General features: G+C 37.7%; 3 protein-coding genes across 8 annotated transcripts; 1 reads left to right on the top strand and 2 right to left on the bottom strand.

The window, feature by feature from the left end:
* Positions 1-24904: 24904 nt before the first annotated feature.
* On the bottom strand, positions 24905-29514 carry tmem30b (transmembrane protein 30B). 2 transcript variants are annotated; one of them, XM_079853284.1, is made up of 8 exons: positions 29443-29514; positions 27889-28075; positions 27468-27575; positions 27271-27378; positions 27074-27164; positions 26835-26978; positions 26517-26723; positions 24905-25089 (listed from the first exon to the last, which is right to left on the bottom strand). In XM_079853284.1, exons 2-8 carry the CDS (start codon positions 28072-28074, stop codon positions 24908-24910), a joined length of 1026 nt encoding a protein of 341 aa, XP_079709410.1. In that variant the 5' UTR covers position 28075; positions 29443-29514; the 3' UTR covers positions 24905-24907. The 2 variants fall into 2 exon arrangements, with proteins under 2 accessions (XP_079709410.1, XP_079709409.1); XM_079853283.1 differs by having other exon boundaries at positions 29332-29473.
* A 2232-nt stretch (positions 29515-31746) lies between these two features.
* On the top strand, positions 31747-52128 carry kdm1a (lysine (K)-specific demethylase 1a). 5 transcript variants are annotated; one of them, XM_079853274.1, is made up of 21 exons: positions 31747-31824; positions 32737-33018; positions 36883-37048; positions 37188-37321; positions 39776-39854; positions 41522-41614; positions 41770-41876; positions 41963-42044; positions 42163-42257; positions 42810-42827; positions 43518-43660; positions 43789-43879; positions 43961-44095; positions 47013-47086; positions 47189-47300; positions 47489-47621; positions 47715-47902; positions 50216-50330; positions 50641-50768; positions 50991-51137; positions 51222-52128. In XM_079853274.1, exons 2-21 carry the CDS (start codon positions 32758-32760, stop codon positions 51408-51410), a joined length of 2490 nt encoding a protein of 829 aa, XP_079709400.1. In that variant the 5' UTR covers positions 31747-31824; positions 32737-32757; the 3' UTR covers positions 51411-52128. The 5 variants fall into 5 exon arrangements, with proteins under 5 accessions (XP_079709400.1, XP_079709398.1, XP_079709399.1 ...); XM_079853272.1 differs by having other exon boundaries at positions 36883-37060; XM_079853273.1 differs by having other exon boundaries at positions 36880-37048.
* A 7677-nt stretch (positions 52129-59805) lies between these two features.
* Positions 59806-105719, bottom strand: luzp1 (leucine zipper protein 1). Its single transcript, XM_079853269.1, has 4 exons — positions 105396-105719; positions 68301-71480; positions 61595-61776; positions 59806-61436 (listed from the first exon to the last, which is right to left on the bottom strand). Exons 2-3 carry the CDS (start codon positions 71247-71249, stop codon positions 61618-61620), a joined length of 3108 nt encoding a protein of 1035 aa, XP_079709395.1. The 5' UTR covers positions 71250-71480; positions 105396-105719; the 3' UTR covers positions 59806-61436; positions 61595-61617.
* Between the last annotated feature and the right edge of the window lie 25582 nt (positions 105720-131301).

Below are 131301 nucleotides of genomic sequence, written 5' to 3'. Positions count from 1 at the left end.
CTTGAATAAATACAAATACTGTGAACAAACACTTTTTTGCCTCTTCTGTTACACATAGGTCTACATCAAAATATATTGTAGATCAAATTGTCTGGCAAAGAATAGACTATTTCAGAATCACTGTATCATGATACCATCGATATGATGGACAAAATTGTATTGTAGTTGCGAGTACACCAGTGTCCTATGACTTGCTACTGCTAATAGATATACAGACTAATAGATATACTGCTGCTACAAAATAGACATACATAAATCCCATAGCAGAACTAGGCAGGTGGAGATGGGGAAACAATGAACCAGATTATTTAAATGTTGAGCAAGCAATGTAATTGGCTGCAGGATCAGCAGAGGCCAATCAGCTTGTGCCATGCAATAATTATGGGATTGCTTGCAGATTGCATGTAAAGGACCTATCAACCTGCACCCCGGACTTTCATGAATGAACTAGATCTTAATTTATAATAAAAAAAAAAAACTGTCCCAAACTGTAATTTATTTAATTATTATTATCTCTTTTTTTGGCAAGCTGATATTGACTAAATGCCACAAGACTTTAAATCTTGATGTCCACCAATGTCCAGTAATTTGTCACATTTGAATACCACAGCAAATGTCCAGCGTCACTTGACATCACAGTCACTTTGAACAGGGCTTAACAACAACTTGAATTAAAGGGGTGGTATAATGCCCTTTTCACAAGATGTAAAATAAGTCTCTGATGTCCCCAGAGTGTGTGTGTTAAGTTTCAGCTCAAAATACCCCACAGATATTTATATATAGCATGTTAAAATTGTCACTTTTTGAGGGTGAGCAAAAATGCACTGTTTTTGTGTGTGTCCCTTTAAATGCAAATTAGCTGCTGCTCTCAGCACAGGGGGCGGAGCTTCAAGAACTCCTGTCCTTTTACCTCACACAGACATGCACTGGAAATGTCAATGTTTATGTTCAAACTGGAGTCAGACAATGATGGAGAGACTCAAGAAGAAGTGACAACATGTAGAATGCAACAGGACGTTTCTGAATGGTTAGTTGATGAATTTATGTACCTTATGTGTAGTTATCTTCTAGTCATTGCTTAGCATATTCTGTCATGATAATCTATAAATCTTGTTCCCGGGGGCGGGGTTTATGTAAATTATAGGGTTAGTGATGTCACTAACCCGGGAGGAAGCTCGTGTAGTCCCTACCAGCCGTTTGTTGTAGTCCTTAAAAAACGATTTCTTTAAAAGCAAATATCTCCCTTTGCTTTGAACTTTGAGTGTCGTAACTTTGCAGATGTTGTTTATGCTCAAACAGCAACATTACACACTAACTAAAGTCAGAAAAGTGAAATCATAATCAACCACCCCTTTAACTTGACACTCAGTTGAAATCTCACTGTTATGCATAGATTGCAGAGTGTGTGTGATAATCCTGACAGGAAAGAACAGAGGGAAATATTCTTATTGAAAATATAATTTTCAGGGCCATGCCGGGCTAAAAGCCTCGGGCCTGTAGCACCGAGTCCAAAATCTGCTGCGTTTCCACTGTCGGGCCAGAAGCTCTGCAGCAGTTTACTAAAACAATTTGTTTGTTTTTTTGCAACAAAAAATATACAAAGATTTGTACATGCATATACACCTCACAACAAGTAGAAAATAACATACATAAGAATATGTAAAATAAAGTAGGTCATGCATTATGTAGTTGGGCAATTCCGCACAAAACTGTCACATCCATAATACCAACACAATGCCATGGTATTTAGTTGGAATTATGGATGTGACAGTTTTGCGTGGAATATTGCAGTTCTATCATTCTGATGCTTTCAGTTTGCAGGAGAGGACCACAACAGCCATAAAAGGTGTGCAAAAACCCACAGTGGCACACATTTCTCTCCTGAACCCTGACCGCTGTCTCACCTGGACTCAACACCTTTCCATTTAGCAGAGCCTCTCCTGAACTGAACACTTAAATTCTTCGTCTCTCTCTTGACGAAGATGGGTGACAACTTTGCAGATTGCAGAAACCTTTGCGAGACCCCCCAATAACTATATTCAATTCTGTTAACGTGCCATTTAAACATATTCACAATAACTGTCTTCTCTGTTCAATTTTTTTAAATGGTCTCCTGCAAGATGTTAAGTTTCCTAAAAACTAGATTCCAAATTGCTTTAGATCCAACTGTTCATAAATAAACCATGATGTGCTTAGACCTTTACAGAATGTATAATTTTTCATAACAGACACACCTGTACCAAATCACTTTAGATTCAGCTGCTCATGAATTAATCATCCTGGGTTTTTATGCACTGTGGTGCAACACCCCCATATCATGGTCATGTTTTAGTATATATCCCAGGGCACACCGCACTACCTAAAATGCTGATTTGAAACACAAACAAGTTGAATGCATGCTCGAGGACTCCTGCTGCACTGGTCTTGATGGTGTGTGAATTCCATTGTGTTTGAAGTAGCTTATATTAAACCGCAACAGCGGGTGAAATGGAAAAATAGTGTGCCGTATTGATTTAAGCTCATGAAAGCAGGAGGAGCTAAAAGTGCAACGTTTTTTAAGCAAAAGAAGAGTTTTTGTTGAGCACATTATAACATCAGTGCTGTATTTCCTCTGCTGTCAAAACCGAAGAGAATATAGATAGTTTGAAAAGAACCTTGTCTTCTTATTAATGCCTGTAACAAAACATATTTTGAAGTAAATGAAAGTTAAAGGTTGATGAATAAGATTTTGAAGGACTACAAAGTTCAGGTTTAGTCATTTAATTTGATCACTTAAATGCAAAATCTCTGCCACTGAAAATGCTCAACCAAAAAATACCACAAAATGCCATTTTCCCTGTTCAGATGGAAGAAAAAATTTTAAGAGGTAAGCTGAACCCATTACTTTGACATCCAAAATTAGAGTCATTGCATGGAGAAAAAGCAGTGAGCACATAAAATGATCCAATTTCATATGTAATGCAAAACAACATGTGGTGTGAGAGAGTCTTGCGGAGATATAGTCATGCACAAACTCAAGTGCAAATTGAGTTTGTATTTGAATTGTCTTGTTGTACATTAAAGTTTTATTGGTATTTTAATACTGTTTTTCACATGCTTGCACAGACTGCACACAGGCATCTGCACAATTCCCCAAGCACTAGTATATATGTTATTACATGATAAGGTCATGGGTTCGATTCCTAGGGAATGCATGAACTGATCTGCCAAAGTCATAAATGTAAATGTATAGTAATACAATATTTTTTAAAAGTTGTTGGAGCCTAGATGGTATTTCAGTGGCACTATTAGAGACAAACCTAGTGTAATCAGCAAAAGTCAGAATTAATTCAAGTCAAAAGGAAAAGTAGAAAGCCTTAAATTTATTGTAAGGTGATTACAAATGGGTGATTACAAGGATCTAAAGCCACAAGAATTCATGGTTAACTATGTTTTGACACAAATGATTATTATTCTAAATGAGGCTATTAGAATAAATTCTCTTCTACAGTCATACCAGAATTTAAAAAATAAATAAAATAAACAACAATGAATCTTACCGCCACACACAGTGGAAAAATACACACTTGAAACAATTAATGAAGCACAGAGCAAACACACACACTGCAAAATAACAGGATCATCAATTTTGAGTTTTTCCCACTTCAGCATAGAAATCTCAGGCAAGATTATTGTATTGGCTGTTAAACAGTGCATCTCTGCACATGAAACTCATTAATCACTTGAAAAGAGGTTCCATCATTAGGCGGCTGTCAGGCTAAAATTCCCAGTTTTCTCTAGCATGTCAGTGATCATCTCTCTCTCTCTCTGTGTGTGTGTGTGTGTGTGTGTGTGTGTGTGTGTGTGTGTGTGTGTGTGTGTGTGTGTGTGTGTGTGTGTGTGTGTGTGTGTGTGTGTGTGTGTGTGTGTGTGTGTGTGTGTGTGTGTCTCACTCTCTGCCTGTGGGTAGGTTTAAACATTGGTATGCATGGAGAGCAGTGGAGAGTCGTTCTGCTCTTATCTGCTGTGCGGAAAGACGTGAGGCGTAGACGAAAGAGAATTAGGAGAGAAACAGAGTGTGGGAGACCGCAGGCATTACTGAGCACACATTTGTAATTACAGGCTTTATGCTATATTGATTCCATAGTCTAAGTTCTCTTTTCCATTCCAAGTCCTCCAGCCAAAGAGCTTTGCACAAGCCACACAGAGTTGCTAACACTGACCAATCAGTGATGGTCAAGTCAAGGGTCTGAATTTGATTAAACAGATGGTCAAAGCTTTTGGCTGTTTCTCTATCTATCTGTCCGATGTCTGTAAGATATTTAAATACAGTATAAACAGCAAGTATTTCATATATAATAATATTTAAGTTATTTATTTGAAGAAAAAAGAAATGCATTTGCAGTCTCCAGTTTTGCCAAGTCCACGGTTTTCTTGTGGGATTGGGCTACTTTTACACTGTTGCTGTTTCTTCCCTCCAAACACGTTTCTTTACTGGGACGTGATTGGTACAGGTTTGATTAGCAATTGGGCTGAGACCACACGTATTGTTCACAATCTCTCTTTCGCTTGCAAAACTGATTTAATGCTTAACCCTGCAGGAACATAGTTATAATGAAGAAAAAATAAATTATTCAGCAACTGAATGGAGATGGAGAATTGAAGAGCAAGATAGACAGAGACAGCTAGAGAGAGAGAGAGAGAGAGAGAGAGAGAGAGAGAGAGAGAGAGAGAGAGAGAGAGAGAGAGAGAGAGAGAGAGAGAGAGAGAGAGAGAGAGAGAATACACAAAGTGATAACTGTATAATAGACCTTGATGTGAAACAAATGGTCCAGAGCTTAGGTTAATTCATCTGAACTCAGTTTGGAAATGGATGATAGTCTAGGGAGCATTCGTATTACATATGAATGTTTCTGTATTGGCCTGCCATCCATCTGAGATGAGGTCTGCTCTGTTTTATATAAAACAAGTGGAGGGATAAGGCAATGTCTGTTATGTCCTTTGTCAAAACCCAGTCTCTATAATAAACTAATAGCAGCTGTCTGTTGTCAAACTTAGCTTGATGTTGGGCTGATTGGATATATATGTGCTCCTTTGTGTCCATATTACGTCAGACAAAAGCTAAATCCTCTCTGAAGCTGCACTTGAACTCAAAGTTCTTTCATATCATGATAAATCTTTGTCGAAATGCCAAACTGTGACAAGTCATACACATAATGACATGACTCATTCACCATGGGGAGCAACTGGGAATTTTATCTGGAATGGTGGCGAGTCCAGGTTCATGTCAGAAATATTAAGAAGTATAAGTTCTGTCAGGACCATACGATTGACAATTAGCATACAGTTAAGATTGGCGGTATGGTTCTGTTCTGGGAAAGAACTCCCTGCGCATCCATGCAGCCTAGCATGGATAAGAGCTGGGAGAGCAGCAATAACCCCCCTTAGGGTAAACAGAACAGAACCAACATGAATGTATTGCAGATGTCATTGATTCAAGATTTTAAAGTACAACATAATTTGAGAATTTATTCTGATTCAAAGGGCACTCAGAGGCCAAATACTGACTGCACGAGAGGAGGAGCTGGGGATGAAGGAGGGTAATTATCTCCTGAGAAACACGATAGCTGCTGATAATACTGAAGGAGCTTATATATGAATACAGTGATAGGCGTCGTATTCCTATAGGTAGACGTGGATCAGCTGAGAGTCAGCTGATGCGAGCTTGACTAACGTGACCTGCCAGAACTGACGCTATGCTTAATTTCTTAACAAATTTTAGGTGGGAATTACTTACATATTTCTAGCACCAGAGCCACTCATGAACTGAACACAAAAACAAACCTAAACAGAGCGACCTGCATAGGCCAAAAAAAGACTCACAAGGCATCGTTCAAAAGACTCACAAACTAAGGATTTACGAGTTTGAACAAGTTCATCACAAATTCTCCAATAAATAAACTCGCCAAATCCATCATAGCAGCAGAATCAACATAACTCACAACTCACCTGAACTGCATATATTATAATAATAACCATTAGGCTGCTATTGCTATGTCACCAAGAAAGCAGAAATATACTTTTCCACATTAAGCATTTGATTTCTGTATCTATAGCTCACATTCATGTCAGCATGTTTTTATTAATTTTTAATGCTTACCTGAGACAACTAAATTGATAAGCAAGCTACCCAAATGTAATACTACTAACTGAAAAAGAGCACAAATGCATTTTTTCTCACATTTCACATGTTTACTGTGAGCCCAGGGCCTGTGATTTTAAGCATCAACCGTGTGACTGCGTAAACATGAATAAATTCATGTTTTTCTTTTATTTGTCTGTACTCAATAAAAAGCTATTGAACAAACATTGCAGACTATGAACAAGTTTCTGAATAATCTTGAACAAAACCTCAATGTAAAGTTGTTTTCTTTTTTATACATGGATTATTTTGGGGTACATTGAGTTCATAACTATAAAAATAAATCTCACTAATGAATTTACTGAAACATTAGCTCTGTTTCAAAACCTATTGAGCTGCTTCACTGCCTACATAGGCAGCTGTCTTCTATGAAACAATCTTAACTGAAATGGATCCCATTAGTTGATTTGAAACACTCTACATAATCATGAACTTACATGAACGCAATACAAAAAACACTCACGCTCCTCACAGGAAGTGAAGGAGAGACTCAACTCACAGCTGAATTCAATACAGGTGAGAGGAACAATGTAATATTTCAACATAGCACACACAGTTTAAAGGAGAAAAGGTTAGTTTAAAAAATATATATATATATATTGGTGGTACATTTATCTACCACCTTCCAGTGCATTATGGGATTGCCTTCTCTTGAAAGGAAGCATGAGATTCTTCTGGTAAAAATAATGGATCCAATTTTCTGTGCATGGAGATTTGATAAAACATTTTTGTTCAGCAGGATGTCGGCATGATCTAAAAGTACTTTTGGATCAGCCTTCATGTCAGGAGTGTGCCTATGATACTTCAAAATGCCACTTTATTATAGCCAGTTATGGGAACAGAGCAAATCACTTAAAGTCCCCCTGTAGTCAATCATTTTATCCCTTAAAACTCATCTTTGATCACTAAAATTACATATTTAAAGGTTTTTTTCTGTGAAAAAAAATCTTAATGCCTTAAAATAGCTTGAAAGTAACTCTACACCTTTGCTTAATTTAGTATACACGGATCCAAGAATATGCTAATTAGCCTCGCCTCCACTCATTTATGCCAGCTCACAGATTCACTCAGCCAACTTACAAAGGTAAACACTGCACAACTGTATCACACTTTACAATGTCGGACACACAAAGGTAATTAATATGATTAGCCTTTTGCTTGACTATCAAACAGCTAATAATGTGTTGCTAATATTACACAAACTATGTTCCTGTTCACCATCTCAGTCTGCCTTCTAACAATCATCAGAAACGCTTTGAACACCAGTGGAGAAAGGCATATAGTCATCATAACATCGAAACATACATCATACACCCGCTATATGCTAAATCTACCCGATTTTTCATATCAACAGAAAGATATACCGGGATAACCTGGCATCTCTCCAGATTCCCCTGCTAGTTCGCTGTTAATGATATGCTAAAGCCCGCCCGCACATTGACTTGATTGGTTACAAGGTAGTTTGTGATGTCAGAAACGCCAGAGATTACAAACTGCTTTTTTGATACTGTCTCTTTGTTTACTGCATTTTCAAGAGAAAATACTTTACATATACACAACACATAGACAAAACTTGATTTTCACTACAGGGGGACTTTAACAGAACTAACATGTTTTGCGTTGATGCATCATGAAGAGTGGGGTTGCATCTGCTGAATCATTCACATCTTGTTTGTTAAGGGCAAAGAGAGTGCAATTTTTCCAAACTAGAGTGAACATGTTAAACATGTGGTGACAGGAGCAGCTGAAAGAAAGAGAGAGAGAGTGAACATGTTAAACACATCTCCCCAGTGGAGACCTGCCGGCAAAAGAGGAAATTACAGAAGCTTTACCCTACTTTTCTACATGTGTGTTATCGCTCACCTCCACAAACAGGAAATGAGGCGTGCTGAAGATACAACCGCCATTATGGCGTCAGAGATGAGTGTGTGGAGAAGGGGAAACGCACACACTTGACTCATCCTCACCATGAAAAAAACCCCACACACTTCCTGATTCCATCAGCATAATTGCCATGGAATTCTGAATTCTGCCATAGAGCATGATGGGATTAATTAGAGCGAAGAAGAGACTTGTTTGTTACTGCTACACTTTCCAGCTCATTTACTGCTGTTCACCGCTCTCAAAATCAGTGCAGTCTGGCACTCTGTAAAACAACAACACTTCATCATTCCACCAGGACTCAACCTGAAGGTCCAGAGAGAGACAGGAAGGATTTATGCAATAAGCTCATGTTCAACCACAGCCAAATCTGTAGAATCCTAGCACAAAGGCCAGTGTTTCATGTACAAAACACTTTGGGGATTCTCCTGAATAATGATTGCAGAGTAGAAAAAGTCTACGTAGAGTCGATCTTTAGTTTTCAGGAATAGTAGAAGTTGTTTCTGCTATTTCTGCCTAAAGTATTCTCAACTTTTCTTTTCCTCAAGCCTCCCTAATGGCGTCTCAGTGCAACAAATCATCATTAATTGGTTACAAGCCTGAGTTATAAAAAACCTTCATGCAGGCTAAATATTCATCTACCTCTCATTCGATTCACGTTTAGGGAGAGGTGTTAAGAATGCGTCTGTCAAAGCACCCTGCAGGAGAAAAAGAGGCTCTGTTCACAACTGCCACCTGAAGGCTGTTATAAACAGTAGGCATACATTTAAAGCGGCATCAACACAAGTCTATATTCAGTACTGAAAATTTGCAGTATAAAACATCCTTACTAAAAATATTTGTGCTATTTATTTTTTGTAAAGTATAAAAGTATACTTTTAAATATACTTTGTGTAACAGTAGTACTGTTTACATATAGTTTACAACTATTTTTCTTTTCGTTTGTACTGCAACAAGTGAACTTATAGGTTTACTGATAGTTTACTAGTCAAATACTTGTAGCACATTTTTTATTTTATAGACATATAAGTACTTTGTACTCAGTAAACTACTAGTTTAGTTGTTTTATACTGCAACTACTTATATTTTTTAAGTGAACATATCATATAGTTTACTATTTATATATAATTTTGCACTTTAAGTATACTAATTAATTATTCTGATCCGCTATCACTTGTTTCTGCTTCTTCTTCACCTGTGTTTTGATCCGGAGATTCTGTACTGTTTCAGAAGATGCATAATAGCACCCCTACCATATAACAGTGAAAACATGGAAAGCTGGAAAATTCAGTCAATGGCAGGGAAAGAGTAAAATAGATTTGAAGTAAATTCAAAAGGGGCGACGAAACAAAAAGTACTATCAAAATAATAGCACACTTGAATAAACATAATAGACAACTTTATAATGATTAAATGTTGTTTGAGGCAGTATTATCAAGAACTGAGTCAGTTGTTAGCTTAGCAAAGAGCTAATGTATGGCTCTGTTGAAAAGAACTGTAAGACTTAGGGCCCTATTTTAACGATCTGAAACGCAAGTGTCAAAGCGCAATGCGCAAGTAACTTTGTGGGCGGGTCTTAGCGCTGTTGCTATTTTCCCGGCGGGATAAATGACTCTTGCGCCAGGCGCAAATCTAAAATGGGTTGGTCTGAAGTAGCTTCATTATTCATAGGTGTGGTTTGGGCGTAACGTGAAATAAACCAATCAGAGCGTCATCTCACATTCCCTTTAAGAGCTGGCGCGCTTGTTCTAAAGCGGATTCCTATTATAACGGTGGATTTGCCAGGCGAACGCCAGGAGCGGTTCACAGCCAAGGAGAGCAACGCTCTCGTCAGGGACGTTGGGGATGGAGAAACCCACCCAAATTAACTTCGGTTAAAAAGGCGTATGATCATTTGGGTAAATGTGTAAGCTAGATGTATGCTTTTATAATAAATAAAATCTATCTATCTATCTATCTATCTATCTATCTATCTATCTATCTATCTATCTATCTATCTATCTATCTATCTATCGTAATAATGTATGATTTGCAAAAATGAAAACTGCTGCTTCTGTGTAGATGAGAGAATCAAAGTGTATGCGCGTTGTGCACACGCTACATTGATTATGGCCAAGCATGCGCCCTTAAAATAGCATTTGAATAACATGCGCAACGCGCCACTGACTTTAAACTATTTTTTCCTGGTTAGTGGCGCAATTGTTTTCTAAACCTGCAAAATAGCATGAAGGAACGTTTGCGCCGGGACACGCCTCCTTTTTTGCGCTGAACCGCCCAGGGAGCGCAAGTTCATTCCCTAGTTTAGCGACGTGCTTTTGTGGAGGGAAAATTGCGCTTTGCGCGGGTGCAAAATAGGAATGATACATGCGTCATTGTACAAAGTCAATTGCGCTGGGTGCAAGATAGGGCCCTTAGTCTCAATTAACAATAGTTTGTCAAGTCCCTCATACAATGTGAGGTGCACTATTATAGCAAGTGTAATTGACTTACTTGTCAAGCTACAAGGTAGGCCCATAAGTTAAAGTTGAACTACCATCAAGATACCCTTTTGAAAAAGTAGTTAGCTATACTACAAGGTACTAAAAAGTAGCCAGCTTAGTAAGGCAAAAGCATTAAAGAGCATTTGATCAGTAGAATTTAACTACACATTAAAATATTTTGTAAATACCCTGCTGGAAAAAAATATCATTAGGAACCTATGATCTCCCAGTTCTTACAGCCTGGTCTGTTGGCTGGTTTTAAATGGCACCTTTTAGCTGGTCAGTCCAAGAGACCAGATGAAACCAGCTAAACAAAGTTTAAACAAAGTGGCATTGCTACCTTCATCTTGTTACTTGCCTGTATAGGATTTGAAATAGAGGTAGTGCGTTTACTCAATATGTTGCAGCATCCATACTGAATCAAGCCCATGAAGGGACTCCAGATATTTTTGTGTCCAAGACTCCTGGCTGGTTATCATTTCTGTTTATAGGTCAAATACCACACTCCACACTTCCAATCTTCTGTCTGCCTCTTATCTCTTTCAAAAGGCTGGCCATTGCTTCAACCTGAACTTCATAGCTTGCTGCACAACTCAGATTAGGCCAGACAGCCACTTAATCTCAGAGCCCAAGAGCTCTATCGGCCAAGAGCCAATGAACATGTGATGGTACTCAAAATGACAGAAGAGAGACAGAAAGGAATGGAGAATTGGAGAAAGGGACTGAATAAACAGGAAAAAGAAAAGGAGAAATGGACAATGCGACAGCAGGACAGACTGAAAGCGGAGATGAAGGGGAGAGACCGAGAAAGTGTAAATGGAAACTCAAATGACAGAGGGATAAGGAGATGGACCATTACACAGATCAGAGGAAGGAGAGGGTTGGTGGTCAGCACTCTATAGTGTGTGAAGTTTATCTGAACACAAAGAGTAGAGAACTTCACAGTGGAGACGAAACGGAGAGAAATCCTTTTTACTATTTCCACTCCAACTGTGATCAAAACAACCTGGAGATATAGAAGACGCGCACCAACACGCACACATAAAGCTGACAACCATCCCGTATAATATGAAATCGTCCCATATTTGAGGGCAAAGAATTGCCACATCCAAAAAAGTACCATAAGCAAACATTGAAATGTTTTTGAAGGGGTGGATTCTGGAATACACTGCTGCTTCAATGTATAACTAATGAGTGATTATAATCAAAGTATTAATCAATGTTTTTCCTTCTAAATATCACACAAGTTGAATGACTTCTCTAGGCTAATGAGATTTTACTTTGTTATAGAAGTTACCAGTGTGATTACTGAAATGTTCTTTTCATGTATTCTCTAATGTTTGTATTAAATATCTGAGAGGTGACTGCGGGTCTAGCCCATGCTAGGAATACAGCAACAGTGCTTGCTCATTTAGCCCGGCTTCCAGATATGCACTCGTTTTGTTTGAGAAAGGTCTTCAATGTGTTAAAACATATAAGGGTCATTGGAACCAATAGTTTAAGTGACCGTTTCTTAGTGTCCTCACATTGAGAGTATGAACATGTTATCTAGATGTTTTGGGAAGACTCTCCTGCTTATCGTTAGAGCCCAACCAAACCCAACCTTAAAGAAGCTGTGTGTGTTAGTGTTCTTAATTACAGGTTAAGGAACAACTGGCATTATTGGAGATTGACTGTTGCTCTTAGAAGAAAGTTTGTGTCCATCATCAACAAAGAAAGAACGAAAAAATGTCTGCAAACTGGAATGAAGCAGAGACCAGGGAGCTTCTTACTCTCCGCGCTGAAGCTGAGATCGTTCGCCAGCTTTGTGGAACGGTACGCGATGCGTTAGTGCCTGATCAGCTGCCATGATGTTCAAAGCAATGCAAACACTTCCGCTGTTGTACCGCAACACGTACGTTACACGTCACATCCTGACGTCGCATCTTTATAGAATCTTTACGGGATGTGTGTGAACGCACTCACAGATTCCGGAAAATCACTGGCAGTGTGAATCAAAATCAAAAGACATTATCCGTGTATTTTCCAGAATCTCTGTGTGAAAGGGACTTATGTTTGTTTATCTATTTCTTAGCCAATCAGAATCATTAAACCTGAAGCAAGGACGTAGCATAGACCTTGGTGAAGGGTATAATTGCTGTGATCTTTCTAACTGTAAGGGGGGCGGCCTACGAACTCCTTGCGAGTCTTGAAGCTGACTTCTGCATGATGAAACTGCAAACTAACTATTTATTACAATTCTGACTCTTGTCTTAAACTGACTGCACTTCTAACTCCTGGTCTTAATTAATCATATCTGGATCTTGGGTCTTTAACTGTAAATCCCCTAACAAACAAACCCAACCAAATGATTAACATGCAAAATGAACATGAAGAGTAGCAATTTCATAAATGCATAAACACCAGCAGAGGTGTAATTGACATTCTTTATTGCTAGAGTATTTGATTGGTAAATGTCAAGGGAATTCTAAATGTAATGTACCTATACATGGTTATGTAATTGTATTTTATTATTTGCATAGTTACTTATCCCTGCTGTGATAACAGGCCTGCGCAACTGTGTTTTAATATATTATAATATACTGTGCTATAATAATATTTTCTCTTCTAAGCTCAAACTGAGCACAATACAACACTATGCCTGTGTTTTTTCTCTCTTTCAGGTCTTCACTGTGAAAGGTGAATAAAGATGTCCTAGTAGAGTAAGACAAACACGCACACCTACCTATTTGGGAGGCCAGGGGATTGATGCCTGACAGTTCTTACCCAGTAAAGTAGAGGAGCTGTCATAACGCTGATAAAAGACATGATGAGCTCCTGGCAGATCCAAGCCCTTAATCAGAATGAGGGAAAGCCTGACCTCTTTGACACTGCTGTCAGCGTGGAGGAAATCCAGCTGTCCAGCAGTCCGCTCACAGCTTTCGCACCGCAGTCAGGGGTTACAAAGACTGCTGAGAGTTTATCATGCTCTACATGTGTGTGAAAACAGTATTAATAGACTCAGGTCAAAGCCTCGGGGGCTGTGGAAATGTAACACACACCGCTTAGCATTTTTTCATGCCTTACCCAAGGTAGCTGTGGCCTCATTAACTAGATCTACTGGTCAGCAGGGACGTGCCACAGAGGATCTTGGGTACAAGGTTACTCTTTGTCCTAACCAGGTGTGATAGATTTCTAGTGACAAGCAATTTGTCTGAGCACAATAAATGCGAAACTGCTGCATGACCTAAAGTTCATTTACAAGCACAGCTATGATCAAGCTGCAGAAGATTTTTGCATTGTCAAGTTTCAGCTCTCTGCCTAAATACACAACACAATGCATAATCGAATATTTGATAAATGAAATACACCTTGTGCACAAAATAAAATGTTGGACTAACATGATTTTATAACGCACATACAGCACTTGCGTGGCATTTAAAGACTATTGCTTTAGTCGACTGAAAATTGAACTGAATTGAAGTGTATGTAAACGTAGTATCCAAACAGAATTTATTGGATGTTTAATGTACAGTGAGCAGGATTTTGGATGAATGAGATTTTGCAGAGGGCTACTCAGCTTGACATCACTGAAATAGAAACTTTAAAAAATATATATCATTGTTTCTACAAAAATATTATGCAGCAGAACTGATAATAATAAATGTTACCTTGAGCAGCAAATCAGCATATTAGAATGATCTCTGAAGACTGGAGTAATGGCGGCTGAAAATTCAGCTTTGCCATAACAGAATAAATTACATTTTAAAATATATTAAAATAGAAAAGAGTTATTTTAAATTGTAATAATTCTTTGTGATATGACTTTTTTTTTTTTTTTTTTTTTTTTTTTTTTGATCAAATTAATGCAGTCTTGGTGAGCATAAGGATACAATTATTGACTACAGAATTTTTTTTTTTTGAATGGAACTACTATTTTTACTCTGTAAAAAATGCTATTGATTTTATCACTTGCAGCTTTTCCCTGCCTGATCTTGTTATGATATGGTGTTAGGTTATTAACAAAACATTAATTTTCAAAATTGTGAAATATCTGTATTATTATAATTATTAATATTTCAGTGAAAGCTACAACCCAGCATTTATTATAATAATGTGCCAGAGGGAAAAGCTGATGTTCACACAATTACACAGGTGTGTAGAGTGATCCAGTGCAAACATTAAAACTTAAAATATATATTTTTTTTTTTTTAAATTTAAAAAAAAAGGATACATTTTTTTTAGTGTATGGAGAAAGATGCTTTATGTAATGAAGGAGAATATGGCAATACACCTGCTACCCACAGAAAAACAAATGGACAGCTCTTCAGGCTCATGTAAACACTGGTGGGTTCATCAAAAGCTCTGGGCTGAAAATGCTTTAAAGGAATAGCTCACCCAAAACTGACGATTCTGTTATCATTTCCTCACCCTTATGTTGCTTCAAACCAGTATGAATTTCTTTTTTGTTTTGAAAAGAATGCTGGTCAATGAAAGTGAATGAGGCCTGGAGCTGTCAAACTCAAAAATGACAAACCATAAAAGTATAGCATAAAATATTCCAAATAATCATATGTGTGACAGCACATCATAGCACATTCTCACTGCTGAACAAATCACTCTTTTAAATCACCAGTTTACAAAATCTGTGTGTATAATAATTTGTTCATAAATTGAGCTAATCTAGTTCCCGAGTTCAACTCACTAACTCACTGATCTTGGTGCAGCTATAACATATTATCAATAAACAACAAGTTCAATTTCAAAACTATCGTATGGCTTATGAACTATGGATGTCACGTTGAGGATTTTTTTCACACCGGTAAATAAACTTGTGACATTATGGACCCTATCTTGCACCCAGCACAATTGACTTTGTATACCGACGCATGTGTCATTCCTATTTTGCACCCGACGCACAGCGGACTTTTCCCTCCACAGGCGCACGTCGGTAAATTATGGAATGAACTTGCGCTCCCAGGGGCGGTTCAGCGAAAAGAGGAGGCGTGTTCCGGCGCAAACGTTTCCTGGTGCTATTTTTCAGTTCCACACCAAATCCTCCATCAGTAATCTTTTTGCCCTTTTTAAAGGGGGGGTGAAATGCTAATTTTCACTCAATCTCCTGTTAATCTTGAGTACCTATAGAGTAATATTGCATCCTTCATATCTCCAAAAAGTCTTTTGTTTTATTACATTTTTAACAGAAAGATAGGCTGTACCAAGTCTTTCCGGAAAAAACCGAGCGGCTGGGGGCGGGCCGTGTGGGAAGCTTAGCTGTGCTAACGCGCCAAGCTAGTGACAACACACAGAGACATTTGTTCAACAAACAGTTTTACTCACCGTCCGGTTCCAACGCACGACCGCAAACCTTTATCATTGTGACTGCTCGATCCTTAAGCATTAGACGATCTGCAAATCCGTGGATCTGGGCTTTGTTTATAAAACAATCATCGTCGAAATGCAGGGAACAAAGAGTCTTACACAACTCCGTTTATGCTCAGGAAAACAAACTCCATCCACGGGTTCCTTAACGCTGGGTTCTTTGGGAATCTGTGCAGGGTTGTTTTGCCCTGGCAACCAAAAACACACTTCTTTGGTGACATTGGCTTCCCAAAAGCCGGGCAGGGCGCTTTGATGGCGAACTGCTTTCACTCTCTTGCTCTAGTCTACGAGTGCGCGCGCGGCCGCGATCTTACCGGAGAAGTGCCCTTAGGACCCATATAAGGAAATTCCGTTACATCTGACGTCACACATACCCATACTCGAAAAAAACTTTCCGAAACTTGTGAGAAACCGGAAGGAGTATTTTTGGAACAAAAATACTCCTTCAAACGTACAACTTAGTTTTTGAAACTTTGTCCATGTTTAGCATGGGAATCCAACTCTTTACCAGTGTAAAAAACTCAGTATGCATGAAATAGCATTTCACCCCCCCTTTAAAGCTTGAAAACTCCAGTCCCCATTCATGCCAATTTCATAGAACCCAGCACATTACTCAATTGCCTTGAAAGAAAGTCATGTAGGTGAATAAATGATGACAGGCTTAATTCTCGGGTTCACTAATCCCTTAAACACAACATTCCCTTGAATTCCAATTGATGTGGTGTCACACACTTTTTGTGTGATGTCACAGCATTTCTCTCTTTGCTGTCACTCCTTATAGCTCTCCAGTCAGTCTCCACAATGCAACAACATGCCAACTGCTCCGTCAGTCCAAAGGGATTGTTTGAGATTGAAACAGCCTCAGGGTTGAAGGGCAGAGGAAGACAGAGTGTGTGAAGGGCAGTGTCATCTGCTCAGCACTGAGTGGATGTGGCAGTGTGAAACATTACTTTCCCGTTAAGCTTTTCCATGTTGCACACCATCAAACACTGACACATAAATATAAAACTACACTTAATAGGCTCAAAGAATATGAGAGGTGCGAAAATGGCAAAATGTGGGAAGATCTATTCAAAGTTGTTGCATCACAAGAAAGAAAAATCCCAAATGAGACCTGTAATATAAATTTGTATTCTCTTATTCAATTCCAAACCCATATGCTGTTATTTTTATACAAATACAATTAATTGTGCCCACGGTTGTCATAAACCAAAGGACAAAAAAGACCATTAAAAACACCATGAAAGCATTAATATTCTGAAGCAATGTAGTAGCTTTGTGAGGATTGGACCATCAATATTCACAGGAAATCTTCCCATTTTGCTAAAGCTCTGACAAAGCTCTTTGCTAAAGTAACCTCTGTAAAATAAATATAAAATATTCAGACAATGAAAACCTTTGGCCAATTTCTACACAGTCTTCTCAGTATGTGTTCAGAAAAAGACTTGTAGACCCAAAGTCATTGCCGATGTTATCAAAACGCACTTATTGAGGGACGCTATAGAAAAAGAAAGGCAGCGTCAGAGCGGGAGATAAATATCAGTCACGTAGTAGATTAAAAGCAGTGTGAATGAGAGATAAACACACGTATAAATAGACATTGTATTGGCACAGAAATGCCATTTCTAAGTTCGAATTAAAGATTTCAACTTGTAAATTGGCTTTCAACAATGGAGATTTACAGAAAGCAGCTTAGGATGTCAACCCCCCGGTGACCAAGCACAAGGACATTGCGAGAAAAAGTCTAAGTGCCAGAAAGAAACCTTGGGAGGAATGGCCAAAGTTGACAAATATGAAAATTTTAAACTCCAGAAGCAAAGCAATCTGCCCAGAATGATTACTGCTCCGAACTGCAGTAATTTCCGGGTCTGAAAAAGTAACAAAACAAACAAAAAAAAACTCATATAAAACTAACCACTTAGTAAGTAATAACTAAACGTTATATTTCCTATGCTGCATTTTATAAATATGCTGCATTTGCTTCAAGCGCCCCTGACCAAAAAACATATGAAAATATCTGTATTAACTTCTGAATTCTCATATCACCTAAATGAAATATTTTCCTAATAATAATAAAATAACATTTAATTTCTTTGAAATACATAATAATTCATTTAATTAAATTTATAATATTCAATATTGAATTATATTAACTTGATATAATTACTAAAGTCACCATGAATCCACAATGGACAAATCTTGTTTTTTAATGGAATATTCCGGTAATTATTATTGCTATGGGTATTCTGGTTTTATTTCTGTTTATGGGTTGGTTTGGTTTGGTACATGTTTAGTTTTCCATGGTTTTTTATTGCTTTATTATCTGTCACTCCTGAAGTTAATTTCGTTAATTGATTCATTTGAGCTCTGTGTTTTGTTCAGTTCAGTTGTCCGTTATAGTTACGCTATACTTGTTCTGTTCCTGCCTCAAGTTTGCTCCTGAGTGTTTGTCTTTTTGAGTTCTGTTAATAAAAATGCTGCATTTAGATCAATTTATCTTTGTTTCTGCAACCCAGCCATGACAATTACGTTTTATCTGTGCTCATCATTTTTCTTTTTTAAATTCCCATCCGTTTTGCAGCGACATCTCTTCTCTGATGACGTGTTTACTGGCGCAAGGGCGAAGCGATCCGTCACTCACATGAGATGAGATCACAGCAATAGCAAACCACAAGCATCCAATCAAGTCCCGTCCTACATTTTTTCTTGTCTGAGAAGCCTTTTCACTTAGGTATCCATCACAATAGGGAAGAAAAGACTATCACGACTTCTGATTCATCCTGAATTAAATATAAATAGTATTACTTTTCATGTACAATTTTAGATTTTATTTTCAGATTTTTAAATAACTTAATTCCAAAGGATTGTGAGAATGCAAAAGCACAATTACAGCTCTTGGTGGCTTCAGCTGTACTGTGGCCTAATTGACACTTACATAAGTACAAAAGTGAATGTAAAGCAGAGTGCATCATGAAAACACCAAATGTATAGTTTCATACTAAATCTATTTTCTTACAGATTTGATAACAAGTGCATAAAAACAGCACAAAATCTCAGGAGGACTGCCACAAAAACAGACAAAGTCACGAGGCAACCTAGAAACCACAATGGCCTGAATCCCAAACTCAGCCAGCGAGTTTATGTCTATATCAGAGACAGTGAGGTGACACAAAGTAGCTAAATTTATCCATGCGGACTCGAAACTAACACCCTGTTTTGCATAGATTCAGCCCATCTCTGTGGCTACATCTGACATGAAAGAAAAAGAGACAGTCAAACACAACGATCAGTCCCTTATTTTAGAACTTTTGTGTCCCTCAGTCATGCAATGATGGGTAACCGTTGGGTTCTCACAAGATCCAAAATAAAGATGCCAATCCTCATTACCGTCACACAGAGCAAAACAACAAGGCACTTCCTCAAATTTGTTGTGAAGGTTTACAGATTCACTTGCTGGAAAAAAATAACAAATGCAAGTCAAATAATTGAATTCAAATAATTGAGTGTAGGGGCATTCTGAAACTATCTGAGCTGAGTGTTGAATTGTGCCCTACTTTAAATCAATATTAATTTGATTAAATGAAATATACCTCAAACTCTGCTCTTGGGTGGCTGATGAAGTCAGAGCAGGCTAGTTTTCAAGCACACAAAATGAGACCACAATTACAGTGATTAGCAGTGAACTGCCAGCCATTTACTTCCAATTAGAGGCAAATCAGGGTTTAATGAGAGAGACAATGTAGAAAGATGATAATGCAAATTTAAGACTATCTAGACCTGCTAAATGTGACGCCGAAGGTCAAGACTCCCTTTCCTACTGCCTGAAATGTATTATGTCTTTCATTCCTTCTGTCGCACCTCTTCCAGATCAAGTTTACACGTGTACATTATACATTTGCCCACTTTGTTATAGAGATTATGCATTAAAATTAAGAATCTTCTGTTCGCAGTTTATAATATTTCTTTGGCATTCATATAACGTCTTATAGTTTTTTGATAATGGTTCTACCAAAGTGAAGACTGTGCAGCCCAACACTGAATTCTTTCCCAAATGAAGGTGGCCAGAGGGAGTGTGGACCAGCATTCACTTTTGTGGGAATCTTTTTCTAATTAATGTCAAGAGATTGATGATCATTTGCAAAACTCAGCTGCAGGGTGCAGTTATCAGAAGTTTCATTTCATGTTAATGGAAAACCATTTAAAGGGAATCTTTAAATACGTCAGGGTATGATGTGTATTTCAGGATATTTATCATTTCTGTAATTTCACTGTAATGCTGTTTGTCCTTTTAAAGCTATCAGCATTGAACATGCGAATGAATCAATGTTAACTGGAATGCACACAATATCTAATCCAATTCATGAATAAATTGAGCTCTTATTTATTTACTCCACATTTTTGGTTTATAATTACATTATATATGCATGATATGCAAATCATTTATCAAACTCAAACCTTAGTTCAAACGGAAAGGCAATGTATATGACCTTTTCTTGTTTTAAGCATTCACTACAGTTCAAAAGTTTGGGGTCGGTAATTTTTTTATATATATATTTTTTTTAATGAAGTTTCTTATGCTCAGATCACTTTTGATCTATTTAATGTGTCCTTCTTGAATAAAAGTATTAATTTCTTTAAAACAAAAATAAAATCTTAATGGAAATATTTGAAGGATAGGTTACATTTAATAAAAATGTCGGCTAGAGTGTATTGGTCAGTTTTGCTTCTCAAGCAAACATATCTAGTTTTTTTGGGATGTTTGGATATATCTGTATTGGTAAACAAAAAGGTTGTAGTATTGGTTGTATCAGTTGTATTGGTAAACTGTATTTTACTTTTTTTAAATTGTTTTTGCAGTTTCTGACATAGTCCTATCCTTTAATACACCCCTCTTCAGTGTTGTTTCTCTCCTATTGGTCAACGAGCAAGCTGTTATCTGTGTGAAACTGTTGGGTGCGAACTCACGTTTCCAGACAGACACCCAGACATCGCTAGATACATCTGCTCATGTATTTTTTGCATAAATGCCTGCGGTCACGTAGGCTGTGCAACTGTTTGGCATTCTGTGATGCCGAATACGCACTAAAACCCTCTCTAAAAACTCACAGGAGTAGCGAAGGCTTCCCATCACTTCAGAAACCATAACACGGCACCTAATTGCTTGATAACGTGGAATCAATCTATTATTAAAGCTTGAGTGAAGTGCACTCATTTAAATAAGGGTAGGATGTGCGAGAGCATTCGAATGCTTGAATTCGTTTGAATTGATGTTTATCAACACTTTGCAAACAGTGCAGGACTGAATCACTGTGAGGACTAGCCTATACTAGTCTAAAATTTCCTCCACTGACATCAATATCACCGCAGTGTGTTAATGAAGTCTTGGCGAGTCAGTAAAGATTCGACCCTTTACTTTCATTTAAGTTGTCCAATCCTAATGGCTCTTCAGGATCACACTGCTCCGAAATAAAAACCTTTCGTGCTTGTTATGGTCATGAAACTGGTCATTATATAGAGGATTTGTTGTTATAGCAACACTTATGACATCAATAATGACAAAGTGCTCTGCATTATTGGTCGGGGTCTGAAAAATGAAATTACTTGACAATATAGCCTATTTAAGCTTCAGAAGGGCGGAACCCAGTAGGATAATAATGACTACCTGTTCTGTTCATAAACTCACTCTTCAGAGAAATCACCCACACAAGATCCATCATCACTTGCACTTATAATGCAATGCCTATATTAGGAAGAGAGAGAGAGAGAGAGAGAGAGAGAGAGAGAAAGAGAGAGAGAGAGAGAGAGAGAGAGAGAGAGAGAGAGAGAGAGAGAGAGAGAGAGAGAGAGAGAGAGAGAGAGAGAGAGAGAGAGAAATTAAAGTGAGAGAAAGAGATGCACCTCTGGCCTTGTTGTTGTTGTTGTCGTTTTTTTTCACTTGCTTCTCTCAGCTTTTCCAATATCAGGCCTGCTTCGCCCATCTGAAAGAACAGGAAATGAAGGCACTCATATCACAGGCTAATAATACAAAACAGTGATAGCAGCCTGGCCACGACGGCACAGAGTCATCGGCGAGAGAGCCGCCACATGCTCTCTCACGCTCAAAACATCCTGGTGCACCTCAAATATACACACGTAACAACAGCTTTTATCCTTCTAATGAGATTAAAAACTGAAACAAAGGGATTTGAGCAGAGCTTTACTATAGCTTTAATAATAGAGCCATCTTGGAACGCAAAATGGTTAATTACACAGTAGATATTTAAAGGCCTACAACAGCTACAAGTTTACAAAAAGAGAAAGATGGAGGCAGCAGGTGTTTTACTGCAAACATTGACCCAACCACGCCACCTAGTGCACATAGAGCAGTGTTACGATTTTCATTCCTGATGCTCATCGGCTCACTTGCTTCTTTATCATTGGCAGATGTTGTTTTAATCAAAATCTTTTTATACTTATATTACAATACCGTTCAAAAGAACTATTTTTCAGAAAGGAAACATTTCATGAATCAAAAGTGACAGTAAAGACATTAATGTTACAAAAGATTTCTATTAAAAATAAATGCTGTTCTTTTGAACTTTATATTTATCAAATAATTCTGAAAAAGTGTACCACAGTTTCCACAAAAATATTAAAGCAGGAAAATGTTTTTAACAATGATAATAAGAAATGTTTCTTGAGCACCAAACCAGCATATAAAAAATGATTTCTTTGTCATCACAGAATAAATTACACTTTAAAATAGAAAACAGTCATTTTTAATTAATAACATAAAAGTAATAGTAGACCTACTACATTAATAGTAGGCTATAGCCTAGTATTAAAAGTAAGAGTAGCCTATTTCACATTTTACTGTTTTTAACCTATGTATTTTTGATCAAACAAATGGGCTACAGCGTTGGTGAGCATAAATTACTTCTTTCACATTTAAAAAATAAATAAATCATATAACGTTAACTGTCACCTTTAGCCTAACTTACTTACCAAACGTGCGGACAGCAGGCAGCATACAATAAGGTTTCATAGGATTCGAGTTAAATTAAAAGGCCTGTATATGTCATATTTTGAAGTGAACTATATATTATCATGTATTAATCGCTTTCTTTAACAACTTATAGCTCCTAGGTTGTGAAAGCCTAGAGTGTTTTTAATTTTTGCCTGGAAAATTAAAAGGATGTGACGTTTTCGCGCGCTCCCGAGAGCCTCCGTTGAAATGAATGCTGTGTCATGCAAAGACAATGGATTATTCAAACTAGTCTCACATAGTCAGATATACTTTGTCTATAGTCTCAAATAAAGCAAATTTATAATCAAAATATAAAATAACTTTAAAGGAGAACTCCGGTCAATTTTAACATTGAGCTCATTTTTTTTTGTCAATTTGGAGTGCTGTCAATACAGAGAACAACGACAAAAATCGGTGTTGCCTACACCGTGTTATCCTCTTTTTAAAATTTGCACCCTGTTGACTTCAATGGGGCAATATTTAAACCTGCTTTTAGCCTCTTAACATCCTTAATGTGTCATTACAAGTGCACAGGTCATGTGAGTGATTCCTTCAGAGTGAACACGAGTGAATCTGACTGCAGTAGATGTGAAAGAAATGGATAAAAATTATGTTATTTAAGCCAGCGCAAATACCTGTATTTACATCCTGTTTTCGGTTGAAGTCCACAGTAGTCGATTGTCGAGTTCCCGCGCATAGGTTTAGTTACCTATGATCACGCGCGTGAACTCGGCAATCGACTACTTTGGACTTCAAAAGAAGACTTCAAGAGCTCTCTTAAGAGAGCACCACATATTTACATAAACGTCGCACTCAGCAGCGAAGGCGGCATCTGGATGTTTGTTTAAAAGGTATCGCTGCAAAGGTTTTTCCAGCTTCTTTAGATCTAAACGAAGAATGGAAAGTTTTGCCATGAGTATGTCAGGGCCTTGAATCACGTACAGCCTCTTGAGCGGAGCATAATAAATTGCTGGCTGCAGTTCACTTAACGGCCACCGGTGTCGCTAACACAGGTTTCTGAATTCTACATAGGCCTATAGCCCATTTAAAAATCAGATCCAGATAATATAAAAGTTTGAAATATTACAGTTTGATCAAAGCATTTAACTATGAGTGAGATCAAACAAAGCTTTATCCTCACTTCTCAAACGCTTTTATCTTCACAAAACACTGAACCACTGTGCAGAATTAGAGCTAAACTCTGCACAGAATACTGCTCTTTCACTAACAGGGATCAATATCACCGATGCATGCAAACAAAGACTCTGTGAGTCAGTCGAGATTCACCCTTCACTTTCATTTAACTTGTCCAGTACAAATGGCAATCTAAAAGCAGAAGGCTTCCCTTGGTTGGAAATAAAACCTTTTATGCTTATTACGGTGATAGCTCACAGCAAAACCTGTGCTGTTGTTAGGACTAAATATTATAAGACAGCAACAAAATACTCGTGTAAACTTTAATATTATAAAAAAGAATATAAAGTTTATTAAAGAAAATATACAAGTCACAATATATTTTAATTTTCCATATATTAAACTAAACCTGCATTTGACAGGTAGATGGCACCTAAAATTGTCTATATATAGGTTAAACATTTCTTGTGTTATCAAGAGATCAAATTTAAACTGCTAATTCATCTTTTATACCTGAGACAGTCTAAGTAGACTAAAAAAACCTGTAACAGTCCCTGAATAATGACATCGGATAACCAATTTGATCTTCAGATTCTAGTGTATGTCACATTGATTGAAGATTTTTGCTCTTTGAACATTAGCATAATTGAGTTTTTCCTAAAGTCTAATGCATATCCTGTTATTAAAGTTCTTTTAATAAATAAACAATTCCTGATTAAAAAGAAATAAATAAATGACCTGAAGTTCAAACTTTTTAGCAAGTGAATGCAACATGATTACATAGAACTTGATTTTTCATGTTTTTCAAAATTTGGTTCCATCTTAATGAGCCACTTATTTCTTTCCTTTCGTTTGGATGCATCACTACGCATCATCATCTGAGAATTTGAATTTGGCATAAACAATAAGCATAACCACTGACATGACCACACACAAGGAGCCAACCACTAAATAAGCAATGCCCAAGAAGTCGTTCTTCCCTCCCATCCAAGACACATTGCTGAAGACCACCTTCTTACGTCCGTCAAAAGTCAGTACTGGGTAGTCTGGAAATGACGTGGTTAAGGAACAAACACAGTTCATTCATGCTGCACATGAGCACTTCTAAGGCAGTAAAAAAGACAGCAAAGCTTACTCAGATAACAAGTGTTTCTAAAAACTTTGCCTTAAAGCTGCAATAAGTAATGTTGTGATCATGCTACACAGCCAGTCATTTTGGACGCATACTGACACTTAAAGTAAAAGGATGTTTTTAATCACTGATACCATTGTAGAAATACTCTATTTAATGCCAGTCATAATCAATTGATTCCACAAGTGTCCAATGACAGGAGGGTTACAGAGATGTATTCAGCTGGTCATGTGAGCAAAAATTAGAAGACCAGCTCCATGTATATCTACTTTTATAGAGCTTAATCTCATGTGAATGTACACTACCGTACACTAAGTTTAAGGTCAGTAAAATTCAGCAAGAACACATTCAATTGGTCAAAAGTGACGATAAAGACACTTCTGTTTCAAATAAATGCTGTTCTTTTGAACTTTCTACTAATAAAGGAATCTTTTTTTTTTTTTTTTTTAAGTATCATGGCATCCCTAAAAACATTAAGCAGAACAACCGTCTTCAACATTGATAGTAATATTAAATGTTTCTTGAGCACCAAATCAACATTTTGAAGGATCGTGTGACACTGAAGACTGGAGTAATGGCTGCTGAAAATTCAGCTTTCCCATCACAATAATAGATTACATTTTAAAATAGAAAACATTTACTTCAAATTGTACCAATATTTCACAATATTCCTTACTGTATTTTTGATCAAATATATGCAGCCTTGGTGAGCATAAGATACTTTTTTTTAAATCTTACCAGCCCCAAATATTTGACCGGTAGTGTACATAAAAATATTTTTTAATAGTTCAATTAATTTCCTTATGTGTAAAACTTGTATATCCACATTATTTGAAACGTAAGAGCGGGCACGCCCATTTGTAACTTGTGAATGTGTGAGGCTTCAGGTCTCATTCGCTCTTTTATGTTGCTTTACAGAAAATAGTTTACTGAGGAGGGAAATTTACAAAAGTGCACCTTTAAGACAAATCCCAGCTGCTCTTTTGACTGCCATGCCTTTTCACTGATTTGCATAGCCACATAATGCATATTCAAAAGAAAAACCCCTCTGTTTCTTCTACATTCTGCTCTGGATCAACTAAAAGCCACACCCAACATGTAAAACCTGTTTGCCTGGATCTCAGGCAAACACTGTCAAAAGACATCTGCGAAACAGGACTGAAGCCATATGCCATGCGGTCTTGAGCCTACAAATATCTGAAGACTTTCTGACTGTAGCCATGACGTGGCTTAGATGAAATCCTACAAACTTAAGAACATGGAATGAATAAAATATGATAATTCTACTATTAATTCCCAATTCATTTCTTGAATCAAATTTGACTTGCAGATGAAGGATACTGTAATGCACTGTCAGAGAGTAGTTCCCAGCAGGGAGCCCCGCGCTATAATCACCCTCTGTGATACGCCGGTACAGCTTCCTGAACTCAGGAAGTGCTGCTCTCCTCATCCACACAAGGAAGTCCTGGTTCAGGAAACCATTGTTGCTCTGGTCTGTGAGGTCCAGCTCATATGCTGGCTTGGTCCAGTTTATGGGCTTCACTGTACCTGTTAATCAGCATTAATAAAGATAAAGCATTTAGGTTATATTCCAAGTCTAAAAATCAAATCCAGGGATAGTGACTTTTGCATTATACTGCTAAATTTAAGGCTAATTACCATCGAAAGCCTTTGCAAAAGAGCCATTCACAAACAAAGGATTCCTGTACTTGAGGTTGTAATCAGTCCACCAGGCGATTCCTTTACCATCTAATGGCACCTGCTTCTTCGTACCATTGATTATTTGGTAAAGCTCAAATGTGTCTTACAAAAACAACAAATAAACAAAAAAATATATTAGTAATCCATCCCAGAACTAAGTACATACATAAAGATAATCTACCAAATAGAAATTATACCACTGAAAATGCTATTTGCAATAGCGCCGCATGGGACAATGGGATTCTTATTGGAGTCATAGGCAAATGGAGAGCAGGATTCTTGTGGACTCTAGAAAGTCAGTTGAAAATAAAAACAAGAAACGTATGATCCATTACATGGAAAGAAAAGTCAAATTAAAAAAACATTTAAAAGATCATTCTGGCCAGACACAAACCTTGAAGTATGTTGTATCGCCAGTGAGCTGATAGTAGTCTTTTGACACACCATATTTTCTGAAGTTCTGGTAGTAATTAGACAGGCCATAATAAAAGAAGATGGGGCCCTGTAAGCACGACAGACATTATCAGTCTCTTTCTAACATTGAGAGAGAAATATCAGGCTTTAAAAGAGAGTCAAACTCAAAGACCTTACCTTAAACAATTCACTGAGGGCGAATGTGATTTCACAGGTGCAGTTTTGGGTGTTTGGGTTCGTACAGCTGAAACAGGGTGAATCCTTGTCAAAGCCTGTGTAATCCCTCTGTGACATGGTGAGAAACAAACAGAGCATTAATCTTTAATTAACATCTCTCACCTTTCACAAAACACCCCGGTGTGATAACACCTCAAAACTAACTCAACTACTAGGCAGTGTAATGTAGAGCCAAGGGTTTGATAACTCTAAAACAGACTTGAATGTTTAAATAGTGTTGTCTATCCTTTAACAAACAAGCAAAAACCGACCTCAGTACAACTGTTAAACTACTAGAGAGGCTGAACAAACTCTACAGTAAAATGCCATGTCATCCACCCAGTGAACTGCCTCCTGTTGTTGTCCTGCAGTAAACACTTACCTCTAGCACTTGTATGGTCTGTGAAGTCAGAAACAGACCAACTCCAATGCCTATGAAGGCCAAGCCAATGAGTAGAAAGCCAGGTATGACAATGCCAGCTGAGAGTATGGGCTGCCATGCCGGGAGCCGTTGCTGTGTGAATGCTGTGTTGTCAGGCCGTTCAGCCGTCTCTCCCTCGTTCTTCATCCTGATGATTTAAGAAAAGGAAGGACAAGCTTACTGTGTGCACCTAAATTACATTGATAAAACAATAATACTCTTTTTAAAGCCCAATGGAAAACAGATCAGAGTTCAATGCAACAAATAATACATCAGAAAAGGGTTGTTTCTTCATCTTTGGGAACTTTTATATCCCGGGCGTTTGGGATTTTATTTTATTGTTAGATTTTAACTTTTATCTTTTTGTTTTATGAAGTTTACATTTAAAACTGCATTTGAAACATTCATCATTAATGACGTTTCAAAAGACTTATGTATAGATTTTTATGTTTCATTTTAGCCATTTTAAAATCTTGAATCAATAAAAATATGAAAATCCACCATAAAAATATGAATTAATATGAACTATCTACTATTATAAACTATTTCAATATTTATTGTGTAGAAATGATTATACATTTATTAAAAAATACCTCTCAATTGTGGCATCATTTCCACCCCACAGAACAATAATTAAGAGCATAAATATGATATAAAATGACACATTTGATGTGTGCTGAACACACACACAACAATTAAATGATTTAATAAAAGAGTAACCATAACATGTATATTACGCATTATTTTCAATTCCTTTCAATTCATATTATATAAAAGAGTACAAATGTAATTTAATTATGTGTATTCAGGATAAATAAAGCAAGTCTGACAAAAATGTCATTTCCACTACAGAATGTTATTAAATTCAATACATGATTTAAAGTGTGGTCAATGTTTTTTTTCTGATGCATGTACAGTTAGATATTGACAGTAGACAGTGAAAACAAATAAAACGTTTGACAGTAAACGTGTTTTAAACAGTGTTTAAATATTAATACGAGTTTTTATATAGGCCTAAATCCACAGGCCTAAGTCCACACAAACTGCCCATAGTAAGAAACAACCAATTGTTGGTTGGTTGAACGTGCAAGTCACATATTGTTTTGGTCAATATCAGTAATAAATTTGCCATTAATGTAGGCTAATTATTATTATTGGATCCTTATAAATATTTACGATCAGTTAACGGCAAACATAATTATAGAGAACTGATCAAAATGTTGTATAGCCTACCATGATAAAGTCAAAGAAATTTTTGTGAGAATCAGCTCACCAGCACTACAACAACAACAACAACGCGTGACGTCGCAGGAAAACGAAACCGTGCTTCATGAATCTCAATCAGTAACCACTTAATCTGAGAAATCATTAACCTTAAAGCTTAATAAACGGGTTAAAACTAACCTTTAGGAAAAGATCCACGCAGTCAGCTTGGCCTATTTTAGTTGGCCGCTTTAAAAAAAAATCGCACAGTACATCGACAAACAGGAGACACACCTTCACACAGTCCAGTACCTGTTTTACCTGTCCCGTAGTGGCCGCACCTGGATCAGCTTTTCCGCTTTGCGTATACTCCTCCCATAGCGCATACGTCACACACATGGCTCGTCCTCCCAACGCGCATACGTCGAATACTTTTTTTTTTTTTTTTTTTTTTTTTTTACGTCGAATACATTAACCCTCCCTTTCCCACTTCAGTCTGGTCACTGACGGATTGTTATGATCAGGATCAGAATCAGAATGAGCTTTTTTGGTGTTTTGGTGACAGAAGCAGCTTCCAGTACACAGAGTCAACAACAGTTCACAGATAGTTAAATACAAAATAAAGAATAAAGATATGTGAATAAGATACAAATTATGTACTATCTATAAATAAACAAAAATAGACAAAGTTGTACAGGTGAGCTATATACTGCAGAGTAGAATAGAATTGGCTGTGATAAATATATTGCACATTTATCTTTGCACAGTGGGGAGAACAAAACTGTTCATGAGGTAGACTGCCATGAGGCAATCTTGTGCCTGGCTGTTTTTGGTGCTCAGTGCTCTGTAGCGCCGGCCGGGCAGCAACAGTTCAAAGAAAACGTTACTTGGATGTGAGTGATCCAGAGTGATTTTCGGAGCCCTTTTCCTCACTCTGGGTGAATATGGTTCTTGGAGTGTGGGCAGGGGAGCACCAATAATCCTCTCAGCAGTCTGAACCGTCCTGTGTAGTCTTCTGATTCTGTAGCTGAGCCAAACCAGACAGTTACGGAAGGGCAGACTCAATGAATTTAACGTGGCAGGTTAAACTTCTTCAGCTGGTGAAAGTATAACCTCTGCTGGGCCTTTTTTGCAGTAGAGCAAATATTATTGTCTCACTTCAGGTCCTGAGAGATGGTGGTGCCCAGGAACCTGAATGACTCCACTGCTTCATCAGTGCTGTTCATGATGGCGAGTCGGGGAGTTTCTTCTAAATTCCACAATCACGTCCACTGTTTTGAGCGTGTTCAGCTCCAGGTTATGACTGCACCAGACAGCAAGCTGTTTAACCTCCTGTATGCAGACTCATCACCATTGTGTACAAGGCCGATGATGGTACTGTCGTCTACGAACTTCAGAAGTTTCACAGAAGGGTCTTTGGCAGTGTTCGTGTACAGGGAGAAGAGCAGTGAGGAGAGAGATTGGGGCACCAGACCTAGTGCTGATTGTGCTGGTGTTAGAGGTGAATTTCGCCATTCTCACAAGCTGTTGCCTATCTGTCAGAAAGCTGGTGATCCACTGACAAATAGAGCTAGGAACAGAGAGCTGGGTTAACTTAGTCTGGAGTGGTGCTGCCTGGGATGATGGTGTTGAAGGCCGAGCTGAAGTCCACAAACAGGATCCTTGTATAAGTCCCTGGTTTGTCCAGATGTTGCAGTCCCATGTTGACTGCATCATCCACTGAGCTGTTTGCTCAATAAGCAAACTGCAGGGGGTCCAGCAAGGGGTCCAGTGATGTCCTTCAGGTCAGCCAACACCATGTTTTCAAGACGTGAGAGCGACAGGTCTGTTGTCAAACTTTTCCAATATGACATCATGTTTTGAGCGATCGATCTGTACCATATGTTACCACAATTTTCATAAAATTTATAAAGTAGACATCCTATTCAGAAGTGGTTTGGGCAGTAATGTTAATATTTGATTTGTATTCAACCTCTAAAACCCACATAAAAAAAACAAAAACAGGGCGTGTGTTATAGTTCGGCATGAAGAATATTTCGCTATCTATATTGTTCTGTCATTTCTTTTGAAAATCAGTCACAAAAAAATCTGAAAACTAAAATCTGAAACCCTTCAAATGATAATGGTTGTAAAGATTACTTTAGATTTAGACTAAGATATTATTGTTATAAATGTGTAAAGGCAAATGTTCCAAGTATGTGGGGGAGGGGCCGTCTTAAAATAGTGGTTCATTTAAAAAAAAAAAAATAGATTAAGATATTTATTCTTTGTAATATGTGAAAAGTATTGATATTAAAAAAAGTTAATTGTTTGCTCACGATTCTGGATTTTGTTTTTTGATAGTGTGATTTTTTTTGGAAATTGTACTGATAGCCTAACTGGTGTCATTTAGACCGACTGTATCAGGATAGTATGCAGAATTCGATCATAACATGAGGGTTAAGGAATGGAACCTTACGTTGTTGATTTTTTTAGTCCATGAATTTTGCATACAGTTAAACGACGCAAGCAGAATTTGCATAAATTAAACCTGACTTTCCGAAATATTTGATCGATGGCATTTTACCCAATGACAACACTGGACAATTTAGATCCCGCCTTCTTTACCCTTGTCGTCTACCTGATTGGCTGCGGTGTTCCGGTAGGGACAAGCGTCTGTTTTCTTTGTGCTAGATTTCCCACAGCCGCGAGGAGGTAAATATAAATAATATTTTTTATAAACAGAGCACAACGCGTTAAATGAGACGAACGCATAACATCTATATATATTTTATATGATAATTATAATAAATGAACAGTAATGAAGAACTAAGGTTTTCTGTAGATTGATGAGCAGAGAAAAGAGCTCGTGCCGCTAGCAATAGCATGTTTGCTAACCCGTGCACGAGCGTCATTATAGTCTTATTTTGCATGGTTATAAAATATGTTTTTTGCGAATGTTTAATAAAATAAATTCTTTAACGCGTTAGCCCACATTTAGAGCTGAGACTGGTGTTCCTGGCTTTAATTATGCGCGGCATAGCGTTTATCTGCGGTCGTTATGAAACCAGCTAACGTTAGACTTGTAAATTTTATTCAGGCCGCTCATTTATTGCTTTGGTCTCTGATTAAAAGTAAATATATAATTATAGCTTTTATTTGGTTTAATGCTACAGAGTTTGTTCACGATCTAACGTTTTTGAGCAGAGAAATTGGGCCAGAATAAGATATGTTTTGTTATGATGTAACGTTACAGTCACAGTCATTATGCAACATCTCTAAGCTCCTCTCATACCTGAACAACCTGAGTGTCTCCAATAATGCCTGTTTGTTCAGAGCAGGTGCACTAGTGCAACGTTAAACTTCTGCAAACCTCTTTTTGTTTTGATAAACATTAAAATCCTTTGGCACATGTAATGTGGGGCAGCCAGCAGTACATTCATTATGTTAGGTATGGGACCAAACCGTTTGGAAGATATCCAAGATGATCATTATTAATCTTGAAGCATCAAGTTTATGACAGAGACTTAAAGATGTATAGATGGAGAATATATTGTATTGTCTCTCTTTAGATTGCTGGTCATCTTTTGTTTGTGCACCTACATTCAGCTTTTTTCGTCACTTCAGGAGAGTCCTCTGTCACCTGTGATGCTGTCCAATAAGAAGTCAGACCCAGGCTCCTCTTCCTCAGGGGGTAACGGCGGTGACCGTGCTCCTGAAATCCTCCCTGCCCCTCAGGCTGGTCCGGCCGGTCCCTCTGGCCCGGGTTCAGCAGATGTGAAAAAGAAAGAGAGAGCCTCCCCAAGTGGGGAACCAGGTGGACCCCCTCTCTCACACCCTCCTGGACCAGGAGGGATTGATCAGGACTCTGCAGAGGGGCGCAGAACCAGTCGCCGCAAGAGGGCCAAGGTAAACATCTCTATTAATGTTTCCTGTTCTTTGAAGAGAGAACAGGAATGATTAAGGCAGGATTATTTATTTAGCTGAGTTGAACTGAGACAGAAAGTGAAGTAAAATAATTAATTGGCACTAAATAATACATTACTTTTTATTGCTCTGATACTTAAATTGGTCTGATTACTAATCAAAATACTTAATATATACAGTCGTGCCTAGAATTAATCATACCCCTGGTAAATATGATCAAAAATGGCTGTAAAAAATAAATCTGCATCGTTTATCCTTTTGATCTTTCATTCAAAAAATTGGCAAAAATCTAACCTTTCATTGAAGTAAAAGAATTGAAAATGGGGGGGAAATCACATTATGAAATAAATGTTTTTCTCCAAAACACGTTGGCCACAATTATTCATACCCCTAGAATTGTTTATGAATAAAATATCTCTGAAGTATATTCCCATCAATATTGACCTTTTTTTAGCACACCAGGGTGACTAGGAACATGAAATTGTCTAGCTATGACTTCTTGTTTCACAGGAGTTTAAATATGAGGAAGCACAAAGGCCAAATTCCCTGAATCATCCATCACAATGAGTAAAACCACAGAAAATAGTTCTGATGTGCAGCAAACGATTGTTGAGCATCACAAAATAGAAAGTGGATGTAAGAAAATAGTTAGGCTAAAGAATAGAAAATCCCCATTTTGACCATCAGGGCAATAATTAAGAAGTTCCAATCAGCTAAAGATGTTCCGAATCTGCCTGGAAGAGGACGTGTGTCTATATTGTCTTAATGGACGGTGAGGATGAAAGTTTGAGTGGCCAAAGACTCTTCAATAATCACAGATGGAGAATTGCAGAGATTAGTTGAGCCTTGGGGTCAGAAAGCCTATTAAAAAAAAATCAAACAACCCCTACATTCAGGTTGAATGTCTAAATGTTATTTAGCTCCTCTACTCCTTCGATGGCAAAATCATCCCTTCCATCCCAAAAAACAAACAGCTAATTTCATAAACGTTTAAACGGTAGTTTAGTCTAAACCTAGAATGTCGGAACCAACTGATGCCCTGGATGCGGGGGGGTTTGTTTTGTTTTTTTATCCCTCTCAGAATGTCGGTAGGGGTAAATTGGCCTGAAACTCCTGTAGTCTGAGCCCGGCTTAAGTTTCATTCATAATGTTTCTCCTTTAATCCAATATAAAATTTCATACCATATTGTCCCTCATAACCAGTAGTATAAGCAAGCTTTATTGTTATGTGCTAGTTTGACAATGACATAGAAGAACACTGAAAAGTTTTGTGTAGTCTTTCAAAATACTCCCTCACAGAGTGTTAGATGGATAGGATCGTACAAATTCTAAATAATCTATTATGACCCGTCATTTTAATTTTCATATTTTAATGATAATAAGACATTTAATAGATTCTGTTTTCAATCACATTTTCATTTCACAAACTTACAGGACAAGCATATAGACTATGCACTTATTTATATTATGAAAAGAAAGATGAACAAAGACTGTATGTCACTTTTCAGTTTTCAGCAAGAAAAATAACTCTAGAGAGGAGCATTTTGTTAAATATATGCACCATATTACATAGCCTAATCATATTTTTTGTTTGAATGAATCTGTCAAGTTTTTATGACAGCCACCATTTAAAACAAAATGAGCTGGATTAGAAACTTGATTATGTAAGTATAATTTTAACTTATTATTATAAAATGGACTTAAACTGGGTGCTCGCCTGTGTGTAATCAAACGCATCGACTTCTCATGTCAGTTTTCATTTAATTCTGTAAACTGAACTCGCACACTGCTGCCACACTGAAGCGCACTCGTCACCAACTGGACAGGGGTGGGAATTACAGTTACAATAGATCACCCTCAGTGGAATCTGTCAAAATGACGGATGGCCTTCGGATTTTTTTGTCACTGCTAAAAAAAAATTTGGACAATGGCGTCACGTTGCTCGTCTTCCAAGTGGAAATTTATCTGAAGCTGCTGCGAGTGCCACAGAGAAAACCATTGCATGCAAAATCTGAGGTAAAATGAAATGATTTTGTTTTTCTGCTCCAGATATACACTTTTCAAAATAATATATTGATTTTAAAATTAATATGATAGTAATTTAAATGTAGCCATTGTAAAAATGTAAGCAAAACATTAAATGTGTAAAAAAACAAAAAAACAAGTCGACTAGCAGCAGAAGTATTGTTCAGTGGACTAGTCGAATTGTCTCGCACATCCCTAGTTTTCATCAACAGCTCCCTACATAACTTCATATTCCAAGTAACTAATGTTACAAATGTGACAAGATTAAGGAGTTATAGCAATCACTAAAAAGGAACCAAAAGAAATAACATATATTAGGAGTATGTTATCTCACTTTTCTGACACACTTTGGGATCCGATGCTTGAAACAGGTGTTGGAGGAGGTTTAGATGTTCCAAGCTTATAAGAATAGTGCAAACAAGCTAAGATGACTCATGAGTATATTCAAGAAAACACAGCATATTTTAGTTCTGTGAAACACAGCAAATCCAACGTTGCTCGGGTATCGAGAAGAAATAAAGCAACCTCGGCGTCTATTTTCAGGACCCTCCCATTTTCCCTGCCATCTCTCTCTTTCTATTGTTGTTCTGTTCATTTCTGTCTTGTGCACTGAGCTCTCTCTCCTCCCCCATCGTGTGTATATGCCATAGGCATAAACCCCAAAATGACATTTCTAACTATTAACAACAAATTAACATGTTTTACTCAACCTGCTGAAAATTCTAAAATCTGAACAAGTTATGTTCAAAATTTTAGGTTGATCTAAAAAAAAAGATTTTGTTTGGACGTAATACCAAACTTTTCCTCTAGATGACATCAAGGCTCTATTGCTAACCAAATAAGGACTCTTATTTATTTATATATATATATATATATATATATATATATATATATATATATATATATATATATATATATATATAATTTTCATAAAATTTATGAAGTAGACAATCTATTCAGAAGTTTGATGGGCAGTATTTGATTTGAATTCGACCTCTAACAAACACACAAAAGGCATGCGGAAAGAACACAGATGTGCGTCATAGCTCGCCGCATCACAAATGAAGAATCTAATGTTTTTCTTTATTTATTTTTAAAAATTTCAGACCATTTTTTCTAAAAAAATAAATAAAAAAAAAGAAGAAAAGATTATATGTAGTTATTATAACTCTTGGCATGAAAACAAATTGAGGTTTCTATCAATCTTTCATAATTTTTCATTTATATCACTATTTCAAAATAAAGGTCTGAACATGCCTTATGAGTCTGAAAATATTATTGTTGCAGTTCCTGTCATTTCTATTAAAAACCACACCAAATATAAAAACTAGAGTTTGTAAGTTGTCAAATGATACATAGTTTGTCAATATTACCTTAGGTTTAGAGTGACCAAGATTTTATTGGTTTAAAAAATAATGGCAAACGTCCCACCGGTAGGATGGTGACAGTTAAGGGGTTAAGTAGAAACTGGATAAAACGTTACCACACAAAAAATTTTAAAAAGTGGCATTGTTTATGTATTTTGTAATGTATCCTTTCTTTCTTCAGAGTTTGATACGTATATGAACAGACTTCCAAGTCAAGGATAACAAATAAGGGATTCAGGTGGAGGTTTTATGTGTTTTACTTGTATGTTTCACTTGTGATGTGCTTCCTCCCTTTGTTCTTTTCTATTTATTTGTTTTAAATAATCCCTTTAATACCAAAAATTGCAACAAAAAGGGACATTGCCGTAAGTTGTAAGAGAATAATGGTCCCATTTCACCCCAGGTGAAGCAGAACAAGGTTTTAATGAAGCTTTTATTGTGCCTCCTGCTGCAGGTGGAGTACAGGGAGATGGATGAGAGTCTCGCCAATCTGTCGGAGGATGAGTATTACTCGGAGGAAGAGAGGAACGCTAAAGCTGAGAAAGAACGCAAACAGGTGGTTCCTCCACCAGCCCCACCAATAGAGGAGGAGAATGACAGCGAACCTGAGGAACCATCAGGTATGGAAAGAGGTTGGCCTAATCTATCATTTTATACCTTTTACTGAATTCTAAAAGCACTTTAACATTTCAAAATGATTCCTGTCATTTTGACATAATAGTTGTGAGTCTATGAATTTGAAATATTGTAACTTTTCAGGTGTAGAGGGGGCTGCCTTCCAGAGCCGTCTCCCACATGACCGTATGACATCACAGGAAGCTGCATGCTTCCCTGATATTATCAGTGGACCACAGCATACTCAGAAGGTGTTCTTATACATCCGGAACCGCACAGTGAGTTCACAGCTGGAAACACAATTCTGTGATATTTTTAAGTTTTTTAAGGCTGATAAGCAAGAGCCAAACAGACACATCATTATTACAGGGTTCGTACGTTTTGAAAAAACCTGGAAAAGTTATGAAATTTGAAAAATGCAAATTCCAGGCCTGGAAAGGTTTTGGAAAAATAAAAAGACCCAGAAAGTTTTGGAAAAGTCATGGATTTTTTTTTTTTTTTAACACAGCATAATATGTGATTAATACAAAAACTGTTTAATAAAAAAAATATTTCGCGTTGTCTTAACGTCCTTATTTCGGGCGGCATAACGTTCAGTTCACTTCCGATTCACTTGTTGCGATGTTGCTGAGGCGAAGTCGGTGCTGACAGAAATTTAATTGAAATGGCAGGAAAGTGGCACGAGCATGCTAAAGTTTTGCAAGCACCGGTGGGTCGAGAATGTAGCGGAAAGAGCATTGCTGCTCTGGCCGCATGTGAAACGATACGCAGAATATTAGCCTACGTCTGTCTCCTGCACGCGAGAGGAGAGAAGAAAACGAGTAAATGTCAGTTCAATTGTGAGTTCATTCTATATTAGGAGTGTGTGCGATATTGTCTATGAACTATGATGATATTGTAATCATTGTTTTAACTATGTACGAGGCACTGCGAGTGCGAGCTGACATCGCGTTTGTCTCTCATGCTTGCTTTCACTGCGTGATGTGTCAGTGCAGTTATAGATGCCCCCAAATGAGTTTTTGTCTTATATTTATATCATATTATGTTGTTATATTAGAATATCACATGAGCAAGAGTGCCGTTTTCCTTTGCACAATTGCAAATGTGCTATTTATTTTATACAACAGTTAAATTAACAATAAAGTTAACATTGCGAGTTACTTTTTGGACACAATATTGTCAATTTTCACTTTATATCGCCGACGAGAATTTCATAAGTCGTAGTCCAACAGACATCGATTATTTATTTATTTATTTAATGAAATCCGCGTTTTGAACGAATCATTTTAACGATTCAATGAACAATCACTTGTTTTTCTGAATGAATCAGCCGTTTGAACGAATCGGTTGAATAAATGACTCCAATAACTCGCTTATTAAGACTTGCCGCCACCTACTGGTGGTTTTAGTTTCATGTTTAAAGTATCCTTTAATTAAAAAGTTAAAATTATAAATCATTTAAATATTGAATAGCTTTATTTATGCAATTGTAAATGAAGTATAAATATAGTAGGCTAATGCCAGTTTTGATGCCGCTTCTGTCTCACCTCTGCACTGCAAGGATGGATTTTAATTTAATGATTTAATTTGACATTAGTACTGTGTTATTCTAATATAATTTAATTTGAATGTTAGAATTTGACATAAAAGGTGATGCATACCTCTAAATACGTTTAGAAAAAATGTCCATATATAGGTGAAAATACCCCTGGAAATCAGTTTTCGGTGGCAAATTTTGCCCCTTAATAAAAATGTTAATTTCGGTCACTGCTGTGAACTGATCACTGCATAGAATATAAAAAATATGAATATCTTCGTGAGTCTGCTGTCAACAACAGGCCTAAACCGGCCAGGATACCAGTACAAAAACACAATCAGTAAAATATCATCTAATTATTATCAACAAAATTTTGAAAATATCGAGACATATTTTTGTCAATATTGCGCACCCCTAATGTACGGTATTAATTTTGAGGGTAAATTTTAACACAAATTTTTATTCTTATAATGTCGACTGACATTTTCAGGAATACATAGTCATGGAAATGTGCCGAAAAGTCATGGAAAAGTCATGGAAAAGTCATGGAAAAGTATTGGTTAAAATGTGTATGAACCCTGTTATTATGGCAGAAACTCTTAGAAGTCGTATTGGATAATAATACACTACTGTTCTATAGTTTGTGGTCAGTAAAAAAAAATTTTTAAAGAAGAAATGAAAACTTAATATTCAGAAAGGAAGCATTAAATTGATCAAATCTTTTCAAAAGAAAATCTGTTCTTTTGTATTTTCTATTCGTCAAGTAATCCTGAAAAAATGGTGTCCACAAAATATTAAGCAGCACAACTGTTTTCAACACTTTTAATAATAAATGTTTCTTCAGCACCAAATCAGCAAATTGGGATATTTTGAAGTATCATGCAACCCTGAAGACCGGAGTAATGGCTGTTGAAATTTTAGCTTTGCCATCACAGGAATAAATTACAGTAAAAAATGTATTAAAATAAACAGTTATTTTAAATTGTAATCATATTTCACTTTATTACTGTTTTTACTATATTTTTGATCAAATAAATGCAGCCTTGGTGAGCAAAATCTTACTGACCCAAACTACTGTAGAGTAGTGTAAATAGTAGTGTAGAAGATATTTAAAGGTGATTCAACAGAAACGTTTCAGGAACAACTAAATGTGTTTTCCAGTCAGTTGTGAAAATGTCTTCTCTCTAATTTTCAGCTTCAGCTATGGTTGGACAACCCCAAAGTTCAACTGACCTTTGAGGCCACTGTGCAACAGCTAGAAGCTCCATACAACAGTAAGTCTGTTCCACCTGACATTGCTCTGATTCCAAAAATCCCAAATTTGATGTTATTACACTTTATTGAATGTATAAACTTAAAAGGTACACTATGTAACTTTTGGCCCTCCAGCAGTTTTAAAAAAACTGCATACATTTTGTGGAAGAACTTTGTTTTGGTTGTGCTTTCGGCACTGTGTGGATGAATATGGTTCTTTCTCAAAACTAAAAAAAAAGAGAGAGAGATTTATCCTACTGCTCATAACTTTTACTATTAGGTTTACGTTTAGATGGAAAGGATCTCAAACTGACTAGCTAAAGACATTAGGGCTGGGTATTGACACAAATTTCACAATTCGATTCGATTTCGATTCAATATTGATTATTTTGGATATCTGGTACAATACATTGCAAATTTTCTCAAGGAAAACAAATCTCTTAACTAATGCTGTAAACTATGGGAGTCAGTGGTAGCCTATAGGCTTCCTTAGCCTACTATAATATTGAAGGTAAAAATTAACTGATTTGTATACAAACACTTAAAATACACTTTTATTTATTTTTATAATAATAGTTATATGAAATTATATAAAAATTTAAATGGTGGCTGTCAGAAAAACCTGCCAGATTTATTCAAACATGCATTAAATATTGAAGAACATTAAAAATTATAATGAACATGTAATATGGTGCATATATTTAACGAAATGCTCCTCTCTAGAGTTAATTTTTCTAGCTGGCTAACGAGTTTATGGTCACTGGTTATGTTTTTTCTGAGGTAAATGTGACGTTACATGACATTGTTTACTAACGTCTTTCCACGGTTGAAACACTGATTGAGCGATTCCCTGTGACATGATACGGACTTCGATAAGTTGTACTCTACCTTTTAACACACTTTCAGATGCTCATTCATGTTTATTTCGCGCTGTAACTGGTATTATTAAGGTGGAATAGAAGATCTTGTGCGCTCCACGCTGCTGCTTCTCTTAAGCTGAGCTGCGCCAGAGCGATCTCACGCCACAGCGCCAAAACTGTTTTTGAATTTCGTAAGAAAATGGACGTAATTTGAAATCTTAGACTTTGTTTCATATCAATAACAACAAAGCACAAAGATTATTGCGATTTATTGGATGGAATGCGTGCAACAATGTTCCATTCATTCATCAACTGAAAACAGGATGACTAATCGATTCTTGGGATTTAAGAATCGATATCGTTTCGTAAAAATGAGAATCGATTAAAATCGACATCATAGTAGCTATATACAATAGACGCAGTACTTCCTTGAAAATAAATTCCAGCACAGCGCAACAACCGTAATGAAATGACCCTTCACAATAGATAATCCTTTGCAATGTAAAACTTACAAATAAAAACACCATCTTCACGTCACTTTTACAACATTTAAAATCCCTCAGTTCTCGCCATCTTCAAAAAGCCAAGACAGTGTTGATTTTTTTTTTTTTTTGCTGCGTTCTCTTTTTGACAGCAGACTCTCTGCTGTGCGGCATTTTTCGAGAAGAGATTTTTGAGATTTGCATAAGGGCAAAAACACGTTTTGATGATGTATTGACTCATCATTTAAATTTTGAACATCAAAAGTTACATAAGTGTACCTTTTAATTGTATTTGTTAAATATTCTTGTGTATATTTTTAATTTGTCTGCTGGTTTTCTCTGCAGGTGATGCTGTGCTGGTGCACCGGATACACAGCTACCTGGAGAGACATGGGTTTATTAACTTTGGCGTCTACAAGAGAGTGAAGCCTCTGCCAAGTAATTGAGACTTAATGTTACAACAGAGCAGAACTAGAGATATTAATGTCCAAACAAACAGGAAGACAACAGTATTTTTTCACAATTATGTTTAATTTTTCTGGTGTACAGACAATTCTGTATTGTTCGTATTATACTCTCTTATGTTCTTGTAGCAAAGAAGACTGGAAAGGTGATAGTGATTGGAGGTGGGGTGTCAGGGCTGGCAGCAGCAAGACAACTGCAGAGCTTTGGGATGGATGTGACTGTTCTGGAGGCAAGAGTAAGTAAATTTAGCTATGATACAGCATCTTACACACAGCTGAGACAAGTTTTTTTTCTTTTACAAACCTTGATTGTTCTTGATAGGATCGTGTAGGAGGGCGAGTGGCCACTTTCAGAAAAGGGAACTATGTAGCTGACCTGGGTGCCATGGTAGTGACTGGACTGGGTAAGAAATATCAAATACACTTTTCTCCAGGAAGTGGCTCTGTTGACCATGGAAAAGAGTCATATGTTCATTCAGACTTTTTGCAACAGTTTGAAATTGAAGTGTACATCTCTTTCAGGTGGAAACCCTATGGCTGTAATCAGCAAACAGGTCAACATGGAGCTGGCCAAGATCAAACAGAAGTGTCCGCTCTATGAGGCCAATGGACAGGCTGTGAGTGCTCTTGAAACACTGGCAGACACGCATCACTCTGGTTTCATACACGGATCAGTATCATATACTCGTATGTCTGTATGTATAAGATCAGAATATCAAAGTATTAGGTAATATATCAAAAGTAAAATTAATGTGAAAATTGGAATATAATGTTAAAAGTGTCACAACTTTGATAATGATATTAGTAGATGTGTACAGCATCCATTACCTCAGTGTGTTCACAGTTATAGTGCAGTTGTTTATCAGACCAGTTAACATGATGTTTAAATGATGTTGACGCTTTGGATAAAAGCGTCTACTAAATGTAAATCAAATATGAAAAGTCAGTGCTCCTCCCATTCTCTTCTGATTGGCATCTTAACTATGTTTAAAGTCAAGCAGTCAGACTCTAATTAGAGGAAAAAAACATTCTAACAGTATTTTTCTCTCTCTCACTCTCTGCCCCCTCTTAACCCCTGCACATTTTCCCTTTGCTACATTCCATCCTATTCTTTTTGTTTTTCTCTTGATTTCACTCCATTTTCATTTCTTAAAATGGTGATTATCCAGGGAGAGCGCTGCACAAGTGTAAGTATTTCTGTTTATAATATCATACAACACATATAATTAGAGGAATTGTTCCAGTTAATTTATTCACAACACCCAATGACAATTACATATTCAATACAGGTTTGTCTCATTTTTATATGAACACCTGTTAAATGGCAGACATCCTGCTTTCATAATGCGTTCTGATCTTTTAAATGCATGATGTTAATTTTCTGCATTGTTTGGTGATGCAACTGAATTTATGAATAATTAAGCTCTGTCTATCAGTTAAGGTCAATATAATCCCTCTGGGAAAATGAATCCCCATTAATAAAATGCTACTATTTGTTTTTATAAATACCGTATTGTTCCTAATATAAGACAGTGTTGTTGTTTTTTTCCTTAGAAATACATCTGAAAGTCTTATATTCTTTTATTCTTATATACTGGTCTTATATTCAGGGTCTAGAATTTTACATGTAAATTATTTGTAAATATATTCGTCATAGCTCGTCATATATTTGGAACAATATGGGGTTATGTTAATTGTTCTTTACAGGCTTTTACACTTAAAAGATTAGTTAACTTAAAATTAAAAAATTAACTTGCCTCTCGTTGCTCCAAATTGTATGATTTTTTATTTTATTTTTTTTCTTCTATAAAAGACAAAAGGACATTTTTAGATTATCATCCATATATGTTCATTTAATGGTTGTAACCCTGCTGAAGGTCCCTAAAGAGAAGGATGAGATGGTGGAACAAGAGTTCAATCGCCTGTTAGAGGCGACATCGTATCTCAGCCACCAGCTGGACTTCAACTTTCTTAACAACAAACCCGTGTCTCTGGGACAAGCCCTAGAAGTCGTCATACAGTGAGTGAACACTGGATTTATTTGGTTGTCTAAGACCCTTAAGAATTAAACCTCAATAAAATCAATTCTTGTCCTTTAAAATAAAGAGTCAATAGCATAGCACTGACATGCTGCTTTTCTCTGTTCAGGCTGCAGGAAAAACATGTGAAAGATGAACAGATCGAACACTGGAAGAAGATTGTGAAGACTCAAGAGGAGCTCAGAGACCTTTTGAACAAGGTAATTAACACACAGTTACACGTCCCTCAGTTACAGCTTACTCATCACACAGTTAATTTGCTTGTTCGTGTTCTTGTTCAGATGGTGGGTACGAAGGAGAAAGTAAAAGAGCTGCATCAGCAGTATAAAGAGGCCAGTGAGGTGAAGCCACCCAGAGACATCACAGCTGAGTTCCTGGTGAAAAGCAAACACAGAGACCTCACAGCTCTCTGCAAGGTAGTACACCAAAATCCCCACACTGACCAAACCCATATGACATCACCCCACACTGACCATGTAAACATTGTGCACGCTCACACATTTAGACATGCTGATAGAAAACTACATGTCAAAGACAATCAGTTTGTTGCAAACAAACTTAAAAATATATATTGTATAGACCCCTTTTGCGCCGACGTCACAGTTAGTCACGGCGCTAGCTGGAGGCAAAACAAACGGAAAACTGGAGGCGGCCAATACAAACCAGCACAGATTCGGCTACATAATAAGGAGCTTAAATTATTATTTTTATTATTAAATGTCATCTTGTTGTGTTATTGGGTGCAAGAATCGATGAAAAATGAGTATGCTGTATCTGGAATTTTTATTTCTAGAAAATATCCACATCTTTAAAATTGCACCGTAATATGTCACTCTTTACATTGCCGTCTTCTTGGCGCTGGTTAGGCAGAACTGCGGATCGTACACACAAATCTTTACATGACCATTCAGCACATAGTTATAGGCATCTAAAGATTTATATGTCCTCAGTATCTCTATCGGGCAGGTGTAGAAGTCAGGCCACTCAACTGTTGGTAGCGTTAACGTTAATCCTGTCAGATCGTCCATCCATTGACTGAACGTGTACGGGTCGGCCAGTCTGGTTCCGTCCGTTAAAATTAACTTTTGCAAATAACAATCGCGGTCCTGGACAGTGAGTGACCTTGCACATTAAGATAAAACTGGATTTTCTCCAGTCATTGTTAAAAAAACAAGCTAACAAACTGGCAAACTAGCGTTAGTGAAGCGGCCAGAGGGATCTTTCTGCCTCCAGCTAAGCCCCGCCCACACAAATACGTCACCATGTTTACCAACTGTAAAAGGGTCTATAATATGACTTGCTGGTTATCTTTGTTCTGCTTTTATTATATTTATATGATATTTGTGTTTTTGTAATTTAATTTTTGCCATGAAGATAGCTCTGATTGCTGACATGGCATTAAATAAAAAAAATGATGATGATGATTCTTGCAATCCACTGATGCTTAATGCACATTCAACAGCCAAGCATCCCTTACGAAATCTCCTAATTAGGTCTTCTCTGGTAGCAACTCCAGACACCTCTGGATCCATCATGCTCGATCTTAATATCTTTTTACTGCACAGCAGTGTTTTCCAACCATGCCAAACACCTCTGCGCTTGGTAATGGAGCATAATACCATTTCAGCCTGCTGTTTCAGTTGGGTTGTTTTAGTACATTTTCCAAACCGCAGTCTAACATTGTCGGACTCTCTTTAGCACCCACAGAGCAGAAAGTTAAATTCCTAACTTAAGCGGTCTACACTGGTGAGATTTTAGCATGTTAATTCACATAATCACTCTCAATTGTAGCCTATTAGAGGCACTTGAACCATTTATGGTTGAAACATGAATTTCGATGCCTGCTCACTCACATTGGGGTTTAACTTCATTTTAAACTTTAGAGATACTTTTAGTGCGTGACTCAGAGATGAAGCCTTAAACCTTGGCCTTGAGTTTTATAGTATGGAAAAATGACAACTATTTTATTCACATTTTCATATATTCAAAATCAAAACTTGACTACAGAAGGATTTTTAAATATCAATAAACATAGGCTGATTAGTCTTCAAAGGGGCCAAATAATTGTTTTCCCCATGATATGGACTACCATTCAAAAGTTTAGGGTTGGTAAGATTTTCTAAATGTTTTATGTTCACCAGGGCATTTTTTAATCAAAAATAAAGTAAAAACAGTAATATCACAAATTATTTCCATTTAAAATAACTTTTATATTTTAATATAATTTAAAATGTAATTTATATCTGTGATGGCAAAGCTGAATTTTAAACAGCCACTACTCCAGTCTTCAGTGTCACATAATCCTTCAGAAATCATTTTGATATGCTGATTTGGTGCTCAAGAATAATTTCTTATTATCAGTGGTGAAAACTGATGTGCTGCTTAATATTTTTGGAAACCATGATGTGTTTTTTTTTTTCAGGATTCTTTGAATAGAAAGTTTTCAAATAAACCGCATTTATTTGAAATAGAAAGCTTTTGTAACATTATAAATGTCTATACTACCACTTTTGATCAATTGTAATTGCATAATAAAATAATTCATGTCTTTCAACAACAACAAAAAACTGATCCCAAACCTTTGAACAGTAGTGCATATGGCTTTAAAGGGACTCAAAAGAGCAACAGAAATGTCTACCTATACCTGTGATTTTCTCTCTTTCATGCTATTGAATGTGCTTTCACCTTGTGTGGAGAGTAGTACCATTCATTGTGCTTGTGGTCTTCATGTGATTTAAAAAGATGTTTTTGCAGGCTATAACAGTCTGACACACAGGGAAACTGTAGCAGGATATTTTAAAGTTGTGTGATGTGGTTTAAGGGTAGACTTTTCTTTAAATAGTCCCATGCTGGTTAGCTGGGTGAACGGCTGGCCCACTCAGAGAGGGATGACTCTGCCCTCTGGGATGAAACCACTGCTGCTGCCTTCAGCCGTTCACTGAAGAGTGCACACATCTGAAAACCTCACACTTAGGTGCTAGGGAGAGAGGATGGTCTTATTTTTAACTGTTCTGGCTTCAGTATAAGTTAAGAATCAACTTCTTATATTACCAATTTTGTGGTGATTTTTGTCCCTGATTTTTTTGATGAATTAAATTGTGTAAAAAGCCTGCATATTAATTCCCCCATCTATATTTAAAATACATTATAAATCTGTATTATGTCAGGCATTGGCCACCCTGCTCTTTAGATATGGTATTGCCATCTGTCATTTATAAACCTAATTTGATTCAACCTCAATTTAACCTCTTCCTCTTAAGAATATGTAATCCTTTGGTATACAATAAGAATAAAAAGAACGAATGCACAAATAATCCTGTCTTTCTGCTGCAGGAGTATGACGAACTGGTGGAGATGCAGGTTAAGCTAGAGGAGAGACTACAAGAGCTGGAAGCCAACCCACCCAGGTAATCATATAAAACCCATGCATGTAATCAAACACAGTGAGGCCACATGAGTCTAACCTCCCTAATGAGTCCAAGTAATGTCATCCTGGATCTCTTCCTCAGTGATGTTTATCTGTCTTCGAGAGACCGACAGATTCTTGACTGGCACTTTGCAAACCTGGAGTTTGCCAATGCTACGCCTCTGTCCACGCTCTCGCTCAAACACTGGGATCAGGTACTGCACGCCCACCTTTTCTTGCAAAACGCCTTTAATGTCTTTATAGTGTTCATGTAGCTCAACTGGTAGAAAATGGTTCTTACAATGGCAAGGCCAAGGGTTCGATTCCCAGTCAAATGCATATAAATGTAAGAAAACAAATCTTGCTTCTGCAACCTGTCCCTTTTCCTTCTGTGTTTGAGTAGGACGATGATTTCGAGTTCACGGGAAGTCACTTGACTGTGCGGAATGGATACTCGTGCGTACCAGTGGCACTTGCAGAGGGTTTGGATATCAAACTCAACACTGCCGTGAGACAGGTCCGATACACATCATCTGGTGAGTCAGTCAGACCAGCTCCTGCTGTTTGTGCCTGTATTTTGGTGTGCTTTTTATTGTGTAAGTTTAAACATAATTTCCTCTCCATCTCAGGTTGTGAGGTGATAGCAGTAAATACCCGCTCCACTACCCAGACGTTTATTTATAAGTGTGATGCCGTGTTGTGTACCCTTCCTTTGGGAGTGATGAAGCAGCAGCCGCCAGCCGTGCAGTTTGTGCCTCCCCTGCCGGAATGGAAGACGGCTGCCATCCAGAGAATGGGCTTTGGGAACCTCAACAAGGTGTGAATAATTCTTTTGCAGGCGGGAAGTCGTTGATGTAATGACAAAATTGGCCTGTGTCAGCATGGGACATTTTATATATGTATATCCAACTAATCCACTTTGGCTAATACAGATTGAAGCTGGTTAGGTCAAATATTTAATACGATAGATATGTGTGTGTATTTAATCAGTGTGAGTCCTGAACAAAGTTACCCCCACACACATTGGGTGTCCAGGATGCGTCATCATCCTCCTTCACTGCACTCTCCCTCTCGTTGTTCAGCTGCAGCAGAAAAATACTGCAGTATTATGCAATTGTCCTTCTCCATTTCTCGTTTTTTGTCACAAGGGGGCACAGTGTGTTACCAGATTCATTCACAGTGCTGCTATATCAGAAACAGCTGTCTGTATACACCGCAGGATGTCAGAAATGTTCACTGAAATGCTTTTTCTAACTCTCTATTGAAAGCAAGCTTCAGCTACTTTTTTAAGATTACATGTGTTTTTTCCTTATCAATTTGTATCATTCTAGTGACAAAAATAATCTCTCGGTAATGGCTTTAGGCTTTTGTGGTTGTGGGAAAGTGATTTTGCTTCGTAAGCATCTGCTAAAACAAAATGTACATGTGATAAAGAAATTGCATAATGTGGGTTTTGTAGTTTATAGGGGCTTGTTGTAAGTGGTCTTGAATATATTTGTATTATGTTTATGCAGCATTAGACTGCTAATATTTTATTGGGGTTTAATTGAAGGGATAGTTCACCCAAAAATTTAAATTGTCAATTTACTCACTCTCATGTTGTTCCAAACCTGTATGAAATATAACCTATATTTTGAAGACTGTTGGTAACCAAAATGTTTTGGTGCCCATTGACTTCCATAGTATGGGGGGGGAAAAAACATACATTTTTCCAAATATCTAATATTCCACAGAGGAAACTAAGGGTGTGCTCACACTTGTAGTGTGGTTATCTTGGCTCTTTTGGTCCGGACCAAAAAATAAAATGATACATTTAGTCCTGGTATGCTTAGCATTTACACAACTTTTTAAGACTGACAATAAAAAACAAAAAGCAGCTTTTATTACGTATATTTTGCAACGGAACTTGCAAAACAGTTGGTGTATGTGCGTACATTAGGGGTGGGAGAAAAGGTTGATGCATCGCGATTCATTATCTAACGATTCAGAATCGATTCTCAAAAATTCAGAATCGATTCTGTGTTCAATTCAAACTGTGAATTAATATGAAGAAACATATTACGCGGTTCCACTCAGAGCTGGAGAAACAGCATTCTGTTCCAATCACGAACACTCCCGGTTACAGTCAAAGGGCCCTCGAGCAAGTAGCAAAGCTTCCACCGAACTCTGAAAAGGCGAAACAAATTACCCGGTCAGTGGCGGGTTTTATTGCCAAAGATTTGCGCCTTTACTCCGTTGTGGATAACCAAGGATTTCGCACGCTGTTACAGGTACTTGAGCCACGATACAGTTTGCCCTCACGTCATTATTTTAGTGAGACAGCGGTCTAAAATGTTCTAAAGAAACTGAAAAATTGTCACACTAGTTGTAAATTGACAACTGTTTATTCTTAATGAATTGTTCTTTGCAATTGTATGGCTTACCATGTTTAATTCAGAGCTTGTTAATCCTGAATATAACTTTATTAATAAAATAAAAGTATTGAAAGAAATCTTCATAATCATTTTTAATATGGAAATACTAGCTATAAGTAGATATTCTAACTTTAAACAAAAAGCATAGTAACTCCAGTTTTGGTTAAAATGTAAAGTTCATGTATTTGCACAACAGGATAATTAGTTACCAAAAATGTATGTTAAGAATCGTTTTGGGAATCGGATCGTTACTCTCGGAATCGGGTTGGATCGTTAAGTGCCTTAAGATTCCCACCCCTAGCGTACATATGATTGTATTTTTACCAACTGAGAACTTGTGAAGAGTTTATAAAACATGTAAAGGACTCAAAACAGCACCAGGAGTTCCTCCGTTACACACGCAAACGAAGATCCTGCTGCAAGGAGACAGTGTTTCTGATGCCTGTACTGAATTGTATTAGGCAATGTAGCTGCTATGAAAAGAAAGAACAGGAATGCTTGAGTATTCTGTCCTATTTAGGGTTGCATCGTGTGACAGCACATCCTGTTTTTGGTTCGTTTAGATGTCTTTGGTCCGTGTTGCATTCATATTTCAGTAGGAGTAAATGAGGACAGAATTGTCATGTTTGGGTGAACTATACCTTTACTGTCCTCCACTAACAATGGTGTGATTAAAAAGATGTATTCTGACTTAATCCACGTCGTCCTTGTCCTAGGTGGTGTTGTGTTTTGATAGAGTATTCTGGGACCCCAGTGTTAACCTCTTTGGACATGTGGGAAGTACCACAGCCAGTCGAGGGGAACTGTTTCTCTTCTGGAACCTCTACAAAGGTGATTATCATTCAGTTTAAAGATGCACCAATATTACAATTCTGGTTAATAAGTTGATCATTATTTTGATGTTATGGGTGATAACCAATAAATGACTTATACAAATCTGTACAATTTAGTGGGGAATTTTTTTTTTTTTTTTTTAAGTTTTAAATGCAAGAAGTAAATTTAATCATCTCAACATCATTGAAAATATGAACAACATATCTTGAGATCTGCTAAAGACTACATTTAACTATGTAATTGAATTTTTACTCATAATTATGGCATATAAAGCTCACATTAAATCTGACCTTTTTTGCCTTCTCAGCACCCATACTGCTGGCTCTGATGGCAGGAGAGGCTGCAGGCATTATGGAGAATATTAGTGATGATGTCATCGTTGGCCGTTGTCTGGCAATCCTCAAGGGCATCTTTGGAAGCAGTGCAGTACCTCAGGTGAGCTCAGATGCGCTAGAGTAGCTTACTTCATTTGTAGTAAAGATTGTGTGAGTAACAGTTATGAGAGGAAACATCAACCTAAATCTACTGAAAAGTTCAGTGCTCTCATATCTCGGTACACACTCGAGACTTTGTGGCTCATTCCCGCGGTATGGAGCTTCTGGCTCTACTCCAACGACAACAAACTGACTATGTGTTATGTGTCTGTCGTCATGGTAGCCAAAAGAGACGGTGGTGAGTCGCTGGCGGGCCGACCCCTGGGCTCGTGGGTCCTACTCGTACGTAGCAGCTGGTTCGTCGGGGAACGACTATGATCTCATGGCCCAGCCCATCACACCTGGTCCTGCCATACCTGGAGCCTCACAGGTGAGTGTCATAGTTTATTGCTCATTTCCTCTGATATGCGTGTTACCTGAAGCAGATGTCATGCTGATTGTGTGCATTTCACAGCCTGTTCCACGTCTGTTCTTCGCGGGTGAACACACGATTAGAAACTACCCTGCTACGGTGCACGGCGCTTTGCTGAGTGGGCTGAGGGAGGCAGGAAGGATCGCTGATCAGTTCCTGGGAGCCATGTACACTATGCCACGCCAAGCAACAGCCAATCCAAACCCACAGCCCTCCCCCAGCATCCAATAAACATCTAAACCCTGTACATGATGCAGCCAGAGAGAGAAGGAGTTGGGGGTTGTCGGTAAAAGAATGTCTTGGTAGATAAAGAGCGGGAGGGTCAAGTCAGGACACTGGGTGACTCCTTAGACTGAGAATGTGTGTGTGTATTTATGGGAGACTTTGTCTACGTGTAAATACATGCCTTTAGGGAAATCATTCACTAATCTGAGAGCTGGAGCCAGGATTTAAAGGAACCTTTCACTCAGTTCCCTCCTGTCATGCCAGCTAACTTCTAGGTCATCTCAAAGGACAGGTGGATGGTTCCCGACGAATTCCCAGGTATGTTGGAATTCACCTGGAATGGTCCCTTCTAAGGCACATATAAGGACAAGGACAGGTGCTTACACTTAATGTTACTCATGTCTCAAAGTATCAAATGTTTCAAGGCAGAGCACTAAAATTTCAGTTGTAAAAAACAGATAGGAGATGGACATTAATGCATTAGTTGAAATCCAACTGCCTACACAACCCATTCCTTCTTATTTTTTCAGAATAATAAAAAAGAAGAAAAAACAAAGCAGATATTTTGACTTTGCTATGTCCCTCACTTTGTAGCTTGAATGATTTGTTAGGAAAAATGGTCTTAGCTGGAATGCACATTAAATTGCTAATATTATTTGTTTCTGTTAAAATAGAGTATCAGTTATATAGCTTTGTATCTTTTTTGAGCAGTTGAAGTTTTTCTTGAGTTTTATTTGTTTAATTGTGGTCATTGTGATCTTTTTTTTATATTTCGTTGTTTTGGTATTAAATAAATATGAAATCAGCTTCATGTTCCCTGTTGTCATTTTCTTTATAGTTCTTTGTGGGTTTTATTCTATTTAATCATTGCAATATACAATTTGCCTTCTCAAAGAGCTGATTTGGACAGAATGCATTTTTGTTTTCCACTACTTTAAGGTAAATGTTTTTAAGGTAACAATTATTTTTCAGTATTTCGCACATTGGTGCCCCATTCAACTTTTAAAAACATGTCTTGAGAACCTCTGTTCTTTTCCATTCTTCAGTGCTGAGTCTCGCTCTCTGTGAATGAACCTCTCAAGTTTGCGTTCCTAGGTCTGTTTCACACAATGTGATTTTGCGTTCCACAATTACTGTCTCGCACATTAAGAAATGAAAGTTAGCATGAAATGGTAATTCTAAATGCATGTTATTGGTCTTATTGTGAATGATTAATCTATGTAGGTTTCATTTAAAAAACAAAAAAAACATTTTCATTTTGTACTTAAATGAATAACAAAATTTTCTGGTGACGTATACTGGACTACTCTAATCATTTAGTCTGCTTAAACCTGCCCCTCTCTTAAATCTGACCTAGTGCGCATTCACATATGCCTCATCCAATCAACAACCAATCCAAGCATCTAATCCCTGCCCCTCTTTTTCTTTTCTATAATCAATTTCTCTTTGACGTACATCACAATACAAAACTACCATAATGATATTTTGGTACTTCCATTACATTGCAACTTTTTTTTTATTTTTATTTTTTTATGTCTTTTCTGTTCCTTGAGATGTGGTCACAATTTCCGCTGTCCATCGGTTTTCTGCAGATTAAAGTTATTTCAATAGAAATCTATATGATCTGGAATTTTGCATAAACCCAATGATTTCCCGTCGCATAATTCTTATTGTTGGTTTAAGTTGTCACATGGATTGAGCACGTTGACCAACAGAAAACTACTTGGTTTGAAAGGGACTTCTGTGTGAGCTGTGCTTCATTCATTGTGACCGCAATTTTTAGCGATGCATCTCAGTTGCAATTATGTGTCCTGTGTGAACACTTTTTTTATTTAATATTTCAGTCAGACACTTTCTTAGGCTGTTTAGCTTAAGCTACCTTGTCACATTCTCGTGTTTTCCTCCTCTTTCAGCTTTGTGACCATTTCTTTCTGTTTTTATTCTTCTTAGTTTATCCAGTCTCTTCACATGTCATGCTGCCCAGAGGCTTTCTTGGCATCTCTCTCCCTCTCTCTGTTCTTGCTATAACCCCTCCAGGCCTCTGGCTTCAGCCCCAGTTTGTGTGGTGTGGGCCCTGGCAGCTGCACTGCATTGTGGGAATCTGAGGGACCTGAGCTGATATTGGCCCCAGCAGTTTGGTTCGTGATTAGAGCCTTGAGCAGCCTGCACTAAGATGCCACAACCATATTCTTATTCATAATACAGCAGTCGACCAGTGGTTTTGATAATGTGAGTACATTTGGTTCGTTGACCACAGAGCCGAATTGCCCTCAAATCATGTGTATTAGATATTATGGTATTTTGTGGATGCTTTTATCTTGAGCTGTTAACTGCAGGCAAATTCAAGACCAGTTCCTCTAGGGTTCCTCAAGATTTATTGACTTTCCTAGATCCACAACGTTAGCGGCTAGCAGGAGATAATGCACGAGCTGCACCGCCTCAGGACAGACTCCACGATCTGATTGCATAATATTAAAACTAATTTTAGATCATTTAACTTGTATTGTTACATCGTTGATGTTTCATAATGTTCTCAAAGACACCTGGATGCCCTCAGGGATCTCTGATCAATATTTCACTGTTGGAGTATGTCTCTTTTTGAGAGTGATTTCTGATGCACAGGCCTTGCAGTAATGGGTACACGAGCGTGTCAGAACTCAAACCTGACTCATCCTGTTCACAGGCAGATGTTACACTTAATCACCCACACAACAACTTCACAATGTGCTCTTCAACACAACCCCCCCACACACCCTGAGTGCAGAAATATACTTCACATGGAAAAAAATACCTATATATACTCCTACAATACCTCTACACAGAGATAGGCTGTCTAACGTTTTTTACTACTTTTATTCACCTAGTCAGTTTCATTTTGACGCTAAAATGCTTTTTAAAACTCTTCTTCGGTAATGCTGATGAATGTTCTAGACTGGAAGAAAAGGCGGGATCAAGATTTCCTTCACTGTCTAGACTTTTCTCACTTATCCAGTTTGTCGAAATTTGAATGTCATTCAAATAACTGTCCAGTTAAGGCAGATAATTCTCAGTCTCAGGACAGGATTAAAGCTTTAAGAGCCATTTCAAGGACTTGGATGAACAATAGTGAATTCTGATGCTGAGCGAACTCTATGGTTTTAAAAGTTCTGTGCAGCATTCTGTCATATCTTGATTTGTGGTGTCTTTCCATCTAAATAGTCTTGGTTACCTCTAATGAACTCATTTAAATTCCTCAGTCAACATTACTTAACACTACCAGGCCATAAAACGCAGACCATACATTTACTTTACTATGTTCACGTTCATTTTATTTAGTATAATTAAGTAAAGTTTAAGTATACTTTATGTAGCTAGTAGTATACTTGTAAGTGTACTATTTCAATACTACTTGGGACTAAATTTGACCACTTTTTAGTGTATAAAATATACTTTTAAGTACACGTTAAGTGTAAATGTAGTAAACATTGAGTACACAACTAAACGTGATTGACACAACATGAGGTCGTATTTATTTTTTAACGTGCGAAAACATAAAGAAATAAAAAAACATAAAACATTTGTGCTTTGGCCGTTCATTTAGCCTACACAACAACTGCGTTTTGGGGGCCTCAAAACGCAAACGTTTGAAAACGGGTTCAGAGTGCAAATTGTTTTTAAAACGATACCCCCATCGTCTGTGTAAACTACAAAAATGTATTATTTTTTATTTTATTTTTTACCTTGGCTTCAATTTACTTAGCCTACTGACGGGAATGATATGCATATTGTGATGGGTACTATACGGTTATCCGGACCACACGTGACCACACACGTAAATGTATACGGTTAACCTAACCCTACCCAAATAGGTGTGGTCCGGATAACCGTAGTTCCTTGTGATGCAATATTTGTATGAACGCTCAGGTTTGTTTGTAAAATCTGAAACTACGAATGCCTTTTTGTTAATGTTCTACAAATGGGCCTATGTCAATAAATTTTTTTTTTTTAAATACAAAAATGTGAATTTATGAAAACAGTGACATCATGTGCTTGCGTATTACGTTAGGTGTTCAGTCGTTGCGTAGTTTCTTTACAAAGTGACCTCGCCAACTGCTGGCCTGGCAGCATAATACAGCGTTTTTAAAGGGGGGGTACAATGGTGTTTCATGTATTCAGAGTTGTTTACAGTGTTAAAGAGATGGATTCTCATGCTTAACATGGCCAAAGTTTTTTAAAAATATTTTGGACGAATAACGGAGAATTTCTGTGCCGAAAATCTTACTTCCGGGTTGGTACAAGTTTCGGCTGTTTTTTTTTTCGACCGTGGATCTAATGACGTAGACCAGAGTGGAACTCCTTATATGAGCATTTCTCCCGGAAAAGCGCGGCCGCGCACACGTCGTCGACCAGAGGAGAGCGAGACCGCACCTCAACGCGCTTCAACAGGAAATCATCGGCAGCGCTGCATAGTTTCTCCAAAGTGTGTTTTTGGATGTGAGGGAAAGCTTACCAAAGAACCCAGCGTTAGGAACAGTGGATGCTGTTTGTTCCCTGCATTTCGACGATGAATGTTTTATAAACAAAGCCCAGATCGACGGATTCTCTCTATGGCTCTGGCTTCGCCCACACGACCCGCCTCCAGACGCTCGTTTTTTTCCGGAAAGACTCGGTACAGCCTATCTTTCTGTTATAAATATAATAAAACTAAAGACTTTTTGGAGATATGAAGGATGCAATACTACTCTATAGGTACTCAAGATTAACAGGAGATTGAGTGAAAATGAGCATTTCACCCCCCCTTTAATAACTTTCGTGAATCCATGCGAACGGAATCACTTTGAGAAGGTTGTCGTCTGCTTTAAACGTACGTTACCCTAAGATCAGAAAGTGGAATTTAAACATTTTAGAAAGAGCCAGGCTATTAAAAAAATGGTGTAGGAATTACTTTGAAACTAAATTCATTCAGAAATTGCTAATAAATTTCACGAATAATGTCACAAAGCAATAGCAAGTGACACATTAAAATTAACACTTTATGTACTCCAAAAAAAAAAAAACTTTTTTATTTTTTTTTACTACAGTGGAGGCTACTTCAGAACTTTATCGTTATAATTATATATATTTTTCCCTCCATGAATTTTTCCACTAAATGAAAGTGAATCAGGATTTGAGCTCTCAGGCTCCAAAATGACAAAAACGTGTGTGTGTGTGCGCTATATTGACAAACTCCTAATTTAATAAACCAGTAGATAAACACACAAAGCCAAACCTGTTACAAACAAGTTGCTTTTTTATTATATTAGCTGGAATACATATAGTCTGCAGTTCAGCCTAAAGAGATGTCTAGCTCCATGCACAATGCTGAAACATGCACAAATATTGCAGTACAAAGGTGTAAGCCTGAAACATAAGAGTGCGTGTTATTGCTGACACTGTGAGGCTGAATACAATGAGCATGTTCACCTGTGTCCTCACCGCAGGTTCACTCTATACCAACATCTGCTTGACAGCCATTTACAAACACTGCTTTATCAGAAAAACACCATGTCTCCCTTCTTTAACAATGCAGGCCTGTATTTATATGTGCAGTGTGTTAGAGACCGTGTAAGCAAGTATCAGTGAACTTAAATTCAGTTGCTGTGTGTGGCATGTGTTAAGGCCTGAAATCTGTCTTTGGCAGCGCTTTTAATACAGCACAGGAGATGAATGAACCCTGAATGAACAGAAGGGAAACCCACAGTCTGAGCAGTTAATAAAAGATGAGAACAGTACAGAACTGAACCATACTGAACCCCTGGCTCAACATATCCATCTTACAATTAATAAACACTTCACCCAGAAACCTCTCTTAGAATGATAGAAAAAAAAGCACAAGTTGGCAACGTTTGAAAAGCTGGTTAATTAACACTTTTAACTGAGTCTAACTTTAATAGTTTATAGGAATTACGAATAAAACATAAGATTGAAATAAAAAATAAAAAAAACACTCTCCAGGAGCCCAATAAGGTACACATCTACACAACAAGAGAAAGAGGGGAACAATCTTAACATATCTTAAACATGGCCCACTTTACAAAATTACAAGATACATTTAAATAAAACTATCTGATTGTAGTTTGGAAAAAAAGGCAGATAACAGAAGGAAAAGCTTGTCAACAAGAAATATTTACCCTTTTAATTTCATAATTGCTTTTAAGAAGCCATTTGTTTCCATGTAAACTACAAAAATACCTTGGAATGATTTTTGGCACATTGTGTCAACTGAAATATATAGCACTTGGCCTTACAGGACAAAAAGAGAAAAAAGTAATGACACAAATGAAAATAAAACACTTTGCAATCTATACAAATAATGTGGACAGTCTATCTCTCAACCCAGAAAAATACAAGAGCTGTCTCACAGTAATGCTGCAGGTGAAATTATTCTGTTATTCTGGCCAGTGCACAAAACACGTACATATTTACACATCTTTGATGGCTGTACATTCACTTAATTGGGGAGTGATTAAAAAAAAAGGGGGGGAAAAACAGGTATATTAGAAAATGAAGTCTATAAAGGTTAAGGAAAGGGGTAAAAGAGTAATTTAAGTGCTGGTTAAGTGCAGATTCTGGAGTGTGATATTTCATGACACTGACCTATGTTTGGCCTTTTAAGGCCATTGTCAGCTTATAATGCAGGCACAACATGTCAAAGCCTTCAAACGTTCTCTTATGTGCATTCAATATTACTTTATTGCTTAGAAATGGCTTTTAAACAATAATTACAACTACTTTTCTCAATAAGGCTTAGAAGATTGCCACTGGTGAGTCATCACCAACTGTCAGAAGCTAGCCACGGTAATGCTTCCTGACTGGTGTCATAGCTAGGTTAAGTTTGGCTAGCTAAAATGTCCATAAAAGTGATGGGGAAAATCTTGATGTAGGAAGACGTATTTTCATGATTTAGTTCTTTAAACGAACAATATGTGAAACTATATAACCTTTGATCCGTTCTGAGATGTGTAACCAAATCTCAAACCGATTATTTCCACAGAGAGCTAGAGACAGAAGTGGAGGAAAGAAAATCAGAGACATGTGTTAGATGACTTCTGAGGGTGAACGGCGCATTGACACATCAGTAAATGGGGTTGAGAAACGAAGAAGAATTCCTTGAGAATTGTGGTTTGTCGGCCTCATTAAAAAAAAGAAACTCTGGACTGTCTTGTGAGCACATAAAATCTACGTTTTCCGACAGCTGTGGTTGTGCGTTGAAGCCACAGAGCAGGCGGGAGACCTTTGACGGGAGACCTTTTGCCCGGGGGGTTGGGAAGGGAGATGTAGTCTGCTGGTATTTCCAGTACAGACTCGCTATATATCATCACTTCAATCTGGGTCATGCTGCAGTTTTAGGATCATGTTTGCAAGCTTTGAGTGGGCACACATTTATTATAAAGGGATTTACAATTCATAATGCCTAAAACTATTTGCGGGAGTTGGGAAACGGCTAAAACCTTCCATCTCTACAGAATCCTGGCTGACCCTCCTGGTTCTTCTTGGTACCACACATGGACACCATCCCGGTCACCCACTCTGCTTCCTCTTTCGCTTTTTATTTTTTATTTGCTGCCAGCTGGTCCCACTTCCTCCCTTAGAAGTTATAAGGCCATCAAATGCAGCGCTGACCTCCGACCTGCAACCAACCCAGGGACCGTATATCAGGCCTGCTGCCGCCGCTGCTTTAGCCAGCCAATAAAATCGCTTTAGGGACCGGCAGCTTGGATTACAGCAGCCCAGGGCACTAGGGTATTCTGAGAAAGCAAGGGCATGAGATACAGGAGCCAGCGTGTTAGCTTCAGCCCAAGACCCCTGAACAGGAAGTAGAGGTGAAGTCTGGGATATTCATTTGGAAAGACAAACGTTTGTTTTTACTGTGTAGAATAAAGTAGGGCAAATTTGAGAAGTACAAAACCAAACTGCCGCCCGAAGTCAAACGAGTTATTGCAAAACTTTAATAAAACATATAAACAATAAAACATATACATATAAATTTTGCATGGGCAGCTTGGTGTAGAAAATGAAATGCGTTTTAAGTTGGTTGGCAATACTATTTAGCGAAATGTGGTGTTAACTTATGCAAGCAATACTTTTTGCTGTTAAGCCACATCAATCATGTGTAGTCTCTCTATTTCAGAGACAACCAAAGCTCAGAACATTATTTATACATTAGAAATAAATTATTTCCAGAAAGATCTAGACTGTTTTCTTACTTTTGTAAGGCTGTTTTAATGATTTAAGTGCAATTACAAATTCATTAGAATGACTTAAATAAAAAAGATAAATTGATAAACAAACAGAAATTTCCACTTTTGTTTCAAAGACTCTATCCAGCCCAAATCAAAGGGATGAATAACTATTCAGGACACAGAAGCACAGGAAACCAGAACAAAGCTAAACTGACCGTGATGGTGAGGTGTGGATCTTTTTAAATCTGTAATAACCGAGTGAGACGCCTAAACATCAACCCCCAGAACAACATTACACATACAGCATTAGATTAAAACAAACAGAAAAGTAAAACATCCCACATTCCAGTGACTGATGGATAATTGACCCTTTGTCGTCATCGTCCGATTCAAGGTATTGGATAAGAGAGATATTAATACACACAGACACTTAAGAGTAGTGTACAAGGACAAAATGAATCGGGGCTGGAATAAGAAAATATATCGTTGGTGGCACTGAACTGGAGTTTAAAACCTAATAGAAACAGTACACAACATTTCAACTGCAGCAGCTCTATTCAATTATATTTTAACAAGTACTAACCACACGAGGACAAATTGATGTGCATTCCGATGTTTTCGATGGTGAGGCCATTTATCCAGGCATAGGCATTCCTAACTGAAGCATTCTGGATCCTCTGTGGTGTCATGCTAGCCACCTTCAAGACTCAACAAGCTCTATGGCTGAAATAACATGAAAACACAACCCGTCTAGGGGTTTATTAGACTCACTTGGAACAGCAGAATCCCAAACGCTGGTTTTCTGTGACACAAAGAGAGTTCGGATCATTGTCTTTCTGTGCAAAGTTAGCGAGTAGAGTAGAGCGGCTGTAAAGAGTCGGCTCTGAAAATCCTCTATAAATGTCCAGAATTTGGGTTAATCCCAGTGAGCTACCCAGATGGACAAGCTCTAGGTGATCGGATTCTTCTCCAGTGGTTTTGGAATCCAAAGCCAGCATCCCTTCAGAGCTACTGAGATGGAGAAAGGTCAACATGCAGATGCATTTCCCAGCTTTTCTTAAAAACGTTTAGTGTTGGTGGCCCTGTGCATTCGCTATGCTGGTTGTGAGATCATCAAATCCAGTTAAATAGAAGATGAAGGAAACATACAAACTAGTAACAGAATAAATTGACATGATCAGATTCAAGGAGCACATTACAAATGAGATCAAATAAATTTGGACAACTGGGCATATGTACATCAATGTATAATGAAGAACGTTGGCCTTAGCATGTACTCCAAGAATGTGGCTGACATTACTGGCTCCTAAGACACAAGACAAAAAATATGTATACACCTATGTGTGATCGCCTAGATAATCAATGTATTTTAGCTGTGTGCAATAATCCCAATGGAAAAAAAAAAAAACATTGTGAGATTGTAGAACTAATTGAGAAGCCACAAGCTGTAACTTGCTCCTTGTGAGAATAACACATGGAGTTCAAGACCTGTGGCATCAGAAAGGTCTGTGTGGGGTTCTCAAAATGCTGATCAATTACCCAAAGCCCCTTTCACATATTCCCAACGTCAAAACAGTCACATGTCTGCACCTCTCCCTTGTCATGTCTGATGACTTTAATACACTACAAGTAGCAGAAGAGGATTCATCGCTGTAGGACCATGTGACTTCCATTCCCAAAGCGAAGTATGAGTATGACAAGGTTCCCAGGGGTCTTTTGGGGTCTACCTGGAAATCTGATCAGCTGATGGGTCTATTGAAGACATGGCATAACTGAAGAGATGGGATGAGCTTCATTCCTTGCACACAGGGGCTGCTTTGAGATGTAAGATCTGAGGTAATAAAAACACACAAGGACACTTTAGGTCAGGACTCATTAACATTTGAGTAATTAGCTTCTAGCTTGCTTTAATTAAGTATAACCCAGAATCCTCTATGGTCTCTAGCTTTTGATAAGTTTAACTGAATATGGCTATAAGAAGACACATACCTAATTGGAAATGTCGATTTGGATCAATTTTCCAGATGTCGGTTTGACCACGACCGGCTTCCATCGGCTGTGCGGTTTCTGCTAGACCAAGCTCCACGACTCCCAGGCCTATCGTACGGGTCCACGTCACCTGTGGGCTGCCTTCGCCATGAGGACGGAACAGGTTCTCCATCATCTGCTGACTGGGAAGAGAACAAACATACAACAAATGTGATACAGTACACTAATGATTTCAATAGACTCAAAACTTTCCACTTATAGTGCTCTTCTGTTTATCCACCAAATTCTGTCATGTTCTGAAGACCTGTTACAATCACATAATTGCCTGACCATGATTGTTTGATCTATTATACGCAATATGATTGATTAGTGAATACTCTGGACACAAGATTCCCTTATTTGAACGGAAAAATGTGACAGGAATTTAAAGCAAATGAAATGCAATTTCAAAGAATAAAAATATCTTGATGTTGCAGTAATGCGTTAAGAGCATGTGAAGTATAAAAAACCGCCATTACAGGTTGAACCTGCTTAAAAGACATTAGGGCAGAAAAAAAAATTTCTTGCATAATATTCTAATATTCATAATAATAATAATAATGACCAATGACTTATTTGTGATGTTCCTACTCATTTGTGATTGTGTATTGCATAAGATTAATTGCATAGAGTTTCACAGACTGACAAAGAGATTTTTTGAATAAACAAATGTACTTTATAATAATAAAGTATTTATAATAGAAATGGCCAAGACGTTTTCCATGACTTTTTAACATTAATTTCCACAAGTTTTGGAAAACTTTGACCAAAAAAAAGGTATTTCCAGGTATTCAATGTCTGTGGGAAAATGTGTATTTCGTGTAAATTTGCTGGGTTCCAAAAAATATTATTATGGTCCATTCCGACAGAAGTAGAACAATACGTAATTTCTGTACAGACCACTCTTATAGGACACGTCAGAGGAGAGAAATTGCACAGACCGCAGAACAAGTCCCAATATAGAACGGCTATTGTCTCTTTTCTTTACCATGAAGGTGGAGACTTTACACAGCCAACCAAATGGTTTATGACGTCAGTTATAAAAAGTTCCCAAATGAGGCAGCAGGATATGCCACACACTGCTGTGGAATTTCGTACGCTGCAGACAGATGCTAATTGTCCATAATAGGGCTTGAGGCCTGCTGGGATACGAGAGGTGGGTGTACAGGAAACCAGTTACGATGCATCGGCTGCCAAATGGGCAGGCGCAACCTTGCAACTTCCCGTGTCACTCAGGAAGGGGCAACGGGTGGAAACGACCAAAGCACAATCTTAAAGAAAGATGTCATGACGGAATGGGTTCCATGTAAGTCCATGTTACATGAATTTTAAAAGACATTATGAGAATAGTTGTGATTGTGCTGAAATGGCAAATGTTTTTTTTTTTTTTTTTTTAAGTGTCTCAGTTACTCAGTACCAAGAGTAGAACATATGAGGCCTGTTACAAGACATTCTGAAAAGGTTTTTAATAAAAGCTAATTCAATAAATTCCACTATTTTATTACCAGTGTGTTTCATGTGATTCAAGTATGCGTTTATGTAAGTCTGTAGTTATGTAAGTTGAGTTAAACTACTGTTTCCTTAAAAACTTTTTTTATTTTTTTTTTTAACTAAGATTATTAGTTGTTAGTTAGTTTAATAAGAAATACACTAATTGGTTAAATTAGAAATACAATAAAAAGTACCAAAAAGGTAATAATTATGGGATTTACAAGATATTTTAATGGGAACAGCACAGAATCTGCATTGCTCAAGGTCACTAATGATATATTATCGTTGGACTCAGGATCACATATTGTTCTAGTTTTATTAGATCCAAGCGCTGCCTTCGATATGACTGACCATGAGATTCTTCTCAACCATTTGGAGTGTTGGGTAAGGGTTGGTGTCCAGGGTACAGCCCTTCAGTGGTTTGCCTCATATTTAAAAGACAGGACAGTTGCTGTGAATCTGGGAGAAGTTTCTTCCACATTGGCCCCTTTAGTTTGTGGTGTTCCTCAGGGGTCGATTTCGGGACCATCTGTATATTCTTCCTCTAAGCACTATTTTTCGGAAGTATAGTATTGCGTACCATTGTTACGCCAACGATCTCCAGTTTTACTTTCCTGTGAGCTTAGATAAAACCGGTTCGCTGGACAAAGTACAGGAATGTTACAGTGACATTAAACTATGGCTTTCTAGCAACTTTCTCCAATTAAATGAGAGTAAAACTGAGGTTTTGACTGTAGGTTCTCCCATCTCACCTACCTTTCCTGATCATTTCGGTTCCTTGTCCTTAAAGATTGAAGATCATGTAAAGAGTTTAGGGGTAATTATGGACTCCTCACTAAATTTTAATAATCAGATTGGTGCCATTGTTAAAGGTAGCTTTTTAAACCTGAGATCAGTTGCTAAAGTAAAGCATTTTCTATTCAGTAAGGATTTGGAAATTGTGGTTCACTCTTTTATCTCATCAAAGATTGACTATTGTAGGGCAATTCCACGCAAAACTGTCACATCCATAACACCAACACAATGCCATGGTATTTAGTTGGCGTTATGGATGTGACATTTTTGCGTGGAATTGCCCTGTAATTCTTTATATATTGGTCTCCCCCAGACTATGATAGTCTGCCAACATTTAGTGCAAAATGCAGCAGCAAGGCTTTTAACAGGGATGTGAAAGAGAGACAATATTACCCCTGTACTGCAATCCTTACATTGGCTTCCTGTTAAATTCAGGATTGATTTTAAAAGTACTCCTGTTTGTCTACAAGGCCCTATCAGGCCTTGCCCCCCAGTACATCAGTGATCTTATTATTCCCTACTCTCCAAGTTCTCAGGTCCTCAGATCAACGGCTTTTAAAGGTCCCTCGTTGTCATTTGAAATCAAAAGGAGATTGTGCTTTTTCCGTGTTAGGTCCCAAACTCTGGAATAGTCTCCCATTCCACGTGAGGTCAGCTCCATCAATTGACACTTTTAAGTCTTATTTAAAAACATATTTATTTTTCTTTAGCTTTTTAATAAGTTATGTTCGTTTTATCGTATGATTTTAATGTCATAATTTTTGTAAAGCACTTTGGGGCAACGTCTGTTTGAAAATGTTCTGTATAAATAAAGTTGCTTGCTTGCTTAAAAGAATACCTTGATTCAATGATTTCAATACCATGGCATACTGTATATTAAAGTACTATGGTATTACCTTCTAAAATTGAATGTATCGTATTGCCACATAACATTACTTAGTTTGTACTCTTGTAAGGTTTATGCATTTTTAGGAACACTACAAATTATTAAAAATGAATAAATTATTTTTAGTGCTAATGCACTTTTTCCCCCTTTACTTAGTTGGAAGTGTCTCCTCATTAAGAGACATTTAACCAGATAAAAGCACACCCAAAGTGAAAGAACGAATGTAAAAGAGATCACAAATTCAGCCCTCAAATTTACAATGTGACTTTGTCCAGACAAGCTTTTAAAAGCTTTTAAATCACACACCACAGGTACCATTAAGCAAAGTGCTATTATATCTAAGGCAGATAGTCACTTTCAGTACTCTACATTAGTAAGCAGCTAATGGCTGCCTGCATAAGCATTATTTTCCCATATTAACTTCTAGAAAAGAAATGATAAAAAATAATAATTAAAATAAATAAATAAATACAGAATGAACCTATGATCAAAATTCCTCTATAAATCACTCCAAATTTGTGCAATTTTCTAAGCATGGATGAAAAGTCATTCCAGCTCTAAACATAACATGACATCTGGCTGGACAGGATTACTTTACTTTATACAGCTCTCCTCGCAGCAGGAGTATTAATGACTTCAGCACATATATTTCACTCACATAGGCTTTGTGTCAGAGACATGAAACAGAATGACCTTGATCTTCGAGGACAGTCCTGGACATGTGCCTTCATTAATTATGGAGGAGATAAAACCTCTGCATCTGTCAGCACAACGACACCGCATCATTGATGGACGGATTGAATCTCCTCAAATCACTGTGGTATTGATCCTGTATAAGACACAGTCTGGAAATCTGTCTTAAGGTTTAAATAAAGACACCCATGGTCAAGCTATTCCACTGTAGAGTACGCAGAGATAAAAAGGAATGATGCTATATGATACGGGTCCAGAGAAATAAATAGAAATAAAGGAATCAACAATTCAATACTACATCCACAGTTGTGATGGCAATTTTCTTCCGTTCCATTTACTAGTTTTACAATGTAACTCGTAATAATCTACAAGCAACTGAAAAGAAGACCAAATTCTAAGTTTAAAGGGTTTCTTCATTTAAACATTGATCATGTTGTATGTGTTTGTGTGTGTCACAATCATTGTGATAACCCTGAGTGAGGTATTTATTGAGAAGATTAGTCTAAATTCAGGGGGAAAAAAGAAATCACATGAGTTGCAGATAAAGCTGAATGCATGCCTGACCATGGTTGATTAGATAAATCCTTCCCTAATGGACTCCAGATTGAGTGGGAATGGATGAAGTTTGCCTTCAATCAGTTGTTGAAGCCTGTTAGACTGAGAATATGTGGGTGCTTCTTCAAATAAGGGCATTCATTTATTTTGATTACTTTATGTACTGTATAGATATTATTGTTTTAGCCTCATCTTAAACCCAGACTTTCAATATACTAAAACTATGATAATTCATTATAAAAAAAAATTACATTTTTTAAATAATAATTACCTAAACAAGTGAAATAAGCATAAATAATTTCAATATTTTTATGTCAAAACTGCAGTGCTTTACACAAATTACGGCTTAATCAGTTGTCATTTCCAAAAAAAACAAGATTTGTCAAATTATGCAAAAAAGTTTGAAAATATTATTCAGTTGTATATTTAGTATACATAAAAATTCTAGCTATGAAATTAGACTATTTTATTCTAAAAATGTTAAAAATGTAATTTCCATCGCCACTATGGTGGAATGACACTGTAGTGGAAATGTTCATGAAATTGAGTCAATCAGAAAATGACTGAAATTACAGAATTCTTCTGTAAAGAATGTGTATAGAAAAAATTGCTCATAGTGGAAGAAACATCCATACATATCTTTACTCTCTGGAACCAACTTTTTCTTTTTTCCAATTTAAATTTCTTGGTAAAGAAGGTTTAAAGGTTTATAGTACAAATCACATTCACTTCTACAGATGGAAAGATGCTTTAAAGATAAAAAAAAAAAGATAAAATATTAATGTTGAAGAATCCCCAACAGAGAAAAATAAAAATAAGAGTGAATGTGATCACAATAGCAGTATATTAACTTACAGCTGCAATGACAGCATGAAGAACCATCTGTAGTACAAAGAAAACTAACCTTGGGTGATAGAGAGAAGGGAGTAAGACAAATGATCTGACCTATGCTTATGCAAGTGCTAGAATTCACTTGTGCATAAATCTTTCAGCTTCTCAGATAAATGATCAGACATATGCCATCCATCAGAACAGTAGACATAGAAAACAAACATAGCATGAAATAGAACGTGAGAAACCAGAAAGAGAGGGAGAATGAAGAAGGGGCCGTTTTTGAAGTCGTATGCCAGGAGGGGGCCATGTTTGAGGTCCATCTTAGTGAATTAATTAGATCTTTGTGGGTAAATTTGAAGGCTGGGCTGTTTGAGATGTTTAATGAGAGGATGATGGTAATTGGTGCTCTGATAGGGGGCAGCTCTATTCTCTTACTTGTATTCTCAGTGAAAAAGAGTGAAAGCTGGTGAAAAGGGTCGGCTTTCCCTGTCTTGTTTTGACTGCTGGGGTGACGCCAGACTCAAATTGGTTTAGCTGTTGAGACAAAAACTGCCGGTTGACCTGACTAACAGCTTTTCTAAAAACAAAAGCATGATCTCTGACCTGCTTGATCATTAGCTTTTAACACCCTTCTCACATGTTCTGTATCAATATATAATACTACACTCAAATGTTACTAGTAAAAAACAGCTTTATTATACAAATATAAAAAAATATGAGGTATACTACGTCACATTCATTTTTGAGTCGGCTGTATCTATTTTGTTTCGTCACGATTTAGCTTTTTAATTACATGCAAGACAATGTATTGAAATGACTGATGACAGACACAAAACACAAAAACTGCCCAGGCCACAACAACTGAAAAGCACCGTTTCCCAGTACGGATTCAATATCAAGAAAACAGAAGAGAGAGATACCTCAAGGGCCTATTTTTCTCTTTCAGCAGATGGAGAATGATCTAAAAATACTTCATGCTTGCAAAATATCTGTCCACTTCACCTTCTTCCAGATGCAGAGGATTACAAGGAAGACTTCCAAATCAAACACAACTTTTAGAAACAAATGTGTTAAATTCCATGGCTAAGAAATATTAATCAAGTTGGTGGCAGGGTGGCACCAAATATGTGCACAGACTTAAAGGCTCTACTGAGATCATTAACAGGTGGTAGGACAACAAGTACACAGAACTTAAAAGGACAAAAACTACAAATAGAACAAACATACAAGATTGGATCTGAATGACCAGATACTTTGCATAAGCACATTTTATGCTCCTGTTTGTCTTTATTTTAAGATTTCACTGATCTCACAGTGAAAGACAACCATTGGTGGACAGAACAAATCGCTTACAGTACACTTCTGGAATCTACATTATTAGTTATGGCCAAAAGGTAAAAAGTTAGTACTCACCATGGGTTGTTTACGGCCTCTTGGTTGAAGTTGCTGGGCACTGACAGGCTCATGTGCAATAGCCCTCTCTGGTGAAGGAGTCTTCTTGTTCCTTCGTCCTTGTTCAGGGATAGACGCTGTTGCATTGTTGATCCTACGCATGTATACCTCAGCTGGGCTTGGTTTACCTAAGTTAGCAACAGTGCTAGTGTTTGATGGAGTGTCCAACACTGTAGTGGCCCTATATGCTCTCCAGGTGGTTGCACCCTCACCCTCATCCTCTGAGCCATCTTGCCTTATTGCTCGAGGAGATTCATCCACAGAAGCTGCCCCACGGCTCCTCCAAGTGCTCCTGACAGTGATGTTTCTCATTTCTGACAAACTGTCATCATATGAGTGGTGGTTTTGACGGTGGCTTCTCCAACTGGTCACAGTGGTGCTGCTACTGCTGCTCTCAAACCCAGACTCAATGTCATTATTAAAGTCTGAAGCATCTGAAGACTGGAGGCTGAAGCTGCTTTGAGACGGGAGGACTGCCTCCACGGGAGTTGTCTCAAGGTAACTGTGAGGTTCAGAGAGGTCTGCATCAGTCTCACTTTGACACAGTGTGATCTCACTCTTAGGGATGGATATTTCGTAAGGTATAGAGATGCTACCCCTATGCTCACTGCTGGGACCAATGACAATATTACTAGTGGAAGTGTGCCTTTCCTTGGAAGGGGGCTCGCTTGACAAACTACTGCTCCGACTGCTTGTTCGAGAGGAGCTGGGGTCATTGGGATAGAAGGTGATACTGCTGGTCATCTTGCTAGTCAATACTGGCTTAGTGGAGATCTTGGGCTTTCCACTGGTAGTCAAAGGTTCTGTGATTCCCCCTGACATCACTTCCTTCCTGTCAATCTCAACAATGGCTTGCTTGATGACAGCTTTTGACCGGAGGGCTTCACGAGGGCTGCATACCCTGCGGATCTCAATACCTGAGGTAGTATGCATAGGTATGTCTTGGGTATCCCCTTCTACCGTAAGAGGTCTGTGTTGCTCCTCACCAAAGGGGCCCTTTGAGGAACCATCAGAGTAAGATTCTTGCAGTCGTGAGTATCTGGTGTACTTTGATGTTCTTCCACTTGTACTTGATATCAGGGGGTCACTTTGCTCACCTGCCGATCGCCTGGAGCCAGTGGATTCTGTTTCAGAGGCTGAGGAGTGACCATCAGAACCGTGATCACTCAGAACAGATGGTGATACTTGAGACTTGTAAGCAGTATAGGATCCGTTTGCCTTGGACAGACTCAACATTGCAGAAGCATCTTGATCTAAACTCTCAGGTTCATTTAGTCCTTTCTCAGATGCAGCAATGATAGCTGCCCTGGCTGATATTAAGACTGCCCCATCAGAAGTGTTGGATTCATTATCACTTCCAGGGTACCTGGACAACTTTTCCGCTTGATTCCTCTTGCTATCACTGTCATTTTGCTTGACCGATGGCTTCCAAGGCTTTTGGTCATTAGCAGCTGGAGGATAGCGACTAAGGACTGACATTTTCTTGCTTTCACTGAGAGCACTTGATGAGCCACTTCCACATTTTTTTTCTTTCTTTCCATCTTTTGTCTCATTGTCAGACACAGCACTGAAAGCACCAGTCTTCAAACCTTTCCTGACATTATGTGCTGGACTAAGAGTCCTTCGTACAGTCTTTGGGGAGCATTCTGTGGAGTGACAAAGGTCTTTGTTCCTCAGTTTAGTTTCTCGCCTCTGCTGAGGAGATGCCTCTCTGCTTTTGTACTTGGAGATGACTGGTTCGGAAGCAGCAGGACTCCTATTTAGTAATTTAGGTGTCTCCTGTCTGAAGCCTCCTCGTACATTAATCTCCTCATTTTCCGCCTTGCCATTCTCCAGGGCCTTTGTAATACTGCTAATTGCAGAGTTTCCATTACTATTGCTGCAACCATTGAGCTGCAGTTTCATCTGCTCAACCTGGTCATGGAGAACTTGACTACGGTTCCTCTCCTGCTGGTACTTTTCTATCAGTTCAGCATTTTTGGATTCCACGTTCTTCAAGTCCTCCTCTACTAACTCCATCTGCTTCAAACGATTTTTCAATCTTTCCACTTCCTGACTGAGGTCTTTTACCTTATTGTCTTCCTGTCCCTCTAAGCTATTTTTTTCATTCTCTGACTTATTTCTCAAATCTAGGTCATCTGAACGCTTTAAGTATTCAAAACTCTTCTTCCTGGCCAGTTTGCATGTAAGGCCTGTTGAGAACTCATCCTCAATTCGAAGATCTCTAGAATCAAATTGGCTGTGGTCTGCTGTGCCTAGTTTGTTTTTCTGACGTTCAAGCTTCTCTGTCAGCTTGAGTATGATTTTCTCATCCTCTCTCTGCCTTTCCAGAAGTCGTTTGCGTTCATTCACAAATGTCTGAGTGAGACTCTTTAGTTTCTCCATCTCTGCTGTAAGGGATTTTTCTGCCCTGTCCAGTCGAGCTTCAGAGGTATCCACTTCCTTTACACGTGCCTTCAAGGCATCAAGCTCTACTGCAAGCTTTTTGGTCAGGTTTTTCTCCTCATTAAGACTAAGGCACAACTGGGTACAGTCCGACTTGCTTTTACCAAAAGCCTCTTCAAGCTTCTCAAGCTCAGACATTCTGCGCTGAAGACGCTCAATCTCCACTTTAAGATCCCTGGTAAGTTTCTCCTCCTGATCTAGTTTCTCCCTAACGTCACGACAAAGATCCTCTGCTTTTCTGACCTCTTCATCTTTGCCTTCGATTTTGAGCAATCTCTTCCGCATTGTCTCCACATCGGCAAGCAGTGAGGAATTACTCCCCTCAGCCTGAATGATTTTGTCCTGAATGTCAAGAAGTTCATCTTCAGCTTTCTGTAGTTTTCCTCTGGCCTCTTCAAGCTCATCCAGACGTCGTCCTAAGCTCTGCAACTTGTGCCTCAGATGGCGATTTGTTGTGTCTGTCATTTTTTCTTACTGATACTAATCTACTGTGAGGTCTTTATGATTGCTTGATAGAGGGGTACACATTTGTATGGTGGTGTTTCCTAAGTGGCTCTAGGACTCTTAAGAAGAAATCGAAGATTCAAAGTTCAGGTCCCTTTGTCTTCTTTTTACCTTTAGGGGGAAGTTTTGGATATTTTTTTTATTTCCACCTTGTCTCCACTATCCCTAGTGATCGTAGTGAGTTTTGATCACCTGCAAGATAAAAAGAAAGAAACACAAAGCATGAGTGCCTAATAATTAAAGATAAAGATAGATTTAAATCACAAAAAATAATGAGAAATATATGTAATTCCCCAAATTGTGTTTACAGATTTCAAATTAATTGAATGATTGGATTAGATTAAGCAAAGGAAGACCTCGGAAAGGGGAAAAGGATGGTAAAGGACAAAGGATCAACCTATGATCATTTCAGCATCGATTTCTTGCTGGACTTTTGCTGACAGCAGCACAACTCACTGACAGTGGCCTCTGTCCATGTGCCCATCTCTATGGCAACATTCATAGTGACAGCCACTCTAAACCACATCCTCAGGACGCTGAACAAGATTTAGAATGTTTTGCACGCCAAGACAGTTCTGGCCACAGCAACGCACACTATAAGTAGTCTACAAGCAGTGCCTCCTCAAAAAAAAAAAAAAAATTGACACTATGAGCCACTGTCTCACTAATTTACATCTTATAACTTTAATCTACCAATCAAAATCTCATGATGACTCAAAATTACTCTTATTAAGACTAATACAGAATGCCTTGATAGCTGTCAGTTGTTTTGGTAAAACCCCAAGCGTTATTAAATATTCCACTAAATACAATGAAAGCCCGCATAGTAACAGCAGGTCCAGAGGTACTAGAGCATTTTATTCAACTTAATCTAAAGTGCATTTCAATATGACCGTTCGACTGGCAGGCCCACCAACATGGAGACTGGCCCAAATGAATGAGCTGCTGTGTGTGGATTGCAGGAATTCTGTTATAATACTTTCATAATCCCATAATTTTATGGTGTGAGAGGCAGGCAGCGGTACTTCGGGGTTTAGAAAGGAAACGAGTCATCCAGTAAATATACCAGCCAAGCAGGATGGAGATCCAGCACATCTAAGGCAAATTTCCATGACACATGACATTCATAATCACTCTAGCAAGATCCCTCAGTGAAGGGGTTTCTAAGGTCAGGTTAAAGTACACAATGATTCACACAAGAGCAAACTAACATTCACATTTATAATGTCTATCTACCAAGGATAACGATTCAACGATACATCCAAACAAACTTGCACAGAATGGATTTACAACATAGGTCTCATGGTCTGATTTCATACTGCCCCTCAAGTGTTAAATCCGTACATCTAGGGTGCAAATAATTTGCAATTTTCACACTGATTTCACACTGAAGTGATGGTTAACTAATAAGTTTATGACTTTACCTTTGGCTTATGACCACATTTCTAACTATGTAATTAATGACACTGAGATCAGGATAGGGGAGAATGAAAGTGTGACTGAGAGGCAGTTATCACAGAAACCCTTAGAAGCTAAGGATCTAAAAGACAAGATGCACATTTTGAACATTTTTCAAAAATACAGAATCTATGAGAGGGTGAAATTGAGTGTGGGGACAAGCAAACATTTGTAGAAGAATTTAAAAACGTGTCAAAAAAATGACAAGGTCCTTTCATATTTGGAAATCTAAAGGTGGGTAATAAGACACTCAACTACCCCTTGCAACCAAACAAACCAAATTTAACCAAATCAGACAATCATGAAGAAAATCATATGGAAATAGCTTTATAGAGGATCAATAACTGGGCTAAATTTTTTCTATGTTGTGAATTCTGGTTTCAAGTTTGCCTTGCACCAGAGAGTGAGGGTCAAACTAGGAACACAAAATTTTGTCTCATCATGCAATGTCTTTAGGGGCTCAAGCTAGAACACATGAGAAGACATTTTGCATGACAAGTACAATTTCATCTGAACGAAGGAAAGTAAACTCTTCAAATTTCTCTTAAGACAACTATAGTGGTGAGAAAGAAATTAAACAGATCCTTACGGAAAAACATAACAGAAACTGATGGCATGGTAAAGTACCTGAAAGCAAAAAAACTACTTTTTTCCCCTTGCTTCTTAGCTTCTAGTCTCTCACACAAACTCTCTTTCTTAAGAGCACCGCACATGCAATCATGCACCATATCATTAGTCCAAGCCACGCTAAGCAATCCGTCGGCCTCACGAACATTCTCTTCCCCCGGAGGAAAGGGGGAAAAAGACTTTCCCCTGCACTTGACATCAGTTTGGTAGGCCAGACTGAAGCTCTTTATTCTTTATAAACATCCCTTAATAATCCCTCAACCCCAGAAAATATGCCAATCACAACCACCCGAGAGACAGAGGGAGTTCACGTTTTACGAACATGACTTCCAGATAAAAAACTATTTGATCACTGCAAGGTGAGGTTTAAAGTCACTAACTGAGACAAATACAAGAGAAAAATAAGAAATAATCATTGTAAAAAAAAAAATTATATTTCGACAAGAAATAAAATCTTTTGCAGATAAAAATGAACAATTAATTGTATGTAGAAATTGCAGCAGTCTGTTTCTGTAGGTGTGCAGAATTTACATATAGTGAATCTTTCCATTATGCCAAGTATCTGAAAGGAGACGGATCACGTGTGGTCCAATGTCTTTCCTTTTTATGCAGTCATTGCATAACATCATCGCTCATCTAATTCAACTTTTAACACCAGACACCTGAAATGACTAAATTCACAAGAAATATGAATGACTCCCGGTTGCTTTGTTGCTGCACATCAGTATTATGTGTGAACATTCATTTGTACCAGATCCTGTACTGACTGAATAATTTGTCAATATTTGTATGGTTAAAAGTGATGCCAAGAAAGCACACTGAATTAAAAAGTGAGAGCGAGCGAGGGAGAGAGAGAGATGATGAGAGTGTGTGTTTGGCCTTCTCTGAACTCGTGCAGTTCTGGCAAAAACTGACAAGCCACAAAATAGTGGCAACCTGAAGCTTGAAGCAGCAATTTTTTACATTTTTCCATGAAAGCAAAAACCAGCCTATAATGTTCAGTTTGTTGTTTCCTGTGCAGTCATGTCATTTTCTTCTCGCTCTCTTCACCGCGTTTGGAAAAATGGCAAAGTAAGGACAGGAAGTCTGATGTTTTAGTGGGGCTGTACGTCTGAACGGCAGAGCAGACAGCAGTTCTACAAAAAGACTCTGGTGAGAAAAGAACAGCCTAGTGTTTAAAATAAAGACATGCTGAATACAGATTTGTTTGGACTTTCACAAGAGTTAAAGATTAAAAAAAGAAAACAGGACGCCTTTAAGCACACTCAGGCAAAAGAAAAACACAAATCAATATAAGCAAACAAACCCTTTAAAATATAAACTTAGTGAATATAAATATACAGTCAGCTCCAAAAAGTATTTGGACATTTAAGACACACTTGAAAAATATCTTAATGTTATTGCTTTAGATAACATATTAAACGAAGTGGCATCTCCAAACAAGTGATGCTAGAGCTTTTCTCAGAACTAACTTGAGACGTTTTTCTCTGAATGTCAGAATAACCACAAGTGTGGTTCATCACATTAACTTAATATTATTAAAAGGTTTTACTGAAATATGACAACCAAAAAGTTCAACATCTTTTATCTTAAAGAATATATCTGTTGTTTTATCATTTCAAATCCAAAGGGCTACTAAAAGTTTTGCTTGAAAAATTTTGCTGTGCTGTCTTTCTTTCTTTTAAAGAACACTTGGTTTTTACATTTTGTTATAAAAAGACATACATTGGTAATGTATAACAATAGTGTGCAAATAAATACTTTGGGGACCCCTGTAGTACAACACAACATGTCTTTATTTTTCATAAATTCTGCTAATGCAAAAAAAAAAAAAAAAAAAAAACTTTTTTTTTTTTACTACTATGAGCAACTGTAATGAGGAAATTCAAGTCTAAATGAAGCTGCATTTCCATTACACTTCAAAACTGCAATGGAAACATATTCGCATTTACAGGTCACCCGTTGACGTAAAAGTCGATCATTCTTTAAAGATGGAGCGGTATGTTTGGACAGAAGACGAGACAGAGTTAAAGGACAAAATAATTACGGGAATACTGGATTCTAAACAACACCTAGAAACAAATACCTAGAAGCAGAAAGGAAGAAGAAACACCCAGATACCTTGCCATTAATGCTTAGATAACACGCCTACGTCTCCTTTGATTAAAAATAATGACTAGTGCGGTGGCTACAATATACATAAACCTACCAACATTCGTTGCCATGATTTTTGGAATGAATTATGGTGGAAATTACATTTTAGCTGCATAACATCTGTAAATGGAAGTTTGCTTTGCATTCGTCATTTCACAATAGTTTTTTATCACCATTTAGAAAATATTGCAAAAGTTTTGCACAAATCTGTAATGGAAACCAGGCTTGAGACAAATGAAAATGAAATTGAATTATTAGCTAAATTATTGGCAAAACAAAGCAGCTCATGGTTTAGCAACATCACAGCTGTGACCGCATGTGCATGAAAGTGTTATTCTTTTTGACATTACTGCATAATAAATGGTGCACAGGAATAGTATGTTAAATAGTTACGCTACTCCTCTTTAATAATCTTTTTTCGTCTTTCTTGTATCTTTCTCAACTCTTCTCTCAGCAAGATTCCCTGCATCTGCAGGAACAACATCACATACACACTCTTCTTCATCTCCTAGACAACAGCAACAAATACGTTAAACAACAAACACTCAAAAAATCGTAGTTATTTACCTTGGTATTTTGAGGTTTATACCTCGAGTTACAGCAAGCAAACATTTACACGTCAATTTTGATTTAGTAAAGAGACAAATCCATCACGCAGGTCACTGACCCCAGCAGACACAAACAAAACACAACTCCAGAAATGTTTTCAGCCCAATATACGCACTTAACAAACAGGAAAGAATGGAGAGAGCAAGAGAGAGATCCGCCACACATGTTTGTTATAAACGCAGGTACTTGAACAGAATTCATGCTGTTATTTGAGTTTCTGTGGAGATTTCAAGAGAGGTCTAGGCTCGCTCGCTCGCTGTGTGTATGTTTGCAATTGTGTTTTGATTATGTGTGCATTTCTGAGAATACCAGTTTAGGTCCCTATAAAGCAGGGATACAAAATTTCACTGGGTATCTGAAGTGCTGCATGCTGTGTCAGTATATTTAAAGATGCGAAGCTAAACTGCAAAGCATTTGTCCTCAGGGTCAGCATATTGAACACAGCAGACACATTACTGAAAACTGCATAATTGCCATTTACAATCATCCAAAGGGCTACAAAACTCTGTGTGAGTCTGTATAACACATTTCAGTGCCATATAACAGCTGTAAGAGAAGGTCTGTCTGTTTGAAAAACATTATGACATCAGAGAGAGATTAATTGTTTCTCATTATTAGTTTTGGCAGTGCAAACAGGAAAGGCAAGGAACTGAATGAAACAATGTCTGTTATATCATTAACTATTGGTTCTCAACTGATAGGTCATGACCTAAAAATGGGCCTGTTCTGATAGGACTCTGGACAGTGAGGAAAAATGCTAATAATTAAACGCAACTAACTATATATTTGTGCATAGTTAAGATTAGGTTAAGGTTGTGTTTCCAATCAAACATGAACAAAACGTCTGGAACTAAAAAATAAAAATCTCTTTCTTTCTTTAAATCTTATGTCATTGTTACACTTGTTTGCTAAGCACAAAGAAGACCTCACATTTCTATTTCATTGAATGATTTGATCATCACTGTACAGTCACTTTTTTTTCACTCATTCAAGTAGTTTGGAAAAACAGAAAGTGATATAAAGCGCGTGTGAAAAAGGCATTATAATAGTGTCATATTACAGTTGTTCAATTTCCAGGTATGACAGTGATTCTCAACAGGTTTTGCTTCATAACCTAGATTTTATATTTGAGATTTATTGGCGTTTATTGTACAACAGTGAACAAAAATGCCCTTACAATCAATCATTGATATTCCTTATTAGTTATTTGTTTAAAAACTCGTATTCATACATTATATATAAAAAACTTCTGGAATTAAAAAATCTCTCTCTCTCTCATTCATATATATATATATATATATATATATATATATATATATATATATATATATATATATATATATATATATATATATATATATATATATATATATATATATATATATATATATATATATATGTATGATGAATACAAGTTATTTTTAAACAAATAATTAAAAAGGAATATCAATGACTGATTGTAAGGGCATTTCAATCCCTTGTTCACTGTACAATAAATGACAATAAATATAAAATATAAAATATAGGTTATGAAACAAAACCTGTCGAGAATCACTGTCATAAATCACTGTCATAAATCACTCACCTGGAAATTGAACAACTGTAATATGACACTATTATAATGCCTTTTTCACACGCGCTTTATACCACTTTCTGTTTTTCCAAACTACTTGAATGAGTGAAAGTGACGGTACAGTGATGAACAAATCATTCAATGAAATAGAAATGTGAGGATTTCTTTGTGCTTAGCAAACAAGTGTAACAATGACGTAAGATTTAAAGGTGAGGCTGTGATGAAGCGGGACTGTTAAGGACAGGAATTCTCCCAGCTGATATTATCATAAAAGTCACAAACAAATCGAACAAATTTTAAGAGACCGTACACTGCTGTTCAAAAGTTTGTCTAAGATAAAAAAAAAAAATTATATATATATATAAAAAAAAAAAATTAGCACATACACACAAAATTGAGCAAAAAGTGACAGCTGATCTTTTGAACACACTTTGTTTTTCCACAAATATATTTTAGCACGGAACCGTTTTCAATATTGATAATAATTGAGCAGCAAATCAGCACATTAGAATGATTTCTGAAGGATCATCATGTGACACTAAAGACTGGAGTAATGGCTGCTGAAAATTCAGTATTGCCATCTCTGGAATAAATCATATTTTAAAATATATTAAAAATAGAAAACATCTATAATAATATTTCACAATGTTTCTGTTTTTAAATAAATGAAGCCTTAGCAAGCATAAAACTTTCAAAATCTTAAAAAACAATCCTCAAACTTTGAAACAGTTGTCTATATTCAACGTGAATTCATGACCACTTCACAGTCTCAATCTGGATGACACAGAAATCAAGCATCTGCTCAGTTTAGGTGACCTGCTTTTGCTGCTTTGGGATTACAGCACAGCAGGAAATACTAAAGAAGAACTACCTAACTATTACAGTTGGAAAAGACCTAGATCTCATCTGCGTTGTAAGGTATAATCCACGAGATCCACTAACATTTATGACTAAAATACCTTCTGACAGTTTACACTGCCTCAAATATCATGGAAAACCACCTGGACAAAGTACAGAGTACAGACCAAAGAAAACCTAGCAACAAAAGTGCCACAAAATATGGCATAATAGTTTAATGCCACGCATGCAAGCACATGGAAAGTACGAGATAACTTTGAATAAGGTGCAAGAACATGTTATGCCAACAATGCAAAACAAAACAATCCTGAGACAGTTCAGTATTCCCGAGTCAAAGATCAAGGTTATTGTCCACAGAGAGATTTCTAGAGACTGCTGATGATGGCGGTGATGTGTTTCTTGTTTGTTACAGCTCTAATAACTGACTCCTCTTTACTGACACACTCTGAAAGGATGCATTCCTGGAATGTATGTCATTCTCATTCTTTGACATCCAGATAACCAAAAGTTCATAGTGTAAAATCAGTTAACATATTCACAATGTGTGAGAGTTTTGAGGAGGAAATGGTTTGTTAGTGTGTATACGGTCTCAGAGTCCATCTGAACCCTTTGTGAGTGACTTCCTTTAAACCCGGCGCCACTGTTCCTTCCCTATTCAGTTCAAGCTTTGGTGTGTCTCACTCTCTTTTATTCTTACAACACACATTTTTAATTTCTGATGCAAAAATCAGTGAATCACTTTACTATCGTCAGCCATCACAACCTGCTGTGAAACACACATTTACTCTGACTTTAATGCCCATAACTTTAATTACAAGACAAGTAATACATTCAGTATGTAAAACAAGAAGAAATCAGTTCATGAGTGTGAATTTACTTAGCAATACACTGGGGACAACTTTCCAGAACCTTATTCTGAAATATCTGAGTCTGTAATGTTTTTGAGAGATGTCTCTTATGGTCATGAAGGGCTGTATTTATTTGATGGGAAAAAAACAACCCTGAAATATTGTGAAATATTATTACGATTTAAAAAAAAAAAAATCTATTGTATTCCTGTGATGGCAAAGCTGAATTTTCAGCATCATTACTCCAGTGTCCATGATCCTTCAGAAATCATTCTAAAATGCTGTAAATAAGAAACATTTCTTATACTTATCAATATTAAAAACAGTTGTGCTGCTTAAGATTTTTGTAGAAATTGTGATACATTTTTTTTTCAGGATTCTTTGATGAATTTAAAGTTCAAAAAAATAACAGCGTTTATTTGATAAAGAAATCACATTATAGATGTTTTTTCAGCCACTTATGATTCCAGCCACTTCAAGTTTTTGCTAAATAAAAACAGACCCTACATTGATGACCGGTAGTGTGTTTATCTAGCCTGGCAAGCCAGACCTACATCAAGATGTTAGGTCTGGCAACTCACCATAGACACTGCTCAATCCGAGGGGCGGGATAAACGGCTGTCTTTCAAATTCCCTCTGCACCCAATAGGACAGCGCTTCAACCAACCAGAGCGTTTTCCCAACAGCAGAGCTTACGTTAGTTGATAGATTCAACTTTTGAATCTGGCCGGCAAAACTATGAACACATCTTCCTTTTTTAAGAATGACTTAAGTGCCATTCTTTGCTCTTTTCTCAAAGAAAAACTTAACTCCAAGTCCTCCAGAGTCGCGGCCAAAGCCGATTCGAAAGACTGTTTCGCCAGAAGCAGTCGCCATTTTTTGTTTTCAAGTAGCAGGGAACCGTCGCAACTCTGTCATCATTATGTTAAGCCCGCCCCGCCTACTCTATACACGATGTGATTGGCCTGACCCAATTTAGGTTTTTACAGCTCCGAAAGTCAACGGAGTTGCTAGACTACCTTGGCTGCAAAATACATTTTGCTGCCACTAGGGTGCGTCTAGATTTCTAGGCTAGTGTTTATCTATATTCAATATATAATTTAGAAATATTATATTTTTGTAATATATTGTATTATATTTTATAATGCATTTATCATTAGCTTTTTATAAATGACAAAATATATGGTAAGTTCTCATTTAGATAGCCATGTACGTGCATGTTTGGTAGTTTTGCTCTCCCTCATAGATGAGTAAACTCTTTGTAAGATGCTGGCCAAAGTAAACAGAGGTCTGCCAGAGGAATACACACATATACACACTCAGACCACAGACACTCAGTGCTGCTTTGTTGTAGTTCTTTCTCCCTCTTGATACATAATATTTTAATTTCGTTTCCATACCTCTCTCACTCTTAGCAGGAATACAGATCCTAATAAGATTATAGACCTATAAGCAAGCACGAGAAAACTACACCATCATCATCATCATCATCATCATCATCATCATCATCAAGTAAAGATCAAGTACAGTACATAAAAACTTAATTTCTCATTATTTAAAGACCTTTTGACACTTGTCTGAGTGACTTTGAGTGACACCATTTGACTCAATGGTATTTCTGCTCATCACTATACAACAATATTTGACAAAGAATGCTATAACTGACCAATCAGAATAGAGTATTCCAGGGAGCATTGCAAAAATAAATTAGCCAAAGAGTATCATAACTGTTGACCAATGTGTCCATCTGGATAGGAACTAGAAGCCTAAAATCAGATTATGGACGTGCAGATATGAGCAAACACAGCTTAGTGCGCCAACAACAAGAGAGCTGATTGGAACAAAAACCAACCTATCAAGAACAACTACTACTAATCACATTCTGAATCCAGTTTTGAAATCTACACAAACTAACTACACTAAGACACATTAACAGAAACTTTAAAGCAAAGGTAAAGCTCACGAAACCTACCAGAGCACAAACAACCATGAACTCAGAAGCACCACACGATATATCCAAAGCTTGTTTTGCCCTCTTTCTCTCATGCTGTACAGGAGCCCATTTCCTGAGAGTGATTAGAAGGGGGGAGCTCACGGTCCAGAGAATTTTCGCTCTTTGTTGTTGTTGTTTTGTCTGCGAGCAAAGGGAAGGAATGCCCGAATTAAACACGTGGAATTCGGGACGCCCAAAGAAGTACAAGGTTCAAAAGATGGCACGAAAGACAGTGTGTGTGCGTGAGAGAGAGCGAAGGAGAGGGAAAGGAAGAGTGCAAGAGAATTGAGGGGGGAGGGATGAGTGAGTAAATGTGTGATTAAAGAGAAGAAAAGAAAAACCTTGTAACATCTTTGGAATCCATTTTTTTGTTGTCTCCTGGCACTGTAGACTGGCAGCTGAATGCTTTGTATTTATGTTCGTATTTTATGACAGGCAGGAATGTTAAATAAAACGCCTGAGTCCGACCTGAAGAACATGTTCTCTATGTGTTATTACACACACACACACACACACACACACACTCTGTGCAGCATGCAAAACACTCCCAGCCACCTCCCAAGGAATTAACCTGAATGTGATTTCAAATGACAGGCCGCTTTCACAACTGGATGAGCAATTACAGAAGACCGATGAATGTGAAGAAAAACAAAACAAAAGCTTGGGTCAGTGACATGACACTCATTTTTGGCGAATGGGCATAAAGTAAAAAATTTGGGGGTAATACAACTGTCCTGATATCATAATGAAGGGGAAAAAAGCCTCATTAAAAAAAATAAAAAAAATTCTGGGTGAAAAAATTCTTAAGTAGTTTCGAATTTTTTTTATGTGTTATTTATAGAATTTTTATACATACTATTTCTTTGAAAAAAATAACCAGTGAAGAGGTTTTTGTTTAAAATATTAACATTTGAAAAACCTTTGTCCACCAAATCAAAGTAATTTGATCAACTAACTGGCATCTATAAGTCTCATAAATATCAGATAATTAGAGCTTTTTATGGTAAAGCAAGATTTAAATATCTCATGTGCTGTGCCCCCCCATTTAAAAAAAAATGCATTTATATATATAAAAAAAAATCATGACACTTTTAAAAATATTGCCTAACAATTAAGATGTGAACATGTATTTAAGGGGTAGGGAGAGATGTTTTTCAAAAGCATATGAAACGAACCTGAATACCAAGAGTACATCTCTAAGAACTTGCCACATGTTTTAATTATTTATTTTTTATCCAAATAAATTCGGAAATAGTTTTTGCACAAGTGTCAGGCTTATATAATCCATGTAAAGCGCCTGGCTGCAGAGGGGGAATGGATCAAACGAGCAAGAAAGAGAGATGCCAAGTGCAAATGTTAGGCTAAATGTGAGATTTGCCTGCATCATGTCCTTATAAGGCCCGAAAAAAAGAGCCTTTTCCCTCTAAATCCATCTGGTTGGCATGACCTACAAACACAATACCAGAAGCCCAAAATGATAAAACAGCATCATTTACACTGCATTCTCCAGAGAAAGAACAACAAAAGAAAAAAAGGGATGAATATATCAAAGTGGGTGGGCATTTAATATGCTTGACCTTTGGCACCATTTTCGGTCTTGACTTTGGGGTAGAAAACAGACGGAAAGCAAACGAGAAGAAAAAAAAGAATCGCTTGAATGTGTGGTATGTTTGTGCAGCCCTCTCCGAACTACCCTCAATAATTGGGTGGACACACACTTACACACTGAAAAGCACACGCATATACATTACTACAGCTTCTATTCAGGAACAGGAATATGTGGAATACAGTAAAAACAAGCACAAAAAAAAAAAAGTTTCGCAATACCACAACTGGTAACACTTCCCACACACAAGTGAACGGAATTCTTGGGAAGACAATTGCCTCATCATCCTGTGACGTTACTGGACATTTGGAAACTGTCTGGGAATTCTGATATCCATCAGGAATTGGGCAGCCTCACTCTGCTAAAGAATTCCTGATTCTGTTTGTCGATGTGTGTGTGCTTTGTAGGACAAAGACTTTGTTCTGCAAAAGGCACTGATGCTGCAGCAGGAGGTCGTGTCTATATCCTATTATGGGTGGGAATGAGTCAGGTCAGAGTCATGTTGACATAGTTCCAGGCAGCACGGCTGACAGACTGACAGCTTTTGGGGCCGCGGGTAGAAACTGAAATAATAATCGTTAACTGACTGATTGCACAGTTTATGGAAGACTGATGACTGCTCTATTTGTCATATGATTAGTGTTTGACATGATGAGAAAGAGCGAGTATGTCTGTACAAAATACGACAAAAATTTTGTAAGAATCGTGCAAAAAAAATTATTCTTAGGCCTGGTTTCATAGACAGGGCTTAGATTAAGCCTTAGTTCAATTAGGACATTTAAGTAGCTTTTTTTAAAAGTGCCTTAGAAAAACACATTACTTGTGTGCATCTTGAGACAAAACATGAAGTCTTTATTAAGACTTATCTTGACTTGAATATCTTGCCATTTGCCCTAACTCTCTTTGGCGGTTTCATTTAATTTCTTGAGAGAAGTGGCAATGCCCGAATGGTGAATAAATCGTTCTTTTGAGTCAGATATTTTCAATGAATCAGCTGATAAAGTTTTTCAGAATCATAAACCATTCAAAACCAATTCTCAATGACTTAAGGATCAGACTGATTGAGTTTTAAAGTTCAGCTCAATGGAAGGGAAGTTTATCCAACTAAAAATTTACATTTCGGTCTGTTCATCATCCAAAGCTATTGTATGACTTCAGAAGACCTCCTTACTCCTCATTCACAACCATTATTTGGAAAAGAATGGTCATAATAGAAACAAAACAAAAAAAAATCTCCATTTGTGTTCACCATAAAAGATAAGTCATACATGTTTGGAACAGGCTGATTAAATAATGACATAATTCTCATTTTTGGTTGAACTCTCTCTCTTTAATAAGCAATAGAAAATCCTTAAAATTCATTCCATTTTAATAAATTTAGATTTTAAGCTTCCATTTTTCCTTCTTTGAATAACACATAGGCTAATTGACCGTTCGCAAAGACCCGCCCCCTTTAGCTACTGTTGCTATGTCCGACAAGCCACGCCGCTCTCACGCCACACACCATGTTCTCACACAGTGAAAAATACATCGCAAGCAGAGAGGACACTGACAACACACTGACAGACAGGACAGACCAGGTTACTTTTGATATGAAACAAAGTCTCACCTTTCAAATTTGGTCATTTTTAAAAGAAATTTAAACAATAAATACCGTTTTGTGGCTCTTTAATGTGTCTGACAGATCACTGTAGAGCCTCAGTTAAATCTGCTTGTGCACCGATCATCTCTTCCTTCTAGTTCATTTTTAGCATCAAATAAACATGAATGTACATAAGAAGGAATTTGGTTTTAAAGTCCCCGTGAACAGGAAGTTGCAAACGACTTTTCTCCAGTGTTATGACGTATTTCCAAGTGAAACAGAATATTGAACAGAGGGCAGGGTTTTACTTCAGCGCTCCTCCTCTCAATCTCTGCTCATAGCAGACTAACGGTTTGAGGGGAGTGGTTAAGCGTTTTCAAACCAAGCCGTCAAACCTACGTCATCAGAAAAAGACGCCATTCCAGACCGGAAGTAACTTTTCAGATTTTGATTAAAGATTACCATGGTAAAAAAAAAAAAAATTTATATTTACTTGCACGGATTAATTGTTCACCACAAGACTAGTAATATGTAGCCTGGTAATACCAAACTCTGCTACTTCGCTTTGCTTCGTAGACAGAGTCTGGAATGGCATAATAGAGAAGTGTTTTCTCTCTGGCGGGGGGCGCTTGTCTGAAGTTTAAAAACATTGGTTACCCGTAAGCCAATCACATAACGTTTGGTTATGGCGTGTGTTATGCGCATGCTCAGCCGCATCTAACTTCCACTGTAAACACATGTATGATGCGAAAACAAAACCATCGAGCGAAATACCGGAGTGAACATGGCTGTGAACGACTTTTGCAGATTATGTGAAGTAAATCTACGCATCCACGGTACAATCAGTGTCTACGTCACGGCTCTCAGCCCGCCCTCTGTTCGTTGATTGGCCGGCTGTTTTCAGGCAGGAGGAAAACGGAAAGCTATTACGCTGTCTCAGACTGAGTACAGAAGCGAAATGAAATTGAGCGGAAGTAAGAAGTCTGACGTAGTCAGGCTAAATAATATGCGCTAACAAAGTAAATAGGGTCAATTTTGATTTCATGGGGACTTTGCCCGCGGAAAGACATCAGTACACTCCGTTTTTCAAGTTCAAATCCTCCAACGTTAATCTACTAACTCTCCTGACTGCTTTGTCGGCCAAAAATAGCGGATTTGGCGGATGGCGGATTATGATTGGTCAGATCGCCTGTCAATCAAACTCCCTGCGAAGGGTCAATTGCCTCCTCTCTAATTAAGACATTAGTAATGTATTGAAATTTTAAAAGACATGTATCGCAAAAGATAATTATACGCTTTTGCGCAATACAAGCGGATATTCAGAAAGATTAACGGCGGGTTTCCACAGTTATAAATGACATAATGCGGTATGGAATTCAACCAACTGAACACAGGTATTCATTTTTTCGGTTATAAATATCAGGAAGCAACTAATGACAGGGAAGAGGACATAGAGCACTTTTAATCGGATAGACAAGACAGACTTTGATTTAGCCACAGTGACGTCAGGCATGAAAGAAATGAATGAACTAGCTACTTTAAATGGATTGAGAATATAGTCTTAAAAAGGAAAAGAAAATGATGAGTGTGTATGGGGGAGAGAAGGAGAATGATAAAGAATGAGTGCGTAACAGAGAAAGAGGAATGTTGAAAATGAGATGCATTGTCATCCAGATGGTCAGACCATGAAGATGTGTTTATGAGTCAGAGACAGCAAACCTCACTTAACACAAGCCAAAATCAACAACATCCCTCTTTTAGGAGCATCAGCAGTGCCAAAAGCCCCTCAGACTATTCACAATACAAACGCCTGGTCACAAGGGTCTAAACCACCAATCTATCAGACTGAAAAGAGGGAGAGCGAGTGGAAGGTCTGCTAAGTCCATGCTGCTTTATATTTTAAGAGAGAACCAGAGAAAGAGAGAGAAGAGACAGAGGACCTGCAACATGTTAGCCTGTACATTCCTCTCTCTGAGAACATGTATATTTTCACTGATCACAGAGAAAAACAATCCAGCACAGAAGGGCCATGAGATTGCATGCTGAGAGAGAGAGAGAGAGAGAGAGAGAGAGAGAGAGAGAGAGAGAGAGAGAGAGAGAGAGAGAGAGAGAGAGAGAGAGAGAGAGAGAGAGAGAGAGAGAGAGAGAGAGAGAGAGAGAGAGAGAGAGAGAGAGAGAGAGAGAGAGAGAGAGAGAGAGAGAACATAGTGGCCTTAACCAGAGCTTTTCTACTATAGACACTGGGATTAGAACGTCTGACACCAATTTTGCATTTTTTAAATAAATTAATAAAATAAAATATAAAAATAAAATGTGTATAGTTTATAAAATTAAAACATACAGTACTGTGCAAATGTCGTAGGCACTGTAGTATTTACACACACATAAAGACAAAAAAATGTTTTTATCTTTTGCTGTAGTGTATCAGTAGGAAATATCAGTTTACATTTCCAAACATTCCTTTTGCCATTAATTGTAATAATCCAGTGAGATTTTTGCAATCACAAGGACTCTGAAAACAGCCGGTATCTCATCATCAGAGTCCATCTGTGATTACATGAAAAAACTGAAAAAACTGAGACAGACTAAATCCAAATGAACCGTGGTAACGTCTTCAAGACGCTTGAAGAAACCTTCCTGCAAAGCTACAGTGCTGTGAAAAGTTTAGAAACTTGTGTAAAAGTGCTATAAAGTGAGGATGCTTTCAAAAATAACATCATTTATAGATTTTATTTATCAATAAACTTCTATCAACTCATTCAAATCAATATTTGGTGTGACCACCCTTTGTGTTTAAAACAGCTTTTGTCCAAGTACTGCCTTTGGGGTGAAAATACTAACATGCCGAAGACTTTTGCACAGTATTGTATTTCATAACAATGATTTCAAACATTGAAAATTTTAAAATAACATAGAACATTTAAAAAAAAAAAAAATACTTTTCAGAATGTTTTAGTATTTGCATCTTTTGCTTGCATAAACATAATTTTACGTATAACACTATCATGTTATCTGATTTATGTTCCGAATGTTCCGGAACCATTCCATTCATTTTACATTATAAAATGTTTAAATCCATAATTAAGCCCAGATACAGGCTAGACTTCAATGGTGGCAACTCTGCTTGGAAGATTTGAAAGGGTTTCATGACTTCAGAAGGATTACACTGATGAAGGTTCTCCTCGTCTATGGTGAGAGCACACCTCCCATAACACTTTTGCACCGTTTCTGGTTTGAGCATGTCTAAGGGGCCAGAACAAAACCAATTTCTCTGGCCTAGGACCAATTTTGTTTTTTTTGTTTTTTCTGGGTTGGCAAAAATGGAGTGTGAGACAGTGAGAGTCACAACAAACTCTTACTTTAATGGCAAACACAATCACGGTTGCCTCCAGCTCTGCTTACAATTAATCAAAAAGTTAATAAGCTCTTAAATCAGCATGGACATGTTTCTCTGTACATGCTAACAAATGCTGAAATACTTCACAAAAGCCCTGCTGACACTCAATCAGGCGAATCAAAACAAATTGACTGAACATTGTGTGTCTAATGAGGTTTTTAATCAAAGAGCAACCATTGACAGATGGAAAGTCGGACGTGAGAAACAGACGTGGAGTTATTGTCCCGCTCTTGGACTGAGAGTTGATGACGGATGATGACATAACAAGGACTGACAGCAGCGCTGGAATCCAACCGCAGAGTAAAACGCCAGCCAACTTTCAGCTCCGATTCTCTCCCTTTGAATCCCCCATTGCTTTATTTTCCTTTTTACATTCATGTTCACTCTTACTTTCTCATTCTGTCTCTTGGTCAGAAATGTGGTTCCTAGAACCTGTTTCTTGTTCAGAGGCAAGGAGGGCGTCTGGAATTTAATTTCCCCATGTGTTCGGCTAACATTCTGCTTCCTGATTCAGTGTCTGCACTGATATCCCCCACCCAATCAATCCCACCAACCATAGCACAGGATTTATGAAAGTCAGCTTCAGGATGTTGATACAGGTGCCTGCACCGCCCCTCTTTCTCCCACTCTCACATACATCCAGGCACTCTTTAACCTCTTTCTACCCATTTGATTTTTATCTATCCATCGCTTTGTCCCCCATTTTTCTTTGCTGCAGAGAGACAGACCTTTGTAAAGCTGAGACATGACACAAGAAATGCACTACAGTTCAAAAGTTTTAAATTAATACTACACATTAAATTGATCAAGTGTCAGTAAAAACTTTATCATTGCTACTTACAATTACTATATTTTAAATATGCTGTTCTTTTGAACCATCTATTCATATAAATAGACAAAGTGACAAAATATTGACAAAGTTTTTCGCAAATCAGCATATAAAGCCCTATTCAGACGGGACTAGTTTTCTAAACAACAGTTGTGTTACAATTCTAATCACCCAACGTTTGTGATTTCATGTAGGCTACCGATTCGGTAGGGGCTAAAATCTCTGTTTATTACAGAGGAGTGTTTATGGCAGTGTGTTTTCTAGATGTGGGTGTTAGATCTCATTTAAATAAACTTCACATGAGTTCAGAAGTGGCTGTTTAAAAAAAAACCACATACGTGAGAAGAGAAATCTAGACAATTATCTTACCTGACGCTATTAAAAAGGGCAGCCTTGGCAGTGTCCGTGTTTTGGATCCATTTATTATTTATTTTATAATTACATTTTTTTGTCAGATGTCATCCATATTGAAATGAAAAGAAAGCATGCGAAAGATTGGTGGGCAAATGGTAGATCAAGTAAGTAAAAAAACTCATGAGGAGAAGCGTTAGAATAATAATACAATATTGGCAATCACAGACATTTTGCATTCTTCCATGAAAATTTGTCCCATACGAATAGGGCTTTAGAATGATTTCTGAAGAATCATGTGACTCTGAAGACTGGAGTAATGGCTGCTGAAAATTCAGCTTAAAATTTTATTTTAAAATATATTATAATAGAAAACAGTTATTTTGAATTGTAATAATATTTCACAATTGTACTGTTTTTTTTTTCTGTGTTTTTGATCAAATAAATGCAGCCTTGGTGAGAATAAGAGACTTCTTTCAAAAACATGTAAAAATCTTACCGACCCCAAACTTTTGAACAGTAAATCATGTTTTTACCATGTTTTTAAACAAATTTTTACACTGTATATTTTGCATTATGCATCATTTACTTTATTTGTATTATGTATCATTATGTACATTCTGATACAATTTATTGCATTTAGTTTTAATTATTCCTAATTCCCTTTCTTTCCTTCTAGGACAATATTAACAATATCTTGTTTGGTAAATAGGGTGTGGAAATAAAATGTTTTTTAAAAAAGTATCTAAAAACTGTCAGTAAGGATCAAAAAAGAAGAATGAAGTAAAATCAATCTATGGCCTTTAAGTCCTACTCAGACAGACTGACTGCTCTAAATCCAATTACCTTGTTACTAATCGACAAGAAGTGGGATGGTCAGAATATGCGCGGCAGCCATTCCAATGGAAATGCAGGTCACCAGGAATCACCAAGGGTAACAATGACATCAGTGATTGTTGTTTTTTTCCGTTTCATTCAGCAGAAGCAGAAGTGCTCCTCTTTCAGTGAGATAAGAACAGTCTTGTTGCAGTGACACATGTGCTGCGTCCCAATACAAAGTATGTACTGTTTTTGTGAAGGAAAAATACATACTTTTGAGTGTGTAGCAGAACAGTAGGCAAGCTTTGAGACACACTACTTTGTCGTAATCACGTCTTTAACGGACAGCTCTGTCGCTTAGTTACGTGCATCCTGTCAACGTTTCAACTGCCCTGTCAATCATCTTGTCACAGTTCAAATCCTCCACATTCAATTTAATTAAATTTCCACCGTTTCGAAGAGAAATGTAGTAACACGTTGATCTGCCAGTCATGGGTTTTTCATGCGGAGACTCTCCTCATGTGTTTGCATAATGATGCATTTAAAAGTTAATGACTAAACCTATCTTTACAGAAGTTCACAATGCTGTTGCAGATGAAATATAACGTGGATAACATGAATAACTTGAATAAATATATTTTCGTCAGTTTAGATACTGACTATTAAATCACTCAAACCCCTTTATATAAACCAGAGGAGTAAAGTCCAGGTTCAGAAAGTAAAAGTCATCCTCAGTATTTTGTTCCAAACACCTGGATTTGCTAATTAGCAGTTTTTCAGCCAGGAGATACAACTAATTAGTGAAATCAGTTCCTGGGTGGAATAAACATGTGGCAGGACTTTTACTTTCTGACCCCTGGACTTTACACCTCTGATAAAAACCTCTCTACTTGACCGTCGGACTCTCACATCCGCCATGTTTGTGTTTTTTTTTAACACATTTCATTTGTGTTTGTACTTGTAGTTCTAATTGAATCCTCATCCAACGCGCAATTGGTTGTCGGCAATATTAAAGGAGAAGTTCACTTTTAAAATGAAAATTCTGTCATCATATACTCACCCTCATGTTGTTTCAAAGCTGTACGAATTTATTTCTTCTGCTTAACAGAAAGGATGATATTTAGAAGAATATCAGTAACCAGACAGTTTTTGGGTCCCATTGACTTCCATAGTATATTTTTTTCCTACTATGGAAGTCAATGGGACCCAAAAACTGTCTGGTTACTGACATTCTTCTAAATATCTTCCTTTGTGTTCAGCAGAAGAAAGAAATTCATACAGCTTTGAAACAACATGAGGGTGAGTATATGATGACAGAATTTTCATTTTAAAAGTGAACTTCTCCTTTAACCGGTAGAGTGCACAGTTCGCTACTTCGGATTCTAACCGGAAAAAGATGACCATCCGGGTATCTTTGGAATTCTCATTTCAACGTACTATGATTTGGGATACACTAATTCTAATTTCTAACACTATTTAGGACAGATAGTATGCGAATTGGGAGGCAGCAATGGAGTTTAGCAGAACACCGCATCTAAACTACACAGCAAAACCTTCACTAAACTACCAACACTAAATTAGTGGGTCAGTGACATGATAGTAATTATTTATTCAAAAAACATTTAAACACGCATGTCTTGAAAACTCCTCTTCTAATGATGTTTTTAATTTCTGAATGTAATAAAACTGCTTTGCTGCGTTTCAATATTTGAAGTAATAATAATTTGACAGCCAAACCAAAAAACAATAACAAAAACAAAACAGTTTATGATTGTCAGAGTAGACCACTTCAGACCTACTTGACAGTGTCAAGGTCAATGAGTCTCTTAAAAAAATTTATTTGACCTTATTATGATTTTTGTCATAAATTCTAATTATAAATGTCATGTTGTGTGACGATTTTTAAAATATTTTTCCTTTTCTTTATCTTAAATGTCATTATAGTACAAAACAGACCCTCACAAATAAACCTGTAACAAGGCAACACAAAGTCAACCTCAAACAAAGACTCTTTTCTGCAGCTCACATTCTATAATTCATCACAATTATAGATAATAATCATGGAAAACCACCAATACGCTCCAATCTCAACAACAATTATTTCTTCATCCATTCTTTAATAAGCATGGAAATGGACTGTAACGCAGTCACCCATACAGTCAAAATACAGCATTTCTTCATGAAGCGAGTACAATTTTTAGAACAATCTATGGGATCATACAAGGGAAAGACACAAGAAAGAGATCAGTATCCACATGATGAGCTGTTAAAACCCAAAGTTTCTGCTGAGACAGTCAGAAAGACTTGTTTAATGGGCAAAACTCATGCTGTTTTTCTCTAGTAAATGTTCTTTTAAGTTACTTTTTCAAGTCCTCAGTACAGAACAGAATTCTAAATGTTACACAAGCCTCATCCATAGCATGTCCCAGTGTGCAAAAAGTGGACCTTGAAGGGAGCTGGAATGGTTTCTAAAAAATGCTAACTATGCCCCTTTTCCACTCTCCCTCCCCAAAGATCAAGTCCAGCCCAACTTAACCATCCAACCCAGAGCATTCCTGTGTTCTCCAGCCCCTTTAACAAAACACAGTGTGAGAGAGACGTCAAACGAATTAATAACACAACTTTCCACTCAGCTGACCGAAACATCCCTTTTAAGGCCAAGCAGTTCAGATTTCTCTTTTCATTAAGTTCCAAAAATACCTCAAGAACAGAGAGAACGAGAGAAGGGAAGAGAAATCATTGCACTGCCTGGTTTGAGCTGACATCTCTTGGCTTTGATGACTATAGAAAAGAGAGAGAACGGCTTTTACAGACTTGGACAAACCTGATAAAACCCCTTGAGGCCTCAGACATAAATATATGAGCCGGTCCAGAGGATTCGGACTCACAAAAGTAATATGACACAAGATTAAAGATCCCTGCTCTTGAACCTTTTAAAATGTTTTGAATTCCCATGTTTTAGGTTCCATCTTGTCCACTTTATGTCTGACAATCTTCTTTAAGCAGTTTATTTTTCAACAGCAAACATCCAAGAGACGTAGTGGAACTTAGTACTCAATTAATCATAAATAAACCAATCCAGATGGAAAAAATTATCTATTTTGACTGTGAAATAAGGAAGTCTTGTTCCATCCAGTCACACATTATTCCTAATGTTAACATTTTGTCCATTTCTCTAATAAATGTTCTTCAAAATACGGAAAACAATATGCTGAACATCTGTCCACAATGTGTCCGATTCCTAGAGGTAATTTATATTTTGTTATGCCTTAAAAGAGGTTTTGTAGAACATTCTTGGAAGACGTCCTTGAATATGTAACATTTCTCTAAAAAATGATTTACAAAATAGGGAAAACAATATTCTGAACATCTGCACACAATGTGTGCCATTCCTAGAGGTAATTTCTATTTAGTTAAGCATTAAAAGAGCTTTTTGTAGAACATTTAGGAAGACGTCCTACATTTGTTTAGCTTTGTCTAAACCACCAAAAACAAAAAGTTGGTTCTGAGATCTTATACTGCTTTTTGTGAGGTTTTATTTTCATTCACAGTATCTTTTTGACATAAAAAGGTCCACAAAATTCAGTGGGTCGTCCTAATAAAAGAACGGTCCCTTTTTTTTTTTTTTTACATTGCCTTGCAGGTGTAAAAGCAGAAGCAGTGTAAGGTTTACCAGGCATGGCGTTTTAACAGGAAGAGACATGCAGGGCAGAGTTTTCAGGCTTTAGGCTTGAACTACCCGTTCGAACGGCAAAAATTCCCAACCATATGTAAACCATTACAGAACTCAGGAAAATGTTTACAATCGAGTGTCACAGTAGAAACATGTTTTCTATCAGAGATAAGGGATAATAGATCTCGAACCAGAGCAGACCAAACGTGCGTCAGCCTCAGTTTAACTTTTTCTACATATTTGCAGAGTTCACAGTTCACAGCCATCCTGCCTCTAATAAAAGATAGTGCAGTTCCACTGTCCCCGGATAAACCACACTAGAGACGTCTTGCATTTAGTGAGAGTAAAGACAAAGGATATGTTAAGTTATTCCTCAAAAGGGGTTGCTCTGCATATATGGTTTTACAGTATAATGCTGAATCATGACCAGGAAATGGAAGCAGCTGATACAGTTCTTTGACTGCTGTGATGCCAAGCAAAGATAGTACTTCAAAATGACGATCAAATGCGGTTTCTATTAGCATACTATGAGGCATCCCTCTGGGCAATGTATTAGGCCCGTTCATTTTTAAACAGATTAAGGCTTTGCATGTAGTTGATTACAAAAATAAGCTTGTGTCTGTTGTGAAGATGTGTGCAGGGTGGAAAACACTTAGGTCTGTTTTAGGGCTGCACAATTAAAACAGCCACACACGATTTGGCAAAGGCTGCGATTATTTTATGCGCAGCTTGTCAGTGCAGTGCGGCTGATCGTTAGTAAATGCTGCTCCATCTGAACACCAGAGGGCACTCTCGTGCAGACATGCCAAATATGCCCCGCCACAGAAGTAGATAACGCCCGGCATTCCACGAAATCCCTATCACTGTAGCTGAATAAACAGGAGATTGAAATGCTTCGGTTGATTAGACATGACCAATAAACACACAACTGCCTTATTCTGTGTAAGAAGCCACATCATTTCACAGGATGCTCAACTGTCGTTATGAAGTTAGCTGAGTAAATTAAATGTTATTAAATGTTATAAAAATGCATGTTATTAAATGTTGTCTTTTGTTGGACAAGAGTTTATTAAATGCTTCTCATTTGGAAAGCTGCTTTGATGCGTGTTGCTTTTTCAAATGCACATTATAAGTGATTCAAACTTCACAGCTTTGTTCGACGCCTTTGCGATTTCAAAATCGCGATAAGTGATGGAAACATCACAACATTACATGGAAATTGCGATTAAACGTGCAGCCCTAGTCTATTTCAGAATGTAGGCACATGCAGCGCAAAAGCAAAGTGTACCTGAAAGAGCAGCTACTGTTATTCTATTCAGGAAAAAGTTATCAAGAGTTGGTCAATGAAAAATTAGGGCGTGTACCGATAAACACCGATTAAAAAAAAAGCAGCATGCACATGACATGATCTTGGTTTAATTACATTACTCCATCTTACATACACCAGCTAAAACAAAATCCCAAATGGTGAACTTGATGTGAACTCACGGACATCATAATGGCCAAAGAGCACTACTAACCTAGACTACTAACTAGCATTACATCAAAGTGCAGTCCTAAATACCACCCTAAGCCCTTGCAGGACAGGGACTGCCCAAGTACACAATATTTAAGTGTTGCTGTCCTCTATAGAGCATTAACATATATAGGTTATGGTAGATGTTCAAGATAAAGGAAAATCTGATGTAAACTCTTCTTGCAGCGTTACACTCAGATTACAGTAAACAATTACCGTGAAGGCAATGGCTCAAAGAAATCTTTCATCTGTCTGTCAGATCTTTGACAGATGGGTTCATTCACTGTTTATTCAATAACACTAACTCTGTGCTTCTTTATATTACTGTGTGTAGTCAGCAACGTGGCTAAAACGTCAGCTAAAACTAGAGTTCATGCATCAGTGAGAAACTGTGCAGAGGGAGGAAGGGCACGGACTCTTTCCCTGCCCATGCCTGAACCTCTCTGCTGGAAATCAGGTCAGTGTTGGACCCAAAAGTCTCTGCTTGTGTTTCCATGTGGAGGGTATAAATAGGCAGTACAGCACAGAATTAAAAAACCAACAGCCTCATGGTAAATGAAGAAGAAATTCGGGATCACTGGATATGACTTTTTGTAAGACCCAACAGGGTTATTTCTGGGTCAAAAAAGGTCTTCGGTAGTGGTGGACGAACACGGTCATCCACACACACAGTACAAAGTACCCTACCAATGTGAACTGCGAGCCCAGTACTGACAATAAATCTAAAATAAATGCAGAAACAGTTTGTAATATTAACTTATCCTATTTATTCATTAAATAAATTTAAAAAAAATCAATGTCAAGACAGATCCTAAGACATTAAGAGCGTGCTCTTAAAGTCCCCCTATAGTCAATAATTTTATTCCTTAAAACAAATTTTTGATTACCAATCACATATTTAAATGTTTTATCCTGTAAAAAAAGTTATTCATGCCTAAAAATAGCTTGAATGTAACTCTTCACCTTTGCCTCATTTAGTATACGCGGATCCGTGAATGTGCAAATTAGCATTGCCTCCACTCACTCACTCACTCACTCACTCACTCACTCACTCACTCACTCACTCACTCACTCACTCGGTCAACTGTAGTAAACGCTGCACAATGGCAAGTGGAAATACTGGTTTAATTCAGCTATATATTTTTGAACCAGAAACAGATTCAAGAACTGATTCAAGACAGGAGAGAAGGAAATCAGGACAGTGCTTGAGATCCATTAGTCAAATCCCTGATGGAATTCCCCATCTCCACCCAACGCAAACATGCACAGAAGCTAATGAACTTAAATATAATCACTTCTGTGCAGCGGCAGAGTGCTGCAGCTGTGTCCGGTGTGCCGTCCCGGATACTGAGGGAACACTACACCATCACAGAGCATGTGGGCTGCTGTGTGTGCATCACTCTGGTTCAGCTGAGCTATTTCAGGAGACCTTAGAGATATTTCAAACGCGCTCCCACTCTCGCACCCACACTCCTCAACAGCGTCACAGAGGGGGGAGGTGGAGAAAAAAACAAGGTCAAAGGTTGATGAGGTATCATTTGCTGATTGATTCATTTGAGATGCACATTACTACCAGGTGTTGAACAGTGTTCGCTCTCAGCTGACCACTTGTAATCGGATCACCAACACAGTTCCTAATTCCAGGTGTAAAATACACACCTGCTGGTTAACACACACTAAAACTTCTGTATTCTGTACTGTACATATGCTCAAATGTAAACACGGGCGTGTTTGTGCGCAGGTAAGAGAGAGAAAGGGTGGGGCGTTTTTGAGGAGAAAAGACTTTCAACATAATTTACAGATGAATTTGAGTGCTTAGAGCTGGGGAATCTGATGAGCTCTTCTTACAAATATTTTCTATGATGTAAAACATCACAGGAGGAGCAGGTCTGAGCAAATCCAACCACATTGGCAATCCCAGACACAATGCAGTACTTAGGATATCAACTCTTGCTGTGTACCTCTTTGTTACTTAACTGTTGTAAGCTCTTCCATCCAAATAGTGGTCAACTGACATGGGTTTTTTAATTGCCAATGCCTATAACAAAGCTGGCCAATGAACAATATAATAATGCAATTTAATGACTGCAAATGAAATATATGCAAAATCTATTTAAGACTAAATGTATTCAAAATAAAAAATTAAAAAAGTTTTGTCTGACACTAGAAAGAATGATGGCAAATGTTCATCTGGGACACACAAATAATAATTTCAAATCTGTGACACAACATCAACTAGACATGTTGAAACATCTTTTCTTTTTTCTTTTTAAATCTACAGGCACTGCTTACTTTAAGATGCATTAAGATCCATCTCGGGTGATACGATTTCTGTTTACACCAACCTCTCAAATGGACAGAAAGATTAATGTGCTGTCATGTTAGCGAAGTTTTGACGAAATTTCACGGACAAAAAAAATGTCTACTGTCTATTGTCAATAGTGTAGTAATGTGTGAAGCACAGCTCACACAAAAGAAACTTTCAAACCAAGCAGCTTTCTTTTGGTCAACACAGTGAATTTGTGTGAACAACTTGAACACAATGTGAAATCTGTGTGGGGAAATCACACAAAATTCCTAATTACTTGCATTCTAATTAAAAATGACAGGATATTGCCTTCAAAAATTAACTGAACAATGGTAAATGTGATCACATGCATTTTCGACTACCTATCACAAAACATTTTGGACCACGTTTACACCTGAATTTAGCACACTTGTGATCAGATGGCCCAAAATAGATCCTTTTAAAACACAAAGTACATATTTTGTAAAATGTCTGTGGTTTTTTTTTTTTTTTTGTCCATTCATTGAAAATCAGTGGGGTCCAAAACAACTTGGGCACCATTGACTTTCTTTGTATAGACAAAAACAGTTTTTCAAAATATCTGTTCACACATAAAACCAGGTGTAAACATAGTCATGGAAGAAGCACTCTTGATTTAAGTCCTTTGGTACTGTGTGAAGATCAGTCCTCAGGGCAAACTGGGACAGCTGGACTGGTTCAGTGTGTGTTTGTGTGTGTGTGGGAGGAGCTGCTGTAATCTTTTTGTGTTCACACTTTAACACCTCTTCCTCAAGCTGTATGTCTGTCAGCAAGCTTTCCCATTCCCTGACAGCACAAAACTAGAGACACTCAGCTGTGCACCAGATTTGGTCATCCTTCCTAAACACCTCATTATATATCACAGTTCGCAGGAACACAGAGAATTAATGAAAGAGTTAAGTCATTTTTTTCAAGATTGTGTATACCATTCCATTATAAAAATGTCCATTTTCAAGATAAACAGCTGGTTGTTAATGTCAGTGGCAGTGCTGGGATGGGAATTTGTTTACAGGCTGTCAAAAGCTAGCCAAATCCACTGATGACGTTTAACGACCATACCATTTGGTAAATCTGGTGAAAATACACAACAAATTTCACTTCCTTTTAATTTGAGGAGAAATGTCATCTCAAAGCCTCATTCTCACAGAGAAAGAAGAACAATGATGTCATGTAAAGTACCAAACTGTCCAGTAATGTCCCTGTAAAACTAAAACTGTATGAAGACATACTGACAAAACGGTGTCAGTATCTATAAGTTCACTTGAGCAAGAATGAAAGAGAGAAAAAGAGAGGGAGCAAGAGGAGTGAACCGCAGTATTTAATTTAAACCTCAAACTAGTCATTTAGCCTCTCCATAATCCCTGGGTCTGGTGCTAAGTCTGGTAATTACTCTTATTGGACACCGATAACCATCACAAGCGTTTCGCTGCATGCTTCCTTCAAGTGGAAAAGCAATCAGTAGACTGGCAAAACCAGAAGCAGGACCTGCTCATAAAGAAAAGTGGAAAGGGAGGGCAGGAATTACAGCACACCGGTATTCGTCGTTTGTTCATTAGGCAAACTGTCTTCGAATTTTCTCTTGAGCGAGAACTGCCCCTGCCTTCACTCTCTCATGAACACACACCCATCCTGTTTCAGCTGACAAAGTTCACATGTACTGTTGTATAACCAAGAATAACAGCTCATCATAAAACAACCTTTGCCCTTCTAAGGTGAGAGACAAGTGAAATGGCATAGCAGGTCATGAAACACACAAGAGATAGGCAGAGATAAGCTAAGATAGAAACAGACAAAGAACAACACAAGAGTGTTGGCCGGCATTTGGCAGAAAGAGAATACATCCGGCTCTAGAATGCAGTCCAGATTTCCAGCTGAACATACACTAATACAGTGGCTCTCAGCTGAGTTTTTTTCTTTTTCTTTTTTTTTTCAGATGTTACAAGTGGTAACCAAACACAGTACCATTCTTAATGCTTAATGTTGTCTGGGTCATATTTTCTTTGACCTTATGTAGTTTTTATTGATATTTTTTAAGGATGAGGGCATCTCACACAACCTGTCAAATCTGCATAAATTGCTTAGCATCTACAAAGTGACAAATGAAATTGCACTAAAATACTGATGTAACAGTATTATGCTAAATGTTTCCAATAATGTTTAAATCCAGAGAAATCAGCCATTTCAACCAGTAAAACTGCCCGTGTCACTGCGTTGCCTGTCAATGACGTCATATATCCGCATTACCTTCGATTGCCGGTTTTACATCTGTGGAAACCAAACACCAAAGATGCTTTAATATATTATGTGTTTTATTAGGCTGGTGAACAACTGTTTGGACACCTTTATTGACGGAAATCTAATCATTGTTATATACTAGCTCAACATGGTTAGTCTTATTGTTTGAATCCTTTGTTTTCTTGATTTACCACAAGTAATATGTATGTACTAGGGCTGCGCAATATTAGAAAAAACTGACATTGTGATATTTTGTTTTTCTGCAATATAAAAACAGTTTCACTAGATGACTTGAATAGCTCGATTTGGAAAGAATTAATCATTCTAGAATGATTGACGTGATTTTGTAGGGGAGTGAATCTGCATGGAAAATAATAAACAAATTGCAAGCATTAGATAAATACAATAGAACAAAGATACAGATTAAATATACAGTCCTTTATGTTTTTTTCCGTCAAGTCTAACAGTATTCAGGTACACAAAATGAACAATCAAATGTAAAATAACACTGCATAGTGTAACACTGCAATTCATCTTTGTTAAAAATACAAAAGTGATTTTCTCTTTGTATTTTGATTAACATTAAAAACAGACAGCAGCGGGTTGCGGGCTGCTGTCACTTTAAGAGCTAGCCTAATGCATGGATCCAATATAATGATACATCTGTTTTCTTTCTCATTTGTTTAGGTTCACGTAAGCTATTTGTGACTGTTTACAAGGACACTCGCTGAGACGGGTATTTTAACATTATTTTGCGTGTATGTGTGCATTTAAGCACAAATAGAGGAAGAAGAGATCGGAATTCGGTGTACGCTTGCTGTCTGTGCTGCTCTGTGTATGCGCACAGAAAACAGCCCATGAGTTCTCTTTTGCGTCTTCTTGAGCTCTGATGGCTTTAAATTGCTTGAATGTTTAAAATGACGGGATCTAAAAACACATGCAAATGATAACCTTTCACTCTATGATGGCTAAACTTTGCAGTTAATCCAAGAGTCATGTGCATTTCGAACCGTGATGCCTGGTCCATATGAATCACAGATCAACTACGATCCCTATACTTTACATCGCACATGTGACTTTCCGCAGATGCGCACATGATATCGATGCGAAAACAATTTGTCATGCAGCTCTAGTTTGTGCCATGCCTAAGAGACAACACTATTTTGACAAGCAGCTAACATGGCATGATCAGAAAGAGCTTTATTTGTAGCAACAACAGTAATAAAGCATTTTCTCCAACATAGCCTACCATATATTTTAAAATAATTGCATGCCATTTAGCAACACAAGTCATCCAGCTTTAATTAATATAATATTCTAATATCAATCTAGCTTACTGCAGTGTGCAATACTGTGTCTCATACCAACCACAGAACTAACGCACAGTAACTTTAACATAACTTTCAACACTCGAATATATTGTAGTATGATTGCTTTGACCAAGTTAAAAAGCGCTGTGTTAACCAACAATTTTAATTTGTCAAATAAAGTGACATGTATAAGTAATTCGCCACTTGTGGCCATTTCATTAGAATTAAATAAAATAATGTGAATATAAGTGATCAAAAGTAACTGTAACAAAGTTAAAGTTCAGGGAAGAACCATAAACCGTAACTTAATCGTAAAATAAACAACTGCTTCATATACCACAGTAACGTTAATAAAACTTTAATACATTAGCTCATCCATGAACATAATTTCTGCCCAATCCCATCGGATTGCTTTCCATCAGCTGTGGAGGTGAAGACAACAACTCCAATGATTTCACGCTCATTCACGGCGTCATCAAGCTATGCCTTTGTTTTTGTTTTGAATAAGTGACCTCTGGCAGCACAACTTACATATAGTGCCTTTAAGACGTACTTACATTACAAAAATATTCCATCTAAAATAAATGCAGTTCTACTTTCTTTTCAAAGAAAAAATGCATCTGTTTCTAGAAAACTATTAGAAGCAGTGGATATATTTAATATCTAATAAAAAAAATCCAGCCCTGAGGACCACTGCTCAAGAAACTGTACACAAGTGAAACTAGGTACAGCACAATCTTAAATTCAAACAACATTAAACTACTTTCAACTGCATTTTTAAAAGCTTTAACTCCAGACAATACAGAATCTCGCCTTGGCAATCCCTTTGACTTCCATTCAGAAACCAACACCTATACTGTCTCTCTTTCTTCTCTAGTCAGCCACTGAACACATCTCAAACTAAAGATCAAAGCAACTCACAGGAAAGTGCAAATATTTGATCTTGACTCCATAAAATTCCAGGGTATTCAAGATAGTCTAAGTCTAAAGCTAAAAGAAGTCTTGTAAAGTTAAGTGCCAGTAACTGTAGCGGTTTTTAGTTGAATGAGCTAGTTTATGTTCATACTAAACACAAATAGACAAGTGTTCTAGAGTCACTATGACAGGCGCTGCTTCTCAGGTCTTACTGGAAATCCGTCAGTGCTCTGCATTTGAGTCTGGGACAGGTCATGGCAGGTCCTCTCTGTACTCATCTTCCCTCTATCTGCTTTATGGGCCCCACCTGCATAATGTAATGGAGCTTATATGGGGGTTGCAGTTCTCTCTGTGCTTAGTGTTTCATTTTTCTGTCATCCCCCACCCCCCAATGCAGCTTACCTGACAAATGCATACTCGTGTATATATGTGTTAGCAGTGTTTTGTTCATAAACAAATCAGTGTTTTTAATGAGTTTTTTAATTAAGTGCTTTTTCACAAACCGACTCATTTTTTTCATTCACTTTAGTCTGTCTCTCGACTGCTTTCTTGCCTTTAAAGATGAACTATAGTGCATAGTACAGTAGTTGAACGAACATCATTGGTTGGATCTATTGAATGAAGACATTCCCCTTCACTGTAGGAGTTATTAGTTGTGTCCCAAATGATTTACTATGTACTTTGGTGTTTAGTTAAGTGTGTGAAGTGTCCATGCAAATGTAGTCATGCAAAGAAAATGTATTCATTCAAAGTATGTAGTCTCACATAGTCAGATCTACAGTATATAGTCTAGTGTCTCAAATAGACCTCATAATCAAACTATCATAACAATTTAATTTCAATGATCTCATCTGTTGACATTATGCCGGTGAATTTCAGAGCTGGTGCAAACATATACAAATCGCTATAATCAGATGCTTTCTTAACTACCATTTTTTTCACCGCTGTAATTTTTGTTGTGTTGAGAGGAAAGCGCACAACACATTTACATTCATCTAAACATCGCTCTCAGCGTGGGCAGCGTCTGGATGTTCATTAACAGCATATCGCTGCAAAGGTATTTCCAACCAGTTTTTTTTATTTCTAAGCTAAGAACGAAAAAGAACTTCGCAATGATTATTTCGGGGCCTATAAGTTGCTAGCTGCAGTTCACATAACAGCCACTAGTGTTAATAATAACAAAGGTTTCTGAATTCTACCCAAATGTGCCACACAAGTCCTGAAAAGTGAAGCCAAAACGTTTCGATCACCCCCGGATGGCTGTACCCAGTATAGGTCATAAATCATGTCTCTCCATGTCATCTAATGGGACGTGAGACAAACTAAACAATCAAATTACACTTTAAATAAATTTCGTCCAAAGATAGTTTCTGTCATTTTAGGTAGTTATGGCGTTAAATTTCAAATGTTTTTTCAAATTTGGTTTAAGTTAGTTATTTGATGCTATAAAACCGAGAGTGTGATGTCATGATTGACAGCTGAGATTGACAGCTTTTATCAGGATTTTTGGGAGAAAATTGGAGCTTTAAATGTAATTTCTACATTTCCATATCTGTTTATTTCACACCCACATAATGAGTTGTTCTGCAGTAAACTGTGCTAACCGTTTCTGCGGGAGTGTGGGCGGGGCCTTGATACCATGGCTCCACTTCACGCTCACTACTGTGCAGACTCGGGTCCTGAATCAGCGCCATATTGGGGCATTGGCGGCTTCACTGTTCTACAATGGAAGCGAGTGAAGGTGCATAGTCCATCTTATTTCTTTTTATTGTATTTTTTTACAGTCTATGATTCTACCTATAACCCCTTTAAATAAGAGCATCATCTGGGATTTTGAAGTGTAGCCTACGTTTTCATGCAATGTTGCAATTTCAGTGTATACACACTACTCATACTATTTATACTACAAAACGGCATAGAAAAGTGCATAAGTATGAAAAGAGTGACAAACCTGGGAAATGTTTGTTTCGTGAACAATCAAATTAACAAGGGCATTTTTCATTTGTGAACAAATCAAATTTAATGTTTTTTTTTTTACATTTCAAATCTGATGACTCCCATTACATGATGGGATAGGGAAGTAATTGCCACATATTTAAGTATTAAAGTATGATTTTGCTACTGTTTCATAAATACTGCGTATTCCGCCATTCTGCTTTATCTGGCATACTTTTTGCGTACTATGTGGGATGCAGTGACTCAGTTCTCGCCACCTACTGGCGAACCGATGTAACCTGCAAAAAGAGTCACTCAACATATCAGAACAAACCTTTTTGGTGTATTCAAAGGCTCGAATCACTGAGATGAATAAAATGTATGTGTCTATAATCTCAGACATGTACACAGTCAACACACCAATATGCACAGACTGCCAAAACACATGAGCTAGCCTCAATCTTCCTGACCTCTACCAAAGTCCCTTTAGGTATATAAAGTCTTTGCCTCTACTCGAGTCAAAAATAAACACAGATTTGTAGGCCAAGGCAAAAACAGGACTTTCCACTTCTAATATAGGCCTAAATATGAGCCATGTAAGGTTAAGTTTCTGCTTAATGACATCAAAAGCGTTTAATTGTGCCTGTCATCGTGTGTGAACTGTGAACGCACCTCGCATCTCTAATAACGGCTGTCAACATTAATAGCAACAGCTTGAAATACATTTTCTATTCGTGTACGTGCCGACAGTAGTGCAGGTCGAGACACACACTGCGTCAAAAAAGCTACACGTTACGATACAGAAATATAAATTTAACACGGTATATCTGACAAGCGACCATGAGCTTCATAAGCACAGTCCCACTCTGGACGTGCCGGGGGAGGGGGGAAGAACTGTAGGAATAAAATCATTTTTTTTAAACTCTAACCGACCCAAGTTCTCAAACTCTGCGCTATTTTTCTTAGAGAAAGCGACTTTTCCTGTTTGAAAACAATATTCTAGAATACGTCGGGTTTAACGTTACGTGGCGAGGAATTTAAATCGATTTGACATTTCAATGCTCGCGCGCGACAAACTAAGTGCAAATACAGCGTAAAATGTAAACTTTAATTCGCTACATAGTCACAGTGCGATGCTGCTGACGTAGAACATCACAATCATACTAAGGGAATCTCTGTTTCAGCCTCCTAAAATCAGAACATACTCCATTACATTTCAGTTGTCGCTCGACTACTAAACATCCGTCGTTTGGAAAGTCCCGGTTAAAGTTTACAACCGCATCGCTACGAAGCTGTTTCCTACATCAGCCACAAAATAGCTTGACTAAAATCACCGCAGTCCGGCGTATCGAGCTCCTCCGCTGCAGCGAACAGGAGGGGGAGGAGGGTGGCAAAGTTGCCGCAGTTTGGAGTTGTGTCTGGGGGCAAGCTTCGACCATTCAGCTCCCCTTCCACTAAACTATCTTAATAGCCCCGCTTCGGATTTCTCTTACCTTGAGCACCAGGAGAAGAGTAGTGAGAATTTTTCGGAGGTAGCTCTCTGGAAGGGCAAACTACTCAGTCGCGTTTGACTTTTTGAGGATGAATAGATCAGCTCTCCGCAGGGTCCTCGCTAGTTCCTTCACTCACCCCCTCCCTTGCGCCGCAAGATCAAACCATCACATTCCTTCGACATCCAAACAATGAAAAAGGTGGGTTTTCCTTTGCCAAGAAAGACCCACCCCTAGAACGACTACGCCGCCTGTGACCGCAGAAAGAACGCCCTACCCGGGTAATACGGTCCCGCCTTCCCCGAGCGAAGAGTGAAAGAGTGGATGATGGATCAGTCGAGAGCTCTAGAGGAAGTTTGAGGAATAACGGAAACTGAGTTCACAAGCTGGACTTTATTTTTTTAGCACTAGGCTAATCAATACAGGTGTTAAAACATTTAACGCCGTTTCCGTTATTCCTCATGCAATATATATAAGTGAGTAAAAAAAAAATGACAATGGACAATTCAAAAACGTAAATAAAAAACAACATGACAACAGCAATATTCTCTGTATTGACAGAATGAGTGACGTCACTGCAAAGGTGAGCACTGCAGTGTCCATTCCACTGTCAGGATATGTTGCAGTAAAAAAAAACAACCTTTAAGCCATTCCTTGTAGCATGCAAATAGATAATATGCTTCTAAATGTTTTAAATGGTATTTAATTCCAATATGAATGATATGTAATACATTTTAATTGTAATAATTGAAAAAAGATATTAACATTACCACCCACGAATAGTATAACAAATATAATAATAATATTATCTTATACCCTTAACTGTATTGTTTTATTCAAAGTCATATCTTGATTATTATTGTTTTTGTGTAAACAAATATTGTAGTTTTTTGTGTATTGTGCTTGCAAAGCAAAGACCTTGATCTGTTACCCAAAGGCAACAGTGCATTAACTAGGGGCCGGGCTAAATTAAACATATTTCCTAACCCTTTAGACACTTAATAGTGGTCAGAAATAGTGCACACACACAAAAAAAACACCAGTCCAGTAGAAAGCTGACTTTACGTTTCCAAAGTGGGATCTGAACCAGCATTTGATTGCTGGTGTAGAGCCTCAACCCGCAAGCAACCACCAAAATCACAAACACCCTTATATTTTTAGCAACTACACTGTTTCACCAAACTTTGATTGCATTCTTTTTACTCTTCATTAGAGTCATTTCAAAGCAATGCATAGTGGTTTCTCATTAGAAAACCAACTCTCTCGCTCCACTTTTTTGATGTTGAGAAGAGAGAAGGCGTGACTGTTATTTGCAAAAGAGAATTCAGAAACATTTATATCCACTCCAAATGCACACAATCCTGTTTTTGTTCCAAAAAGAAAGGAAAGCATTTATTTCTGAAAGCAACAAGTATTAGTGCGGTGGCCAAGTTTTATTCTTGTGCTGCAATTTACTATTTAAGCACTCAGTGAACTCAGTGAACCATTATTACAACATGAAAAGTGTATGACAAAGTCAAATCTGCCCACCATGGTAAGACAAACACTGCGGTCATGTACTGAGGTCCATGTGTAGGGACTGAAAACTATAATGAATAGTTTTAGTTTCTTTCAACTTATTAAAATAAGATAAGAGCAATCAATGAACCAGGCTCACTTTATCACAGTCCAAGCTTCATATATGCTCTGTTGGGGATGGATGGCAGTTAAAATTGCAGTGATCCTAAATAAGCACATAGCAGAAATAAAATGCTATAAACAGCCTACTAGCTTCAGAGTGGCTGAAGTGTAACCAACCAATAGTTACACCTGCCATAGTCAAGGATAATCTTCACCATATGCTTTTGACTTGCCTGTTTTTGGAATCTTATGCTGTATTATATTATCCAATTTATGTTTTTGCCATATAACAGTATTTTTTATCATTTAACTTTGCCTATTTCAAATGTATCAAATTTATTATATATCTTAGTTAAATGTCTCTTACTGCACGTTGCAAACATCAAACATTAGGTTAAGAGGGTTACTTTGCTATATAGGACTGTCAAAATCTGGAAATTAAATTTAACAAAATCATTGAATAATCTTGAAAATGAATAATCTTTTATTGTAAAATTAAACAACATTTTATCAAACTTCGATAATTGCCTTAATCCTTTAAACAACAGAGAAGATAGTATTTAAACATTTTATAAAAATCACCTGTCAAGTTTATAATATACATGACATCAGCATAAGAGTCAGATTGGAAGACCACAGGGACTCATTTCAAGATCACTCATTTAACAGTTCATCTATTGCCAAAATTATGAAATAAAAGATCAGCCATGAAAAGAAAATTATTGACAATATTCAAATCAGGAATCAGAATGTGTAGTTTGTGCATAAAAAATGTCCGCAAAACCAACACGTTGAACGATGTTCACTAACCCTGCAAAGTTTTTCATTTAGATTGCATTTATTGTCTTTAGCATGCATTGTGAAGTATTTCACTCAGTTCCCTGATCATTCCGATTCAATTTCAGTGAGTGAAGAACACATTTATACTCACGTCACGTGCGTTATGTATTTTGCACGTTATCATCTCTGACAGACAGCATGTTGAAACCATGGAAACCATGAGTTTTCCAGGAAACATGTGTACTCGCTGGACCTCTGCTTCTCGTAAATACTACCGTGTGTATTGTGCACGTTATTTTTTGACAGACATCGATTTTGTGATATTCAAATGATGTGGATTTGAAAACAGATTAATCGAAAGGTAATAATTATTTATTTCTTAGCCAGCAAGTTTTAAGAGAAGAGATTGATGCCCATGATTGTGTTATGTCAATGTTTTTAGTTCTAATATTCCAACCGTCAGCCAGCCAAATTTATGACGGACGTGATAACGTGCGTAAGAGGTGAACTATGTTTGATTTTGGGGTAATTATAAAACGTGCTGGAAAAGTTCACTATACTTTATATTATTATTATTAGACTATACATTATTAGACTATTATTAGACTATACATTTTATTTTCATTATACTTATTTCATTATACTTATTTTACGGATTGAAGTTTATTTTGTGGCTTAAAGGGTTAGTTCACCCAAAAATGAAAATTCTGTCATTAATTACTCGCCCTCATGTCGTTCCAAACCCATAAGACCTTCGTTCATCTTCGGACAGAAAGCTCTCAGATTTCATCAAAAATATCTTAATTTGTGTTTTCCGAAGACTAACGAAGGTCTTATGGGTTTGGAACGACATGAGGGTGAGTAATTAATGACAGAATTTTCATTTTTGGGTGAACTAACCCTTTAAATAAATGACCTGTTTCTCAGAGACTGACATAGGCTATTTGGCTTATCAAAAATGTTACATCCAACTGTCACAAATTTGTTGACTTTTGAAAATCAAGATAATTTTTTTACCCGTGAAAATGCAAATCCTGTTGCAAATAATCATGATTTTTTTTTAAACTGATGTTCCATTATATAATATTCAGCGATGACTTCTACAGAAAGTTAGAAAGTTTGAAATTAATAACTACAGCAAAATATCCAGCTATCCTGATAATATAACAGTATAATTACCTATTATTTATCTGCATATCTGAACACCTGTAGTTATGAGTTTGAACATCAAGGGATAAAGCACAAGTGGCTTTCAGATCTCTCTCACTCCTACACAAGCTGTCATCGGTTAAATCAAAACAAAGTCCTTCACTCTTCAATTATTTTTGAATAAGGCCACTGCATGTCACAGCAGGAGAGACTGTTGGTGGGGAGAAAATCCCAAGTTTGCACTGTTTGGTGAACGGTGTGCTAAATATGTGGGAAAATTTGGTCTTACATAATACTTACTAGGGTGAAGGTGATTTCACCAAGTACAACATGTTCCTGGATCACCAAAATGTTGATCCAGGAACATATTGTACAAACCCTAACCCATTCCAATCAACCAATCAGATTTGAGGGACAAGTTTACAGTTTTCTCAAGTTTAGGCTTACAACAAGGGTTAGGGGCTTATGCACCATTCTTATTCACCTTTCATTTCTCTCTGATTTTAGGGGTTATGGGTGGGATAGGGTTATCACAAAATTTTCAAAAAGAAATGTTGTTCCAGGATCAACAAAATATGTTGATCCAGGAAGATATCTACTTGGCAAAATCATGGTGACCACCATAACAGACATTGACTTGAACCCCCACAACCCCCCCCCCCCCCCCCCCCTTTCACAAAATAATATACACAATTAGTATGTTATATGCTTTGCTTGCAAGGTGGAATTACTTTCAGACACAATTACTCGCAGACACAATATTTATTTGTTCTGTCGTTCCGTCACCATATAGGATCTTGAGGCTCTTACTTCACATTGCGAGATCACAACAAGTTAATATGACGTTCCCAATAATTAAATATTTCGTAGCAGCAACATATTATCACGTTCCCACAAGTTAATATGTCGTGCCAACGACGTGGACCGAAGATGTCCCCTCCCGGTCACTGTACAGTTGAATCCCATAAAATCTGTTCAGTGGTTGTTAAATTATTGAAAGAACTCAAACGTGTGAACAGCATGGCATGATGGGACATGCCCAGGTATTCTTGATCAGTGTGTCACAACACAAGAGAGAGGTCTTGAGTGCTGGCATATTTTTCACTCTCTCCCACATTCAAATGTCAACTTGCAGTTATAAGGAGAAGAGATTTTTTTATTGAGTGAAATAAAAGCTGTTTTATCTTAGGTGCTGAGCTGTGAATCATCCTTTATATACTTGGACACTCAGAGGAGCCTCTAGGCGTATTGAAACTCTCAGCCAAACAATATCTAGAGTCAGAACTAAGACGCCTCACCGTCATATCTCTCTCTCACTATTGTTTACGGCACAGCCCTGAGACGTAAGCAAACCATGTGTTGGTATGTCATCTCATCGCAAGGGGTGTTTGTGTGCTGAAAAAGGTGCTCACCAGAATGTGCTTCAGTTTTTTCTGGAATGTGGCTCCGTCTATCTCCATAATATCGCATGATGCCTTTGGGCTGCAGGCCAACATTCCCCAAAGAGCACCTGGGTGAATTTGCTCCATCGCTTTTCTAGATTCCATCTGCAAGACTCTGGAAGAAATTATTGAAGTTTTAAGAATTGCAATGAAAATGATGGTGTGTTGCCCAGACAGAGTGCATTTTAAAAGTATTCACTCACTAGTGTGGTTTCTCAGTAATGTGGAAATAATTGTATTACCAATAACATAATTGTGAGTGTGATACAGTTAAATAAACAAGAAGCTAATTCTGAGCACATAAACTTACTGAATCAACATTGAATTGACTTGAGCTGAATACTGCCGCTTGTAGAGCTGCGCAAATCTAAATTAAACTTGTTTCATAATTGATGAACTTTGCAACACTGACAAAGTTATTGAACTGAATTTAAAACAACATTGAACTCATTTGAGCTGAATAATGATGCTATTGTCTTTTTGTAGAGCTCTTTACTGAAATTGAATTTGTTTCATAACTGATGAGTTTTACAACATTTACACTGTTTTTTCCTGTTTATTAATGTGAAGTTGCTTTAAAACAATCTGTATTATAAAGCGCTATATAAATAAATGAGAGTTAGGCCCCGTTTACACGAAGGGAAGATGCAGATATTTCTCTGCGGTTTGGCCTCCCATTTACACGAAAACCCCATTTTTAATCACAGAAAACGATTATTTCTAAAAAGTCCGGCCAATGTGTTGCCGTGTCAACTGGGAGAAATGGGGTTTAGGTTCTCAAACGTCACATTATGCGCCAGAAAATGCGCGGCTATGTGTAAATGTGGCCTGTAAATGTGTTCAGTTTCTGTTTGCCTGTTTTTCTTTTACCCAGTTTTCCCATGTGATTCATTGGTTCATCTATTTCACCTGTCCTTTGTTAATGATCTCATTAGCTCCTTTGTTTGCCCTTAAACCCTCAGTTCCTGTCGGTTCTTTGTCCTGGATTGTTTAACATCAATGTGTATGTGGTTGTGTTTCCTCCGAGTTACTCTCCTGTTTATTGTGATTCTTGGATTAAAGATCTATTTTGAGTATCTCCTTCATCATGTGTCAGCCACCCACCGTGACAGCTGTACCCTATTATAAAGTGCTACATAAATAAATTAGAGTTTTCTTGACTTGATATTTTAGACACACCAAATGAAGCCACAGCAAAATTAATTTTATACGTCTCCAAACAACACACAGTTGTGGTTTAGTTCCAGAATGAATCTGTATTTTTGAGCGAATTGGTTCAATGAATGATTCAGTGATTCATAACGACAGTCACCACCTTCTAGTGATGTTACCTGCTGTTGGACTGTATCAGGACAGACAGATAGGACAGACAGATAGACGGATGGATGGACGGGTGGATGGATGGATGGTTGGTTTGCTCCAGCAGCATGTTTCTCATCTCTGTTGCAGGCATGCTCATAACAAACAGTAGTTTGGTTAGAGACTATCATTAACCTTAATCCAGGATTTAGCTTGTGGCTCCATCAGGGCTAGGGCTGCGTGTTTGTGTTGTGTGCATGTTGGTAAAGTTAATATCTATTAAAAAATAAAGTAGCATTGCATGAGGAAACGTACGTCAACTGTAAAAAAAAAAAGTCTCTCTCTCTCTCTCTCTCTCTCTCTCTCTCTCTCTCTCTCTCTCTTTCAAATGTATGACCTTTGTCTTTTAACAGGAAAGGAAAGTGGCATAATTTTGAGAATATTTGTTGCGGTTTTATTATTTTCTTTTCTTACTCTATCCTCTGCAGAATGGGATCGTTCTTGACTGTCTCTGACTTATGTGAGCACTGTGAGAGAACATATAAAAGGAACTGTTGTAGCCTACCTGCCTGAAGGGGGAGTGACTGCTCTGTCTGATTTTCTGTTGTTGCATTGCCATAACTAAACATTCTATGCTAATATTTCTGTGCTGTTGCTTGTTTTACTTGAATTGTAAATATGGATAAATATATAATTCTCATTTATAGGGAAGCTGTATATTGAGCGCTATTGCATTTGCTGTAATATTTTATTTTTATGTTCACAGTTAGTTTGGTGATTACAGTGAGGGGGACTAGTTTGGTGAGCCTCACCCATATGTGGTCCTAACTGGGAATTACAGATTGCACATAATTAGCTTTTTTGTTGAGATTTTTTTTTGTTATATTTGTGGAATCAATACAAAAGTAAATGAATAAGAGACAATATTCTTGATAACTTGGTGCCCCCATGTGGCCACTATGACATCTGTAGATTGAAAAGAGAGAGAGAGAGAGAGAGAGAGAGAGAGAGAGAGAGAGAGAGAGAGAGAGAGAGAGAGAGAGAGAGAGAGAGAGAGAGAGAGAGAGAGAGAGAGAGAGAGAGAGACATAACTTATTAGGTGGAAAATGCATGATTGCATGCTTCTATTTTTCATACACTTTAACAGGCACTTCAACAATTTGTTAGAGCACATTTTGAGTTAATACATCATGTTAAATTGTTCATAATGCGGGTTTCTCATTTGGGTGCTGTATGTTTAGCACTTTTATCATATACAAATTCATAGGATATGTTGAAATAAATTACAATTTCCCTTACAAAAAAAGTGCAGTTATGTAATTTCAAGTATAAAATACCTAAATAGGAACATAGTATATACTTAAGTGCAAAAATAATTTACAAAATAATCAACTCTAAGTATGATGTTAGGTTCACTTAAAGAACTTACAAATATACTTGCATTATAAAACTACTAATCTAGTTTACACTTCAAAGTATTCTTCCATAAACTGAAAAATGTGTTACAAGTATTAAACTAGTAAACTACTTTTTGAGTAGGGTGGTGGGTGCCAAATTTTGTTTAACAGTTTTCTCCTGGTTTTGGTTTAGTTGGGGAGATGGGGAAGTTCCCCGTTAATTTATTTATTTTTCCTTTGTTGAGCAGGTAAGTTAGTTTTTCTTTAACCATATAAAATAATCAGATTTTGTTTGTTGTTTTAGCATAAGACTGAGACTATATGACTACTTCTGTTTGTTCTTTATTTCTTACTAAAATAAAAGACTACATTTTATTTGACCAGATTTAAGTGTCTTGGTTGGAGACAGGAAAACCTACTTGTTTCTCTCAAATTATTTAACCTTGTTCGTCGTTCCTAATACCCCTGGGAGTGAGTCTAGACTAGACTCGTCCTACTGTAAATTGTGTAGATTGTTGTGATCAAAAATCTTGAAATTTGTTATTTCCATAACTGTTTGACTGTTTTCAACTGTGGAGGGAAGTATAGTGGAGCGGCAAAATGGAATTCGATTTAATATCATTTACCCTTTCTCCTTCCACTGAGGATTTCAATCGTTGTAGAAAGGAAGATCTGCTTTTGATTGCCGATATGTCGATATTCCAAAAGAGTCTACAAAGGAAGTCTTTGAAGAGGACTTGTTTGGAAAACTTGTGAAGGCTGGTATTTTGCCAGGACATTCAGAAGGCGTGCTGAGGAACAACCTGAGGCTACAGTTGAGACTGTAACCAAAGAGGTTCTTCTCAACACTGGGACGGAAGGCCCACAGGATCCTTTGTTAATGTTAACTTAAATAATTAGTCCTCATGATAAAAAAGCAAGAATGTGAGGCTCAGATGATAATGCTTTGTGTTGTTGAGGCTGAGGCAGACAGAGACATTACATTGCACAGATTGGACCCGGAGGATCAGCGGCTAGAAAAAAAGCCTGTGCCAATGTCTCAATCTAAAAAAAAAAACTAAAAAAAAACTCTACTTCATTGCCTTTGTCTGTATTTAGTCTTGCCTTCTCTGACGACTCTGATCACAGATCCTCTAAGTTCGATTCCAGTTAATTAATCAAACTTGTGCCACCGTTTAGAGAAGCAGAAGTCAACACTTTCGAGTGTGTAGCAGGTAAGTTAAAATGGCCTAAAGACATTTTATATGGGCTTTATTGTTGCAGTGTAGTTTTACTGCTAAGGCACAATAGCTTTGCTCTGCCTTACCATTAAAACAATCTCTTGACAATGACTTGGTGAATTCCACAGTTTTATGTGTGTGTAACTTTAAGGCCTTTAAGGCCTGTTCACACCGGGACGAATTTCGCGCGCGATATTCGCCGACGTTTAACGCCTTGTGACTAAACAAAGGGCGCCAATGTGAGTGTGCACCAGAGGTGGGACCAAGTCATTGTTTTGGAAGTCACAAGTAAGTCGAGTCTTTGTATTCAAGTCCCAAGTCAAGTCCAGAGTCAAGACAGACAAGTCCCAAGTCAAGTCCCGAGTCAAGACAGGCAAGTCCAAGTCAAGTTGCAAGTCCTCGAGTTTAAGATTCAAGTCTTAAACAAGTCATTAGTGCTTTTTGCACAAATTAGTGTCTCAGTGTTAATTACTATATGAAATGTATACTAATTTATATCAGGAAGGCTTTTAAAATATGTTCATGACTTAGCAGTTCAATTTCATATTAATAGAGTGGCAATGCAGATTTAAAAATAAAAGAAACTGTTCATTGGGAAAATTAATCGTGATTTGCTACATATTAAGTTTAAAATATTGAGTCCCTGGTTAAATTATTTTGTTAACGCAACAGCAATTGTAGAACATTCCTATTTCCATGGCGACGTATCAAGCGTCACGTGACACTTTTTGGGGCTACGTGCCTTTCATTTACAAAACGTAAATCCATCCATTTCTCCCGAAAGACATTAAAGTGAGTGGCTGGTGAACAGGGAGAAGACTTTATAGTTACCTATAGGCTAAAATGTGCGTTTGTTGTGGGAAAAAAAAAAACATGTCTCAAAATTATATTTGAAAGGTTTATTATTTCCGCTTACTTAAACATCATCAGTGTGGGTTTTTTTTCTCAAATTATAAATGGTTCGCTAGTACTTGTGTATTTAAATGCCTGAAAAAAAACCAAAAAAACATTATTTGGTTTTATTAAACATTAAAACTGTCTGAACGTGTGATAAATGACAACTGACACGCGCTGCTGAACGCACTCTATCAAGCGCTCTCTGGCTCAGTGCCAAACGTGCGAAAGCAGCGCTAATCAGCGCTGTGATCATGCGTCAATGATACAGTGCTATAATACAGTGATTATTACAACTCTGATCTGTGGTTTTAGAAGGTAGGTCAAGTCTTTCCAAGTCAAAGGGCTCAAGTCCGAGTCAAGTCGCGAGTCATTGTTGTCAAAGTCTAAGTCGAGGAGTCACAAGTCATCTTTGATTATGTCAAGTCGAGTGGCAAGTCATCAAATTTGGGACTCGAGTCCAAGTCGAGTCCACAACCCTGGTGTGCACACCAACGCGAAAAACGCCACGCGTAAAAGCGTCATTTTTTAAAAAACGCCTCGGGTTCGTTTTTTTTGGTTTGACGCGCTGCGTCAAAAACTATCCGACCAATGAGATTGGCGCTTTTGCTCACGTGTCTGGAGCTTCTGAAGTTACAATAAAACACAACTTGGGGGCGCTCAAACACAAAACGGTCTTGCTGAGTACACATACGTAACGGCGAAGAAGATATACGCCAAGTACACTGCCGGGAAGAAATAAGACGAGGAAGATGCAAGGCAAGATGAATGTAGAGCTGCTGGTCTCGTTGGTGTCGGAACATAAAGAACTATATGACAAACGCGACAGCAACTACAAAAATCTTGATAAAAGAGAACTGTTATGGAGTGGTATTAAGCACCATCTAATGTCAGGGAATGAATTTGCATGTTCACTCGGCTCATCGTCAGCGAAAATCGCTTGGGTGTGAACACAAAAAAACGCGTTGAAAAACGCTGGCGAATAACGCGCACCGATATTCGTCCCGGTGTGTACGGCCCTTAAAGGCCTGTTCACACCGGGACGAATTTCGCGCACGATATTCGCCGACGTTTAACGCCTCGTGACTAAACAAAGGGCGCCAATGTGAGTGTGCACATCGACGTGAAAAACGCCACGCGTAAAAGCGTCATTTTTTAAAAGACGCCTCGGGTTCGTTTTTTTGGTTTGACGCGCCGCGTCAAAAACTATCCGACCAATGAGATTGGCGCTTTTGCTCACGTGTCTGGAGCTTCTGAAGTTACAGTAAAACACAACTTGGGGGCGCTCAAACACAAAACGGTCTTGCCGAGCACATATACGTAACGGCGAAGAAGATATACGCCAAGTACACTGTAAAAAATATTTTTGCAATTTAGTTATTTCAACTTATTTTTGTGAGTAGAGATAACTAGATTGTCCAGACAACAAGAAATTTTAAGTTTTCTTGTCCTCAACTAGACTGAAAGTTGAATGAACAACTTAAATTGTTATTTTAACTCAAAAATGTATGTTTAAACAACTGCACTAGATTGTCTGTTGAATTAACACGTATTATTGTTATTTTAACTTATACATTTAAGTTGAAACAACTGCACTAAATTTCCTGCTGGTTTTACTTCAATTATATTCTAATGAAGTATAAATGACTTTAATAGAAGAAAATTTACTTTGTAAAGTAAACTTAGTAAACTAAACTTAATTTATCTATATATCTTGCTGTCTGGTAGACTGCATTAAAACCTAAACTTCAATTTTATTTTAGTGTGTAACGTTAGCCTATTAAAAACATTACTATTATTTAAAATTATGAGCACAAATTAATTAAATTACACAAAAAAATTGTATAGCTGTTTCAGTTTTTATCTTATTCATGGTCAGATTCAATCCATCATGGGCGGATTTGAGCGATTCATGAAAATGAACCTCTCAAGATGATTCGGTGAATCATTTTTTTTCTCTCTGAGAATTTTCGAGAAGCCCGCGGAAACTGGATGATTTTCCCTGTTGGACCTTAGCTGCTACGTGTCTTCAGAAGAAGTGACACAGAGTAAGTGAAAGTGGATGCAAGGTTTTAGTTCGTTTTAGAATTATATTATCCATTTCGAGTCAGAGTGTTTTTGTACATAGAAGATTCGCTGATTTGTTTTACTTCCTTGTGTTCAAGCTTCAGTCAAAAGCTGCTCGTTCACCAACCGGAGTTACCGGACCAAACCGGATTTTTTTTTTTTTTTACCTCAGTTGCAGAGCGCCAGATATAGGTAAGTTTTCACCAAAATATTTGAATTAAAAAAGTAACTGTCAAATTGAATCGATATGGGTGATAAATATCAAGTAACGTTAATACGTCTGTGGTTTGAAATGTCACGGTTTCCAAGTTAGGCTGCTGTTCAGTGTTTGGATTTTGCCGGCCTCGCGCCATTTCGTTCATGTTTTAAGAAATTTTGATAATAGGGTGAATTACTCACGATGTTGTCACGAATTTAAGACTATTAAGTGTATTTCTGCACATAGAATATTCGCTCATTGTACTTTCTCGTGTTGACTCACAGGTTCAGTCGACTAAAGCTTGTTCATCAACCGGAATGTTTTACCTCAGTCACTTCAATTCAACTCAGTTGCAGAGCGCCAGATATAACGTTAGGTAAGTTTTGACCACAATCTTTGAATTAGAAAAGTAAATGTTAACGTGAATCGATATGGGTGATGTACAATTAATACGTCTGTGGTTTTAATGTTTTCATTATTACTAACGTTATTCGGAGTTTGGATCTTGTGCCATGTCGTCGCGCTTATGTTCATGTTTTAAGAAATCTTGATAATAGGATGAATCACGATGTTGTCACGAATTTAAGATTATTGAGTGTATTTCGAATCAGAGTGTTTTGCACATAGAAGATTATCTCATTGTATTTTCTCGTGTTGACAGGTTCCGTCAAGTTGACTAAAAGCTTGTTCACCAACTGGATTTTTTACTTCAGTCATTAGCCTAGCGAACTACATAACAGTTGCAGAGCACCAGATGCAGGTGAGTTTTCACTGTAATCTTTGGGGATTCTTCAAATTAACTATCAATTTGAATTGATGTGGGTAAAATAAGTAACTTATTATATCTGTACTTTTAAATGTGACTGTTTTTATTAATATGGGATATGGTTGTGATTGACACGCACTGCATGTTATGCGTGTTTGAGTCACTTGTAATTTGAGAACACATTTAAACCATCTTACTAAATTCATCATGTGAATCGTTTATAAACCTGTAGTCTGAAGTTTTAGGCATTTGAAAGCAAAAATATTTGGGTTAGTTCATTTAGGGTTAGTTCACCCAAAAATGAAAATTCTGTCATGCATTAATCATTTCTTGTAAAATAATTCTGTAATTACTCATCCTCATGTTGTTCCAACCCCATAACCCCTAATTTCCACCAACTGCGGAACGGCTGCAGATCTACTCCGGAACGGCGGCGGAGTCAGAAGGTTTCCATTAAACCTCAATACACACAAAAAATACACACAAGTTAATGTGTGTATTTTCATTGAATGCGGAACGGCTGCGTTCCAACTCCGGCGATCCGCAGCCCTCCGGAGCAGATACGCAGAGCTTCTATTTTTGCCAGATGCCGGAGAGCTCCGCAGCAATTCAGCACTTATATCGCGCGATCATATACTTAGATCTCGTGGGTCCTTGTGACCTCAGCTGTCAGTCATGGCCACAGCCATTCCGCAACAAATCCGGACCTGGTGGGTATTGAAGGATGATGGAGCACAGAGCCGACACGCAGCGGAGCCGATCCGCAGCCGTTCCGCAGTTGGTGAAAATCCGGGTTAAGACTTTCGTTCATCTTTGAAGCACAAATTAAGATATTTTTGATTAAATCTGTGAGCTGTCTCACTCCTCCATAGGCTTCTAGGCAATTTCATTCTGCCGGTCCAGAAAAGTTAGTACAAACATTGTTAAAATAGTCCAAGTGACTACAGTGGCTCAACCTTAAGTTTATTAAGTGACGAGAATACTTTTTGTGCGAAAAAAACAAACAAAAATAATGGCTTTATTCAACTCTTCATTTTCTTCCATGTGGGCCTCTGACGTGAGTTCACGAGAGCGCCACGATGCATGCGCGAGAACTGAGAAGATGTTGAAAAAAGTCTGGGGTTTTTTTTTGCACAAAAAGTATTCTCGTCGCTTGATAAACTTAAGGTTGAGCCACTGTAGTCACTTGGACTATTGTAACAATTTTTTTACTAACTTTTCTGGGCTGGCAGACATCGATTACCCAGCAGTCTATGAAGGAGTGAGCCAGCTCTCAGATTTCATCAAGATGTTCCGAAGATGAACGAAAGTCTTACGGGGTTGGAACAACACCTTTAATGCTTTTCAGAGTTTCTTTTTGAAAGGAATGTTGTGAACAGGATGTTTCATGTGTTGGTATGTTGTGGGAGTGGCATTTTAGAATGTTTAGTTTAATTGATGAATTTGTTGAAGCTTGAGTGCATAAATAATTGGTAACTTAGTTGATATTAAAATGGCATTTAAGCCAATTCATAGGTCTTTAATGTGTTTAACAATGTTTAAACGGTTTCTTTTGGAACAAAGGATGTTTCTATATTGAATGCTGTGGGTTGATCTTGTTTAATGTTATTTAACAAATTAATCCACAAGACATGCATTGAGACAGGTGTAAAACACCTTTCCAAGGTTGTTTTCTGCAATTTCATTGCAAAAAAAAATTGTATTGTATATAACACCTGATGTACTTGTTACATCATAAGAATGGCATCTATGCTAATGTTAGTCTTTCTGTTTATTCCAAGGTTTACTGAAGTCAGCCGGATCCGGGCCGTATCCAGATCAGGTGGTGGACCTGCGCCTGGACCCATCTACAACTCATCCCTGAAGTGCCAGCCTCATCAGCCCTGTGAAGGCCTCATCGACACGACAGCCATCAGCACTGATCCTCAACAAACTCGTATACATACCGGCGTGACTCCGACTTCCAACCAGATGGAACTGGATAAATATTCTGAATGTTCTGATCCAATCTGACTTCTGACCTGTAACGCTGCCTGAATCATAATCATACACTGTTCGTTCTTTGGCCAGAGGAGAACTGGCCCCGACTGAGCCTGGGTTCTCCCAAGGTTTTTTTCTCCATTCTGTCACCTGATGGAGTTTTGGTTTCTTGCCACTGTTGCCTTGGCTTTTGGCTTGCTTAGTTGGGGACATTTAATATTTAACAATATTATTGATCTGCCTTAATTAAGGTGGAAGATGATGCAATTTTCTTCTAGAAACAAACTTTGTTGTATTATTTTCATGTTATCACTGTGAAGCTGCTTTGATACAATCTGTATTGTAAAAAGTGCTATATAAATAAAGGTGACTTAACTATTGTAAATTGTATCAGTGATCGATAATTTTCCTTTTTTTTTTTTTTTTTAATCAAATGTATTTTACAAATTAATGTTCTAGTAGTAATTAATTATTTGGTACTGCTGCAGGTTTCAAAATACTACTTTAGTTGGCTGAACTTATTAGATGTAGTTTAGAAAACTTAACTTTAGTTTGCTGAACTTATTGGATGTAGTTTAGAAAACTTAACTTTAGTTGACTTAACTTAAATTCGAAGTTAACTTAACTAAATTAAATCAGTTCATTGTACTTCATAACTTGTCAGGTAAACTTTTCCAAATTTGTCAGGTACACTTTTATAAATAAGTTAGTTTAACTTAAAAATATCCATGCAAAAAGATAACAAAAAATAATGAGTTAAGTCAACAAAATATTTTTTTACAGTGTAGCGTCTACACTGCCGGGAAGAAATGAGACGAGGAAGATGCAAGGCAATATGAATGTAGAGCTGCTGGTCTCGTTGGTGTCGGAACATAAAGAACTATATGACAAACGCAACAGCGACTACAAAAATCTTGATAAAAGAGAACTGTTATGGAGTGGTATTGCACCTTGTGTACCGGGGTATTTCTGTTTTGCATTAAGCACCATCTAATGTCAGGGAATGAATTTGCATGTTCATTTGGCTCATCGTCAGCGAAAATCGTTTGGGTGTGAACACAAAAAACGCGTTGAAAAACGCTGGCGAATAACGCGCACCGATATTCGTCCCGGTGTGTAGGGTGCTTAAGGGTGGAATTCCTGCAGAGGTTCAAGCTACAAGACTGCCAAATGACTAAAGAAATGTTATTAGCAAGATGGGAGAAAACTGTACATTTCTTGTCTATTCCACCCACTGCCACTTATACCAACGACGGAAATAAGCGCAGTTACAATAGCTTAATATGTTGGAGAGCGTTGCTATAGAGAGTGACATTATTGTATTGCAATATAGCACTTCAAAGTCAATACAAAATCAGAACTAGTTAGAACATTAGTTGTAATTGAAAAGGTTTAATGACAATATGGTTATGTTTACACTTAAAATAGTTACAAAATAGATGTATGAGATGATAATAACTTATATTATTAATTGTACCCAGCATATATGAAAAATGTTACCTGAGAGAAAAATAGAGAGAGAGAGAGAGAGAGAGAGCCCCAAGAAAGGGACCCAGATAATCAGAGAGCCAGAGCATAAAAAGAGACAGAGCAACAGTTTCAATCTTCTTTTATCCTTTCCTGACCATGTGACTTTAACCCAACTGTGAGACGTTTAAACTGACCAATCAGATAATTCGAACTTCCCCCACCATACTAAAGGTGTGACAATTAATTGACCCCCAAAATACAAACATTCTGGCCTACAGGCCTAGATCACTATCAGCCCATCTGTGCCTTTAGGAACTCCAAATGGTCCTTGTGGTAGAAAGAGGGGGTAGAAAAACAGTCAAGCAAATGTCTTTGTTCATTTCAAATATCGGAATTGGATTATTTCAATTCTACATGTGTATGAGTTGGTCCCTGAGGCTTACAGGCAAATATTTCATCCACAGTCACACAGGCGTATATGGAGAGAGAAAATGACACTTTTTGAGAAGCAGTGTCTTTCCAACAAGGTTAAAAATTTTGAGCAACTTCAGGAATTACTCTTGTTGGAAGACTTTAAAAAAGGGTCGTTGTCCATTTAAACAAACAGAAAGTCACATCGCTTGCGGATGTGGCAGTTTTGTCTGAGTTTGTGCTGACGGACACCAAAATGTTTTCTGTTTAGATTGTCAAACTCTTGTTTCTACCCCTTCTGCTGTAGGTTCTATGATGGAAGTTTTCTCACACTTGATTAGAAGAGGCACTCAATCAAATTCCACTCGCAAATCTTTCACGCGTACTCATGACAGGCGTGTTTGTTTTCAGCACCCAGCCGACAACGATGTGTAGACGCGCTAGGGTATAGGGTTATACTCTAGCGCGTCTACACATCAAAATCGGCTGAGTATAACCCTATACCCTAGCGCGTCTAAACATCGACGTGGGCTGGGTGCTAATCCTATACTCTAGCGCGTCCACACATCGACGTCGATGAGGCTAATCCTATACTCTATCGCGTCTACACATCGACGTCGGCTGAGTCTAATCCTATACCCTAGCGCGTCTACACATCGATGTCGGCTGGGTGCTAATCCTATACTCTATCGCGTCTACACATCGACGTCGGCTGAGTCTAATCCTATACCCTAGCGCGTCTACACATCGATGTCGGCTGGGTGCTAATCCTATACTCTAGCGCGTCTACACATCGACGTCGGCTGAGTCTAATCCTATACTCTAGCGCGTCTGCACATCGACGTCGATGAGGCTAATCCTATACTCTATCGCGTCTACACATCGACGTCGGCTGAGTCTAATCCTATACCCTAGCGCGTCTACACATCGATGTCGGCTGGGTGCTAATCCTATACTCTAGCGCGTCTACACATTGACGTCGGCTGAGTCTAATCCTATACTCTAGCGCGTCTACACATCGACGTCGGCTGAGTCTAATCCTATACTCTAGCGCGTCTGCAAATCGACGTCGATGAGGCTAAGGCCGTGTGTCCACCAAAGCGTTTTTACTCGCGGCTGGCGTGTTTTTTCAATTGTTTTCAATGGGAGCGCCACGTTTTTAAAACGCCATGAGTGTAACGAGGTGCTGAGCGTCTTTTTCACGCTGAAGCGCTGCGCGTCCGGCGTTTTTTACTGGTCGCCGAGAGTTGAAGAATGTTCAACTTTTGGTAAAACGCAGCGCTCATCACTGTCACTTTTTACCCAACCGTCCAATCACAGTGGAGGAGGGGCGGGACTAATACCACACCGACCAACCGCGTCCGCCACATGATTCTGCTTGTACAACGTCAACAGATGACAACAACAAGCATAATAACGGAACAAAATCAAGAGCCAGAGAAAATACATTATATTGTATTGACATTTTAATATAGAATCAACACAGAAACAAAATATGTGTGAAATGAGATACTAGTAAGACTTTCGCGGATATTCCGTATCATAACAAGCAAAGTGTCTCGGCCTCAACCGTCTCAACTGAAAAAACGCTGCGCTGCCAAAACGCTCTCAAGCGCCCACAGCTGAGCGTTTTTAGCAGAGTGCCTAGCGTTTTCAGCTGGCTAAAAACGCTTTGGTGGACACACGGCCTAATCCTATACTCTATCGCGTCTACACATCGACGTCGGCTGAGTCTAATCCTATACCCTAGCGCGTCTACACATCGACGTCAGCTGGGTGCTAATACCTGTTCCCCTTACTAGCTTACTTCCTGCGCAGGAATAATCAACAAATAAACTTCAGCAAATGTCCTTTAAATGCTTTAATCACGGCCGGAGGATCTCTCGAGCAGTTCTTAGAGAATCTCCCCCAAGAAGAAGCAAGGCCGTAGGATCTCAGACAAATTCCATTGAGAATCCCACCAGCTAACACGAATACAACAGTTTTTTTAGAATAGGGAGGTATGGCAAAATTATATGAATTTGATTGGTTCTTCACATGCCTTTTCTTTGCTTAAAGGTGCCCTAGAATGTGAAATTGAATTTATCTTGGCATAGTTAAATAACAAGAGTTCAGTACATGGACATGACATACAGTGAGTCTCAAACACCATAGTTTTCCCTTTCTTATTTAAATCTCGTTTTTGAAAAACACCCCTGAAAAACAGGCGAATCTCCACATAACACCAACTGTGACGCAACAGTTGGGATCATTAATATGTACGCCTCTAAAAATTTGCATATGCCAGCCCATGCTCAGTGCCAGGCGGAACTGCGCAGCCGAATCATCAGAAGTTCTGCAGGTGAAGAAACAAGCAGGAGGAGGATCATAGGGAAAATGGCAGATCTATCTATAATCTGATACCGCTACAGTTTAATTCGAAGTTGTTAGTTGCTCTGCCCGTTTCACCACGGACTGTTTTTCTAACCTGGAACATATATCAAGCAGCCAGGCATCTCTCGGCGTCTCAAACGGACGAAGGGGGCAATTTCAACTAACGTTATATTCCCGCAAGCGGTAAGTAGTGATTTTATTAACAATAATTTACACTGTGTTATCTAGATCCAGCGCGATATTGTTTTTTCCTCGAGAGACATCGTGGCTTGCAAACGAGCGAACGAAGCATGGCAGTTGCTCAGTGTTTGGATGTACAAATGAACACAAAAGTATTTTTTTAGTTCCTTCATCCGAGCCTCTGGAGAACCAGTGGGTTATGTGAATTTCTGATGTGTAATTGTTCAAGTTCAGACAGATAATCTTTCTCTCAAAGTCGTTCAACACTGTTTATGCTTCAGTAGATCGCGTTGCAGTGATAAGATCTTCATTCACGCGATCAACAGGCTGTCATCTGCTCAATGCTGGAATAGATCTAAATACTTAAAAAACTTCTCATGATTCGTTAATCCCGATAGCTGTAATAGTAAAAACGTATAAAAGCTGTAATAGTAAAAGTTTTCCAGATAGCTCTACATGTAATGCCAGATATTTCATATGCAAGCATGTCAGCCAATCACAGCAGTGGGCGACAACACTGAAGTCTCACAGCAGACACGCCCCTTCAAACAGAGTGTTCAATCCAGGGAATGAAATCAGGCTAGGAAATATGCCTTTTATTTCTAAATTATAACAAATTTTGATCTAAAAAACATACTAACATTATAAGGGCACCCCAGGAAACATTATAAAATAATAAAATAATCCATTCTACGGCACCTTTAACCCTTCTGTTACTAGGTATAGCAAACTTTGTTTTAATGATTACTTCATTGTTAATCACATGGTTCTAAACTAGGAATTTCTAATGTCTAGTTTCATTTCCCATATTTGTTATTTTTACACTCACACAACCAAAGTCAAAGGGGTATGGCAACACAACATACAACATTCAAAAACACAGGACAGAACGTTTTGGTACACTGTGTTTCAAGGTGTTATCATGTTAGGCCTAAAAAGAGAAATAAAGTTAGATTTTAGAAACATGTTAGTTTAATATACAGTTTACTATTTTATCTATTAAAAATGCACCACACACTCTTTGTTGGTTTACCTTCTAAATCTATAAAATGGCTGCAGTATATCCAGAATTCAGCAGCACGTGTGCTTACATACACTTCACCACGTCAGCACATTATATGTGCTTTATAGCTTGCATTGGCTTCCTGTTCAGTCCCATATTGCTTTTAAAACTCTCACACTAACATACAAAGCTATTCACGAAATAGCCCCTTCTTATATCTGTGACTTAGTCAGCCTGTACACACCTTCCCGTTCCCTTTGGTCTACTGATTCACTAACTCTTCAGCAGCCTCTTTGTATATTAAAATCTATGGAGAGTGTTGCTGCACCCAGGTTATGGAATGCACTTCCTCTTATTGTTAAGAGGTGCTCCCACATTAGCCAGTTTCAAGAAGTTGTTAAAAACTCATTTTTTAAAATTGCTTATACTGACTAGTGTTACTGACCAGGAGAAAACTGTTAAACAAAATTTGGCACCCACCACCCTACTCAAAAAGTAGTTTACTAGTTTAATACTTATTAACACATATTGATTAGTATTTTACTGTGTTGTACTGTAATGATTATTTTTGTATTACTCTTACTTCTGTATTTTATTTGCTTATAAATTAAAATGTATTATTATTATTATTATTATTATAATCTAATATCCAGTCAGTTTTTCATAAAAAGTACAATATATTTGCCTCTGAGATGAAGTGGAGTTAAATAACAATCTAAATTACTTCAAAATTATACCTGTTGAAGGACCCGGTCTCCACGAAGCCCAGACAGGGTCAAAATGATGATGACAATAGATAGCAGGGAAATCCACATGATAGGAACAGAAATATCATATTTGATTTACTTGAGGTAGAATCCAGACACGTTGTTGTCACACAGCAGCACAGATAGCAGTCACGCAGTGCCCACAGCATTCCAAGTTGAAAGGATCAGCGATCCAACGGTGTTAAACCTGATAAAACAATAAATGCACGCACCGAAAGACTCCACAACAGAATTCCAGTATCGTTAAAAGCAGTGTAAAAAACCACCAACTAATAAAATTAACACTGTTTAAGAATAAATAAATTAAAATAAAGAAAGCCGGATGGAGAAGCGGCAGCCAACATGCACCAGCGTTCTCACCACTGGAAATTATTCACATTTGTGTTATGATATTAGATATTATTTAAAAAAAAAATATGAACAGTGTATATAATAGAAACACTAAAATATGTCTTATATATCAGGGATAGCTAACGTTTGGTCCTGGAGGGCCGCTGTCATCCAGAGTTTAGCTCGTAGGACAGTTTTGCATGTTAATTTATTTTATTCTTCCCTCTTTCTGAGAACATTTCAGTGACTGGCAGCCCACGACTGAGACAGCCCTGCAAAATTTAATGGATAATGGAAATATGCACTGATCCCAGATGATGTCCCACTGGTATAGACCTTACCAGGGTCTCTATTGTGCAGCCCATCCAGGATCTCCTGTTCAGCTCAATAAAAATCTACAGAAAAATGTTTGCTTCCAATCTGTTTTATGTATACTGTTAATTTAAACTTTTATTTTGGTTTTCTTATCTTAAACGCAACTTATCTTGTAAATACAAATAGTTGTAAAAAAGTAGGCTACTGTAAGTAAAAATGTACCGAACAATTTATTTTGTATCAAAATAAAGTAAAAATTAATTGACGTGACAAAAATAAATATACAGAATCATTTATTTATTACATTTACAAGTTATAACTTGCATTACAAACATAAAAAATGCACAGACATTATTTTTTGTTTCATTTACAAATTATAACTTACATAAAAATAATGTAGGCCTATATGTGTTGTATAGTCTGTGCTGTCACGTATCTCTCTCTGCGTCTTCAGAGATGCATGGTTCAAGTCGCTGGGAAAGCCATGGCCACAATGGTTATCCAAGAGAGAAAACGATGGCTTAATCTGGCTAATCTCTCTGACAAGGAAAAAGAAGCCATCCTAGACGCACCGGTTGTTGCAGAGGGCATTTTTGGCTCAGCTCTGACACTGATGCAAAAGAGATGTGAAGAGAAAAAGAGGGATGATGAGGCCTTGCAACGAGGTATGCCGAGAAAGATGCAGACTTTACACAAGCTACGGCTCGCCCACCCACCCCCCAACTTTCGCATTCTGAAACGGTAGAAACCTAACGTGAATGCAGCGGGTCAGAGTGGAGTACAGGATAAGAAAACTGCCTGGTTTAGGAAGAACTATCCTCCTGCAGCAGCTCAGACGGTCCTGCTAGCTCCTTAACCTCATCCCCATCTTCAGGGAGCGAGGAAGAAGAAGACAGTTTGACAGGGTCTTCCTCAGGGAAGGGAGTCAACAGCCCCCCAGTTTGCTAGCTCCCGGCCCTCAGTCGTTCAGCATTCGACAAGTCATGAGTTCCACTGTTCCCAGATGTTCTGTGGGGAAAACAGAGCCCGGTTGGGCCAGGGGAAGCAGAGCGGTGAAAAGGAAAAGACACGGTGCAGTGGTGCACACCCACCCACTCACAAGCACTTTTCATATTCAAAATTCATAAAGTTTTCACTGTACCCCCAGAGAATGTTGCAAAACATATTGCCCCAAAACATTTTGCAAAACATATTCACAGAACACATTATAACATCACCTCGGGGAGCTATCGCTATCGACTCTGTCCAAGCGCTAAGTGCCCACGCATGCGCAGTACAGACCACAAACTCGTTCACGACTCAGCCACACGATGGCACCAGAACGCTGCGAATAAACAAATGCCGAAAGTGGGTACAGACTGCAGTTTGCCAGCCCCCCCCAACCCCCACCCCCACCCCCAATTCATTCTCAGGGGCGGGGAGAGATAAACCTGAAAGACACATATTGTCACAAAAAGATATACCCACCCCACAGGAAATTCCTGAGGTTTGCTTTCTTTGGAGTGACATACGGATACCTGGTTCTACCCTTTGCCATGTCTCTCAGCCCAAGAGTATTTATAAAATGTACAGAAGCGGCCCTGACCCGACTGGTAGGTGACAGCTCAGTCAGAGTGAGAGAGATCACACAATCATGCTTCTGGAACATACACAGAAACTTGACTTAAAATTAAACACCAAAAAGAGTGTTTTGATTCCCAAACAGTCTATAACATATCTGGGGCTGTCACTGGACTCGGTGACCTTCAGAGCGCGACTGTCAGAGGACAGAGTTGTAAAATTCATCCGATGCCTGGCCGAATTTCAGAGGGGGAAAAATGTCTCTTTCCACACATGCCTCAGGTTATTGGGACTGATGGCCTCAGCCCTAATAGTTATTCCCTTAGGCTGACTGTTTATGAGAGAATTTCAGTGCTGGGTAGCATCTCTGAGGCTACACCCATTAAGGCACTCCCGGAGGAAAGTGAGAGTGACGTCAGAGACAGTCTTTGCACTGCGCCAGTGGAGACACCCAACCTTTCTGGTTCAAGGGGCACCTATGGGCGTGGTTCAAGCCAGAAAACGTTGTCCGGTTGGGTGGGCATTGGGGGGGCACACTGACGGTAGGCCGCATTAGAAGGAGCCTTCGACTTGGGACAGCCTTCGTCGCACCGCTGTGACACAAACGGCCTTCAAATGTGGCCTTTGGAGGATGCAGCCCCTGAATTGGGACACAGCTGTTGTGTGGAGGGGCTTCCTTCCTTCCTTCCTTCCTTCCTTCCTTCCTTCCTTCCTTCCTTCCTTCCTTCCTTCCTTCCTTCCTTCCTTCCTTCCTTCCTTCCTTCCATCATTGACAACATCAACATTGAAAACTTCTTGTTTGAAATTAACCTTGTCTTGCCGACATGTTCTTGTCGTCTTTTTCTTGTCGACTAAACCAAAAACAGGAGAAACCTGTTTGCACCATGTACCTCCCTACTCAAAAACTAGTAATTTAGTAGGCTACAATAGATTAAGTTTCTTACAATTCAATGTTAGATGAATTGTAGGAAACTTAATCTATTGTAGCCTACTAAATTACTAGTTTTTGAGTAACGAGGTACATGGTGCAAACAGGTTTCTCCTGTTTTTGGTTTAGTCGGGGAGATAGAGAGGTTCCATGTTTATTTATTTTTTCCGTTGTTGACCAGTTAGTTTTTCTTTAACCATTAAGTACTGTTAAAAATCTAGGTGTTATTTTCGATTCCTCTCCTTTCAGGCTCATATTAATTCTATCACAAAATCTGCATTCTTTCACCTGCGTCGCATTGCCCAACTCCGTCCCTTCATCACTGTCAAAGATGCTGAAACTGTCATCCATGCATTTGTCTAATCAAATCCTGATTACTGCAATGCCCTTTTCAGTGGTTTTCCAGATTACAATGTATTCAAAACCCCTATCTTTGTATCCTGCTCCTCTCCTACACCTCGACTCGCTCACTGAGATCATCTGACTCTGGCCTTCTCGTTGTCCCTCGGCATCACCTCTCTTCAGTGGGGGGCAGATCATTCATTTTAGCACCTAAACTGTGGAATTATCTCCCCTGATCACACCTTTGTGTTAATAACATTTCCAAATTCAAATCATTACTCAAAACTCACTTATTTTCTGAATGTTATCATTCTTAAGTTTTGTTCTGTTCATTGTGCTTATCTCTATTCTGCTGTATTCTGCCCTGTCTACATAATTCTCTTTTACTGTTCTGTATTCTTGTTACTCTAACCTACTACTATTGTTTGTCATCACTGTCTACCCTATTGGTGTTATCCCTTCCTTGCTGCATACATTGTAAAGCGTCCTTGATAAAAAGTGCTATATAAAACGTATTAATATTATTATAGAAAGTATCAGATTTTGTTTGTTGTTTTGGCTTGACCCCATCTTGAGACTATATGACTTCATCTGTTTGTTCTTCATTTCTTACTAAAATAAAAGGGTAAATTTAATCTGAATGCAACGTAATGAACTGACTCCATATGAGGAAATGTCATGAAAATTTAATTTGAAAGAAAAGCATGATAACTTAGATAAAAAATTATCTGTGAATTTATATGGAAACAATCTTTACTCTGCGTTTCCATTCTAATTATGCTTTTACATGGAAGTTTGACTCGGGTAGATTAACAAAAAGAGAGTTATGGCCTGGAAAGGTAATTCAGGGTCAATGAGTCAATGCAGGAAAAAAAGAATGATTAAAAAAAACGTATTGTTTTTGTTGCCCCAAGGAACAGAAAAAAGAGAGTTGAACTATAATTGTATTTTCAAGTGTATTGTTTAGAACCCTAATGACTGTAAGAGACAAAGGTTTTTTAAAACGAAGTAAGTATTTTGAGTGAACAAACCACTAATGATGCATTACATAGATGATAATTTCATATGGCTCCATGTCAAGCATTAAGAACCCATTAGTGGTCTAATTATCAAACAATATCCATCCTCTTTCTTTGTACTTATTTGAAAATGTTCTGCCTTCCAAATGAGTCATTAGGGAGATTTCTTTCCATCAGCAAACTCCATTTGAAACAGTAAACTCTAATAGAAAACACTCAGCAGACCAGTTTTCACATTTCATGAATATTTCCTCATGTTTTAACTTGACACCCTGCATGATATGTCAAGACTTGACCGTGATGTACAGGACTTCCGCAAATATGAACATAAACAGAAATTGTATTTGAGTTTGCATCAGCAGATTGCAGATATTCGTTTTTCGAAAAAGAGGGATCAT

This window comes from Squalius cephalus (genome assembly GCF_949319135.1).
Source record: "Squalius cephalus genome assembly, chromosome: 20".
NCBI classification, from domain to species: domain Eukaryota; kingdom Metazoa; phylum Chordata; class Actinopteri; order Cypriniformes; family Leuciscidae; genus Squalius; species Squalius cephalus.
Note: the sequence above shows the minus strand (reverse complement) of the source record. Positions and strands in the feature narration are given on the sequence as shown.

Excerpts from the sequence above, each read along its gene's own strand:
- luzp1 (XM_079853269.1), bottom strand. The coding sequence starts at position 71,249 with ATGACAGACACAACAAATCGCCATCTGAGGCACAAGTTGCAGAGCTTA. Across the intron at positions 61,777-68,300 it reads GAGGCCGTAAACAACCCATG|TCAGCAGATGATGGAGAACC; the intron begins GTGAGTACTAAC and ends TTCTCTTCCCAG.
- kdm1a (XM_079853270.1), top strand. The coding sequence starts at position 32,758 with ATGCTGTCCAATAAGAAGTCAGACCCAGGCTCCTCTTCCTCAGGGGGT. Across the intron at positions 43,880-43,960 it reads TCAGAGACCTTTTGAACAAG|ATGGTGGGTACGAAGGAGAA; the intron begins GTAATTAACACA and ends GTTCTTGTTCAG. Across the intron at positions 47,087-47,188 it reads CTGGAAGCCAACCCACCCAG|TGATGTTTATCTGTCTTCGA; the intron begins GTAATCATATAA and ends TCTCTTCCTCAG.
- tmem30b (XM_079853284.1), bottom strand. The coding sequence starts at position 28,074 with ATGAAGAACGAGGGAGAGACGGCTGAACGGCCTGACAACACAGCATTC. Across the intron at positions 27,576-27,888 it reads AGACCATACAAGTGCTAGAG|AGGGATTACACAGGCTTTGA; the intron begins GTAAGTGTTTAC and ends ACCATGTCACAG. Across the intron at positions 26,979-27,073 it reads TGCAAATAGCATTTTCAGTG|ACACATTTGAGCTTTACCAA; the intron begins GTATAATTTCTA and ends TGTTTTTGTAAG.